This window comes from Muntiacus reevesi, chromosome 3 (genome assembly GCF_963930625.1).
Source record: "Muntiacus reevesi chromosome 3, mMunRee1.1, whole genome shotgun sequence".
In the NCBI taxonomy this organism is placed as follows: domain Eukaryota; kingdom Metazoa; phylum Chordata; class Mammalia; order Artiodactyla; family Cervidae; genus Muntiacus; species Muntiacus reevesi.
In genome coordinates, this window is record NC_089251.1 from 501,476 (window position 1) to 631,901 (window position 130,426).

The following is a 130,426-nucleotide window of genomic DNA, read 5'->3' on the forward strand; positions in this document are numbered from 1 at the left end:
TGAGGAGGTGAGAAGAGTTCGTGTCACCGCGGGCGGCCGCCTGTGTCCTTTAATAGGATCGAATGTGTTCGTGCCAGTTTGTGTGTGTGTGTGCGCGCACGCGCGTGCACGAGTCCTCACCCACAGTCAGTGATATTTCGGGGCCTGACTCTGCCGGCTGGAAAGCAAGGCCTGTGGCGAGGCCCTCAGCCGCGCCCCTGTGGGAGGCAGAAGGCTCAAAAATGGGGGCGAGGCCCCGGTCTCCTGGCCATGAGACTCGGGCTCCCTCCTAGAGAACTGAGAAGAATGGAGGGTGATAGTGACCGCCCCATGTCGAGCTGCATCTTCCAGGAGAGTCTGAGGGTCTGAACCCCAGCCAGCTGTGGGGAGGACACGCCAGAGGGGGTCGTGTCTGCAGCAGGTGGGAGGAAGGCTAGAGGTGAGGAGGCCTTGCTGATGCAGACACCCCGTGTGCACCGTTTCCACTCTTCTCCCCTCTCCTAGTGCACTCCCGGTGCCCAGCACCCCCTCCTTGACAAAACCTCCTTGTCCTTCCGGTCCTCAAGATCCCAATTCTTTGTCCTCGCCCCCTCAACCCCCACCGTGTGCGTCCTTCTCCCTAACGCAAAGGATGGCTGAAGCTCCGCCCACTACCAGTGACATCACCGTTTCCAGTAGCAACCGAGGATTCTGCAGACCCAACAGCAGAAGCCCCCAGTGGGGACAAAGCAGGGTGGTCCCCACACCTAAGCGATGTCCTAATCGGTGGAGAGGGGAGGGGCCAAGTCCCTCCCGACAGGATCCTGGCCCCGCCCCTGCCTCTCTCACCCCTATTCTGACCAGCCTGCCCCCAGTTCAACACAGACACTGCGGGAACCCTGGATGCAAGACAAGGGCTGCAGCGCCTGGCATGCTCTCTTTCTTGTCCCCTTCTCTCTCAACGCGAGGAAATCATTGCTTGGGGGCTAATGTGCCCGCCTGCAGCTGCACCCACACATCCCTCTGTTCTGGGGGTGAGGTCCACAGCCTGCCGTGTGGCCTTAGGAGGGCTTGGTGGGTGTGCTTAGGGGCCCAGAGCCAGTCCCATCTTCACAGGGTCTGTGACCTCTGGTGGTTCAGAGCTTGGAGTCTGCACAGGGGCATGGGGACAGGCAGCCAGCAATGCTGGCTCTGGTGTGGCCCCGACAGCTCCAGGTCAGTGCAGGGAGGAAGGAATTCAACAGGGGCCAAAGCCACCTAGGGGCCTGGCTCCTCCCACCCACCTCACTCCCCCACGAGGGGTTGCTGGAGAGAGTCCTGTGGGGCCTGGAAAGAGAATTTCTAAATATTCCCTGACCCAGGGCTGGGGTTCCACAGCTGGGAGCGTGAACATGGCCACGGCTGGAGCACGGACACCGTGGGTGCCGCCCACAGCACATCAGGGCTCTTTCTGCCCTTGAGGCCTGGTTACCGACCCAGCACCGCCTCCCCCAGGCCGTCGGCGTTCAAGCTTCTGCCCAGAGGCCCTCGCATGTTCCAGGTCAGGCTTTCCCATGCTGAGTCTCTCCTGGGCTCTGCACCCCCTTTCACCTCATGGGCTTCTTCCACACCCCCAGCAAGAGGGGAGCAGCTGCAGAAGGGCTTGACCCTGCTGCTTGCTGTGAAAGATCCTGCCGCGGGCTGAGGCTGCCTGAGCAGATGCCTGCCTGTGCCAAGATGCTTCAAAGCCTTATTAAGAACATTTGGATCACCATTAAGTCCTACTATATCCAAGCTTACCAGGAGATTTGGGTGGAAATGGGGTTAATGGGCTCCCTTGCGCTAGTGGTAAAGAATCAGCTTGCAATACAGGAGACACAGGAGACTGGGGTTCGATCCGTGGGTTGGGAAGATGCACTGGAGAAGGAAATGGCAGTCTGTTCTAGTATTCTTGCCTGGAAAATCCCAGGGACAGAGGAACCTGGTGGGCTACAGTCCACGGGGTCATGGAGAGTCGGACACGACTGAGTGACTAAGCAGCAGAGCAGCTTATAGAATCAGGAGCGCTGATGAAAGGAGTAAAGCCTGGGGCTTCCCTACTGGCCCGATGGCTAAGAGTCTGCCCTCCAACACAGGGGAAGGCTTGCTGCACACCCCACACTGCGGAGCAGAGCTCTGGAACCACAGCTAGACCAGCCGGAGGGAACCACACTCGGAGCCCGTGACAGCCTGAGCTCTGCAACAAGACAAGCCCCTGCACCGCGCTGCACGAAGGCCCAGCGCAGCCAAAGGAAAAAGAAGGAGGAGAAGAAAAACAAAGTAAAACTGAAGACTTGAAGGCTTCCAGGCCTGCGTCTGCTCCTGGTCTTCACTACCCAGCCTCACTTAAGTGGGACGTCGGTCTGGCTGGGTTGTGGGGACGTGGGACGTGGTGTTGACTGGCAGCACTGCTGCTGCCCTAGGGCGCGATTAAATGTGCCTGTGACTCACACAGACACACAGACACCGCCGGGGCTGGACCCCTGAGTTCGGTGCATCAGACTCCATGGCCAGGACGGAGGAATGCTGGGGTGCCGCCTCTGGCCCCCAGTGGGAGCGAGGTCCTGTCCATCCCCGGCGGAGCGGGGGAGCCTCCAGCCGCGCCGCCAGGCCCGGGGCTCAACCGGAGCCCAACCCGGTTCTCCACGTGGAGGGAACTGCTTCCCCTCCTACCTGAGCCAACCCAGGAGCTCTAGCAAGGGCTGTCAATCACACACACAGCCCCTCCTTGGCCTTGCCATTGGCTGAGAGGGAGTCACGTGAGTCAAGCTGCCGGCCCAGGGTTTTTCCCTAGGATTTTGACCAAATCAGACACCGGGGGTGAGAACCGATCTCTGAGTCACTTGCGGACTCTCTTCTGTCAGGAGGACGCTGAGCCTTTGCACAAGTGCTGTGTCCAGACTCCTGGCCTGAGGCCAGTCAAGGGCCCGCCTCCAGACCTGGACTGGGGACCTGGGGCTGGCCGTCTGCGGGCCTGGCCGCTGGGACTCTGCCCTCGATCTGGGGGAGCCCGCGGGCCCTCAGGCAGCCGTGGCTGCAGACGCCCCCGGTGCCGCCTCGCTTGCCCTCACGCTGATTTCCAATGCACATCATCTCCAGACGGTTCTACCGCCAGCTTCCCCCACAAGATCCTCCTGCCCCTGTCCTCACTGACTTTCCAAACCCTAACTTTCGGGGAAGCCCATCTTCCCAACAGGTTTCCCAGGTGGCACAGTGGTAAAGAATCTGCCTGCCAGTGCAGGAGACACAAGAGATGCGGGTTCGATCCCTGGGTCAGGAAGATCCCCTGGAGCAGGAAATGGCAACCCACTCCAGCATTCTTGCTTGAAAATTCCGCAGACAGAGGAGCCTGGTGGGCTACTGTCCATGGGATCGCAAAGAGTCAGACACGACTGAGCGACTGAGCACGCACTCATGCATCTTCTCAACATTACAACGTCCCCACAGGCCCTGCTGTAGGGGGACTTCCACATTTAATTAACCCACAGATGTCTGCTGGGCTCCCGTGGCGTGGCAGGCACTGCTCGAAATTACTGGAGTACAGCAGTGGGAAAGGGAGACTCCTGACTCAGCACATGGCAAGCAAATAAGGATCGCAAACCTTTTCCTGCAGCGTTGCATGCTCCGAGAAAAAGGAGAACAGGAGGGGAGGACAGAGCTTGCTAGGACGCTGCGGTGGTTCCCACACACCAGCAACGTCTTTGACACGCACCCCTTGAGAGGGCGCCCAGTCCCTCTCTCTGTATGTGGTCGGACTGGAGGACTTCTTCCGAGAGGGATGTGGCAGAAGGAACACGTGTGGCTCTCCACGGGAGGTCCGAGGAACAGCTGTGCTCGGGCGCCGTCCTTCCGGGGTCACCTGCTCTGAGGGAGGCCAGCGTGGACAGGTGCTCCTGCCAGCGGCCCCCTGCCAGTGGCCAGCACCAGCTCGCCAGCTGTGGGCATGAACCCCTTTGGGAACTCCAGGCGCCCTCTGGACCCATCTAGCCTTCGCGCGGGGCCAATGTCTTGACTGTCACCTCGTGAGGGACCTGGGGCCCGAGCCATTCTGCAGACTGCTCCAGAATCCCTGACGGTGGAAACTGCGAGAGATAATACATGCTTATTGTTGCTTTGATCAATGGATGGTTAAATAATCAATACAGGTTGCTTTTTTTCTGAATGAAATGAAAGAGCAAGCCATGCAAATACCTGAGGAAAGAGTGTCCCAGGGATGGGGATGCCAGAGTTTGGAGCAGGAGAGCGATGGGGGAGGCAGGAAGGAGGCCGTGGAGGTGGGGAGCGAGGTCCTGTGTCCGGCCCCGATGAGGGCCCGGCTTATTCTCTGTGAGATCAGAAGGATTAGAGCAGGAGAGGGACATGGTTCAGTTTACCTTTTAGAGAGGACCATCGGCTGCTATGTGGATAATGAAAGCGGAAGGGGGTGGCCACCCAGGAAGTCACTGGGATAATTCGTCTTCTGCTCAAGAGATACGGATGCAACAAGATGTGGGACGAGAAGGTGAGGAGCCAAGGATAACTCCGGAGTTTTTGTTCTGAGCAGCTGAGAGAATGGTGGTACTACCACGAAGAATGGACATATGCAGGTCTAGGAGGTGTTCTGAAGCAAGAATCAAGATTTTTCACTTTCTTATGAAGTTCGCACTTTATAAGCCACAAATCCTGCATGCTCTGATATGCTGTGTTTTTTGTTTTCATTAAGTTGCATAGTTTTCCTAATTTCTCCTGTGATTTCTGCTTTGATTTATGGGTTATTTAGAAATCTGTTGTTTAATTTTCAGATATTTGGAAATTCTCTGAATGTATTTCTGCTACTGATTTTTACTTTAATTTCAGAATGATCAGAGTATATATGTTGTATGATCTTAAATATATTAAGACTTATTTTATGGTTCATAAGATGTTTTTTTTTTTGGTGAATATTCTATGAACCTAGAGGAAATTGTGCATTTTGCTGTTGTTGGATGCAGTGTTTTAATAAATGCAAATGTTCCTCAGGGTGGTTTTATTGAGCATTTTCCTTAATGACTGATTATATTTAGCAAATTTTCCTGTGCTTATTGGCCTTTTGTATATTTTCTTTGGAGAAATGTTTTTTGAATATGTTGCCCATATTAACTGGGTTAATTTTCTTCTTCATATTGAGTTATAAGTGTCTTATATTCTAGATAAAGCTCTTTTATCAGATAAGTTTTTAAAATATTTTCTCCAAGTCTGTGACTTGTGTTTTCATTTTCTTAATGTTGTCTTTAACATGCAAGAGTTTTACATTTTGATGAAGTCCAGTTATCGAATTTTTTGGCAGTTGATTGTGCTCTGGTATATCTAAAATATCTTTGCCCAATCCAAAGCCACAATGATTTTATTTTATATTTTCATCCAAGAGTTATGTGGTTTGGGTTCTCACATTTAGGTCTATGATCCATTTTGAGTTCTTTTTTTTATATGGTATAAGGCCAGGTGTAAATTCATTCATTTTATGTAGGTATCTAATTGACACAGCACCATTTGTTGAAAAAAGCTATCCTTTAATCACTGAATTTTCTTATCTTTGTAGGACATCAATTGACCACGAACGTAAAGGTTTGTTTCTAAAATCTCAGTTCTGTTCTGTTGATCTACATGTCTTGTTATGCCAGGACCACACTGTCTTGATTATTGCAACTCTGCACTAGGTTTTGATATCAGCTAGTGTTAGTTCTCCAACTTCATTCTTTTTCAAGATTGTTTTGGCTAGTCTGGGTCCTTTGTAATTACAGATATAATTTAGGATCATCTTGTCAATTTCTGCTATGATTTGATAGTGATTGCAATACATTTATATATTAAGACAACTGCAGTCTTAAAAAATGGAGTCTTTTAATCCATTTATTAATATTTAGAACATCTTTATTTTCAGCAGTGTTTTGTAGATTTTAATGTACAAAAGCTTACAGTTATTTCATTAAATTTATCCCCAAGTTTTTTTCCTGCAATTTTGAATGAAATTTTCTTTATTTTTAGCCTGGTCATCAGTAATATGCGTGTAGAAATAAAACTGATTTTTCAGCATTGATCTTGTGTCTGTAAGCTTTCTGAACCTGTTTATTAGTGCTACTAGGTTTTTTTGGTTGTTCTTGACTCCTGAGCATTTTGTCTGTGTCTTAATAGACAGTTTCCTTTCTTCCTTCTCAGTCTGGAAGCTGTTTGTTTCTTTTCTTGGGAGAGTGAACTAGACAGAACCTCTGGTTCCAGACTAAAATGGTGAGAGCAGACATCTGTGCCTTACTGCTGATTTCAGAGGGAAAGTATTTGATTTTTCACTATCAAGTACAATAATAGCTATTGGGTTTTGCAGGCAATTGTAACAGGTTAGGAAATTCTCTTCTTTCCCTAATTTGTTGAGAGTATTTATTGTGAATATGTACTGGATTTTTCAAATGTTTATTTTCTGAATTTATTGAAATGATCATGTAGTGTTGGTGCTTTATTAGCATGGTGTATGACATCAATTTATTGATGTTAAACTAAGCTTACATTCCTGAAAAAAAAAAAGGTCAAAATACACAATGTTTTCTGCATATTGCTGAATTCTATTAGCTAACATTTTGTAGAGAATTTTTGCATTTATATTAATGGGAGATATTGGTCTGTAGTTTTCTAGTGATTCCTCTTTCCAGTTTTGGTATCAGGTTAATACTGGCCTCATAGAATGAGCTGGAAAGTGTTGACTCCTCTTCTGTTTCCTGGAAGAGTTTGTGAATATTGGTGTTAATTCTTCTTTTAGTGTTCGGTAGAATTCACCAGCAACATCACCTGGGCTTGGGCTTTCTTTCAGAGGGAGGTTAAATTACTAATCCAATTTTCTTATACATATATTCATATTTTCTATTTCTTCTTGCATCAGTTTTGGTCATTTGTATCTTTTTAGGAATTTTTCCATTTTATCCAAACCCCTGCACAGCGCTGTGTTTGAAGGGGCTGCTCCTCCCTCCCTGGCAGCTGAGCCTGCGGGTCAAAGCCCAGCCCCTCTTGCTGCCCTGCTGAGGCCCACAGCAGGTCTGGAGCTGGCTCTCCGGGAAGTCTGGCCCGCATACCTGGCAGAGCTCTTTTGAATTCCGTCCAAAGCCGCAGCCCCCGGAAAAGTGGGACCAATGCCGGCAGCCTCCTGTTGTTCCTTCACTAAGTCATGTCTGACTGTTTGCGACCCCATGGATTGCAGCATGCCAGGCTTCCCTGTCCATCGCTATCTCCCAGAGTTTGTTCAAGTTCACGTCCATTGAGTGGGTGATGCCATCCAACCATCTCATCCTGTCACCCCTTCTGCCCTCAGTCTTTCCCAGCATCAGGGCCTTTTCCAATGAGTCTTCTGTGCTGGTTGATAAATCTGGAGTTTAACCAGGAGAGGGCACCATCCCCTGCCCAGCCGGCCGATAGTTATTCAGTGGCTAAGCTAAGTCGCGTCTCTGAGACCCCATGGACTGCAGCATGCCAGGCTTCCCTGTAATCCACTGTCTCCCGGAGTTTGCTCAAGATCATGTTCATTGAGTTGGTGATGCCATCCAACCATCTCATCCTCTGCCCTCCTCTTCTTTTGCCTGATGCTAAAGCTGAAGCTCCAGTACTTTTACCTCCTGATGTGAAGAGCTGACTCATTGGAAAAGACTCTGATGCTTGAAAGGTTGAAGGCAAAAGGCTGCTGATAGCTTCTGACAACTCAGTGCTCACACTCCTTCCCCCCACGGCCCCCCAGGAAGGGGTGGGCACAGCCCCTCACTGCACACGCCCGGCCTGCTCAAGGCGGGGAGAAGCCGGCTGGCTGTGGTCTCGGGCCCTGCCTGCCTCCCGCCTGGAGAGCAGGGGGCACCTGCCCCCTCCTCCTGTGAAGAGCGTCCTAAGTGCGGCCGCAGCTCGGCCAGGCCCGCCCCGCCCCTCCCCGCTCCTCCAGCCCAGGTGCGGCCGTCTCCCCCAGGAAGGGTGCTGTCCCGGGAGCTTCAGTGGCAGCGACCCTTCCAGGGGCCTGGAGTGGACGGGTGGCTCGTCCACGCCTCCCACCCCGGGTGTGACGGCAGGGCCAGGGCCAGGCCCAGGGCCGGGAGGATGACTGCGCCTCCATCCATCCAGGCTCTGCCATCAGTCCTAACTTGTGCCTTACTTGCCTTCCCCCAGCTGCTCCCCAGGCGAGCAGAGGGCCTGGGGCAGAGGGTCCCCAAGGAGGAGGCTGAGGGTCCCCAAGGAGGAGGCTGAGGGTCCCGCCTGGCCCAGGGGCTCCTCACTGCCACGACGGGGCAACCTCTTTACCCTGAGTTTGTTGGGCAAACTATTAAAACAGCTTGCTTTCACAAAACCTTTTTATTTTCAAATAATTACACCTTCACGTGAGGTTTCGCTCAGCGCAGAGCGGTCCCAGGTACACCTCGCCGTCTCCTGCCATGTCTGTCCTGCTGCGATGTGCGAACGCCTTGACCAGGAGACCCTGGTCGTGCTGAGTCCTCTCTCCTGGCTGAGGCACCCTGTGGGCCACAGGGTCCCATGGCTACAAGCACCTCCGTCCTGCTCCCTTAGGAGCCACGTGCCCCCATCGTCTCTCACCCAGACAGCTGCTAATTGAAGCAACTGAGTTTTGAAAGATGGACAAGCTCAGTATTCCCAGAATGCCGGGCTTTCCAGTAAACACAAGGTGCTGTGATCCAGCCCGGCCTGGCGGGTGCGCTGTCTGACCAGCGAGTGTGGTGGGAGCCGCGCTGGGTGTCCCAGGTCTGCGTCCGTCCAGGGGCTGCAGCCTGCTGGCCCTGCGGAAACGAGAGCCCGCAGGCTGAGCCGAACCCAATCTGGGCCGCTCAGGAATCTCCCTGTGCTGCATCCAGCTCTTTCCGAGGGTTGCAGGGGAGCCGGGAAGATCTAGTGGCTCAGGCACCTTCAGGGCTGGTCCAGAAGCTGTCCCTTGAACCAGCTCTCTTGGGGGGGGGGGAGGGGGAACCATGACAAAACCCTCCTCCAGATGCCACTGTTTCCTTGGTAACTGGTTGTGCAGGGAGGAGTCCTGAGGGCATGGCTGGAACTACCAGCGGAGCTCTGTGTGGAAGACCTGCAGAGGCCCCCGAGATGACCCCTAGAGAGGAAGGGGAGGAGGGAGGGAGGTCTCTGGGCGAGGGGCAGACAGGCCTAGGTGCTGAGCAGTAGGGGCCTGTGCTGGGAGCCCTCCTGAGGCCCAGGAAGGTCACAGCTGGATGGCAGGAAGCGGTGGGCTCCCCCATGGGGGAAGTGGGCACTGGGACCCGGAAAGTCCTAGGGAGGGGCTGCAAAGAGCGCTGGGCAGGCCCCGATGGAGCGGTCCGGGGCTGGCCGGGCCCTCTTTGCCTGGTTTGCCGAGGGGAAAGAGCTGACAGCAAGGTGCAGCGCTCTCCGCCGCATCCTGAAGACTATGGAGTCTGTTGACCTCAAGAACAAGCACTCAGCTATTTTAGCAGCAAAAGTGGACTTTGGAACATCACAGGAACTGCAACTTGGGTCACGCAGGTTATAGCAAAAGCCACAGGTGAGTCCCACAAACAAAGGAGAGGAATGGTTACTTTACAGAGAAGTGAGGAAGCTGAGAGGTGGGTGTTTTTGGTTTTTTTAATGAAATCTTCCTGGGAAAGACTGTGCGTTCAGGGTGAGGATGGTTTCTCGCCGGCTGAGTTGCTGAGGTAGGTGACTTCCTCTAGAAGAAGCGATGCGCTTGTCCCGTGGGGGCCTGTGATGGATGGCTCTTTCCTGTTATGCTTCTTCCATCGTCCTTGGTAACTGGCTGTTGACCTGGAACAAGAAATCAGCCAGTTATATTACCAGCAACGTGGGTTTATTCTGGAACAGTTAAGAACCGGAATCCAAGACAAACAAACTAAGGCAACCTTCCAGCAAGTGCTGCCAACAAAAGAAACCCTTTCGTAGATGAGAAAGGGGCCGGTTCTAAACAAAGGGTCCGCTGGAGGAAGCCGGGAGCCGGAAGTGTGGCGGCTGCTTATTGCGGCACTGTCTCCCGTTGGCTGCATGGTTGCCGCGGGGGGAATCTCCCTCAGCCTGGGGCGCAGGTTAGCGCTTCCTGTGGGGTCTGCAAGGGAGGCTGCTTCGCAGAGCGAGCGAGCTCCCGCTCCTGGCCTCCTGACTGCACCTCCCTGAGGTTACCCTTGACTAATTTTCACTCACTGAGGGTTCCCTTTACTAATTTTAATAAGTCCAATGGACTTCGCTTGTGGCTCAGCTCGTGAAAAGAATCCGCCTGCAACGCGGGAGACCCGGATTCGACTCCCGGGTCGGGAAGACCCCCTGGAAAAGGGAACGCTACCGACGCCAGTATCCTGGCCTGGAGAGTCCCATGGACCATACCGACTCTGGGTCGCAGAGAGTCGGGCACGACGGAGCGACTTCCAGACGTGTAGGTCCAATGGCGTTCCTGGTGACGGCAGAAAATCTGCCTGCAATGCAGGAGACCCGGGTGGGATCCCTGAATCAGGAAGATCCCCTGGAGAAGGGCACAGAGCCCACTCCAGTATTCTTGCCTGCAAACTTCCAGGGACAGAGGAGCCCACAGCCTGGTGGGCTAGTCCTGGGGCCGCAGAGGTGGATACGACTAAGTGGCGGCGCGCGCGCGCTCGATGAAAACCCGAGGGCCCAGCTGTCCGACCCTGCAGGCCTCGGACCTCACTGAGCCCAGCCCCACCCCGAGGCTCCGGGAGACACCCGGTCAGTCCACCCGAGACTCGGGGCGCCCCGCGCACGTGCGGGGCGGGAGACCCCTGCACGCGGCGGAGCCGCCCGGGGGGCTCGGTCCCCACAGGCCTTCGCGGGGGAAGCCGGGCGGGGACCGGCTTGACCAGGGCCGGATCCTCGTCCGCGGGGCAGAGCCGCGTAACGGTCGGGCGGGCTTCTGCGCACGCGCCGTACCCGGCAGCCGACGCCGCCCGACGCCGCCCGACGCCGCCCGACGCCGCCCGACGCCGCCCGACCCCGAGGCGCCGGCGCCGTGTCGCCGGCTTGCACCCGCGGCCCGCACCGCCCGGGGGCGCCTTGGCGCTGAGCCCCGGCTGGAGACCGGACGGCGGCGGAGCCCGGGGGCCCTGCTGGCCGTGGCGGGTGAGCGTCCGCCGGCGCCGGGCTCAAGCCTGAGGGGCCGGGAGGGCGCGGAGCGCGGCGTGAGACAGCCTCCGCGGGCGGGACCGCTGCGACCCGGCCGCGAACACGGCCCCTGAAGCCGCGCCCGCACACGCCGGGCGCGGGGGTCGCGGTGGCCGGCGGGGGCCCAGTCAGAGGCTCGGCCCGCCCTCCGCGCGCAAGACCCTGCGGAGCCCGACCTGGGCGCCGACCCCCGGCGCGCGGCCCCGGCCCCTCCGGTCCCCGCGGGCCTGCGGCAGGGCCCGCTGTGTTGACCAGCGTCTCTGGAGGTCTCTGGCGCAACGGCCTTGGGTGGGGACCCCCAGGCGGTAGCAGCGGCGCGTCTGAGACCCCTTGCGCCTCTGTCTCTCGAAGGAGTCACCTGCCCTTGGGTCTTTAAGGTCACACAGAACTGACCTCTGGCGCTTCACCGACACTGCAGCACTGAGCGTGTGTGTGTGTTCTTAGGAAGGGTCCGCAGCGGGATTTCATTTCTCTGCTGAGATTGGTGGTTGGGTCAAGTGGCATTCTTTTCTGGCCCGACAGCGACTTGCTAACATGGGAGAGTCCGTCTGCTTTCTGTCTGTCCCTCCCTCCTCAAGCTGGCCTCTTGAGCTAAGACATTCAGAAACCCATTTCCTTTGGATAAACTTTGCCCCATCATCATTTAAAACTTTATAACATCTTCTTGCTCTGACTCAGGCGTATGTCCCAGAGGTGCTTTTCTTTTACTTCTGCCAGGAATCAGGAGGTTTTTGTCCAGCTACATCAGGAAGCCAAAGGAAACACACACACACACACAAAACTAATGTGACCTCCCTCACCTTAATTCTGTGACTTCTGACTTTCATGGCCTCATGAAAGAGAAAGAAAAACAAAACTCGTGTCTCACACCAGACAGACCTTGTGGTTTTTAAGTTCTTCATGTCACTGATCCAGAACTAAGTTGTGAACCTGGTCTCACTTCAATAAAATATGCCTGCTGTGGTCACTGTCGTCCTATTACACGGCCTGATGGGTCAGGAGTATCCAGGAGCCACTACCATAGTCCCTTTATCCTCTTTAGTTTGTTGTGGACCTGCCTTTCCTGAGGTGTTGTTTTTTTTTTGACTGAGTCAGTCAGCACCCAGGAGCTTAGTTCCCCAACCAGAGATCAAACTGGGCCCCACGCAGTGGAAGCTCGGAGTCCAAACCACTGGACTGCCAAGGATTGCCCAGTTGCGCCTTTAAAAAATTGTTTTTTGCAGGAGGCCTTTAACGCCAAGCAAGGAACTTGTACCTATGGAGAGGTGGGGGCCTGAGCCCAGCTAGTGGACTGCAGGGCCGAGGTAAGGTGGGAGGGGGCTACAGCCAGCACACCCAGCGGCCAGTCGTTCTCCAAGCCCATACCAGGGCCAGAAAAGTCTCCCCATGGGTTTCATTCTAAGTGGACCAGTGCAGGGTGTCGGCTGCAGTGCCCCTCCAGCCTGCGGCCCCCGCTTGAAGGAAACGTCCCCAGTTCAGAAGCAGCAGAGCCCCACGCTGGACCTCGGGAATTGCTCCTCGTCCTCCTGGAGTCTGACATGGAAGGAGAGATTGCTCGTTGTGCCCCTTTTAGTAAAATAGCCATTGTCTGTCCCTCAGAAATGGAAGCAGCTGTCGAGGTTACAGCGGACGGTGGTCCTCTTCCTGCTGGTGGTCCTGATGCTCTTCGGCATCTTGTCCTATGTCCACGTGGCCAATGAGTGGACAGGTACCAGCTGCGTGATCCTCAGGGGTCCTGAGGGCTGACTAAGGGGTGGCACAGCGATCTGGCAGCGGCGGGAGGTGTAGACTTCAACGCATTGGCAGGAAGCGACATAAGGAGAAGCCTAGAATGTTCCCAGTCCCCCGCTATAAGGTGGCTGTTAATCTGCGGTGTGTGACTGTTTCCCAGACTGCTGTGAGAAGCGGGGTGGCGTCCCAGCCGTCTCACACCGAGATCCAGGTCCGAGGGTACATGCGGAGTCTGCACGCACTGCGCTGCAGGCACTTCTGGGCGTGGACTGCAGCGCTGGGAAGCAAGCGCAGGTGCCGGGAGGCGGGGCAGCTCCCTCCTGGGTTCTGCTCGTTGCTTCTTGGAGGAGGAAAGCGGCAGAGCCCCCGCGGCTTGCTCCTGCGAATGGCCTGTGTGCCAGCGTGGGCCCTCCTTGAAGTGGAAAAAATAAAAGCCAAGTGTTTGGGTTGTGGGTGGGGATAAAGACAGGAGCTGCCAGGAGCTATGGGCAGGGTGTGCTTCCCTGTGACCACTCTGGAATTCCTTGACCTGCCCTTTTCGGAGGTCCCAGCCTGTCCCTTTCCAGGAGTGCTGGCTGTGTAGGTGCTGTTTCCAGCGCCCTTTGGCTCTCCTCTGGGCCTTGAGGCGTATTTGAGATAAAATAGACTCTCCTGTTTAGCTGTGGACAGCAGGTCGGCGGCAGCATGGCGGGTGAAACCAGCAAATCCTCCCGTCTTGCCAGCTCCTCGGAAAGCAGCTGAGAACCCAGAGACCGTGGCGGGACTGTCGCCTCAGGTACTTGGAGTTAACTCAACGTGGAGTCGTAACTGGGGTCCAGGCCAGAAGCGCTTCAGCACGGCGTGGGCTGTTTGAGAGGGACTGGGAAGAGTTCTGCTTCCTGCCCTGTGTCTGAGGTTTTAACCTGAACCTCCTTGCTCCGGGCTGGTGGGACGGAGGAGACGTGGGGAGGGGAGGAGGGCCATCCTGTCTTCCGTCCTCTGCCCGTGTGGCGCTCCGGGTCCTTGGCAGTTGAGACAGACCGAGCCCTTTCTCTGGGAGCTGCTGGCTAGGGGCAGTCAGGCGGGGGCTCCACTCTGGACCTGCCCAGATGGAGGTGCTGGGGCCTCAGCATCACAGTGGGGTCAGCAGGGAGGACTGGGAGTTGGCAGGTGCGTGCAGCCTGCCGTCCACAAAGGGTGGGGCAGGGGTGAGACCTCGTCCTGGGGGCCCGGAGCCGTCCAGGGTGGGAGGCATGGGTGGGGGAGCACGTGGAGCCTAGAGGGTGATGGGGTCAGCCAGAACCGGGGCAAGGCCCCTGCCCAAGGGAGCCGGCCTTTGAGAGCCCAGGATGCTCCATACGGGGACACACTCCCCCGGGCTGGGGTGTCCAAGTGGGCCCAGGCGCCCCCAGGGAGAGGCTCTGGGACTGATGCCGGCCTCACGCCCCACAGCGTGCCTGGGAGGGACGGGAGGCTGCTCTCACCCCGTCTCTCTGGAAGGCCTGTGTGTGAGAGAGCGGTTTCTCCCTTTAGAGCCAAGCGCGTTCCTTCTGTCACTTCTGTGGCTACTCTCTTGTGTATTGACTTCACGGTCCGTGACACAGAACGTGGCTGTCTCCCCACCAAGAGACAGGTTTCCACAGGTCAGCCTCCACGACCTGGACTCTGGTGTCCAGGAGGGGCCTGGAAATGAAGGCGTGAACATCCACGTCTCCTGTGGAGCGAGTCTCGGGGCCCCTGCGCATCCTGAGGCCACTGGCACCTCCTCTCTGGGTCCGATGCCGGCACTCGTCCCCGAGACCTGCTTCATCTGTGAAGCTGTGTTTCGGCCGCTCCTGCTCTTGTGACCCGGGGGCCCGGCTCGGTGGGGTTTGAGTCTTGGAAGGGGTGTATCTTCACGGATCCTCCTCCAAGGTGTCCGTGGGTGCTGCAGCCAGAGGCTTTTCCATTCACGAGTCTGTGTCCTTGTGAGCTGGAGGAGTTGCTGTCACAGCCCGTGTTGGGCGGCTGGAGCCAGGACGAGTGCGCCCTCCCACAGCGCTTTGTCACTGACCGGCCGCCTCTGCCGCAGCCTTCCGAGGCTGAGGTGGGAGTCCCGGGCGCAGGCCTGGGCAGTGTCCTCTTGTGGCTCCATCGACGGGGATGGGGTGGCTCAACCCTGCCCTGCTACCCTTAGGGTCTGACTCCCAGACACGCTCTGGCCAGGGGCTAACCGACCCTCCAGGGCTACACTCGCCCATTGGCAGAGCCTCCGTCAGGTAGTCAGAGCCAGGAGCTGCTGAGAAAGGGGCTCCTCCCGAAGCTGCGCATCGTAGGAGAAATGGAAATCATTTCCCCTAGGAAACTGCAGCTGCTCAGCCAGTCCACAGTGCTCCCTGTGTGGTTCCAGGTCTGACTGGGGAGGGGCAGCGTCCTAGAAGCGGGATGGAATCATCGCACAAGTGACCCTTGTCTCTGTCCAGAAGCCCCAAAGGCATTTCCGACGCGGACCCCCCAACCTGCAGATGAGAGCGCCCGATGGAGACGCCCAGGAGAGGAGGCAGGCCCAGGCCCAGCGGAGGGCAGAGGTGGTGGGAGAGGCTGGCTGGGGAGCAGAGGCGCAGAGAGACGGCCTCAGGTACTGGGAGCGTCAGAGATGGTCTGTTCGTAGGAAACCCAGAGGCGTCTTTTGGTGGTTTTCCCCTGGAAAACAGAACCAGCCTGACGCTAAGGGTAACTTTCCTTTGTTGCAGACTGTGCCCCTAGGCAGCAGGGTCAGCGCCTGCTCACTTGAGGATCCCCGTGTAGAGTGGGAGGGAGAGCAATCCGCCTCTGCTCTGAACTGATTCTCTTCCTCCAGCTGGAGGGGAGCAGGGACCAAGGCGGAGCAGGGCGCCAGACAGCCTCCCAAGAAGGCAAAGGTCCCCCGCTGGCCTTTTCAGCGTCAGGCCCTGACGACTCAGGCCAGTCAAGGTAAGGGCTGCCTGCGCTCTCCAGGCCTCAGCTGGCGTTTGTTCTGAGGGGTGCGGTGTTGGCCACGCTGGAGAGTTGGGCTGGCCGTGCAGCTCCCGTCGTCCCGGAGCACGGGCACCAGGGGTCCTGGGACTCAGGGACTCTTCAGAGCCTGGTGACGATGCCAGCCCCTCTGCGGCTGTCTCCCCGGGTCCAGTGCTGCAGCTGCGTGATTAACACGTGCAGGAGGCTGGTCTCTCCACCCGTGTCCCGGTGATGGAGGCCTGGATGGTGCTGTGCACGTCTATCCTTCGGGGATCCCCCCAGGCGAAGTAGCCCTGTGTGTACAAGTGGTTCCCTCACAGGCGGCGAGAACCATCTCGAATGTGTTCCGAGCCCCGGGAGGAGTCTGATCAGCCTTGGGGTGTCAGTTCCCTGTTTTCTCCACCTCGGAAGCACCCTCAGCTGATTGGGCAGAACACAGGCACCACCAGACGAGACCTTCTTGTCTGGGTCACCAGCGCCTGGCACGATTGATGTCCACAAACCAGACTGCACACCCAGGCTTACTGGTTCCTCTGCTTCTGCTCCTTCGCTGTTTCCTGGAGGGTGGTCCCTGCCAGGACTTGGTGGAGGCTGACGAGCCTGGGCCGGGTGCAGTTTCCGCATGGGCCTTCATTGCGGCCTAAGGTGCCCCCGCGGCAGCCTCACTCGCTGTGGGGCCACAGGGCAGCTCTGTCTGGGTGCCCATGCCCTGCGTTCCTCCTCCCAGCCTCCCAGAACGAGCGCCAGAAGGCCGTGGTGGATGCCTTCCTCCACGCATGGGCTGGATACCGCAAGTTTGCCTGGGGCCACGACGAGCTGAAGCCCCTGACCAGGTCCTTCAGCGAGTGGTTTGGCCTCGGCCTCACGCTGATCGACGCCCTGGACACCATGTGGATTCTGGGGCTAAAGAAAGGTACCTGCTCGTCCCTGCGGTGGGCTCAAGCTTGCCACGCGTGACCCTCGGGCCCGAGTGAGCCTGATCTGGGAGGAGACCACACGCCGCGTCCTGCTGGGCTGCGCTTCCCCCTGTCCTGGCTGCCAGCGTGGCTGTGCTGGCCGCGGGCAGTTCTCTGTCCTCACACGTCCGTGCGCCCTGCGCCTCCTGCAGAGCGCCGAGTGTGGCGGAGGGCGGAGTGCAGGGGGGTGTGCAGCCCGTGTTTCTGTTGCGGTCGGGGGGCCCTGTGGAGGGAGGTGGCACGTGCGCCGCCGCAGCGGCCGGCAGCGCCCTGAGTCTCCCTCTCAGTCCTTGTCGCTGCAGACAGGGTGAGACGGGCGACGTGCCCCAGATGTTTCTGAGCTGGCGCGCGCGGCCCCGTCCGTCCTCCACTCGCACTGCAGCCTCCACCACTCACTGTCTCGTGCCCCTCGGTCGTGTGGCTTTGACGCCGAGCGCTTGGCTCACGCTGCACGGCCTTCCCCACTGCCCGCTGGCCCCGTGTTCTCTGTGCGGTTGGAGGACTCCTGGGCGCCCCCTCTTCATGAGGAGGTGGTGCCAAAACCCTGCAGGGGATGTGCGTAGCCCCAGAGGGAGCGGTCAGGCAGATGCTGGACTGTTAACTTGTTCCTGTACCTCTGCTGTTCCCCGTGGTAGAATTTCAAGAAGCCAGGAAGTGGGTGTCCAGGAAGTTACGGTTTCGGAAAGATGTGGACGTCAACCTGTTTGAGAGCACAATCCGGATCCTGGGGGGGCTGCTGAGCGCATTCCACCTGTCTGGGGACGTCCTCTTCCTGACGAAGGCTGTGAGTGTCCCGGCCTCAGGGCTGCTCGTGTCCGGGGGGGCTGGGGTCTCAAGTGCTCAGCGCTCAGTGATTTTCTCGTGGGATTGGGCTGCGGCAGGCGTTTGTTTCCAGTTCTGCCTCCTCCCGCTCTTGAGTCTGCTTCCGAGCACATGGGTGGCTGAAGCAGCGTTGTACCAGCCTGCTGCCTGCCCGTGAGGTCATTCTGAACCGATTGAGTCCAGCTCGGGTTTTGTAGCTGGCAGGGTTAAGGTCAGGTGAAGCCAGCACACTTGGGTCTGTCCACTGAATTACATGATAGTGGGTGTTGGGTTTACTACCGCGTCATGGAGACAAGGCCTCTGAGCAGCAGGAATCGTTGACTGATCGCTGTATTGTGTATCAGGAGGATTTTGGAAATCGGTTAATGCCTGCCTTCCAAACACCCTCTAAGATTCCGTACTCCTTTGTAAACATCGGCACCGGAGTTGCCCACCCACCCCGATGGACCTCTGATAGCACGGTGGCTGAGGTGACGAGCATTCAGCTGGAGTTCCGAGAGCTCTCTCGTCTCACGGGGGATAAGAAATTTCAGGTATGGAGGGGCTCTGCTTCCGGCTGGTGCGGGTTTTCTGCGGGGCCATCTCTGGCTCATGGAGGCACGTGCAGGTCTGTGTGGTCATGGGTCCTGGTCCATGAGAGTCATGTCGGTTTTGGTTCTTGTCCCACGTTCTCCTGGAGAATCGCGTTTTCTGGTGATACCAGAGGTGCAGACGGGAGACGTCCTGACCGGAGGCCAAGTCCCCTGCCTGGCCCGCCCCCGTGCAGTCCCGTGTCCTCGGGGCCCCGACAGCTGACGGCTTGTCCTGCCGCGCTCGGCGTGGCCTGGAGTCCACTTGCCGTTGTCCAGGGCCCTCCTGCAGTGGCGAGGCCCGCCTGCTCTGTTGTGGCTGAGTGCCATGGGGTGTGTTGGAGCTCTGGGCTTTGTAGTCAGGTCAGTGTAGGTGACGTCGTGGTTGTCCCCTTTGTGGCATCCAGACTGGGCCCTGCACACAAGTGTCTTGGGTGGGCAGCTGGAGTGGTGTGCGGCGTGGCTCTTGGTATGTGGGGGGCGGGGCAGTGCGGACCCCCGAGTCTTCCTCCCAGGGAAAAAGTCCTAATTTGAAGACCCGGACCAGGAAAAGGCCTCAGGTGTGTCAGGGACTGCTGTGGTCACAGCAGTCTGCAAGGCCGTGAGCTTCTATTCACTACGGGCTTCCTTGGTGTCCAAATGCCTCCCTCAAGCATTCCGGGGACCCTGCCATCTGAGCCCAGAGAACAGACAGCACCCCAGTGGGTGGGACCCACACTGGTCCTATTGACCTTTATTGCCCACCCCGCTCTGCCTTGTAGAGCGGCTTGGCACAGCGAGAGGCTTCAGCTTATGTAGTTCCTGCTGCAATCACCACAGCCCTTCCGAGTTGAAACTGGAGAAACCGAGGCAGGAAGGGTGCTGGTTACTTGTGCAAGATCAGAGGTGGTGGGAGATGGGGGATTCAGACCCACTGCATCTACCCTTGAGTCTTTTCTCTTCTGTTTTTTATCCATATCAGTATTTAATATTAAATTGAATGTAAAGTGAATACCAAATCTGAAAGTCCTCTGTCATCGCAGCACAGAACATCGCACAATGACTACTCTCTGTGAATAGCCGCGTGGCGTCAGCGCCTTCAGACCATTGTGTAGCCATCATCACCGTCAGCTCCCCAAACTGACCCCTTGTCCTCAACTAGACAGTAACTCCCCACTCTCCCAGGTCCTGGACACTAGCATCTACTTTCTGTCTCCATGAAAAATACTTTCATTTTTTAAAATTCTGCATCTTTCTTTTCTTATTGTGGTAAGAAAGTCACATAACATAAAATCCGCCACCATAAAACCATCTTGAAGCATCCAGTTCGTAAGTGTTCAATCTGTTCACACTTGTGCAATGGATCCCCATAACTTTCTCATCTGGTGCGCAGAAGCTCTGCACGCGTTACATACTCACACGTGTCATTCAGTTTTCTGTTTCTGTGAAGTGTGCTGTGCAAGGTCTGTCATATAGGTAGGGTCATACAACATCTCTCCTCGTAAGAGTGGCTCGTTTCATGCATCGTAGTGTCCGCAGGGTTCATCCACAGAGGAACATCAGAATTTCCTTCCTTTTGAAGACCGAATAATATTCCATCATACGGAGGGACCACACTTTGCTTTTCCACTCATCCATCAGCAGACACTGGTTTGCTTCCACGCTGTGGTCGCAGTGAATGGCGCATTTCTGAACACGGCTGTAATACCAGCCTGTTAGATATAATCCCTGGAACTGAAATTATGAGGGCACGAGGCCACTCAGTGCTCAGTGTTTCTGAGAAAACGCCATGCCATTGACCCAAGAAGCTGTACCGTTCTGGATTTCCACCAGCAGCGCACAAGTGTTTCAATTTCTACACATCCTTGCAACACTTTTTTTCTGTTTTTTGTTTTCATAGTAGCCACTGAGGTGAGTGTGAGGTGATATCTGATTCTTGTGGTATCTATTTCCATTTCATTAATGATCAATGATGTTAAACATTTTTTAATATGCTTATTTGTGTGTCTCCTTTGGCAAAATGTCTATGAAAATCCTTGGCCCTCATGTGAATCAGGTTGCTGGGGTTTTTTGTTGTTGTGTTGTAGGAATTCTCTATACACTCTGGACAGTCATCCTGAGTCAGATATGTGGCACGCAAATATTTTTCTCTCATCTGTAGTTTGCGTGTTTCCCGTATATGGTGTCCTTAGATGGACAAGAGATTTTCATTTCCAAGGGGTCAATCTCTCTTCTGCCGCCTGTGAAGCAGGTCTTCTGTTCCAGTCCCTGGATGAAATGTCAGGTGCCGCCCGAGGTCCGGGAACCCTGCTAACAATGGGGGACACACATTGTTCACGTGAGGTCCCCGCACCTGAGGACAGTTCCGCCTGGAGTGAGCCAGTTGCTCATAAGGGTCACTTGCAAACACACGTATTGCCATGTCTTGGCGGTTGTGCGATCGCAGAGGCGTAAAGCAGCTCACTCCAGGGAAGTGTGTGCATTGATGGGCGTGTAACTGTTGGGTCCCGAGGACGGTGAGGAAACCTGCACGGAGCCTTGGGCAGACACACGTGCTGCCCCGGCTCAGTCGGAGACCAGGTGGGATGAGTCTTGAAAGGGAATAGATGTTTCCTGGTGGCTGAGGACTTTGGGGCAGTTATCATGAGCAGCAACCTTGGGCTGGGAAACAGATGTGCCTGCAGTCCGGCGGGAAGTGGGAGCACAGGGCAGTCTTCAAGAGGAGGTGCCAGGCCCACAGCTGTGGCCTCAGACACGGTCCCAGGTGGAGGCTGGGAAGCATCTCAAGGACAGGTTCAGTCCCGCGGTCGGGCATCCTGGCGCTGTGTCGGAGGACAGCCCCTCTGCCCAGCCCACCCGCTCACCGCCCCCACCGTCTGCCCCAGGAGGCTGCAGAGGAGGTGACGAAGCGCGTGCATGCCCTGCACGGGAAGCTGGATGGGCTGGTGCCCATGTTCATCAACACCAACAGCGGCAGCTTCACCCACCTGGGCATGTTCACCCTGGGCGCCAGGGCCGACAGCTACTACGAGTACCTGCTGAAGCAGTGGATCCAGGGCGGGAAGAAGGAGAGCCAGTGAGGCCTGCTTTTCTGCCTTCGGGGTGGCCCCCGGGGCTCGGGGTGGCGGGGCCCGGTGTGGGGAGGCTGTTTCTGTCCATCCAAGTGCAGAGCAAGGACCGGCCACGGGGCATGGCTCCTCCTCGCTGGGCAGCAGGGGTCTTCCTTGGGGTTGTGGCAGCTTGGTCATTGGCTCCAGTGGGAGGCAGCCGGGGCCATGAGGGTCTCCTCGTGCTCAGGGCTTGGACGCTGAACACGCAGACATTCCCAGGGAGCAGACTTGTCCAATTATAAAACAGAGATAACCCCCCGTGGGGTGCTGGGTCCGCTCAGCCTCAAGCCTGGGGGTGACGGTGGCCCAGGAAGTGTTACTGACAGGAGAGCCCGCAGCTGGCTCCGGGGGAATCAGGCTGGCAGAGGCTGGTCTCCAGTGGCCCCGTGGGGCTGGTTGGGAGGCACTGGCCTCACTGGAGTGGGGGCGGCCCAGAAGCCCATGAGGCTGACCCCCATGGGGCTGGCGGGGCCGGGCCTCGTAGATCCCAGAACGGGGACCGCAGCTTGGGGTGACGCCCTGTTTGTGGACCTGAGGGCTGTGCGCCCACCTGGCCAGAGCACGCAGGCCCTGCTGGTCTGCACAGGCTGCTGGAAGACTACCTGGAGGCCGTGGACGGGATCAGGAAGCACCTGCTCGCCAAGTCTGAGCCCAGGAAGCTGACCTTCGTGGGGGAGCTCAACCACGGCCGCTTCAGCGCCAAGATGGTGAGTGGGAGCGTATTGCCCCGATCCGGCCTCAAGGCAGCTTGGGGACCCAGCCTCTGTGCTTGATGTCTGATGGCTCTGAGAGTGGGGATGACCCGGGGAACCTCGTGATCCTGGCCGTGGAGTGTGAGCGGTCCCGGGTGAATGTGGGTGTCCCGTGACAGCAGCAGGAGGGGTTGAGGTCTGTGGGGTGCCAGGGCCCCCACCCCAGAGCCCCCACCTCCTCCAGGACCCCTGCCCTGCAGCGAGTCTCCACTTCCATGCTCTTGGGGAACCCCCACTCCCAGTTGCACCCCCTCCTGCAGCCAGGGCTCCATCGACCTTTGAGGTGGTCCTTCCAGAAGCTTCTCCCTGCCCGTGTGGGGCCCCAGGCGCTTGGCCTGCAGCTCCGTGCCCTGTGTGAGGCCCGACGGCGCTGGGCCCGCTGATGCGCTGACCCCGTGGTTTCAGGACCACCTGGTATGCTTCCTGCCGGGGACACTGGCTCTGGGTGCCCACCACGGCCTGCCTGCTGAGCACATGGAGCTGGCCCAGGCGCTCATGGACACCTGCTACCAGATGTACTGTCAGATGGAGACGGGGCTGAGCCCCGAGATCGCACACTTCAACCTGCACCACACGAAGGCTGTGAAGGACGTTCAGGTCAAGGTGAGCCGGGCTGGGCCACGGCTGGGCCCAGAGGGGCGTGCGGGGAGGCGCCGCCTGAGCCCACGTGCCTCCCCAGGCGGCCGACAGACACAACCTGCTGCGGCCCGAGACCGTGGAGAGCCTGTTCTACCTGTACCGCCTCACGGGCGACCGCAAGTACCAGGACTGGGGCTGGGAGATCCTGCATAGCTTCAACACCTACACGCGGGTGAGCCCCCGAGGGTCCCCGGGCCTCGTGTCCCTCCCAGGGCTGCGGGGAGGCCCTGCCCTGCCGTGAGGCCGGGGGGCGGGGCGTCCGTGTGTCCTGTCTGGGGACAGCTTTGTCGGCACACAGAACGTGTCGCTCCTGGGTCTTCTGTGCCCTTGGGCAGCGTGTTTCCACTCAGCGGGTGGGTGACCTCTGGCCGCTACGCCCCAGGCCGGGGGCCACAACGAGCTGCACCCCCTGCTATGCCCAGGGCCCGCTGCCCACCCTGGCAGGGCTGAGACTTGACCTCCGCCCTGTGGCCCCTGAGGTGGACTCTACACCCCTCGGGTGGCCTTGGGGCCTCTGTGAGGCCTGCACGGGTTTTGGAGGTGGCACTTGGCATCTGATCACTGAAGGGAACCGTGGCTGACCTCCAGGGTGGCCATTCCCCCCGTTGGCTTTGGTGTCCTCCCCGCCCCAGACCCTGCCCTGGGGGGCCGTGTGTTCTGGGGTGGGCGGGGAGGGGGCGGCGCCTCGGGCTGGCAGCCTCCAGAGGGCTGAGCCAGCGTTGTGATGCTGCGGCCTTGGCCCTCGAGCAGGTCCCCTCGGGCGGCTATTCTTCCATCAGCAACGTCCAGGACCCCCGCCACCCCCAGCCCAGGGATAAGATGGAGAGCTTCTTTCTGGGGGAGACGCTCAAATACCTGTATCTGCTCTTCTCCGACGACCCCGACCTGCTGAGCCTGGACACCTACGTGTTCAACACAGAGGCTCACCCCCTGCCCATCTGGGCCCCCTCCTAGGGCGGGACGGCTCTCGAGTAGGCGCTGCCCAGGAGGCTGACGTGTGCTGTCCGCGAGGATGCCCGTCGGCAAGACCCGGGCCCTGACCTTGGGGGTGTGGTGTCCCCCCAGCTGGCGGCACGTGCTCCGGGCCGGGCTGCTGACAGAGGCCGGCGGGCCACAGGGCCAGAATGTTTCGGGGCCTCGTAGCTGCTCGGGGTGGCCACTGGGCATCCGGTGCTCTGCCGCGGGTTCTGTGCTCCTCGCCTGGTTCCTGTTGGATCACCGTTTGGAACACGTAGGAATAAATGGGCGGTGTGATTCTGGGGATCCTGTCCACTCAGCGAGTTTCTTTCTTCCTCCTAGAAAATCAAATCATGACTACATTCCTGAAGCCTGAGCACTCTCCTGCTGCCCCGCAAGGGCTTCCTTGGGGTCCTGGGCGTCTGGTCACCCAGGCCACTTTGGCCCAGAGCCTGCGATGTGATCAGGGACAGGGGCTGAGGGTACGGCCCAGTGCAGCCCAGCTCGGGGTCACAGCCCGTGAACACGCCCGACCCAGGGGCTCGGGGCGTCCTGACCTCATGGGGATTCGGGCTCCTGGTGGGCTGTGGTGTTTACATGTTGGACTCAGGGATCCGCCTCTGCCTCTGCAGGGCTGGGCAGGGCTGGGCGGCATGTTCCCGACACCCAGCCCAGTAGATGGGCTCAGTTGGGATAGAAGCACATGTGCTCTGTGAGGATCTCCGTGTGGATGGACTGGTCTCTGAAACGCTAGGGGTAGATTGAGAGACTCCAGGCTTTTGGGTCCCAACTCCATTTTCTGCCCACTGAAAGTCATATTCCCCCCCTTTGGAAATCCTAATTCTGTTAGGTATCATGAAAAACGTCAGCAGAAAGCTCAGCAAAGCTTCAGAGAAGGGACGGTTGTCAGCCACAAGGCAGAGGAGGCAACTCCCAGCTCTTGTTCCCAACAGGAACACACACACACACAGAACCAATCACAGCCTGCTTTCAACGACAGCAGCAGCAAAACTGCAAGGAGAAATTTAAAAGCAGGAAAGTGGTCTACCCAAAGGAACAAAATTAGTTGATAGAAACCATCCCTGAAGAATTTCAGACATCAGAATTATTAGAAAGCAACTTTAAGAGAATTGTTTAAAAGTGCTAAAAGAGGACTTCTCTGGTGGTTCAGTAGTTGAGAGTCCACCTGCCAATGTGGGGACATGAGTTCGATTCCTGGTCTGGGGAGGTGCCACCTTCTGAGGGTCAGCTAAGCCCGTGTGCCACGACTGGTGAAGCCTGTGTGCCCTAGAGCCAGTGCTTTGCAACAAAGAAGCCCCACAATGAGAAGCCTGTGCACCGCGATGCAGAGCAGCCGCTGCTCCCCGCAACTCGAGAAAGCCCTCACACAGCAGCAGAGGCCTCGTGCAGTCCAAAATACATGATTTTTTTAAACGCTAAGAGAGCTCACGGAAAACATGCACATGGAAGTAAAGTAAATCCAAAAATAATAAGGAGAATGAGGATACGGAAAAATCATGAGAAGAAAGCAAAGTCTCAGACTGAAAAGCACAATAACTAAAAGATTCACTCGGGGGTTCCACAGCAGATTGAAGCCGGCAGGGGAAAGAAAGGGTTGGAGTTGGTGCCCGACGAGAGGCGCTCGTGTTAGGAGCACAGAAAGCAGCACAGACCAGTGAGCAGAGACCAGAGCGCTCTGGGGCCCCGTCCTGCTGGGTCCCACGCGTGCCTTACAGGAGCTTCAGTGGGAAGAGAACAGGGGAAAATGAGTAGTTGAAAAAATAGTTAAAATCTTACCAAATGTGATGAAAGATATGAACCTACAAATCCAAGAAGTTCAGTGAATTCTAAGAATCAAGTCAAAGAGACTCACACCTAGACACTTTGATAATCAAATTGTTGACAGAATCTTGAAGATAGCGCAAGAGAAATGACTTATATACAAGCCATCTTCATATTAACAGATAATTTCTCATCAGAAAACGACAGAGACGGACTTCCCTGGTGGCCCAGTGGTTGACTTCCAGTGCAGGGGACATGGATTTGTTCCCTGGTCCAGGAGCTGAGATTCCATAGCTGTAGGGGATGTGTGCACAATCAAACCTGCACACCACAACTAAGACCCGCCAGAACCAAAAGTAATTAATTTAAAATAGAAAACCATAGAAACCAAAAGGCAATGGCATATTTAAAGTGATGGGTCAATAAAGCTGTCAACCAGAATCCTATATCCAGCAAAATTGACCTTCAAAAGTGAAGAATTTAGGGCATCACTGATTCAATCGACATGAGTTTGAGCTTTGAGCAAGCTCTGGGAGATGATGAGGAACGGGGAAGCCTGGTGTACTTCAGTCTGTGAGGTCACAAAGAGTCGGACATGACTGAGCGACTGAACAACAAAGGCATTCCCAGATAAACAGGGAGTTTGTTGCCACCAGACCTGCCCTACAAGAACTACTCACGGTGTCCCTTCAGATTTAATTGAAAAGACATTAGACAGTACCTCCCAAGCCATAGGGAGAAGTAAAGATCTTTGATAAAGGCAAAACTATGGGCAAATATAAAAACCAGCATTATATTTTTGGTTATGACTCCACTTTGTATTTACTATAGGATTTGAAAGACAAATGCATGAACAGCAATTACAGATTTATGTTATTGTGCACAAATGTGTGAATATATAATTTGCTATGACAACATAAAGCAGAAAGGATGGAGTTGTTTTGAAGCATAGTGTATGTATGTGATTGAGTGTAGTTGTCTACTTAAGTATACTGTTATAAACTTAGGATGTTAAGTGTAATCTCCCTGGTAACCAAAGAAAATACCTGTGAGATAACATACACAAGAGTCTCTAAGAAAGCTACTAGAGGTAATAAGTTCAGGAAAGTTGCAGGGTATTAGATCAACAGACAAAAAAATCAGCTATGTTTCTATGCACCTGCAACGAACAATTCAAAAGGAAATTAAGGAAGCAATTTCACTTTAAATCGCCTCTAAAAGAATAAAATAACTAAAACTCAATTTAACCAAGGGGGTGATTTAACTGTACATTGTAAACCATAAAAATGGAAATTAAGACATAAATAGGTGGAAAGATATCCTTTGTTCATGGGTAGAAAGCTTTTTTCCTTTTGGCTGCAACACTCAGCTTACAGGATCTTAGTTCCCCAACCAGGGATCAAACCTGGCCCCAGCAGTGAAAGTGGAGAGTCCTGACCTCTGGACCACCAAGGATGTCCCAGGAAGACTTAATTTTAAGATGTCAGTACTACCCAAAGTGATCTGCACGTTCAATGCAATCCTTATCAAAATTCCAGCTTTTTTTTTTTTGCAGAAGTTGGAATATCAATACTCAAATTCATATGGGATTGCAAGGGGCCCTGAATAGCCAAAATAATCTTGAAAAAGAAAAAAGAAGACAAACATTTCCCAAGGTCAAGACTTCCTACAAAGGCACAGTATTCAAAACAGTGTGGTGTTTTCATAAGGCTAGGGTAGACACCTAGATCATGGAAAACAAGAGAGCTATGTTGTTGTTCTACTGGAAAAACCATAGCTTTGACTAGACCTTTGTTGGCAAAGCAATGTGTCTGCTTTTTAATACGTTGTCTAGGTTTGTCATAGCAGTGATGTTGGAGTCCAGGAAAAGAAAGTCTGTCCCTGTTTCCATTTCCCCCCATCTGTTTGCTTGGCTGTCATCAAAATAACCTCTGCACGCTGGAGGACGCTGTCAGGAGTTCACAGGCCCCACGGGACAGACGGGAGAAGACAGTTTCCAACAACGGTTTAATAACCAAAATATACTTTTTAAAACCTCTAAAACTCAAGAACAAAAACTCTTGAAACTCAACAACAAACGAAAATACTAAAAAAAAACCCAAATTAAACAACAAAAAAACCACAACAATGAATCAACGGTGGAAACACTTTTTATGCTAAAAGGGCACATTATATGTATAATGTAATACATGCACACACATGTCGACTTTGACACGACTGCGGGTGCCCCTTGGGTCGGAGCTGAGAGCACTGAGCCCTGCTTGGAGACGCCCCTTGCCCCTGCAGACGTTTCTCCAGGGGCTGACACATGCTCAGAAAGCGCATGGAGAGGTGCTGTCACGAGTCAGGAAATGCCAGGCGACATCACCGTGAGAGACCACTCCCACGGTGGCAGTGCCATCGCTAAACAAGTGTTGGAGAGGATGTGGAGAAATTGAAACTTCTCTGCACTGCTGGCTGGGATGTATAGCGATGCAAACGCCGTGGAAAGCAGAGTGGCACTTCCTCGGAAGCGAACAGAATCACCACATGGTCCTGCGCTGCCCCTTCCAGGCGTACCCGCCCCCAAACTGAAAGCAGGGTCTTGAAGAGATCATCGCACACCCAAATTGACAGCCGCGATTTAAACACAGGCGAGAGGTGGAAACAACCTGGTGTCCACTGATGGATCAATGGATATGCACAATGTGGTCTGTCCATAAACGGAATATAATTGACATTTATCTGGAAAAAAGGAAGGGAATCCTGACACAGGCTACAACATGGATGAGCGTTGAAGACGTGATGCTCAGTGAAACCAGAGACAGATAAATTGTGTGTGAGTCTACTTGTGTGAGGTCTCTAGAACAAGCAGACTCAGAGACAGGACAGCAGAGGCCATCCCTGGATTAGGGCGAGCGGGCTCAGTGGTAGAGAAGCCACCTCCAGTGCAGGAGACGCGGATTCGACCCTGGGTCACGAAGATCCCTGGAGAAGAGAATGGCAGCCCACGCCAGCGTTCTTGCCCGGGGACTCCCATGGAGGAGCAGAGGAGCCTGACAGGCTGCTGCCCATGGGGGTCTCAGAGTCAGACACGACTGATGACTGAACCATCAACAGCCTGGGGGAGGTGTTTAATGAGTGAGGAGCTTCTGTTTGGGAAGATGAAACAGTCTGAAAGTTAGTGATGGTCGTTGCACAGCAGTATGGCTGAACTTACAGCTGGTGTATTTAAATGTGGTTGAAAGCGTGTAACTTCACACACACAGATGAACATGGCCTCAACTGCAGGCGCTGCGTGGGTCAGAGCTGGGAGCCTGGGGCCTACTTTGGGAATCTCTGTGCATCCCAAGTGCCCGCCTCTGGTTCCTGGCAGCTCTGAGGTCTGAAAGGGGCAGGGTAGGCTCTGGTAAGGGGCCGGGCCTGGCTCCCAGATCCAGGGGCTGTGGAGGGGGAATCAGGCCCCAGCTTTGTCCCCAGACGTACCTGCGTGCTCAGGGCCACAAGTTGTGGCTGGAGTCTCAGAGGAATCAGATGCTCCTCTCTGGGACTTCCCGCTGCTGCCCAGGCATGGAGGAGCCGCCTGGAGCATCTGCAGGGGTTATGCGGTGGGCCTGCGGTGGGTCGGGGTCCAGCCTCTTAGCTGACAGAGGAGGGGCTGCCATCCACGGGAAGAGGCAGGCCTCTCAACACAGGACGGGCGCCCCTAGATGCAGGGCCGGGAGCACAGGAACAGGCCCACGGGCACGCGGGAGCAGGGCCACTTTGGCACGCAGAGATAGGAGGCGGGGGACACGGGCACGCAGGGGCGGGGGCACAGGGGCACGCAGGGGCGGGAGCAGAGGGGCGCGGGGACGCAGGGGTAGGAGCAGAGGGGGACGCAGGGCCGGGGGCAGAGGGGGACGCAGGGCCGGGGGCAGAGGGGCGTGGGGACGCAGGGGTAGGAGCAGAGGGGCGTGGGGACGCAGGGGCGGGAGCAGAGGGGCGTGGGGACGCAGGGGTAGGGGCACAGGGCCATGGGGACGGGGGTGGGGGCGCGGGGGCGCGAGGGACCCAAGGGTGTGTAGGGATGGGGACGCGGGAAGGGGACTGGGGTGATTGTGCTGTGGCCCTGGGTGACCTCAGGGCGGCCACACCCACAGGGCGGAGTCACCTGGGGGACAGTCATTGTCACCACACTGAGCCGCAGCCTGGGGCCTTGCGGGGCGGGGCCCAGGCCAGCTGATTTCCAGCGGGTCCAGCACCCAATGGGCGAGGCCTGGGCAGGCACCAGGGTCCCGTGGGCCGGGGACCGTCCTGGGAGTGGGGACGGGCGGCTCCCTCCCCTCTGCTGCCCGTGCGGGCCACCCCCCACCCACCCGCTCCGGCCCGGCTCACAGGCGCGTCCCCAGCAGGACTGTGGTCAACACAGCCCCGCCTGAGACCTAGCAGGCCACCTGCTCGGCCTGCCTGGCCCCTCCAGGCCCTGGACTGGCACCAGGGCAGTCGGGGCCCTTCTGTGCTTTGGGTACCGGGGCACCAGAGAGGGGCTGGCCTGAGGGGGCAGGAGAGGGTCCCAGGTTCCAGCTCGGCATCCGAGCAAGACGCCCAGCTCCTGCATGGGCTCTGAGGCCCGGCCCACCCTCCTCTGCCCGCCACGTGGCCCTCGAGGTCTCTCAGGTGCTGGGCTCCTTTCCCAGGGCCGCTGACCCCACCCCTCACCCTAGGGCTCGAGAGCTGTCCTCCCACCGGCCCCGTCTTCCGAAGTCTCTCTTCCTCCCCCTCAAGGGCAGGCCTTCCCCAGCCGGGCCGGGAGGGGGCCGGGCGGCAGGGAGGTCCCCTCCCAGCCACACGCGCATGGCATGGCGCCCGAGCTCGCAGCAGCCGCGGAGGACGGGAGGCGGGCATGCACACCCCCGCCCCAGCACGGACCCTGCAGCCCTCAGCCCACTCCCGTGCCCCCACGGTGACTGTCTCCACGGTGATGCAGACGGAAGGGCGAGTAGGGAAGCGTTGCTCACAGCCCCGCCCGAGCCGTCACGTGAGGGGTTCCCGCTGGTCATGTGACCCCAACCGCCTGACCCAAAGCTGCGGGGCGAGGCGGACATGAGCCCCCATCCCTGGCCGACCCTGCCCTGGGCCCTGGTCCTGCTGCTGGGACTGCAGCTGCGAGGCCTGGAGGCCAGGGGTGAGTGTGGCCCAAGGCCCCCACCCTGCCGGGCCCCCTCCCATCCCCCTCAACCCGCGCCAGGCACCCCCACACTCACCCCCAGGCTCCAACCCCCATCCCCCATGACCCCCACCGGACCCCCAATCCCCGCGCCCCCCACCCGGCTCCCTCCCATCCCCTGCGACCCCCACCGGACCCCCAATCCCAGCTCCCCCCACGCGGCTCCCTCCCATCCCCCCAAGACCCTGCCGGGCCCAATCCCCGCGTCCCCCACCCGGCTCCCTCCCATCCCCCGCGACCCCCACCGGACCCCCCAATCCCCGCGCCCCGCCCCCCCCCACCCCCGGCTCCCTCCCATCCACCTTGATCCCTCCCCGGGCCCCCCCACCCCGTCCCCTGCAGCCCGATGGCTGCCCCCGCCCCCGCTGAGCGTGGTGCCCTCCAGCCCACAGACTCGGGGACCCTGAGTTTCAGGAGGCCTACTTCGAGCAGCTTCTGGACCATTTCAACTTTGAGCGGTTTGGGAACAAGACCTTTCTCCAGCGGTTCCTGCTAACAGGTGAGCTGCCCTGGGGAAAGTGCCCTCTGCTGGTGAGGGGTGCGCCCCCCTCACCCGCCTCCACCCGGCAGAGAAGTTCTGGAAGAGGGGCGAGGGGCCCATATTCTTCTACACCGGCAACGAGGGGGACGTGTGGTCCTTCGCCAACAATTCGGGGTTCATCCTGGAGCTGGCAGCGCAGCAGGGGGCCCTGGTCGTCTTTGCCGAGCATGTGGGTACCGGCCGGGCCGGGGGCGTGGGGGGGTCGCCCTGGGGGCTCAGAGTGAGTCCGCCCACCCGCCACCTGCCTGCAGCGTTACTACGGAAAGTCGCTGCCTTTCGGCGAGCGGTCCACGAGGCGCGGGTACACGGAGCTGCTGACGGTGGAGCAGGCCCTGGCTGACTTCGCAAGGCTACTCCGGGCGCTGCGGCAGGAGCTCGAGGCCCCTGATGCCCCGGCCATCGCCTTTGGCGGCAGGTGTGTCCCTGTCTCCTCTCTCCCCCGGCAAGCGTGCCCGGCCCCGCCCAGAGCTTCTGTGGGTCTGGGACGCGGTGGGTCCTGGGAGGCACGGGGTGGGAGGCCCTGAGAGGGCAGAGGACGTGGGTGTCGGCGGCACAGCCTGCACGCTGAGGGGCCGCCGAGTCTCCCTTGCAGGCGGTGGGGCACTGGGGGTGCCCTGAGCTAACTCCGCAACCGCACCAGCTACGGGGGGATGCTCAGCGCCTACCTGAGGATCAAGTACCCGCACCTCGTGGCGGGGGCCCTGGCGGCCAGCGCCCCTGTGGTCTCGGCGGCAGGCCTCGGCGACCCCTACCAGTTCTTCCAGGACGTCTCCGCAGTAAGCCAAGGCCCCGGCCCCTCCCTACCCTGGGCAGCCCCGCTGGTGGGTGCAGCCACACCCTTCCTCCCTCCAGGACTTCCAAGGCCAGAGCCCTGAGTGTGCCCGGGCCGTGCAGGACGCGTTCCGGCAGATCAGAGACTTGTTCCAGCAGGGAGGTGAGGCGGCTTCCCCACCCTGCCACCATCCCACCTCCCTGCATGGGCCTGCAGCCCCCACAGGCCCGCGTCCCCCCTCCCCGCAGCCCCCACAGCCCCGCGTCCCCCCCCCGCAGCCCCCACAGCCCCCACAGCCCCACGCCCCCCCCCCCCGCAGCCCCCACAGGCCCGCGTCCCCCCCACCCCTGCAGCCCCCACAGGCCCCACAGGCCCGCGTCCCCCCCCCGCAGCCCCCACAGCCCCGCGTCCCCCCCCCGCAGCCCCCACAGCCCCGCGTCCCCCCCCCGCAGCCCCCACAGCCCCGCGCCCCCCCCCACAGCCCCCACAGCCCCGCGCCCCCCCCACAGCCCCCACAGCCCCGCGTCGCCCCCCCCCGCAGCCCCCACAGCCCCGCGCCCCCCCCGCAGCCCCCACAGGCCCGCGCCCCCCCCCCGCAGCCCCCACAGCCCCGCGTCCCCCCCCCGCAGCCCCCACAGCCCCCGCAGCCCCGCGCCCCCCCCCCGCAGCCCCCACAGCCCCGCGTCCCCCCCCCGCAGCCCCCACAGCCCCCACAGCCCCGCGTCCCCCCCCCGCAGCCCCCACAGCCCCCACAGGCCCGCGTCCCCCCCCGCAGCCCCCACAGGCCCGCGCCCCCCCCGCAGCCCCCACAGGCCCGCGTCCCCCCCCCGCAGCCCCCACAGCCCCGCGTCCCCCCCCCGCAGCCCCCACAGCCCCGCGCCCCCCCCACAGCCCCCACAGCCCCGCGCCCCCCCCACAGCCCCCACAGCCCCGCGTCGCCCCCCCCGCAGCCCCCACAGCCCCCACAGCCCCGCGTCGCCCCCCCCCGCAGCCCCCACAGCCCCGCGCCCCCCTCCGCAGCCCCCACAGCCCCGCGTCCCCCCCCGCAGCCCCCACAGCCCCGCGTCCCCCCCCGCAGCCCCCACAGGCCCGCGTCCCCCCCCCGCAGCCCCCACAGCCCCGCGCCCCCCCCACAGCCCCCACAGCCCCGCGTCGCCCCCCCCGCAGCCCCCACAGCCCCCACAGCCCCGCGTCGCCCCCCCCGCAGCCCCCACAGGCCCGCGTCCCCCCCCCGCAGCCCCCACAGCCCCGCGTCGCCCCCCCCGCAGCCCCCACAGCCCCCACAGCCCCGCGTCGCCCCCCCCCGCAGCCCCCACAGGCCCGCGTCCCCCCCCCGCAGCCCCCACAGCCCCGCGTCGCCCCCCCCGCAGCCCCCACAGCCCCCACAGCCCCGCGTCGCCCCCCCCCGCAGCCCCCACAGCCCCGCGTCGCCCCCCCCGCAGCCCCCACAGCCCCCACAGGCCCGCGTCCCCCCCCCGCAGCCCCCACAGCCCCGCGCCCCCCCCACAGCCCCCGCAGCCCCGCGTCCCCCCCCCGCAGCCCCCACAGGCCCGCGTCCCCCCCCGCAGCCCCCACAGCCCCGCGCCCCCCCCCCGCAGCCCCCACAGGCCCGCGTCCCCCCCCCGCAGCCCCCACAGGCCCGCGTCCCCCCCCCGCAGCCCCCACAGGCCCGCGTCCCCCCCCCGCAGCCCCCACAGCCCCACGCCCCCCCCACAGCCCCCGCAGCCCCGCGTCCCCCCCCCCGCAGCCCCCACAGGCCCGCGTCCCCCCCCCGCAGCCCCCACAGGCCCGCGTCCCCCCCCCGCAGCCCCCGCAGCCCCGCGGCCCCCCCCCGCAGCCCCCGCAACCCCGCGTCCCCCCCCCGCAGCCCCCGCAGCCCCGCGGCCCCCCCCCCCGCAGCCCCCGCAGCCCCGCGCCCCCCCCCCGCAGCCCCCGCAGCCCCGCGTCCCCCCCCCGCAGCCCCCGCAGCCCCGCGCCCCCCCCCCGCAGCCCCCACAGGCCCGCGTCCCCCCCCCGCAGCCCCCACAGGCCCGCGTCCCCCCCCCGCAGCCCCCACAGGCCCGCGTCCCCCCCCGCAGCCCCCACAGCCCCGCGCCCCCCCCCCGCAGCCCCCGCAGCCCCGCGCCCCCCCCCCGCAGCCCCCGCAGCCCCGCGCCCCCCCCCCGCAGCCCCCGCAGCCCCGCGCCCCCCCCCCGCAGCCCCCGCAGCCCCGCGCCCCCCCCCCGCAGCCCCCGCAGCCCCGCGCCCCCCCCCGCAGCCCCCGCAGCCCCGCGCCCCCCCCCCGCAGCCCCCGCAGCCCCGCGCCCCCCCCCGCAGCCCCCGCAGCCCCGCGTCCCCCCCCCGCAGCCCCCACAGCCCCGCGCCCCCCCCCCGCAGCCCCCGCAGCCCCGCGTCCCCCCCCCGCAGCCCCCGCAGCCCCGCGTCCCCCCCCGCAGCCCCCGCAGCCCCCGCAGCCCCCGCAGCCCCCACAGCCCCCACAGGCCCGCGTCCCCCCCCCGCAGCCCCCACAGGCCCGCGCCCCCCCCCCGCAGCCCCCACAGGCCCGCGTCCCCCCCCGCAGCCCCCACAGCCCCGCGCCCCCCTCCGCAGCCCCCACAGCCCCGCGTCCCCCCCCGCAGCCCCCACAGCCCCGCGTCCCCCCCCAACCCCCCTGCAGCCCCGCACATTGTCAGCCAGGAGTTCGGTACCTGCCAGCCCCTCTCTGGACCAAAGGACCTCACCCAGCTCTTTGGCTTTGCTCGGAACGCCTTCACCGTGCTGGCCATGATGGACTACCCTTACGCCACCGACTTCGTGGGCCACCTTCCTGCCCACCCCGTCCAGGCATGGCGCCCGCCCCTGCCGTCCGGAACCCGGGGCGGGGCCCGGCCACCCTGGGTGCTCAGAGCAGGCCGCCCCAGGGCCTTGTGCCCGCTCAGCCCTGGGACCAGGGCAGGGGAGGGGGGTGGGTAGGGGGCCCGGCCACCCTGGGTGCTCAGAGCGGCCCGCCCGGGGCCTTGCGCCCACTCAGCCCTGGGACGAGAAGGGGGCGGCGGGGGGCGCGGCTGCTGAGGCACCATGTTCCCCAGGTTGGCTGCAGCCGGCTGCTGGGAGAGAGCTCGAGGATCGCGGGGCTTCGCGCGCTGGCCGGTGCGTCTGCCGCCCTGCCCGGGCCACTGCTGAGCACAGGGGCCCCGCGTTGGTGGGGGGCAGCCAGGCCCAGGGAGGGCGGTGTGGGGCGGGGCGCACCGAGGCCGGCACTTGACCCCCATCCCCCGTGGCCATCCCCCCCCTCTGGAAGGCCCCCAGTGCAAAGGGCGGCACACCCCGCCCCAGACCCCCCTGCTGGGAGGGGCTCGTCAGGTGGGCTGTCCTGCAGCCCTGAGCAACCTAGACAGAGCGGACAGCACAGCCCGCCCCCGGGACCAACACCCCACTCCTCGCTGGGCCCACGGGGCCCCTGCAGAACCCCTCTAAGCGGACAGGGTGGGTGTCCAGGCACCTGGTCCCAGCAGCGCTCTCCCCCAGGGCTGGTGTACAACTCCTCTGGCACAGAGCCCTGCTATGAGATCTACCTGCAGTACCAGGCCTGTGCGGACCCCACAGGCTGCGGCTTGGGCAGTGACGCCAAGGCCTGGGACTACCAGGTTCGGGAGGACTGGGGGCCCGGGGCGGCCGGGTGCGGGGGGTGCTGGGGGCCCGGGGCGGCCGGGTACGGGAGGGCTGGGGGCCCGGGGCGGCCGGGTGCGGGGGGTGCTGGGGGCCCGGGGCGGCCGGGTGCGGGAGGGCTGGGGGCCCGGGGCGGCCGGGTGCGGGGGGTGCTGGGGGCCCGGGACGGCCGGGTGCGGGGGGTGCTGGGGGCCCGGGGCGGCCGGGTACGGGAGGGCTGGGGGCCCGGGGCGGCCGGGTGCGGGGGGTGCTGGGGGCCCGGGGCGGCCGGGTGCGGGAGGACTGGGGGCCCGGGGCGGCCGGGTACGGGGGGTGCTGGGGGCCCGGGACTGCCGGGTACGGGGTGCTGGGGGCCCGGGGCGGCCGGGTACGGGGGGGTGCTGGGGGCCCGGGGCGGCCGGGTACGGGGTGCTGGGGGCCCGGGGCTGCATGGGCCAGCCTGACCGTGGCGCGGCGTCCCGCAGGCCTGCACTGAGATCAGCCTGACGTTCTCCAGCACCAACGTGTCAGACCTCTTCCCGGAGCTGCCCTTCACTGAGGCCCAGCGCCAGCAGTACTGCCTGGACACGTGGGGCGTGTGGCCCCGGCAGGACTGGCTGCAGACTAGCTTTGGGGGGGCTGGTGAGGCCCACGGCGGGGGTGGGGGTGCGGTACCCCCCCTGCACTGAGCAGGCTGTTTCCCAGGCTCTAGGACCCGGCTCCTGGGTCAGGCTGAGGGGGCCCTCCAGTGCCCACCACGCTCCCTCCATCCCTTTCAGACCTCATAGCTGCCAGCAACATCATCTTCTCCAACGGAGACCTGGACCCCTGGGCGCGGGGCGGGGTGAGTCACACGGGGGCCGCGGGCGTGGCTCCTGGCCGCACTCCCCCCATCGCTGCTTCCTCTCCCTCCATTGGTTCCCCTTCTCCTTCGGTGGCCTGGCGTCTACTCGCTCACGGTCACCTTTCCTTTATAACGGAGCCACTTTCCTCAAGCCCCTGTGGGGGCCACATTCTACCTGCCAGGACGAGCAGCCGGGGGCGGGGGCTCAGCCCAGGGCACACGCCCCTGACACAGTCTCCTCCAACGACAGATCCAGAGCAACCTGAGCGCATCTGTGCTTGCCATCACCATCCGCGGGGGGGCGCACCACCTGGACCTCAGGTGCGGCCTGCCTGCGGAGGGGGCGGTGCCCGGTCTGGGCGGGCGAGGGTGGCAGGGCTCAGGGCCGGCCAGCCCAGCTGAGCGCCTCCCTGCCCGCCCCCAGAGCCTCCCACCCAGACGACCCTGCATCCGTGGTGGAGGCCCGCAGGCTGGAGGCCACTCTCATCGGCAAGTGGGTGGAGGCGGCGAGGGGCACGCGGCTCCGGGGATGAAGGCTGCCCGCCGCAGGGCCAGAGACCACCGGCTGGGGCCTGAGGCGAGGCAGGGGCAGGCGCCAGGCCCCAGCTCCTGCAGCCGGAGCCGTGCCAGGGTGGGCAGGGCCTTGCCCAAGGAGGCGCTGGACAAACACTGCTGGCCTGTCAGGCATGCCGGGTCCTACCCCTGTCCCTTCTGAGGCCCTGGACCCTGGCAGGCCTCACACCACCTCCTCAACTCGGCTGTTGAATAAAGCAGAGTCCTCAGCTCCACGTGCTGTCCTGCGTGTTGGGCGCGGGGCCTTTACTGCTGCAGGAAAACCCGAGACACAACCAACGGCCGCCCCAGCGAGCCTCCACCCTTCTCAGCCGTCCTCTTCCTCTAACTACTGCGGTGGCCCCGCAACCCCCAAATCCACCTGCTTGGGGCCAGGCCTGCACAGGGTGGAGGGCAATCTGCTTCCCTGGGCCGACTGTCCCCGCCGGGCCGCGGAGCGTCCAGGAGGAAGCCTGCAGTCCGGAGTTTGAACGAACCACTGCCTGAGCGGCTCCTGGGCTGCAGCGTGGGGATGGGCGCACCGTGGGCCCTCGGCTGGGTTTCTGCGCAGAGGCAGCCAGCAGCCACAGGAGGCAGGCCCTGCAGACCTGAGTAAAGCCCCGCTGGGCTGTGGGCGAGAGGGGGCGGTGGCCTCACAGGATGGACACGGGAGGGCCATCGGGACAAGTGCCCGCGGCGGGTGAACCAGGGCGGGCAGGCCCTGCAGCAGCAACATGCCTCCTCACACACCTGGGGAAAGGTCAGCCCGGCCCAAAGGGTGCTGGGCTGGGACTGGGCCCAGCCCAGGGATCTGGCTTCTTGCTGGAAACCCACACCCTAGTCACTTCACTTCAGTTGCTCAGTCGTGTCTCTCTGCATGCAACCCCATGGACTGCAGCACACCAGGCCTCCCTGTCCATCGCCAACTCCCGGAGTTTACATAAACTCACATCCATTGAGTTGGTGATGCCATCCAACCATCTCATTCTCTGTCGTCCACTTTTTCCACCTTCAATCTTTCCCAGCATCAGGGTCTTTTCAAATGAGTCAGCTCTTCGCATCAAGTGGCCAAAGCATTGGAGTTTCAGCCTCAGCATTAATCCTTCCAACGGGTGCTCAGGACTGATTTCCTTTAGGATGGACTGGTTGGATGTCCTTGCAGAACCAAGGGGCTCTCAAAAGAGTCCTCTCCAGCACCAGTCTGAAAGCATCAGTTCTTCGGTGTTTAGCCTTCTTTATGGTCCAACCCTCACATCCATACGTGACCACTGGAAAAGCCATAGCTCTGACTAGACAGATCTCTGTTGGCAAAGTAACGTCTCTGCTTTTTATTAAGCTGTCTAGGTTGGTCACGGCTTTTCTTCCAAGGAGCAGGCAACGTTTAATTTCACTTTCACACCCTGGGCAGCCCTAAGGAATCGGTGCTGCTGGCCACATAGGACCATGACAGGCACTCTGAGAGGAGCAGCAGGCGCTGACACCCCGCACCCAGGGCAGCGGGCAGAGCTAGGCCCACTGAGGCCCACAGCATTTCACAGCCTCATCCTGGGGCCGCCTCGCCCAGCGCCCGCGCTGTGGGAGGACGTTTCCAAACCCCCCGGGCAGAGCCAAAGCTGACGTATGGACACAGGGGAGACCGGACCCACCGCTGCCCCTTGCCCCGACCTCACACTTGAAATCAGAAAATAGACGAAGCAATGCCATTCAGAACAAGTGTACTTTTATCATGGATTAGAAGTCTGTTGGGCTGGGAGCCGGTGAACATGCCGCCCAGCCCTGCCCAGCCCTGCAGAGGCAGAGGCGGATCCCTGAGTCCAACGTGTAAACACCACAGCCCACCAGGAGCCCGAATCCCCATGAGGTCAGGACGCCCCGAGCCCCTGGGTCGGGCGTGTTCACAGGCTGTGACCCCGAGCTGGGCTGCACCGGGCCGTACCCTCAGCCCCTGTCCCTGATCACATCGCAGGCTCTGGGCCAAAGTGGCCTGGGTGACCAGACGCCCAGGACCCCGAGGAAGCCCTTGCGGGGCAGCAGGAGAGTGCTCAGGCTTCAGGAATGTAGTCATGATTTGATTTTCTAGGAGGAAGGAAGAAACTCGCTGAGTGGACAGGATCCCCAGAATCACACCGCCCATTTATTCCTACGTGTTCCAAACGGTGATCCAACAGGAACCAGGCGAGGAGCACAGAACCAGCGGCAGAGCACCGGATGCCCAGTGGCCACCCCGAGCAGCTACGAGGCCCCGAAACATCCTGGCCCTGTGGCCCGCCGGCCTCTGTCAGCAGCCCGGCCCGGAGCCCGTGCCGCCAGCTGGGGGGACACCACACCCCCAAGGTCAGGGCCCGGGTCTTGCCGACGGGCATCCTCGCGGACAGCACACGTCAGCCTCCTGGGCAGCGCCTACTCGAGAGCCGTCCCGCCCTAGGAGGGGGCCCAGATGGGCAGGGGGTGAGCCTCTGTGTTGAACACGTAGGTGTCCAGGCTCAGCAGGTCGGGGTCGTCGGAGAAGAGCAGATACAGGTATTTGAGCGTCTCCCCCAGAAAGAAGCTCTCCATCTTATCCCTGGGCTGGGGGTGGCGGGGGTCCTGGACGTTGCTGATGGAAGAATAGCCGCCCGAGGGGACCTGCTCGAGGGCCAAGGCCGCAGCATCACAACGCTGGCTCAGCCCTCTGGAGGCTGCCAGCCCGAGGCGCCGCCCCCTCCCCGCCCACCCCAGAACACACGGCCCCCCAGGGCAGGGTCTGGGGCGGGGAGGACACCAAAGCCAACGGGGGGAATGGCCACCCTGGAGGTCAGCCACGGTTCCCTTCAGTGATCAGATGCCAAGTGCCACCTCCAAAACCCGTGCAGGCCTCACAGAGGCCCCAAGGCCACCCGAGGGGTGTAGAGTCCCCCTCAGGGGCCACAGGGCGGAGGTCAAGTCTCAGCCCTGCCAGGGTGGGCAGCGGGCCCTGGGCATAGCAGGGGGTGCAGCTCGTTGTGGCCCCCGGCCTGGGGCGTAGCGGCCAGAGGTCACCCACCCGCTGAGTGGAAACACGCTGCCCAAGGGCACAGAAGACCCAGGAGCGACACGTTCTGTGTGCCGACAAAGCTGTCCCCAGACAGGACACACGGACGCCCCGCCCCCCGGCCTCACGGCAGGGCAGGGCCTCCCCGCAGCCCTGGGAGGGACACGAGGCCCGGGGACCCTCGGGGGCTCACCCGCGTGTAGGTGTTGAAGCTATGCAGGATCTCCCAGCCCCAGTCCTGGTACTTGCGGTCGCCCGTGAGGCGGTACAGGTAGAACAGGCTCTCCACGGTCTCGGGCCGCAGCAGGTTGTGTCTGTCGGCCGCCTGGGGAGGCACGTGGGCTCAGGCGGCGCCTCCCCGCACGCCCCTCTGGGCCCAGCCGTGGCCCAGCCCGGCTCACCTTGACCTGAACGTCCTTCACAGCCTTCGTGTGGTGCAGGTTGAAGTGTGCGATCTCGGGGCTCAGCCCCGTCTCCATCTGACGGTACATCTGGTAGCAGGTGTCCATGAGCGCCTGGGCCAGCTCCATGTGCTCAGCAGGCAGGCCGTGGTGGGCACCCAGAGCCAGTGTCCCCGGCAGGAAGCATACCAGGTGGTCCTGAAACCACGGGGCCAGCGCATCAGCGGGCCCAGCGCCGTCGGGCCTCACACAGGGCACGGAGCTGCAGGCCAAGCGCCTGGGGCCCCACACGGGCAGGGAGAAGCTTCTGGAAGGACCACCTCAAAGGTCGATGGAGCCCTGGCTGCAGGAGGGGGTGCAACTGGGAGTGGGGGTTCCCCAAGAGCATGGAAGTGGAGACTCGCTGCAGGGCAGGGGTCCTGGAGGAGGTGGGGGCTCTGGGGTGGGGGCCCTGGCACCCCACAGACCTCAGCCCCTCCTGCTGCTGTCACGGGACACCCACATTCACCCGGGACCGCTCACACTCCACGGCCAGGATCACGAGGTTCCCCGGGTCATCCCCACTCTCAGAGCCATCAGACATCAAGCACAGAGGCTGGGTCCCCAAGCTGCCTTGAGGCCGGATCGGGGCAATACGCTCCCACTCACCATCTTGGCGCTGAAGCGGCCGTGGTTGAGCTCCCCCACGAAGGTCAGCTTCCTGGGCTCAGACTTGGCGAGCAGGTGCTTCCTGATCCCGTCCACGGCCTCCAGGTAGTCTTCCAGCAGCCTGTGCAGACCAGCAGGGCCTGCGTGCTCTGGCCAGGTGGGCGCACAGCCCTCAGGTCCACAAACAGGGCGTCACCCCAAGCTGCGGTCCCCGTTCTGGGATCTACGAGGCCCGGCCCCGCCAGCCCCATGGGGGTCAGCCTCATGGGCTTCTGGGCCGCCCCCACTCCAGTGAGGCCAGTGCCTCCCAACCAGCCCCACGGGGCCACTGGAGACCAGCCTCTGCCAGCCTGATTCCCCCGGAGCCAGCTGCGGGCTCTCCTGTCAGTAACACTTCCTGGGCCACCGTCACCCCCAGGCTTGAGGCTGAGCGGACCCAGCACCCCACGGGGGGTTATCTCTGTTTTATAATTGGACAAGGAGCGACCACGCAGCTCTCTGGGAAAGGGTGCGCTTTCCATGTCAAAGCGCTGAGTTCAAGGATACCACATGCCCCAGCTAGAGACACCCTTCCCCGAGCCCCGGGGGCCACCCCGAAGGCAGAAAAGCAGGCCTCACTGGCTCTCCTTCTTCCCGCCCTGGATCCACTGCTTCAGCAGGTACTCGTAGTAGCTGTCGGCCCTGGCGCCCAGGGTGAACACGCCCAGGTGGGTGAAGCTGCCGCTGTTGGTGTTGATGAACATGGGCACGAGCCCATCCAGCTTCCCACGCAGGGCATGCACGCGCCTCGTCACCTCCTCTGCGGCCTCCTGGGGCAGATGGTGGGGGCGGTGAGCGGGTGGGCTGGGCAGAGGGGCTGTCCTCTGACACAGCGCCAGGATGCCCGACCGCGGGACTGAACCCGTCCTCAAGACACTTCCCAGCCCCAAACTGGGGGGACAGGTTCGGAGCAAGCGGCCTGCATGGTGTGAGCGTGTCCCAACGACAGGACAGCACAGGACCCCCAAGTCAGTGCCTGGCAGCCAGGGACCTGTTGGTGCCCTCCTACACAAAAGAGAGACGGCACACGGACTCACCACACGGAAGACACACGGCACTCGGACTCATAACACGGAAGACACAAGGCACACAGACTCAACGCAGAAGACACGTGGCACACAGACTCACAACACGTAAGACACAGGGCACTCGGACTGACAATACGGAAGACACGGCACACGGACTCACAACGCGGAAGACACACGGCACACAGACTCAACACGGAAGATACGTGGCACATGGACTCACAACACGGAACACACGGCACTTGGACTCACAACACAGAACACACGGCACTCGGACTCACAACACGGAAGACAAACGGCACACGGACACAGAACACAGGAAACACACGGCACTTGGACTCACGACGCAGAAGACATGGCACACACACACACAACGCAAAGACACTCGGCACACGGACACACACACACACACACACAGCAACATACCACTGATTAAAAAATCAAATCCAACTGGAGACACCGTCACACACCCACATGGACAGACAACTGAGAGCTGGATGGTGGCCCAAGGCACGTTTGGACAGGTGCGTCCAGCCTGGAGCCCTCCTGCCAACGTCCCCAGCAGCACACCGGCTGCTGCTTGGCAGTGACCAGCCCAGAATGAGTCCACCACGTCAGGGGTTCTCTAAGCTGAGAAAGGATGGACCCTGACCGGTCCCGCCCCCTTGAGACAGCAGGCTCACGGAGCACCCAGACTGCAGCCAGGGCATGAGAGGGCGGAGCCTGCGAAGCGCCAGGAAGCTCCGGACAGCCTGTCCACTGCCCAGGGCGGTGGGGTAACGAACGGGGTGTCGGTGAACAGTGCTGGGGTTGCTCAGGTGGAGGGAACAGTTCTAGAGGGTGACGACGGCCAGACACGTGAGCACAGACAGCCACAGTCACAGCAGAGGGCGGGACCTCTCAACACAAACATCTCAACAAAAAAGATGGGGATGAGCGGAGAGAACAGGGAAACCTGAATGGATGCCGACACGCAGACAGACCCGCCACAGGAGGGGCCCCGGGGAGGAAGGTGCAGACGCTGCTGGAGACACGGAGACAGCCAGACAGACACACAGGCCCGAACGGCGCCACATGCACGGGCAGCACCGCGGGACAGGGGCCGTGTTTGAACGGCACTCCACTGTCCCCAGGAAAGCATGCGGGGCCCAGTCAGGACGCCACGATGGGACAACCACGTCACCTACACTGACCTGACTACAAAGCCCAGAGCTCCAACACACCCCGTGGCACTCAGCCACAACAGAGCAGGCAGGCCTCGCCACTGCAGGAGGGCCCTGGACAACGGCAAGTGGACTCCAGGCCACGCCGAGCGCGGCAGGACAAGCCGTCAGCTGTCGGGGCCCCGAGGACACGGGACTGCACGGGGGCGGGCCAGGCAGGGGACTCAGCCTCCAGTCAGGACGTCTCCCGTCTGCACCTCTGGTATCACCAGAAAACGCGATTCTCCAGGAGAACGTGGGACAAGAACCAAAACCGACATGACTCTCATGGACCAGGACCCATGACCACACAGACCTGCACATGCCTCCATGAGCCAGAGATGGCCCCGCAGAAAACCCGCACCAGCCAGAAGCAGAGCCCCTCCATACCTGAAATTTCTTATCCCCCGTGAGACGAGAGAGCTCTCGGAACTCCAGCTGAATGCTCGTCACCTCAGCCACCGTGCTATCAGAGGTCCATCGGGGTGGGTGGGCAACTCCGGTGCCGATGTTTACATCGGAGTACGGAATCTTAGAGGGTGTTCGGAAGGCAGGCATTAACCGATTTCCAAAATCCTCCTGATACACAACACAGCGATCAGTCAACGATTCCTGCTGCTCAGAGGCCTTGTCTCCATGACACGGTAGTAAACCCAACACCCACTATCATGTAATTCAGTGGACAGACCCAAGTGTGCTGGCTTCACCTGACCTTAACCCTGCCAGCTACAAAACCCGAGCTGGACTCAGTCAGTTCAGAATGACCTCACGGGCAGGCAGCAGGCTGGTACAACGCTGCTTCAGCCACCCACGTGCTCAGAAGCAGACTCAAGAGCGGGAGGAGGCAGAACTGGAAACAAACACCTGCCGCAGCCCAATCCCACGAGAAAATCACTGAGCGCTGAGCACTTGAGACCCCAGCCCCCCCCGGGACACGAGCAGCCCTGAGGCCGGACACTCACAGCCTTCGTCAGGAAGAGGACGTCCCCAGACAGGTGGAATGCGCTCAGCAGCCCCCCCAGGATCCGGATTGTGCTCTCAAACAGGTTGACGTCCACATCTTTCTGAAACAATAACCTCTTGGACACCCAATTCCTGGCTTCTTGAAATTCTACCACGGGGAACAGCAGAGGTACAGGAACAAATTAACAGTCCAGCATCTGCCTGACCGCTCCCTCTGGGGCTCTGCACATCCCCTGCAGGGTGTCGGCACCACCTCCTCATGAAGAGGGGGCGCCCAGGAGTCCTCCAACCGCACAGAGAACACGGGGCCAGCGGGCAGTGGGGAAGGCCGTGCAGCGTGAGCCAAGCGCTCGGCGTCAAAGCCACACGACCGAGGGGCACGAGACAGTGAGTGGTGGAGGCTGCAGTGCGAGTGGAGGACGGACGGGGCCGCGCGCGCCAGCTCAGAAACATCTGGGGCACGTCGCCCGTCTCACCCTGTCTGCAGCGACAAGGACTGAGAGGGAGACTCAGGGCGCTGCCGGCCGCTGCGGCGGCGCACGTGCCACCTCCCTCCACAGGGCCCCCCGACCGCAACAGAAACACGGGCTGCACACCCCCCTGCACTCCGCCCTCCGCCACACTCGGCGCTCTGCAGGAGGCACAGGGCGCACGGACGTGTGAGGACAGAGAACTGCCCGCGGCCAGCACAGCCACGCTGGCAGCCAGGACAGGGGGAAGCGCAGCCCAGCAGGACGCGGCGTGTGGTCTCCTCCCAGATCAGGCTCACTCGGGCCCGAGGGTCACGCGTGGCAAGCTTGAGCCCACCGCAGGGACGAGCAGGTACCTTTCTTTAGCCCCAGAATCCACATGGTGTCCAGGGCGTCGATCAGCGTGAGGCCGAGGCCAAACCACTCGCTGAAGGACCTGGTCAGGGGCTTCAGCTCGTCGTGGCCCCAGGCAAACTTGCGGTATCCAGCCCATGCGTGGAGGAAGGCATCCACCACGGCCTTCTGGCGCTCGTTCTGGGAGGCTGGGAGGAGGAACGCAGGGCATGGGCACCCAGACAGAGCTGCCCTGTGGCCCCACAGCGAGTGAGGCTGCCGCGGGGGCACCTTAGGCCGCAATGAAGGCCCATGCGGAAACTGCACCCGGCCCAGGCTCGTCAGCCTCCACCAAGTCCCGGCAGGGACCACCCTCCAGGAAACAGCGAAGGAGCAGAAGCAGAGGAACCAGTAAGCCTGGGTGTGCAGTCTGGTTTGTGGACATCAATCGTGCCAGGCGCTGGTGACCCAGACAAGAAAACCTTGTCTGAACAATGCAGAAGTTCCTTAAAACACTAGTAATAGAGCTACCATATGACCCAGTACCTACTCCTGGCTATACATCCGGAGAAAAACATGACTGAAAGGATACAATCACCCCAATGTTTACTGCAACACTGTTTACAGTAGCCAAAACATGGAAGCAACCTAAATGTCCGTCAACAGAGAAATAAAGAAAATGTGTTGCATGCATACAACAGAATAATACTCAGCCACTCAAAAGAATGAAGTAATGGCATTTGCAGCAATGTGGATGGACTTAAAAATTATCATAGTGAATGAAGTAACTGAGACAAAGAAGTATCCTATGACATCCCTTATATATAGAAGCTAAGAAAAGCGATACAAATAAACTTACTTGCAAAACAGAAAGGGACCCACAGGCTGAGAATGAACCTTCCTTCTGGAGAAGGAAAACGGGGAGGAGACAGGAGTTTGGGACAGACGCCTGTCACGCTCTACTCTAAATGGGTCAACAAGGGTCTGCGTCACAGCACACGGAGCCCTGCTCAGCGCTACACGGCCGTCTACATGGGAGAAGAGTTTGCCGGAGAGCGGATACACGTGTATGTACGGCTGAGTCCTTTCCCTGTTCATCTGAGACTCTGACAACACTTAATCATCTACGCTGCTGCTAAGTTGCTTCAGTCGTGTCCAACTCTGTGCGAACCCATAGATGGCAGCCCAACAGGCGCCCCCATCCCTGAGATTCTCCAGGCAAGAACACTGGAGTGGGTTGCCACTGCCGCAACCCATTAATCATCTATACTAGAATACAAAATAAAAGCAAAAATAGCTGCAGCAATGGACCCTGAAAGACGCCAGGAGCCAGAAGCCGTCACCAAAGCTAAAGAGACGCCTGACCCACAGGAGCCAGGTCCACCTGGCTGTCTGAGGCTGAGCAGACTTTAGACAGACGGCAGGAGCTGCAGCGCCACCCCCACTCTCGAGTGTGTCCTTCACCGGGACCCTCGGAACCAACGCCAGCTGAGGCCCGGAGGGGGCAGGCAGAGCCTACCTGGGTTGGCCTGAATCCTCACTGCCTTCGGGGAAGGCCTGGGGGGAAGCTCCACCCTCTTGCCAGGAGGTTCCGTGCCCTGCGGTGGCTTGGTCCCTGCGCCCCTCCAGCTGCAGGGAGAGAAACGAGAATGCTCAGAGCAGGGACAGAGGTGTGGATGCCCCAGGCTGCACCGAGCTCAGGCTCAGACGCGAACGCCTCCCGGGGGCCGAGAGTGGACGAGCCAGCAGACGCCCTGCTCCACGAGGGTGCGAGAGTGAAACAAGGAGAACACTTGCTAGCACTTTCTCTTGTAAAAAAAACACCAGGAAACACTGGTTCCCACATTCAGACCATCTCTAAACTCCCGGTACCTGAGGCCGTCTCTCTGCGCCTCTGCTCCCCAGCCAGCCTCTCCCACCACCTCTGCCCTCCGCTGGGCCTGGGCCTGCCTCCTCTCCTGGGCGTCTCCATCGGGCGCTCTCATCTGCAGGTTGGGGGGTCCGCGTCGGAAATGCCTTTGGGGCTTCTGGACAGAGACAAGGGTCACTTGTGCGATGATTCCATCCCGCTTCTAGGACGCTGCCCCTCCCCAGTCAGACCTGGAACCACACAGGGAGCGCTGTGGACTGGCTGAGCAGCTGCAGTTTCCTAGGTGAAATGATTTCCATTTCTCCTACGATGCGCAGCTTCGGGAGGAGCCCCTTTCTCAGCAGCTCCTGGCTCTGACTACCTGACGGAGGCTCTGCCAGTAGGCGAGTGTAGCCCTGGAGGGTCGGTTAGCTCCTGGCCAGAGCGTGTCTGGGAGTCAGACCCTAAGGGTGGCAGGGCAGGGTTGAGCCACCCCATCCCCGTCGATGGAGCCACAGAGGACACTGCCCAGGCCTGCGCCCGGGACTCCCACCTCAGCCTCGGAAGGCTGCGGCAGAGGCGGCCGGTCAGTGACAAAGCGCTGTGGGAGGGCGCACTCGTCCTGGCTCCAGTCGCCCAACACGGGCTGTGACAGCAACTCCTCCAGCTCACAAGGACACAGACTCGTGAATGGAAAAGCCTCTGGCTGCAGCACCCACGGACACCTTGGAGGAGGATCCGTGAAGATACCCCCCTTCCAAGACTCAAACCCCACCGAGCCGGGCCCCCGGGTCACAAGAGCAGGAGCGGCCAAAACACAACTTCACAGATGAAGCAGGTCTCGGGGACGAGTGCCGGCATCGGACCCAGAGAGGAGGTGCCAGTGGCCTCAGGATGCGCAGGGGCCCCGAGACTCGCTCCACAGGAGACGTGGATGTTCACGCCTTCATTTCCAGGCCCCTCCTGGACACCAGAGTCCAGGTCGTGGAGGCTGACCTGTGGAAACCTGTCTCTTGGTGGGAAGACAGCCACGTTCTGTGTCACGGACCGTGAAGTCAATACACAAGAGAGTGGCCACAGAAGTGACCGAAGGAACGCGCTTGGCTCTAAAGGGAGAAACCGCTCTCTCACACACAGGCCTTCCAGAGAGACGGGGTGAGAGCAGCCTCCTGTCCCTCCCAGGCACGCTGTGGGGCGTGAGGCCGGCATCAGTCCCAGAGCCTCTCCCTGGGGGCGCCTGGGCCCACTTGGACACCCCAGCCCGGGGGAGTGTGTCCCCGTATGGAGCATCCTAGGCTCTCAAAGGCCGGCTCCCTTGGGCGGGGGCCTTGGCCCGGCTCTGGCTGACCCCATCACCCTCTAGGTTCCACGTGCTCCCCCACCCATGCCTCCCACCCTGGACGGCTCCGGGCCCCCAGGACGAGGCCTCACCCCTGCCCCACCCTTTGTGGACGGCAGGCAACATGCACTTGCCAACTCCCAGTCCTCCCTGCTGACCCCACTGTGATGCTGAGGCACCAGCACCTCCATCTGGGCAGGTCCAGAGTGGAGCCCCCGCCTGACTGCCCCCAGCCAGCAGCTCCCAGAGAAAAGGCTCGGTCTGTCTCACCTGCTAAGGACCCGGAGCGCCACACGGGCAGAGGACGGAAGACAGGATGGCCCTCCTCCTCTCCCCACGTCTCCTCCGTCCCACCAGCCCAGAGCAAGTAGGTTCAGGTTAAAACCTCAGACACAGGGCAGGAAGCAGAACTCTTCCCAGTCCCTCTCAAACAGCCCACGCCGTGCTGAAGCGCTTCTGGCCTGGACCCCAGTTACGACTCCACGTTGAGTTAACTCCAAGTACCTGAGGCGACAGCCCCGCCACGGTCTCTGGGTTCTCAGCTGCTTTCCGAGGAGCTGGCAAGACGGGAGGATTTGCTGGTTTCACCTGCCATGCTGCCGCCGACCTGCTGTCCACAGCTAAACAGGAGAGTCTATTTTATCTCAAATACGCCTCAAGGCCCAGAGGAGAGCCAAAGGGCGCTGGAAACCGCACCTACACAGCCAGCACTCCTGGAAAGGGACAGGCTGGGACCTCCGAAAAGGGCAGGTCAAGGAATTCCAGAGTGGTCACAGGGAAGCACACCCTGCCCATAGCTCCTGGCAGCTCCTGTCTTTATCCCCACCCACAACCCAAACACTTGACTTTTATTTTTTCCACTTCAAGGAGGGCCCACGCTGGCACACAGGCCATTCGCAGGAGCAAGCCGCGGGGGCTCTGCCGCTTTCCTCCTCCAAGAAGCAACGAGCAGAACCCAGGAGGGAGCTGCCCCGCCTCCCGGCACCTGCGCTTGCTTCCCAGCGCTGCAGTCCACGCCCGGAAGTGCCTGCAGCGCAGTGCGTGCAGACTCCGCATGTACCCTCGGACCTGGATCTCGGTGTGAGACGGCTGGGACGCCACCCCGCTTCTCACAGCAGTCTGGGAAACAGTCACACACCGCAGATTAACAGCCACCTTATAGCGGGGGACTGGGAACATTCTAGGCTTCTCCTTATCTCGCTTCCTGCCAATGCATTGAAGTCTACACCTCCCGCCGCTGCCAGATCGCTGTGCCACCCCTTAGTCAGCCCTCAGGACCCCCGAGGATCACGCAGCTGGTACCTGTCCACTCATCGGCCACGTGGACATAGGACAAGAACCCGAAGAGCATCAGGACCACCAGCAGGAAGAGGACCACCGTCCGCTGTAACCTCGACAGCTGCTTCCATTTCTGAGGGACAGACAATGACTTTTTTACTGAAAGGGGCACAAGGAGCAATTCTCTCCCGCCGTTTCAGACTCCGGGAGGACGAGGAGCAATTCCCGAGGTCCAGCGTGGGGCTCTGCTGCTTCCAAACTGGGGATGTTTCCTCCAAGCGGGGGCCGCAGGCTGGAGCGGTACTGCAGCCGACACCCCGCACCGGCTTCGTGGGTGCTCTTGGCTAGTAGCGTCCCACTCCATTGGAACCCCATGGACTGTAGCCCGCCAGGCGCCTGCGTCCATGGGATTTCCCGGCGAGCACCCTGGAGTGGGGAGCCACCTCCTCCTCCAGGGGGTCTCCCCGACCCAGGGATCGAACCCGCGTCTCCTCTCGACAGGCTGGTTCTTTACCGCCGAGCCACCTGTGAAGCCCCATTGGTCAGAGCTGGAGAAAGGAACCCCCCGCAGAGACCGTCTGTGCCCACAGTGGACGGCGGAGAGGGACCCGCAGCCCTCCTCGCCTGGGCCCCACGAAGCCGGCCGCGCTCGCGCCCGGACCCCAGACCCCGGGCCGGGGAAGCGCCGACCCGGCCGCCCGGCCCGCCCCTCACCCGCCAGCACGAGCGACGCCTCAGGCCCTGGCCGCCGTCGTAGCTCCGGCCGGGGCTCAGCGTCACCGAGATGAAGTCCCGACGCGCCGGCGCCGGCGGCGGGTACATGACGGCCGCGGGGGCCTGAAAGGCCTCGCCCTCCGGCGGCGTCAGGAAGCCCAGCTTCGAGCCGGGCTGAAAGACCAGTCGCTCTGAGTCCGCTGTCCGGCCATAGCGGCGCCGTCAACTCCCCGCCTATCGCGCCGCGCCGCCAATGCGCCGCTGCCGCGCCTCCGGAGCCCCACTGCGCCTGCGTCCGTCGCCGCGGCTCCGCTGAAGGCAAGCTCGGGTCCTACGCCGCTTGCGTCGGCCCGTGCGCGGTGACGTCACGCCCACACGGCCGCGCCTGCGCGCAGCTCACTGCCATGGCTTCCCGGCGCTGCGACAGGCTTCCTGAGGGGTTCAGCACCGCTGAGCCGCCCTGTGCCCTCGCGCGGTCCCCCGGGGCCTGTGGGCATCGAGGATCAGCCAGGGCTTCTCACGGCAGTGCTGACCGCGGGCAGGTGTCCCCCTGCTCCACGGCGTCAGCCGGGAGCCCCTGAGCTGCGGACCCCAGGGCTGGACGGACCCTGCCCAACCCCGCCGGGTGGATGTGACCCAGCTGATGCCTGGGTGGGCAGGAAGACGCGGGGCCCGCTGCGGAGTTAGAGGCCCGGGGATCTTCATCCATCGGACCTGTCAGCCGTAAAAGTAGCCAGCTGCTTGATCAGCAAAATGAGTTTGTTCGGGCATGGCGAAGAGTTTGCAGTTAAGAACGTGCAACTGTAGCAAATAATCGCTATGTCGAGACCAGGAGAGGAATATTACTTTTGTTGGTGTTTTCCAAGATCTGGCGGCCTAAGTATCGATGCTGAGTTTGATCAAATGCAGCTTTTCATGGAGACTTTACCCTGTAAAACCGAAGTGTTTTAACAAATTGGTGATGGCTTCCTGTGAAGAGGTTTGAGAAGGGCAGAGTAGTAAGTCGTCCCAGTGCTGTCATAGCATGGAGCCTGTAGGAAAGCTTTTATCGTCCAAATCAGCCTTTAAGGCTTGTGAAAGGAAGGAATTTCAGTGAAACCTCGGGGCATTCGTGTCCAGATGCGTTGTTGTCCTTCCCAAGTGGAATCTAAGCGGTCTTGGCTAGCCTTATCAGCTGGCATGCAGGCGCACCTCGTCTTATCACACTTTGCTTTATTGCACTTTCTGCATACTGTCTTTCAAATTGAAGGTTTGTGGCAACCCTGCATTGAGCAAGTTTATGGGCACCATTTCTCCAACAGCATTTGCTCACTTCCGGTCTCTGTGTCACATTTGGTAATTCTTGCAACTTTTCAGACACTTTTGTCACTATTACAGGTTATGGTGATCTGTGGTCATTGATTTTTCATGTTACTCTCAAAATGTTATAACTTGTTAATGGTGAGCAGTTTTTTGCAATAAAGTATTTTTTAATGAAGCACATACATTGGTTTTTTAGACACAATGCCTTTGCATGTTTAATAAACTACAGAAGAGTATAAACAACTTTTATATGCGCTGGTACCAAAAGGTTCATTTGACTTGCTTTGTTGTGAGTCCTTGTTTTCAATGGTCCTGAATGAGACCCACAGTGTTCCTGTGCTAAAGAACGCACAACATAACTACAGTGAAAATTGCTTTCAGCAGGAGTGAGTGCTTGCAGAGGGTGGGGGTTAAAAACAGGCTGTTGAGGGGCAGCAGCGTTGATTATGGCCTGCAGGTCCTGGACAGACCTCCACCCTCAGCCCCTGGGCTTCCTCACGAATTCCGCTTAGCAGTGTTACAGGCACTATGCCCTGAGCCCTGGAACCTTGTCACGGGCTTCAAACCTGGAGGGGCTTCTCTACTTAGGGTGTTGGTTCGTTCTGGGGAGAGGATTTGAGGGACTTAAATTTGAGTCTTGACGGGAAGAGCACTTTGGCTTTTGTCAATATCAGGTGGAGATGTTGCCCATAAGGAGGGTGGTAGCTGATTCAATAGGAACAAATGGTCAATGTCTCCAGAAACAGCTCTAGGACTGAGAAAAAGCAAAGCAAAGGCAGTGAACAGTCGGTTTACGTTGTTGGCTATTTTGATTGTTACTGTGAATTCCTAGAATTACTTCCCCTTTTGGAAGAAAGAAATATTTCCTAGGATGTCTTGGCCTAATGAATGGAGGTGGAAGAATTGAGGAGAGGGAGTGGTGGGTATCTTGGGGAGCCTAAGCAAAAAGAAACAGGTTCAGAGACAGGTTGAGGTTCATCAGGGACCACCACCATTTGGACCACTTTAGTTTTCCAAGACAGGGGCTACTTTACCACAGTTGAGCTGAGTGTGGTAAGAGATTCATTCCCAAACTGGAAACTTGTTTCTCTGAGCTGATGATGAGCAAGGTTTGGAAAGAGCCTCATCTTTAGGGGCTAGGAGGGCGCTGGAAAGGCTGGCTGGAACCTGAAGGCACTTGAAGTACTTAAGCTTGTCACAGTCTCTTTCCAGTGTCCTGGCTTTTTGCAACACTAGCAGAAACTAAAAGGGTTTTGTTTAGGGACCATTATTCACTGGAGTTGAAGGTTAAGGATTTGAGAGGTCTCGCTTGGTTGAATAATGTAGGCTAAATTAGCTAAATCTGGAGTAGACATGGTTTCCTGTTTGATCCCAGTCCTTTGAACTAAAAGGGAAGGATCTCCTTTCAGCCAGTTAATGAACACAGAGCTAAAGGCTGCCTCAGTGAATCTGTTTTGAAACCAAACTCAGGTCCACTTGCCCACACGCTATAGTCAGTCTCCTGATACCAAGATCAGCCTGCGGGCTCTCGTTTCCGCAGGGCCAGCAGGCTGCAGCCCCTGGACAGACGCAGACCTGGGACACCCAGCGCGGCTCCCACCACACTCGCTGGTCAGACAGCGCACCCGCCAGGCCGGGCTGGATCACAGCACCTTGTGTTTACTGGAAAGCCCGGCATTCTGGGAATACTGAGCTTGTCCATCTTTCAAAACTCAGTTGCTTCAATTAGCAGCTGTCTGGGTGAGAGACGATGGGGGCACGTGGCTCCTAAGGGAGCAGGACGGAGGTGCTTGTAGCCATGGGACCCTGTGGCCCACAGGGTGCCTCAGCCAGGAGAGAGGACTCAGCACGACCAGGGTCTCCTGGTCAAGGCGTTCGCACATCGCAGCAGGACAGACATGGCAGGAGACGGCGAGGTGTACCTGGGACCGCTCTGCGCTGAGCGAAACCTCACGTGAAGGTGTAATTATTTGAAAATAAAAAGGTTTTGTGAAAGCAAGCTGTTTTAATAGTTTACCCAACAAACTCAGGGTAAAGAGGTTGCCCCGTCGTGGCAGTGAGGAGCCCCTGGGCCAGGCGGGACCCTCAGCCTCCTCCTTGGGGACCCTCAGCCTCCTCCTTGGGGACCCTCTGCCCCAGGCCCTCTGCTCGCCTGGGGAGCAGCTGGGGGAAGGCAAGTAAGGCACAAGTTAGGACTGATGGCAGAGCCTGGATGGATGGAGGCGCAGTCATCCTCCCGGCCCTGGGCCTGGCCCTGGCCCTGCCGTCACACCCGGGGTGGGAGGCGTGGACGAGCCACCCGTCCACTCCAGGCCCCTGGAAGGGTCGCTGCCACTGAAGCTCTGGGGACAGCACCCTTCCTGGGGGAGATGGCCGCACCTGGGCTGGAGGAGCGGGGAGGGGCGGGGCGGGCCGGGCCTGGCCGAGCTGCGGCCGCACTTAGGACGCTCTTCACAGGAGGAGGGGGCAGGTGCCCCCTGCTCTCCAGGCGGGAAGCAGGCAGGGCCCGAGACCACAGCCAGCCGGCTTCTCCCTGCCTTGAGCAGGTCGGGGGTGTGCAGTGAGGGGCTGTGCCCACCCCTTCCTGGGGGGCCGTGGGGGGAAGGAGTGTGAGCACTGAGTTGTCAGAAGCTCCCTACAGGTATGGGGCGACAGCGAGGTGGGGCACCCTCCATGGGTCCCACTGTTTTATGGGTGCTGAGGCCTTGGACGGAACTTGAGAGAACCCTGCCAGGCATGCAGGCCAAGCTTTCCAGAGAGCCAGCTCCGGACCAGCTGTGGGCCTCAGCCGGGCAGGGAAGGCGGGCCAGGTTGTGACCCACAGGCTCAGCTGTCCCTCCCAACATGGAGCCCTGCAGGCGCTGCCATCCCCCCATCTCTGCAGAAAAGCGCAGCATGGCTGCTGCTGCTCCCGCCAGGCGGGTGTGCAGGGGCCCAGGAGCCCCCTCAGCTGACAGGCCCGTGCGCCTCTCAGCACCTTCTGCACCCGCCTTGGCCCCACCCCAGTCCCCTCAGTCCCTCTGCCTCCAGCCTGGACGCCACAGCAGGAGTGAAGCCAGAGCGCCCAAGGGGCCCCGCAGGCCTGGGGTCACCTGGCTCCCGGGGACAGGGTGGCGGGAGGCCTCCCACCCCGGTGGAGGAGGCCCGCTCCCTTCTGGGCTCTCCAGTCTGTAGCCAGAATCACAAAGCAGCTCTCCTGCCCAGAGCCCAGGCGGGGCTGCGTCCTGAGCCTTGGGCCCCGGGGTTGGCAGGGGTCAGGGCTGCAGCTCCCTGGCCGTAGCCTCATCCAGGATGAGCGGGGGCCGGAACTCACGACCTCGCAGGTACTCCTCCAGCCCCTGGAGACAAGCAGGTTGTGATGACCGAATCCCACGTCCTGGTCCACCAGGCGAGGCCCCAGGTCGGCCCGGAGCCAGCGGGAGGCAGGGCCAGAGGGGCTTCTGGGAGCAAGGGCTGGATGCCACCTGGGTCCCCGGGCCCACGCGGCCCTCCCACAGGGCCGGCCAGAACTGCCCACAGGAGGCAGGGCGGCTGTCCTCCCACTGAACGGCTCCCACTGGCTCAAACCCCAAGCCCAGATGGACCTGTTCTGCCTTCCCAACCCTTCCAGGCTTGACAGCCCGCTGCACCCCAGGTCTCGGACAGTCCTCTGCCACTGAGGGACCGCTGACCCTGCCAGTCGACCGTGGCAGAGCTGTGACTTCCCAGCCAAGCGCCCAGCTCACCCTGCCCCGTCCGACCCCGCTGACCCAACCCCAGGGGAGCCCCTGCTGGCTGGCCGGCTGTTACCTCTCCAGCGTATGACACCAAGGGTGAGATCTCACAGATGGCCGGAGGCTCTGCGCTGCCAGGCAGGCTGGGGGGTACACGTGTCAGCATCAGCTCAGGGTCCGGTCCCAGCCCCCTCCCTGGCCCCACCCACCAGGGAGCTGGCCAGTCCCTGCCCACCCGCAACCCTCCTCCAGGCAACCTCCTCTTCCTCTAAACACTCGGCCCCAGGCACCGCCCCAGAGCAACAGGCCCTGACTTGGTCTGGAAAACCCTCCTTGCCCCCTGCAGGCATCTCACAGCCTGAATAGCCAGACTCAGCAGATGGCTGTGGGCATTAGGGTGGAATCTAAGTTCCTGTTCTTTCCCCACCCTGGAAAGTGGCCTGCCTGCTGCTTTCTGGGTGCCCCGCCTGGGAAGGTGCAGCCCTCACGTCCCCGGGGCCCTGAGCAGACCTTGAGGGCCGGGCACACAGCCACCTGCTTTCAGCGTGGTGCCAGGGCAGCAGCTCCCACCCCAGCTCAGCAGCCATGCCAGCAGGGCCCTGGGGTGAGGCTTGGGCTGTGACACCCTGACACCACTGTCCGGGCCACAGTCCTCAGCCCACACTCACCTGGGCTGCTCAGGGAGCCGGGCCCCATGCACGTCCAGGAAGCGGGCGCCCGCCTGCAGGGCCCACCGGCAGTGCTGGGCGAGTAGGGCCCGCCGGGACGTGGAGGGGCTGTCCCTGTCGGCCGAGTCGGCGTTCTTGAGGGGGGAGAACTCCTCCTCCCGCAGCACTTGGAAGGCCACGAAGTTCCTGGGGGGCGGAGGAGACAGCTGCAGACCGGACGTGCTGGCCCAGATGGCCTGGGCCCTAGCAGCTGAAAGCCAGGCCGGAGTGACACAGACTACGTGGGGTCTGTTCTCTGGGCCCCCGGGCACGCATGAGTCTTTATTCCAAGACCCTGGAGCTATCTTTGGTCCTATCTTCCCTTCCCTTCCCACCAGCCTGACCCCCAGAACCTGGGACCCCAGTTGGGGGCCACCTACCCTGGGAGCTCCAGCTATTTCCCCTGGAAACAACTTCAGGGCCCCAGGCCAGGGCAGAGGAGGGCTCATGAGGAAGCACAGGTGTCCCCCCAAGTCCACAACCCCGAGGGTCCGACTGCCCTAGATGTGCCCTCTGCTCCCGCCCCAGGGACTGCTTCCTCTGGGCTTCTTACACCAAAACCCGCCTGCAGCCCCCCAGCCCCCCTGTGAGGGGCATCTCCATCTCCCTGTCTGTTGGGCCTCAGAACCACAAGTCGGGCGCAGGGGGCTGGAACAAACACAGCCTCCGCACTGACTTGGCAAACGGGAGCACGTCAAACACGAACTTCTCCATCTTGATCCCGTTCGGCTGGAGCGGTTTTACCGGGTTCCCGTGTTCGTCCACGTAGGGCACCTTCTTCACAGCCACGTGTGGCTGCAGCAGGTGCTCGAGTTCCCTGGGGACGTGAGGCCCACAGGGGGTAAGGCGCGGTTCAGACAGGACGCCCCGGGGCCCCAGCCTGCCTCCCGCGTGCCTGGCCAGGCGGGGCACCTGGACAGACAGACACAGTGGACACAGGGTGCTGAGGGCCCAGCTGAGCCCTGTCTCTGCAGAGCCAGAGAGTCGGCCACCACCAGCCTCACCCCTACCCAGGCACAGAGGCAGCGGCGAGCCCCGGGGTGGGGGTGGGCGGCACCCGCCGGCACAGCCTCTCTGCAGGAGGGCCAGGCCCACGCGGCTGCACTGGCTGCCGAGCTCTCTGCCTCCAGCTTGTTTAAACTCAAGAGCCCTCTGCACTGCCACCCACAGCAGCTCAGGTCTGCCCCCAGGCCCTGCAGCCAGGCTGGCCGGGAAGCCAGCTGCCACGCACACCTGGTGACCATCCGCAGGAAGTCTCGGGTGAAGAAGTGGTTGCAGATGTTGCCCGCGTTGTACAGAAGACCCCCACCTGGCGCGCGCAGCTGCGCCACCTCGGGGCTGATCTCGCTGTACTCCACCACCTGGGGGACGCCGTCCACCTGGCACACCACGCCCACCGGCTCCTCAGGGTACGCCTTCTCCACCACCTGCAGCCGCGACAGGATGGACAGATGCCTGGCTGGGCCGCTAAACTGACTGACCGGGGCGGGACCGGGCAGGGAGGGCGGGGCCGGAGGAGGCGGGGCCGGGCGGAGGGCGGGGCCGGGCGGAGGGCGGGGCCGGGCGGAGGGCGGGGCCGGAGGAGGCAGGGCAGGGCGGGGCGCGCGCCGGCTCACCTTGGCTCCACAGTCGGCGCCCCGCAGCACGCAGAAGCCTATGAAGACCGGGTCGGCCAGCCGCACCAGGATGTTGTCCACACAGTACACGTGCACGAACTCCACTCCGCGCCGCTCCATGTCCTCTAGGATCTGGTGGTCCTCCAGCGCGCTGTACAGGCCCCCGTTGCCATCTGCCAACGGAGAAGAAAGGGCCTTGCAAGGGCTCCGGCCGGGCCCCAGCTGACGGTGTGCTAGAGACAGCGGAGGCCCCTCGGGGCTAGACCTTGCGCCTAAGGACGCGCTCTATCGCTACCCAAGCAGCCCTGTGACTGTTCTACGTGACAGATGGGAATCAAGGCCCAGAGAAGGGAAGCCACTTGCTCAGGACTACACAGCCTCTGGGAAGCATATTCTGGCCTCTGTCCCAGGCCTCTTGACCCCGAGCTAGCTCCCCATTCTCGGCCAGGCAGACCCTTCCTGCCTCAGAGACGGGGGCGTACCTGGCGCCATGGCGACCTTGTCTTTCCTCTCCAGGATGGCCCTGCCATCGAAGGTCACAGCAGGCAGCATGCGCTGTTCAAACATGATCACGTTGTTGGGATCCAAGTGGAAAAAGTCATGCTCCTTGAAGAATTTGGCCGTGGGCCCCAGCGTGAACTCACTGGTCATGATGTACCTGCAAGGGAGGTGAGGCTGAGCCAGCCTTGCGGAGGGCCTGGTCCCCCTGGCAGATGGGGCTGGCAGGCCTCCCTCTGGGTGGGGGCTGGGCTCCGTCTGGGGCTATGCTGGGGTTCAAGTCCCGGTGTGGAGCAGGACTGGGGCTACACAAGGTGGGGGACGGGGAATCACTCTGGGGCCCTGGGAGTGCAGGCGGGCGCACACCAGGGCACGGTGCAGCGGGTCCCGTGGCGCTCGCTGGCCAGCTGCTCCACCCGCCGGATCCGTTCCGCCTGCAGCTGGTACAGGGTCTTCTGGCTGGGCAGCCCCACCTGATACATGCCCTTGGGGTAGGTCACCCCCAGGCGGGTGCCCTGCCCACCGGCCAGCAGCAGCACGGCCACCTTGTTCAGGGCGATCTGATGGAGACCTGGAGGCAGGGGGCACCATGAGGGGTTCCCGAAACCCAGCACGCAACCACCGCTTCATTTTAGCGCAAACCAAACCAGCCTGGGACTGCGAGCCACAGCGCACAACTTTCCAGATGACACTCTGACCTGGGCCGGGGCCGCACCCGCCCCTAACCCTACCCCCGCCCTGCCGAGGTTCTGGCCACGCCCTCCTGAGTCCTTCAGGGGAAGCACCCCGCGGGCCTGTTCGGGACCCGGGGCCGACTCCCCTCCAAGCGCAACAGCCTCAGCTACCAGCCCAGAGGCAAGGAGCACAGCTCGCCAACGCCGCTGTGAAAAGGAGCCTGTGCAAGCGTCCAGGGGTCCCCTGCTGTTAGTTAGCGGCAGCTGGCCATCCAGGGGCGCCCAGCACGAAGCACAGCCCCCGGGAATTCGGACTGGGGGCGGCGGCCCCAGAACCAGCTCGAGCCGGTACGCGCGCGAGGGCAGGCGCTATCACTAAGAAGGCAAACTGAGCTCCAATCTCCGCTTCCCCGCTCGGCCCGCTCCGTGGGCGTGGCCCCTTCCGGCCGCCCGCGGCACCCGCCGCCCGGACCCCCACCGCCTACCTTCCTCCTCCCAGAGCCGTCGGGTCTGCGGGTCACCCTCGCTCGCGCTGCCCACGCGCTCAGGAGGCAGGGGCTGCAGCCGCGCAGCCAGGTCGGGCGGCGGGCCCGGGGGGCGCGCGCAGGCGGCAGCCGCGCGCTGGCAGTGCTGGCGCAGCGCCTCGGGCTCCAGGGCCTCGAGTTGGGCCAGCAGCGCGGCGCGGGGCTCCGGCGCCAGCTCGGCGCAGAAGCGCAGGAGGTGCTGCTGGCCGGCGCGCTGCAACCGGGCGCGCAGGTCCGCCTCCGAGGCCATGTTGCCGCCACCGCCCCCGCCGGCCGCGCTGGCGCTTGTGACCCGCGCTCTCCGGCCGGTGTCACGGGACCCGGCGGGCGGCCCCGACTTCAGCCGGGCGGGCCCGGGGCGCCCCGCCTTGACCCCGCCCCGGCCCGGTCCGGTCGGGTCGCAGACCCCGGCCCACGCCGCCTCTCTTCCGCCCCCGCCCCGCCCCTCCCGGCCACTATTCAGCCCAGGAGGCCGCCCCGAGCCCCGCCCCGCCCGTGCTGGCGCTGGAGGGCGGGCTTCACTTTTAGTTCACCTCCTAGCCCACAGCCCCCAGGGGAGGCTAGGGTCCGTCCCTGCCAGTGGCCGTGTTTGCGTCTACCAGGACATCTGGCGCCAGGGACCACAGCTCGGGGGCTCAGGGCCGGCAGACTGAGGGCTGGGCGGGGGCGGACGGAGCCAGATCACCAGCAGGGCCCCCAGAAGGCCAACCTTCCCGCCAGCGGGCCCCCTCCTTCTCATTCCTCCATTGCCGTGTGACCGGAAGCACGCAGGGGCTGCCCCTCGCACTGCCTTTTCACTTTAACCACCAGGTTTTAAACCTCTTGCTGTTTACAGCCTCCTTGGTGAAAAATATGAAAGAGTAGCTTCAGGCACTAGAGGACAAAATTTTCTTTTAGAAACTAGTTTCGTTAAGTGTAAAAGTCATAGGTACCTATGGTTAAAAGAAGTTAAAATGGTGCTTTAGGACCTGAAATGAAAAGATCTCTGGGACTTCCCTGGTGGTCCAGAGGCTAAGACTCTGATCTCCTGATGCAGGGAAGCTGAGTTCAATCCCTGGGCAGGGAACTAAGATCCCACACGCTCCAACTAAAGATCCCAGATTGCTGTTCAATCATCAGTCGTGTCTGTCAGTGACCCCACGGACTGCAGCACACCAGCCTCCTCTCCTCCACTGTCTCCTGGAGTTTGCTCAAATTCATGTCCACTGAGTCCATGATACTATCTAACCATCTCATCCTCTGACACCATATTCTCCTCCTGCCCGCCATCTTTCCCAGCATCAGGGTCTTTTCCAATGAACTGGCCAAAGTATTGGAGATTCAGCTTCAGCGTCAGTCCTTCCAATGAACATCCAGGGTTGATTTCCTTTAGGATGGACTGTTTTGATCCCCTTGCAGTCAAAGGGACTCTCAACAGTCTTCTCCAACACCACAGTTCAAAAGCATTATTTTTTTCTGCTCTCAGCCTTCTTTATGGTTCAATTCTCACATCCATTCATGACCATTACAGCTTTGACTGTATGAACCTTTGTCAGCAAAGTGATGTCTCTGCTTTTTAATACACTGTCTAGGTTTGTCATAGCTTTCCTCCCAAGGAGCAAGCATCTTTTAATTTCATGACTGCAGTCACCATCCCCAATGCTTTTGGAGCCCAAGAAAAGAAAATATGTCACTGCTTCCACTTTTCCCCTTCTATCTGCCACGAAGTGATGGGACTAGATGCCATAATCTTAGCTGTTGTTTCTGTTGTTTTTTAATGTTGAGTTTCATGCCGGCTTTTTCACTCTTTCACCTTCATCAAGAGACTAGTTTCTCTTCACTTTCCGCCATTAGCATGGTATCATCCGCATATCTGAGGTTGCTGATTTCTCCTGGCAACCTTGATTCCAGCTTGTGATTCATCCAGTCCAGCACTTCCCATGATGTACTCTGCTGCTGGGGTCCAGCCTCGGCAGGATCCAGGGGGTACCCTCAGGATGAACGGCGTCGGCGAGGGAGAGAAGACACGTGAGACCAGCCTTGATAGGGCCAAGTCTGCGAGGGAGAGAGAGAGAGAAAGAGAGAGAGAGAGAAATGACCAGACGGGGGTGCAGAGAGTCTGAAAGAGTCTGGCAATGCTTTATTTTTTACCATAGCTTTTATACCCTAAGTTAGTACATTTCTAAGGGGAAGATAGTTTAACATTACGTCAGCTTGTCCTTCACGAAACCAGGGTGTTTTCTGCATACTTCTTTGTTTATGAGGGTCTTGTACATTATCTTCTGGGCTTGGGGCCTATTAACATTTTTGCAGGTCAGGTGAATGTAAACCTATTTTCTGTTTCTATGGTGACCTTAACTGAAAGGTAACAGTGTCATAGGGAAATAGTACAGAGTAGAATTATATTCTTGTTAATACAAAAATTAATCTTTCTGCAAAGGTTGTCAGTTGCATTTCTCTAAGAAGTTTACCCCATACTGACTCTGCGACTTTGGTGAGGCAGCCTCTGCCTAGCACTCCTGGCTGACAATTAACAACCATCTCATTGTTACCACACTAGGGCTAAGTCCTTATTTCTCTAGATCTTAAACTATATTAACAATGGTTTTTATAACAAAACCTTAGCACATTAAAGGCAAAAATACAGCAAGCAAAACACAGCAAGCAAATCACAACCCAATAACCACCTATAGAATAATTTTCTTATGTTTTCTAATAGGACTCCTTTACCCCTTAAAAAGGCTCTATATCTATTAGTGCTTTTGTATAATCAGGTTCTTTATGCTATTTTATGATTAGGATATTATAAGCAATCATGCATATTAGTACCAAACGCGTAAATGTATTTGGCTAACAAACTACCAGCAAAGGAGTTTAAATTAAAGCACTCCTTTCACCCTGAATAATCTCATAAAATACCACCACCTGGGAAACTTATTGATTAAAGTTCTAAATTGATTCTTATTTGGGAAGAGATCGGGGAAGGCCTTCCTGCCTGTGTCAGAGAAATTAGGGAGTAGTCCATTGAGGCAGGCATCAGAAAGACAGATGTCATCTTTAAGGTGAGAGCCGAGGGCAGCTTTTCGAAATCCCTGAAAACCTGATCTGCCTTGCCTGCCAGGCTTTCTCCTTATGACCTTGTCATGGGTGGGATCTCGTGAGCTGGCCTTTTCGAAAACCCCTGAAAACCTGATTCGCCTTGCCCGTCAGGTTTTCTCCCCTATGGCCTTTTTAGGGGTAGGTCTCGTGTGTTGGCTCCCGGCACTCTGCATTTAAGTTAAATAAGCAGGGTGACGATATATAGCCTTGCTGTACTCCTTTCCCAATTTTGAACCAGTAAGTTGTTCTATGTCTGGTTCTAACTGTTGCTTCTTCTTCCTTTTCTTTTATTTAAATAATTTTACTCATTTGCTTTTGGGTATGCTGGGTCTTTATTGCTGCATGGGCTTTTCTCTAGTTTCAGAGAGCGGGGTCCACTTTCCAGTTGCGGTGCATGAGTTTCTCACTGTGGCGGCTTTTCTTGCGGGCACAGGCTTTAGGGTGCTCGGGCTTCAGTAGCTGCAGCTTCCAGGCTCTAGAGCACAGGCTCAGTAGTTGTGGTGCACAAACTGAGTAGTTCTGCAGCATGTGGGATCTTCACAGAGCAGGGATGGAACTGGAGTCTCCTGTATCGGCAGCCTGATTCTTTACCACTGAGCCATCAAGGAAGCCCTAACTGTTGCTTCTTGACCTGCATACAGGTTTCTGAGGATACAAGTAAGGTGTTCTGGTATGCCCATCTCTTTAAGAATGGTCCACAATTTGTTGTGATCCACACAAAGGCTTTAGCATAGTCAATAAAACACAAGTAGATTTTTTTCTGGAATTCACTTGCTTTCTCCATGATTAAATGAATGCTGGTAATTTGATTTCTGGTTCCTCTGCCTCTTGGAAATCCAGCTTGTACATCTGGAAATTCTCCATTCACATACTGCTGAAATCTAGTTTGAAGGATTTTACCTTGCTGGCATGTGAGATGAGTGCAATTGTGTGGTAGTTTGAGCATTCTTTGGCATTGCCCTTCTTTGAGACTGGAATAAACACTTAACCTTTTCCAGTCCTGGGGCCACTGCTGAGTTTTCCAAATTTGCTGACGTATTGAGTGCAGCACTCTAACAACATCATCTTTTAGGACTTGAAATAGTTCAACTGGAATTCCATCGCCTCCACTAGCTTTATTCATGGTAATGCTTCTGAAGGCTCATCTGACTTCACACTGCAGGGTGTCTGGCTCTAGGGAAGTGCCCACGCCATCGTGGTTTGCCAACTTACAGTTCTTCAGTAAATTCTTGCCACTTCTTAATCTTTCCTCCTGCTCTTAGGTACTTACTATTTTTGTCCTTTACTGTGCCCATCCTTGCATGAAATGTTTTCCTGCTATCTCCAGTTTTATTGAAGAGATCTTTAGTCTTTCCCATTTTGTTGTTTTCCTCTATTTCTTTGCATTGTTCATTTAAGAAGGCTTCCTTGTCTCTCCTTGCTATTCTCTGGAACTCTGCATTCAGTTGGGCATATTTTTCCCTTTCTCCCTTGCCTTTCACTTCTCGTCTTTCCTCAACTGTTTGTAAAGCCTCCTCAGACAACCACTTTGCCTTCTTGCATTTCTTTTTCTTTGGGGATGATTTTGGTCACTGCCTCCTGTACCATCCCACATGTCACAACGAAAGATCCTGCATGCCGCAACTAAGACCCAGTGCAGCAGGAAGGAGACAGACACAGAAAGAAAGAAAAGAAAAGAAAAGAAAAACCTCCTCCAGCCTGTCCAGTGAGCGCCTGTTAAGGTACGAGCCCCATCCCTTCCAAGTACCCCTCCTGGGTTAGGAAGCAGAGCTTAACAGCCTCTTGAGGGCCCCCTGCACTTGCTCGGGACCTGAAAGAGGTGGGCCTGCCTCAGGGCCTTTGCACCTGAACGGCTTGTTTTCAGAAAGTCAGAGGACTTCCTGCTCCACTTTGCTGGATCTCTGCTCACAAGTCACACTTGGAGAGACCCTTCTACCTTTTTCTGTTCCTCCTTGCCTTTCTGCACCCTCCCCTGCCTGGCCTTCCCTTGGGAATTGAACCCCCGAGAGCTGGCTGTTGTCTGTTTCACTGCTGTGCACCATCACGTGACCCATGACCAGCACACAGTGGACACTCAGCCAACGCGTGTCACTGGAATGATCGTGCTGGGCCCCAGGCCTAGCACCGTGACTGGGCCGGACGGCTGTGTGGGTGCACGCGCTGCGTGAGGGGCTGGTCCACTCCGTCAGTCTGTGGCCCTGGAGGGAGGTCTGAGGCAGGTACTCCAAGTGGACAGTGTGTGTGGGAGGTTGGGACTCAGCTGAGGTCAGAAGGATCTGGACAGTTGAGGCCACGTAGCCGGAGGCACCTGCACAGCCAAGAGTAGCAGAGCCAGCCCACCTGGGCAGAGGGCGCAGTGACAAACGGGGGTACCTAGGAGGCGCAGGTGGGTGTCAGCTTCTTGGGCCACCTGCCAAGGGCGGCAGAGGACGGCGTGGTCAGTGCCCCTGCCCGCTCCAAAGAGCTCCTGGCTGCCACAGAGAAAATTACAACGAGGGTGGGTACCTCACAAGTTTAAAGGCCGCAGAGGACCTGCCTGGCCTGGGCCTCTGGGAAGCCTCCCCCATCCCCCACCAGGGTGACAGCAAACCTGAAAGCTACAGATGGGAAGGTGCTGGGCAGGTTGGAAAGCAACACGGAAGGAGGAAGCGATCAGAGTTCAGGATGAGAAAGACACGGGGACCGCGCCTTAGTCCCACGTCCAGAGCTGGCACTGACTCCAGCTTCTCCATGCCTTTCTCCAGTGCCTAGTGAGGGGCCATCGGAACACCCATGGACCAGGATTGGGCAGGGCTCACCTTTTCCATGGTTCTAGCAGCCCTGTGGGGCTTTTGCTTCCTTGGCACAGCGGGCTCAGGCTCACAAGGGCCGTGGCCTAGCCTGGGTCCCGCTGGGCATGCCGTCTGAGAGGAGCCGCCGGCCTCCACACCCACGCTAACCCCACGGAGCTGTCCCCAGGCCGCCCCCTCCCACAGGCCTCGCCCTGGTTCAGCGTCCCACCCAAAGATGCTCTTTCTGCTGCGACCTCCAGGCAGGTTTCCACTGAGCACCACTGTGGACCAAAGAGCAAGGGCTCAGCCTGGAGCGCAGGAGGGCGTTCCTGGCGGGAGAGCCCCCAGTGCAGAGACTCGGAGCTGGAGGAACGCCAGGACCCTGGGCACAGGGGGCTGGGGTGGGGTGGGGGGTGGTTGCTGGAAGCAGAGAAGGAAGGGGAGACGAACGGCAGGACAAAAGACCTGAATGCCTCTGGGGACTTTGGCTGGTCCTCCCACTAAAGGGGAAGGCAGGGACAGACCAGTCTCCATGGGGTGACTCTAGGCTCACAGCTTTCTAGGTAGCCCCCAAATTTCTCACCATAAGAGTCCTCACTCTGAGGGGTAACCCCAGGGGAGAAGTGGACCCAGGACACTCCCTGGCCAGGGCAGCTGCCCTTACGACAGCTTGAGACTCAGACCAGTGCCTGGGGCCCAAGGACAGAGGCACAGTGTGGAGCCCATCCCTGCACCAGGAGCCTGTCTGGAGGAGGTGGCCGTCAACTGTTTGTTCTTTTACCTGCCAAGGTAAACAGTCTTTTTCTAAAGCGGCAGATAACTCATGTACTCTGTTCAGTGGCAAAGTGGGGTATCAGTTACATGGAGAAGATGGAGAAGACCATCATGGAGAAGATGGAGAAGACCATCAGTGGAGGAAAGGGAGCAGGGCAGGCCAAGGGGAGGGCAGGGTCCCAAGCAGGCAGCATCTTGGGTCCTTCCCTGATTTGGGGAAGGTCCCATCAGTGGGCCCTGAGATGAGCCCCTCCCAGAGTGACCAGGGAATAAAGCAGGGGCAGTGGGCCGGGTGCGAGGGGGGTGCACAGGCCTGCCTAGCTGGCTTCAGGGGGCCGTGAATGCCGTGGTTGCAGCCAGAGGAGGTGTCCAGCCAGAGGAAGGGGCCAGAGCAGAGGACCTTGTGAGCACACGGCAATCTGGGGACACAGGAGAAGTGCCTTTGTCCTGCGGCCTGCAGGAAAGGCCAGGCTGTCCCAAGGGGCCCGGCGGAGGAGCGAGCAGTGGCGGGGACAGAGAGGCTTCTGTGAGCGGAAGCGCCCAGCTGGCTGGAGCCCACAATCCCCTCGGGGCCCGCCTGGCGCAAGAGAAAGGAGCCCCAGGGCTGCGCCGAGGCAGCTGCGAAGAGCGCGCGGGGCAGCTCGAGGCGGAAGGGGCGTCCCTGGCGGGCTGCTCTCCCCCTTACCCGGGGAGGCCACCTGGGGACAGGTTACCGCCGGCCCCGGGCCCCGCCCTCCGGAAGGTGGGCTGGGCGGCCAAAGTCAGCGAGGTCGGGACCGCGGAGGGAGCGGTCGGCGCGGTGGGGACCGGGGAGTCTACGGGGGTGCTCGGGGGTCCCGCCCCCACCCGCAAGCTCGGGAGGGAGGCGGACTTGGGGGACCCCGCCCCCTGCCGCCGGGCGCCTCCGCGCGCCCCCGGCCCCTCTGGGCACGGCGGGAGCGCGCGAGCCACCGGCCCCTCCACCCGAAAATCAAACCGGGGCTGCCGGCCTCTCAGCCAATCAGAGGGGAGACGAGCTAGCCTCGGCCAATGGCCGCAGAGAATGCTAATAAACGCTGACGCCACGGGGAGGCCCATTCAAAAAGCCGCCGCTATTGTCGCGGCGGGTCGCGCGCCGCCGGGCCCGCCGTCGGGCCGCGCGGAGGCCGAGCCGGGGCGGCCCGAGGCCAGAGCGCTGCGGGCGGGCGCCCATGGCCGGAGCCGCCATGGCCGAGCCGGGCGGCGGGCCGCCTCCGGCGCCCGGCACCGAGGGGCTGCCGCGCGCCTTCCTGCAGAGCCTGCGCACGCTCTTCGACATCCTGGACGACCGGAGGCGCGGTCTCGTGCACCTGCGGGAGATCGAGTCCCGCTGGCGGGGCGCCGACGCGCGCGAGCTGCCTCGCGGCGTGCTCGAGGGCCTGCGCCAGGTGGCCCCAGCCAGCGGCTACTTAACCTTCGAGCGCTTCGTGGCCGGCCTGCGCACCGCGCTGCCCAGCGCCGACGGCGGCACGCGGGCCCCTGCACGCGCCCCGGCCCGGGGAGGCTGCTCGGCGCCGCCCGGGGGCCAACCGCCGCCCCAACGCCTGGTCTTCGCGCCGGCCGACGAGCCGCGGACGGTCCTGGAGAGGAAGCCCCTGCTCCTGGGCGCGCGCCTCCCGCCGGCTGGCCCAGGCGTCGCGAATCGGAACCTGGAGAAGCCGTGCGGCCCGGCGGAGGCGGCGCCCGGTCCGGCGGAGCCCGAGCGGCCCCAGGGCGCGGCGCTGGAACGGAGCCCGAGCAAGGATTCTGGTGAGTGCGGGGCGGCCCCCGGGGCCGCCCCGTAGCTCCCCGCGGTCTTGTGAACCTGGGTCACCCCGGCTTCCTGGAGGGAAAGAAGTTCCTCCGCACCTCGGGTGCTCGGGGACACGGCCAAGGAGCTGGTGGGAGCCCCCGCAGACCCCAGCAGGAGCCCACTTCGAGCTAAACCCGAGCGGGAGCCGTTTCGGTCTGAGGGCTCTCCACCTCAGTACTTGCCCACACCCGGGCCCTTGGGCTCATCTGGTGAGCAGGCATAGGCAGTTCTCACTGGTGTCGAGGGAGGGTCCCTAGACTGCCAAGCGCCTTTGCTGCCTCCTTGGGTCCTTCTCGGTCTAGCAGCTCAGCCGTGAGGCCAGGGCCGGCTGGAGTTGCCAGGCGTGGTGCAGGAGGACCTGGCCCCAGAAAGGGCAGAGAGTGGAGGGTCTCCAGCCGGGTCTTCCAGGCCTGGAATCTTGGCGCCTCTGGCACCTGGGAGGGATCAACCACAGCCCCTGGGGTTGGCCCAGCTTCCGGTCCAGTTGGCAGGGACAGGGCATGACTGAATGGTCCCCTGTTTATCCCCCAGAGAGCCTGCCCTAGGAACAAGACTGGCATTATGGGGGAGGGGGGCGGGGCTCCTCTGCCCATTCAGCCTGGGCAGGTGCAAGCCTTCTGCTGGGCAGCTGCGCCCATTTCCCTACTGCCCACCTCTCTGACAGCCTTGCTGGACCCCCTGCCCAGGCTCAGACATACTCCCCAACCCCATGACTGCCAGCTGGAGCTGCAGTGGCCCCCGCCTCCCTGTCGAGCCCATCAGATCCTCGGCTGGGGGCTCCCGAATCCAGGCTCCTCGCTGCCCAGCCTCCGCATCCCCCCGGGTGTGAAGGGGAAGCGGGCTTCTGGGCGTGCGACCCTGAGTGCGGCCCGTGCCGTCCGCATGCGGTTGGGAATCCGCCATGGGACTGGGGTTTGCAGCCCTCAGGCCTGTCGTCACACCAGGTCCATCACTGCAGTCCTCTAAGGTCCAGCTCCGGCGTCCACTGTCACCTTTCACTGGCCGAGGCCCCGATGGGGCTCATGACATACTGTTCGGGTTCAAAACCTGGAGGTCCAAGAACCCTTAGCACCGCAGGAAGAGAAAGCTGCCCCACGTTCACAGCCCCCCAAGCCCTCCCCGCCGTCCAGGCCCTCCTTCCTGTTCCCTGTTGGGGTTCAGTATGCACCCCAGACTGGCCTTGAGCCCCATAGGTACAGGCTGCTAGATCCCGCTCGTACGGGGTGGGGTGGGGCGGGGTCAGGGATGCCTCTACCTGCTGGGCCCCCAGCCTGCTGTCATCTGGGGGCCCTGGGCTGCAGACCTGATGGTGCAGACCAGCCCAGGTGTTCTGGGGTGCCCCCAGCACCCCTCTGCTGTGCCTTCTCTGCCTGTAGCGCAGGTCGGCAGGTTGGAACGTGAACTCAGCCTGCCTGGAGCCGGTCTGCCAGGGCTGGCTGGTGGCCCACGTGACCACCTGGTGCCAGCCCTCCGGATGTGTCCCTGTCAGACATACCTGTGCCTGCTTCTTGCGTCACCTGCACCCCACTCCCCCCTCACGGGCAGCCCTGCTCACCCTCCCTGTCCTCCAGGGAAGCTGGTGGCCCTCCAGGAGGTCTGCCCAGGGAAGCCCCTGGCTTTCTGGCCGCACACCAACTCTGTGAGTGGCCACGTGTGCGTAGGAGCTACTGCTGGCCCGCTGGTGCAGGTGTGCAGGGACCATGCTGTAGTCTCCTTCCTGGGAGAACGCTGGGCTCTGCCCCCTATATCTTACATTCCTCCTGCTTCAACGCCGTGTGCGCTAAGTCGCTTCAGGCATGTCTGACTCTTTGCAACCCCATGAACTGTAGCCCGCCGGGCTCTTCTGTCCCTGAATTTCTCCAGGCAAGAATACTGGAGTGGGTTGCCATCCCCTCCTCCAGGGGATCTTCCCGACCCAGGGATTGAACCCAATCTTTTTGTGTCTCCTGCATTGGCTGGCGGGTTCTTTACCACCAGCACCACCTGGGAAGCCCCAGTCACCCTTAAAGGGCCCGGGTGGACAAGGAGAGAGGACTGGAGGCCAGAGGTCACCTCGCTGGCTCCGAGTCCAGCAGCCTTTGAACCTTGAGGTATGGGCCCTGGGTGTGCAGAGACGAATGAGATGGAGCCCCTGCCCCCGGGAGCTCGCACAGCGGGTGCGAGTGCAGACCTGCACCTCAGTGGCCGCACGGCTGTCTGCAAGGCAGGTGTGAGGGCTGAGAGAGGGCCAGACTCCACCAGGCCCCGGCAGAGGCTCTGGATCGCTGAGGATCCCAGAGGCACGCAGGCCTGGGCACCTGGCTTTGTGCAGCCAGGGTTGGTTGGGGCGTGGCTCCTGGATGGATTTTTGGGGGCTTGGGGGAGTCAAGCTTGCCCCACAGGCCTGGAAGTGAGCCAGGCTCTCACTTCTCTGCTGTAGGAGCAGTGACCTGCAGGGCCCGGGAACTTGGCATGGGGGATGCCCCCTGGGGGCCCCGAGCCCGAGGGGAACGGCGGAGACACACCATCACCAATGGTGTGGACTGCGACCTGGTGAGTAGGGGCCCGGGGAGGCTCTACCATCTCTCCTGGGTTTGGACTTGGCCCCCACACGCGTGGTTTCCTAGACCATTCCTCTGCCTGGGAGGGGACAGCTGGGCTTGGGTTCCAGGGGACCCTGTGGCAGGAATGTCGGCGGTTCTAAACCTCAGTTCCCGTCCTGGGTTTGAACCCACTTGGGAGCTGGCCCACGGTCAGGTCAAGAAGTCCTTTGGTCAGCCCCTCCCCGGCACTGCACTGGCCCCCACCTGCTTCCCTGGCACGTCAGGCCAGCCCACTCATTGAGAGTGACCATGTGCCATAAAGAGGGGGGAAGGTTCCCTTGGGGACGCTGTGTGGAGGGACTGAGGAAGGCCAAGACTGCCCCCAGCCCCGGGAGGAGAAGCAGGGCTGTGTTCCCAGTGCCGATGCTCACAAGGACTCCTGTTGGTACCGGGGTGTGTGAGTGCAGGTGTGCAAGGAGGTGTGTGTAAGCGGGGGTGTGCGCGCAGGCCGGGAGTGAGTTCCAGGCACGGGCCAGTGCAGGCCATCCTGTCCTGCTGCGTGCCGCGTGGTCCCCGTGGGTGATGTGTGTGCCTGTGCGTGACGTGTGTGCCCGTGGGTGACGTGGTCCCCGTGCGTGACGTGTGTGCCCGTGGGTGACGTGGTCCCCATGCGTGACATGTGTGCCCGTGGGTGACGTGTGTGCCCGTGGGTGACGTCTGTGCCCGTGCGTGACGTCTGTGCCCGTGTGCGGCAGCTGAAGCAGATGAGGGAGCTGCAGCAGGAGCAGGAAGTGCTGCTGCAGGGCCTGGAGATGATGGCGCGGGGTCGGGAATGGTACCAGCAGCAGCTGCAGCGCCTGCAGGAGCGCCAGCGCCACCTGGGCCAGAGCAGGGCCACCTCGGTGAGTGACGCTGCTCCCCGGGCCCGTCGCCACCCCACCCCCGGGCACAGCGACCCTCCCCCACAGTGCCCCCTGCCCAGGTGGCGCAGCGATAGGCAGAGGACAGTGGGTGTCTCTCTACCCAGAGTGCTGGGCCGCCCCTCCCTGCCGCGATACTCCCCACCTGTGACACCCCTGGGGCCCCCCTGCTCCCTGACCGCCCCTCCGTGCTCTCCTCCAGGACCTCGGGGCTGAGGGCAGCCCCCGCCTGTTGGGGCAGCTGCTGCCCAAGGTGCAGGAGGTGGCCCGGTGCCTGGGGGAGCTGCTGGCTGCGGCCTGTGCTGCCAGGGTGAGTGTCTCCCAGACCAGCTCCTGCCACCCTCACCCTTGTCCTGGAGGCTGTGCCAGGCCCGCCTGACCGTGCCCTCCTGCAGGCTCTGCCCTCGTCCTCCTCGGAGCCCCAGGGCCCTGAGTTGCTCTCGGCCCCCGACTGGCAGCAGCAGACCATCCTCATGCTGAAGGAGCAGAACCGGCTCCTGACCCAGGTGAGCGCAGGCGGGCGCGGGGCTGGGGGCGGGGTGCCGGCGGGGGCTGGGGGCGGGGCTGGGGCGGGGGCGGGGCAGAGTGTGGGCGGGGCTGGAGGCGGGGCGGGGCGGGCTGGGTGTGGGCGGGGCCGGGGGCCGGGTGCGGGCAGCAGCCCTGACTGCCCTCCCACCTGCCCAGGAGGTGACCGACAAGAGCGAGCGGATCACACAGCTGGAGCAGGAGAAGTCCGCCCTCATCAAGCAGCTGTTTGAGGCCCGTGCCCTCAGCCAGCAGGACGCGGGGCCCCTGGACTCCACCTTCATGTAGCCGGCCCCGGGCACGGACATGGGCCCTTGCTACCTGGCCGGCCTCTCAGCTCCGGGCAGGGGGGCATTTCCTTGGCCCCCGCTCTGAGGCAGAGGTGCCTGGATATCGCCTCTCTCCTCCCTTCCCACCTGGGCTTCGGGGCTGGCGGGGCGGGAGACTCCATCTTGCTGGCACACAGCTTGGAGCTGCCGCTGGTGTCAGTGGGGAGTGGGGACCCCGGCCTCAGCAGCTCTGGGCAGGCCTGTTCCTGTGTTCCGCTGGCCTGTGTCCCCTCTGCCTGGGGTCTCCAGTTCATGGCCCTGCTCACTGCGCTGCTAACTGGCCTTGGAGCCCGCATTTGGGTGTCTCGGATGGGGCCTGGGGTAGGTGACCTGGGGTGGGACACCTCAGACCCAGTGGTGATTGGCCCCGCGGGTCCACCGGCACGTTTCCTCCCTCAGGATGAGGGGTCCCACCTCAGCCAGGAGTCCAGGGGCTTCTGCTGGTGTCCAGCTCCAGGGGAGCCCCGGGGCGTGGTGTTCAGGTTCACCGCATTCCTGCCTGAGCCAGAGCTGGCCTGCTTTCCCTTCCTCGCAGACCTTAGATGCTAGACGAACGAGCTGGTGGTCATCCCTGCTGGCCCAGACTCCACTGGGCAAACAGTGACCCAGGCCCAGAGCCTTCCTTGGGCTTGCCAGGTAATCAGGCCAGGACCGTGGCCACCAGGGCGGCTTAGGGTGCCCCTCCATGGGGAGGGCCCTGTCCTCAGGGCGGGTGGTAGCCCCCTGGCATGCCCCAGGAAGTCCTGTAGACCCAGCAGCCTTAGCAGCACCCCCACCAGATGCGCGCTTCCCAGGGGATGAAGACCAGCTGCCCCACCCCAACCCCCAGCTTGGGCCTGGGTCTGGGTCCGAGGAAGGGGGACCTGAAGGACACTGGAAGAGCCCGGCAGCGGGTCCCGCCAGGGGTCGTTTGTTGCTTGTGCCCCCACGCCTGGCTTGCTCTCAGGGAGACCACCTGCTCAGCTGGCCTGTCGCCATCCCGGGACCCCGGGAGGGGCTCCGAGCGCCCCCAGGGCCCTCCCCTGGAGCTGAGGGTGCCCAGGCTTTGCAGGCAGGCCGTGTGGTCAGGGGCCTGGACACGCGTGGGCGCTTACAGAACTGGGATCTGAGGGCTGACTGCACAACCTCAAGTGCCTGGGAGTGGCAGCCTGCCCAGAGAGGAGGGGTCCAGGGTGCTGCCCCCATGGGGCCCAGCTCTGCTTGTGCCAGCTGGAGCCCTCCCCAACACCGCAGCCAGTGGAGGAAGGTGGTTGTCTCAGGTCCACATGCAGGCTGCTTGACCTTGACCTGGGCAGGTTCCCTGGGATGTGAGGCAGAACGGGAGCTGGACCCAAAGGGCGGCACTGGGTCTCCAGCATCCAGGCCAGCTTGCCACATGGTGACTGGGCCAGGCCCCACCAGGACCGCCCGGAGGCTGCCCCCTTCCTGGTTCCCCTGGTCGTCCCCCTCTGCCAGCCCTTGACCAGCCCCCACACCAGCTCAGGCCCTGAGCCCCTCACTAGGAGTCCGCTTAATTCCAGAACTGAAAACAGCCCTCCCCAGCTCCAAATCCTTCTCCACCCACGAATGACTCAGGCCATCCTGGCTCTGGGCTCTGCAGGTGCTGCTCCGGCCCCGGGAGCTCCCTCCCCCGCTTCACCTGGCCAGCTCCTGTCCAGCCCTGCCCGAGCCTGCGGGGGCCGGAACAGCAGAGGTGGCAGCCTTTGCCTTGAGGGGCTCTGCATCCCTGCTGAGAGCTCGGTGTTCACCCCAGGGGTACCACCCACTGCAGGCGGGCCCTTCGGTTGCAGGGTGAGTGGGAAAAACCCGTGACTCGCAGAGTGGCCTTTAGTGATGATGCTGGCCTTCCACGCAGGATGGAAGATGCACCCTCCTTATTTGCAGCCTGCAATGAGGCTGCCTATGCCGCCCTGGAGACCCCAAGGGGAGAACTGTGAGTGCCTGCAGGCTGGTGAGCCCAGGTGGCTGGCAGAAGCAAAACAGCCTTTCCAGAGCCCCAAGTGTTAGCGACATGGGCAGCGTCTGGGGCCGGGGAGTCCTGGGGGCTGCCCGAGCCCTGGAGAATGTTTAGCAGCATCTGTCCGCTAGATGCCAGCGCGGGGGTGGGGGGCAGGGGCGAAGTCGCCCTTAGCTGAGCATCCCTGCCAGAGCAGCTACACTAGGCCTCGGGGATTCCCTGTGGACTGAGGCCCAAGGAAAAGGAGCATCTCCAGATTAAAACCTTACGAGGGAAGGGGGCACCGTGAGAGCCAGGAGAAAACAGGCTGTGACCATTTCAGATACTGGGATGATCAGAGAAGACACCGATGTTTCATATAGCTGGAGAAATAAAAGAGATGCTTGAAAACACGAACACGGAATAGCCTGTAGTTTCTTACTCCAGTGAAAGTGTCAACCTTGACTCTATAAAGGTGGCCAATAAAATGAAAAGAATCTAATAGAACAAGAAATTTGAAAATAAAATTTAAAACTTGACTGGGCTTGACATGGAAATTTTCAGCACAGTTGAAAGGAGACAATGAAACAACTTAGGGAATGATTTGAGGACCATTCAGTTAGAGAGTCAGGAACTATGAAAGACAGGAGGGTCTTGAGAAGGGGAGGGCTGTTTGATTAAATTTCCTGAAAGAGGATGGGGAGGAGGAACAATATATGAAGTTAAAACGGCTTAAATTTTTCCAGAATCATCTTAAAAAACCCATTCTTAGGTCCAGAAATCCCAGTGGGTCGCAGGCAAAGATGAATTTAAAAAAAGGACATTTTCTCTTACAAGAGCATTAGAATCCAGAGACAAAGCCAGTTACCTTCCAGAGGAGATGCCACAGTGACATCAAAGTCCAGAGACTGGAAAGCCATCAGAGGCTGATGTTACTAACCCAGAAGCCTACACCCACAGACGCTGCCTTTAAAGAGTGAGGGCGGGGGCTCCCCTGGTGATCCAGTGGCTAAGACTCCACGCTCCCAGCGCAGGGGGCCAGGGCTGATCCCTGGTTGGGGAACTAGATCTCGTAGCCACAGCTGAAAGATCCCATGTGCAGCAAAGTCGCTATTTTTTAAAACCCAAAACTTAGTGGCTTATGTACACACACTGGTGTCCGACTCTTTACGACCCCGTGGACTGTATGTAATAGCCTGCTGGGCTCCTCTGTCCATGGGATTCTCCAGGCAAGGGTACTGGAGTGGGTTGCCATTTCCACTCCAAGGGAACTTCCCGACCCAGGGATTGAACCCACATTTCCTGCATTAGCAGGCGGGTTCTTTACCACAGAGCAAGCAACACATTTTCTTGCTGTTTCTGTGGGTTAGGAACTGCTGGCGTTGGCCTGGAATTGCATGAGGCTGCGGCAGAGGCAGTCCTCGGGACTGCAGTCTTCCCGGACGCTGAGTGACCAGGCAGGACTCACACGCATCCACACGCATCAGGGGGCCTGCTCCCTTTCTCGTCTGCTGTGACAGTCATTCTAATGAGGACGAGGGTGCTGACCTCAGGGAGTCGAGTAGAACCCAAATGTGGGGGGAGCCGAGGCATTCTCAAGTATAATTGTTTACAAGGCGGGAAAAGACACCAACTGTATTTATTTTACTAAGTCTGTAAGTTACAATAACTGGGAGAACCAGGTAAGATAATAGCTAATAGTATACCTTTCAAAAAAAAAGAGAGGGGCAGGGAAATGGAGGAGAAAAGGGAAAAGAAATTCAAATCTAGAAGAAAAAAAATGTAAAAATCAGAAAACACATAAGATTGAAGAAATATATTACTGTTCACAATATATGTGAATAGATTAACTGGTGAGTTATCAGATTGTGTTTCTAGAAATTCAGATATAAGCTATTTTAAGAGATACACCTGAAATATAATGATATCGAAACAACAACAAAAAAGAAAAACTCAAGCAGTTGTATTAATCTAAAACAAAATAGATTTTAAGGCAAGAGATGTTAATAACATTGAAGAGAGTAACAATCTCAAAAAGTTTAATTTACCAGGAAGATACAGCAACCCTAAAGTTGTACTCCCCCGACAGTAAAATATAACTCACAAAGGCATGCAGACATTTCACCGAGCAGGACATAGCATGTAAGCATGTGAAAAAATGTTCAACATTATTAGCCATTAGAAAAATGCAAATTAAAACTACAGTGAGGATGGGTACACCCCAATCAGAGTGGCTAATGCGAAAATCTGGTAGCACGACACGCCGGCGAAAATGTGGAGAGACTGGACCACTCACACGTTACTGGTAGGCATGTCCAATGACACAACCACCCTGGAAAATAATTTGGTCATTCCTTTCAAAGCTGAAATCACCACATGTGATGGCTAATTTCACGTGTCAGCTTGACTTGGGTATGATCCCCAGTCCTTTGGTTACAACACAGAGGTTGCTGTGAAGGTGTGTTTTAGACGTGACTGACTTTTACATCAGTGACCTCTGAGTTAACCAGTCCGTCCTCCGTAATGTGGGTGGGCTTCGTCCAATCAGTCGAAGACCTTAAGAGAAAAGACTGCGATCCCCCAAAAGGAAGGAGGTCTGCTTGCAGGCTGCCTCTGCACTTAAGGCTGCTACATCACGTCTTCCTGGGTTCCAGCCTGCTGACGAGCTTTGCGGACTTCAGACTTGCGGGCTCCCACAACTGCGTGAGCTAGTTCTTTAAAATAAAAATCAGCTTCTGCCCCTCTCCCTCCCCAAATATATATTCCTATTGGCTCCCCTTCCTTTCTCGGGGGCACCCTGACTAATACATCATATGCACAGCGATGGCATTCCTGAGCGTTTTTCCCAGAGGAACAAGACTTGTTTTCACGCAGGAACATGTACGAGATGATTCACAGCAGCTTCACTGGTCGTCACTCCCAGCTAGACACAGCTCGGATGTCCTTCCTTCTCCGGATGCCTGTTCGGACACTGGTCCATCCACACCGCAGGATGCGAGTCAGCAAGAAGAAGGAAGGGGCTGCCGGTAACGCAGCAACGTGGGTGAGCCTCGGGGAAGCGATGCCGGGCAGACACGCGACGCATGACCCATCCCTATGCCAACCGGGACGCACACGGACGGAGCGGGGCGGCGCGGGGCGGCTGGGGCTGGTGCAGGGCCCTCTCGGGAACAGTTCGGTCGGGTTTCCCAGTTGTCACGGTGGTTACACAGGGCTCCACACGGAGTAAAACTGCAGAGAGCTACACACACGCACACGCGTGCAGGTAAAAACGGTGAGATAAAGTGAGCGCCTCGGATTGCGCCACCGTCAGTTTCCTGCTTTTGCTGTTGTCCAGTTGCTAAGTCGTGTCTGACTCTTTGCGACCCCTTGGACGGTAGCATGCCAGGCCTCCCTGTCCCTCACTGTCTCCTAGAGTTTGCCCAAGCTCATGTCGAGTCTGTGATGCCATCCAACCATCTCGTCCTCCGCTGCCCTCGTCTCTCTCCTTTTGCTATTGTACCGTGTGTTTATATGTGTGTACATACATGTATATGACACATAATTATTATACATATATGCACAGCAAGACTTGTCAGAACTGTAAGAAAAATTAGCAAACTCATCACCACAGTGAGAAGTTTTAACATATCTCTTCATAATTGATAGGATATAGTAGATTTGGACGTTATTGGTAACGGTGATGTAGTGTACAAATCCAGACCAATGCACTTACTAATTGGAAAACACACATTCTTCTCCAGCACACGAGGAACATTTATATCTCTTTATGACACACACTGGGCCCAAAACCCAATCCAACAGATACCAGAAGACTGCTCGCAAGCAGACTACATGATGTAACCACGATGCAGGTACCTTAGAAAAAAGTCCAGGGACTTCCCAATTTAGGGAAGACTCCATGCTCCCAATTCAGGAGGCCCAGGTTCAATCCCTGGTCAGGGAACTAGGTCCCGCGTGCTGCAACGTAGACCCAGTGCAGCCAAATAAATAATTTTTTTTAAACGCCCAGACTTCTGGGTTTTGAGACACACACATGGCTTCAGAAAAACAAATCCAAAACAAAGCAAAAGCAGAAAGAAACAATCAAAAAAGGAAAAAAGAAAAAACATGAAAAAAGAAATTTAAAAAACACACCCATATCTAAGCAATTCATGTGTCAAATAAGAAATCACAATGAAACTGGAAAAGAAAATGTAAATGAAGACAAAAAGTGCATCAAAAGCAGAGACCAGAGGGAAATGTACAGAGACATTTAGGCATTTACACTAGGAAAGAAGAAGCCTTGCAAAGCATGAATTAAGCACTGAACTTCAGATTCTGGAAGAAGAAGGAGCCAATGCACAGAATATAGAAGAAATTGTAACACGTCAGTTTAAAACGTTTTTGTTGAGTGTACATATGTGCCTGACACGGCTTCCCAGGCGGCGCTCGTGGTGAAGAACCCACCGGCCAACGCAGAAGGCGTAACACACATGGGTTCGATCCCTGGGAGGGGAAGATGCCCTGGAGGCGGGCATGGCAACCCACCACAGTATTCTTGCTGGAGAATCCCATGGACAGAGCAGCCTGGCGGGCTGATGGGGTCGCAAAGAGTCGGACACGACTGAAGTGACTTAGCACGCACGTACATGGACCTGACATTTCTCTTGATGCTGGGTAACAGCTGAAAGAGATGCGAAAACTCCTGCTCACGTAAAGTCATATCTGAGTATAAATAATAAAGATTAAGGCAGGAAATAGTGAAATAGAAAACAAGCATCCAAGGACCTCCCTGGCAGTCTCGGGGTTAAGACCTGGTGCTTCCAGTGCGGGCAGTGCGGGTTTGATCCCTGGTTGGGGACCCAGGCTCTCAGGTGTGTGATATAAAACATCCACAAAGGGGCAAAAACTGGACTGAGAAAACTCGCAGAAACATCTGCCTGGATTAGTGAAGAATAAAAGACATAAATTTAAAAAATGGTGTTTGTTAGGAATTAAAAAAAAAACCCAGAAATAACAACAAATGCCTCAGAAATAAAGCAGACAATAACAGGAAATTTTAAACAAGATCACGCCAATCCACTAGCAGTGGATAAACACCTCATGGCAGATGACACATACAAGACCCAGAAGGGGCAGAGGACAGAACAGAAAACGGATACGTCAGACTAGTCAAGAGCCTCCATGATTTCACCGCAAAGGACTCACGGCCAGAGTGTACATAAAAGCCCTGCAAGTCAGCAAGGAAAAGATAACCATCCCCGGAAAATGAACTAAAGATTCAAACGGATGCTTCACGAACACAGGAAACACTCGAGTTCTCTAGTAACTGATGAAACAGCATGAAAAGTTCAAAGAGATTTCTTTGAGACCAGCGTCTCAAAAATCCAAGAGTTGCAGGGGACTTCCCTGGAGAGACCAGGTGGCTGAATGCTTAAGAATCTACCCTGCAATGCTGGGGACGCCGGTGTGATCCCTGGTCTGGGAACGAAGACTCCTCACGCCTCGGGCAACTAAGCCCGCGGACTGCAGCTCCTGAAGCCCGCTCGCCTCAATCAGAGTCCATGAGCCACAACGGAAAACCTCTCATGACAGTGACGGTCCCACATGCTGCAACTGAGACCTGACGCAGCCAAATAAATACACAAGTGTTTTTTAAAAAAAACCAAGAGTTGCAGAATACCAACCAAAACAGTGGCGTGCGCCCTTGAGGCCACCAGGTGGCGCTGCCATGCTGTAAACGGCGGTACCGGCGGGCGATCCCGAACGCACGCGTGCTCTGGTCCCCAGCTCCCAAGCTCTTCCCCAGGGAAAGGCTCGTGTGCAAGTGTGTGTAGCAGCAATCTTAGTGAAAACAGCCTGACGCCAGGACCCCGAACACACTCACTATGAAACGTGAGGTTTGAGACCCTCGTACCAGAAGAGAGTGTTTTGCTTGTCAGCGTTACAAATCTCAAAAATCCAAAGACAGAGGAAGAAGCAAACTCAAGAAGAGCATTTCAATACATTTAAAAAAAAAAAAAAAACAGGCAAAACAGCATAACAGATTGTTTAGAGATGCATCGAGGGGTGGAAAGCTACAAACAAAAGCAAGGAAGTCAGCAGTACAAAGCTCGGGCCAGGTCGGGCGGTCCGGGCTCTGTGATACGCCAGCCCCCGAACAGGACTCCGCCACCGCCCGGGGCTGCACCTGCGTGTGTCTGGGCGCCTCCCGAGGCACCCCTCCCCGACAGGCGGCGGGCCCTCCCGCACAGCCTGCGGGGCCTGGTCCTCAGAAGGTCCCGCCGACGTCTGCTGAGTGACTTCTCCAGCACAGTGAGTGGCGACAAGCTTCAGCCACAGGAGGTGGTGACTCCCCACGAGGGGGCGGAGGCAGGGGCAGTGGCGGCCTTGACCGCCGGGACCCCCTCCCTGGGAGGTCTGGGTCCTGCGAGGGCGGCGGGTTGCGGACCCTCCCCCAGGCCCTCTCCTGGCACCTCTCTGCAGCCACATTCCTCTGCCTGGAGCCAGGGCCAAGCATGTGCGGAACATCTGGAGCCCCACCTCTGCCGAGGTTCCCGGAGGAGGAGGTTCCCTGCCAGGGCCTCCCTGTCGCCTGCCCCCAGCCCGCCTTCCAGAGTCCAGTGGTCGTGGTCGAAGGGAGTCTCTAGGCCAAAAGGCGGTCCTGCCCCGGCCCCTGTGGGGAGAACTCGTTCCCGTCTCGCCATGGCTGTTCCATGCCCCCACTTCCTCCCATCGGCTCTCCCCAGGCTGGTCTGGGCCCTTCTCCCCGCGGCCCCCTCCCCTCGGGCCTCGAGGGCTGGACGCAGTCAGGGCTGGCCGGCCGGCACACCAGCGTCTGCCAGGCTCCCTCTGGGCTGCCTTTGTCTCCTCCTTCTCAGCCTAAACGGCCGGCCTCTCCCTCCTCTGAACCTTCCGGGGTGGAAGAAAGGGCCTGGGGCGGGAGGGTTGGTGGGGGAGCTGGCGGGAAACCAGGGCCTGGAGCCCTGAGTCGGCCGCACCCAGTGACTCTCTGCTGGGCCCCAGCCAGGAAGGTTTGGGGAGGCCAAGCGAGGTCCCGGGGCTCCCACCCTTCCCGCCGGGTCCTGAGCTGGGAACAAGGCTCCTTTGCTGGGCCCGAGACACCAGACCCTCAGCCTGGGCAGCCGGCCCGGCAATCCCGATTGTCCCCTCCGGCTCCAGCCGGCCGCACCACTGCCCAGACCCTGCGCCCATCAAAGGCTGTCCTTCTGGGCCCCTCCCCCCTCCACTGTTGCTGGCACTCTTGGGTGGCCTTGCCACATAGCTCCCTGCCGTGGGAATTCCCGTTTTGCACAAAGTGGGGGTGGCCCTTGGCCCGGGTAAGGGGTGACGCTTGGTCGGGGTGGCATAGGGATTCAGAGCAGAGCAACCAGACATGTGGCGGGGCGCAGGGGCAGAGCTGGGGCTTCGGCCAGTCAAGCGCTTGTCCACCCCAGTGTGCCCACCGGCCAGCCTGCGGCCTGTCTCCCCCCCGCCCCACGGCCGACGGGGTGAGGCCTCCTGTGCAGAGGCCCCTCCTCCCCGGTCCAGGCTTCTGGGCCCCTGGGCGAGGGCCCTGCGCTGGGCGGGAGTGGTGGCGGGGCCCCGGGCCCCTGAACAGGGCTCCCTGTCTCCAGGCTCTGTGGGACTGTGGGCTCCCCGCTCTGCTCTCTGCCTGCACCCTCACCCGTCTCCTTGGAACCGTGTGAAGTATGTCTGGCTTCCCCCTGCTTGGCCCTCAAGTCTCAGCTCTCAGCATCTCCAGGGCAGGCGGGCCCAGCCTGGGTCAGCACAGCGTCCTGGGGCTTGACTGGCACGGGGCCCTGCCCTGAGCCCAGGACGGGGTGGGAACCGCAGGCAGGTCGGCCCTCCCCTGCAGGGACCCAGCCAGGAGCCCACCCGGTCCCTGTAGCTGGGGTAGTGCCTCCTCCCTTCAGGGTCAGGCCGGGGGAGGGCCGGCTCTCCAAACAAGCGCGCCAGGAGGCTCCCAGGCCAAGGCCTCAGGGGGCAGGGTGTTCTCTGGGTCCTGCGGGAGTGCCCAGTGGCCCAGCGCGGCCGGCAGGCTCTTAGAGGTTGGGGTGGGGGTCCGGTCAGGAGGGGTGACTCTGGGGCAGAGCAGACAGGAAGGGGAAAGGGGGCAGCGAGCCGGGTGCCTCCGCTGCGCGGGTGACTCAACGACCCAGACTCTCACCTGCGCTCGGGGCAGGCTGGAAGTGGGCGGCCCGTCCCGCCGTGGGCGTGGCCTCCGCGGACCGGTCCCCGCCCCGGGTGCCAACCCCGCGGTCCCCCGACCTCGCTCGGCCTCCCGGCTGCCAGCCGCCGCGCCGTGCACGCCCGGCCCGCCCGCGCACCCATGGCCGGGAAGGCGCTGTCGCTGCTGCCGCCGCTGCTGCTAGCTGCCGCCGGCCTCGCCGGCCTCCTGCTGCTGTGCGTCCCCACCCGCGATATCCGGGAGCCGCCCGCCCTCAAGGTGCACGCTCGAGCTCCCGGGCAGCCCGGCGCAGTCCGCGGGGACTTGGACCGAGCTGGGCCGGGCTGCGCCCGCGTGGCAGCCGGGACCCCGCGCGCTCCGCAGCCGGCCCGGCGGGGTGGGGTCCGGGCCCCTCAGCCGCGCTCCGGCCCCGGCCCAGCGCGCTGCAGCGGCGCTTCCGGGAGACGCGGTGCGGGAGGCCGAAGTGCTGGGATCTCTGCTCGCTGCGCCCGCCGCGGAGCCGTCTCGGAGCGGCAGACGGGGAGTCTCCCCGCACCCCCGGGGCGCCCAGGCCGTGGCCGGGCCCTCGCCCCCAGCACACTCGGCCTCCCTCGGGGTTTGGCCTAGATGGGGTGCGACAGGCGCTGGGCTCAGGGACCCCTCCCCAACCTCGCCGCTGGCTCTCACGGTGCGGGGGCAGCCCTGGCCGGTCCTAAAAAAAAAAAAGTTGGAGCGGACTGGGCTTGATTCCCCCACCCGCCCCGCCAGACTCGACCTCCGGAAGCCTGGGCTCCCTTAACCCTCTACTGCACTGAGGGCCAGTCTGGAGCCTGGGTGGAGGCGGGTACCCAGAGCCCCAGGCGCTGGGGATGCAGATGCGGGGTGAATGCTCTGTTGCCAGGGGAGACCCCCGGCTGGGGTGGGGCGGGGCGAGGCCGGATGCTTGGCTGGCTCTGCTCCTGGAGTCCCAGGCTCCCCAGCAGGCTCCTCTTGCTGGAATGCAGGCCCCTGGGGCAGGTGCAGGAAAGCGGCTCTGGCAAGCTGGGTGCTGTCATCTTCCGACCCTCAGGAAAGACCCCTGCGCTCCCCTGACCCTGCCCTTGAGGCCCAGGGATGGGGCCTCTGCTCATTGGCCAGTGATCAGCCTCGGTCCTGGCTTCCCTGGGGCCTCCATTTCACATCCTCAGATGCGGCAGAAATCAGAGAGGCGGGACGGAGGGCGGGAAGGAAGGAAGGGCCGGTCTGAGGGGCTCTTGCTGGAGCCTGAGGACCTCAGGCCCCCGGCCAGGGCTCCCAGGGTGGCCCCCGAGCCCTGACTCTGACTGCGCCTCCTGCAGTCAGCGGGGGCACGGCCGGTGGCCCTCCACCCCCATCTCTGCCCACCGAGCCGTGTCCCGGGAGTCGTCCCGGCCTTCTCGGAGCCTCAGAACTCCATTCTGAAGCTTCCAGTCTGGACACAGGGTCGGGCAGGGTGGGCCAGACAGCTGAGAGAGCCACAGGGCACGGCTTCACGCCCTGCCCCACTCCTGAGGCTGACCCCCACCCCACCCGCAGTATGGCATCGTCCTGGACGCGGGCTCTTCCCACACGTCCATGTTCATCTATAAGTGGCCGGCGGACAAAGAGAACGACACAGGGATCGTGGGCCAGCACAGCTCGTGCGACGTGCCAGGTAGGAGTCCCCTGAGCGCTGGACGCCCACCGTGGGGCCTCGGGAGCCCTCCCTGGTCTCAGCTTCTGCAGACTCGAGCCATCAGAGCCCTCTGCTTGGTGCCAGGGGGCCACTCCAGGCAGGAGCTGCAGGAGCCCCCCAGGGAGGCTGCGTCCCTGGGTCTCGGAATGGCTGTGGACAGTTCCCAGAAAAGAAGCCCCAGGGAACATCTGGAAGGTTTGGGCCTTGCCTGGCCCGAGGGTGGCTCCACACCCCAGGTAGAGCGGGAGCGGTCCCGAGGAGCTGGTGGGCACACCCAGGCTTTGTCCGAGCACCTGTGTGCGCCCACTGGTGTGGGTGTGGCAGCTCAGAGACCGTGGGTGGCCCACAGGCAGCCCTTTGATTTCTGAGCCGGGTGTCTCTGAGAACTGAAGTTGGGAAATTTGGTCTAAGCTGCCCCCTGGCTTGGGAGCACAAGCCCCCCCAGTCCTGCTGGCCTGCGGACCACCTAGAGGCTGCCCACCAGGCCCATGCTGCTGCCTCCCTCCAGGTGGGGGCATCTCTAGCTATGCCGACAACCCTTCTGGGGCCGGGCAGAGCCTTGTGGAATGCCTGAACCAGGCGCTTCGGGACGTGCCCAAGGAGAGACACGCGGGCACGCCGCTCTACCTGGGAGCCACGGCGGGCATGCGCCTGCTCAAGTGAGTGTCCTCCCCTGGCTGCTGACCTCCTGGCCCTGGGGACCATGGCAGCCTGAGCCCAGGGTGGGCCCTGCACACCCCCAGCAGCAGCCCTGGGCTGGGGCCCCTCAGCTGGCTGGGCAGACACTGAGCACCCCAGCAGTAGGATCACGGCCACCTGGGGAGGACTCTGAAGTCCTCCCTGTGTCACAGCCTGACCAGTCCAGAGGCTTCAGCCAACGTGCTCGCTGCCGTGACGCAGACGCTGACCCAGTACCCCTTTGACTTCCGCGGTGCCCGCATCCTCTCAGGCCAGGATGAGGGCGTGTTTGGCTGGGTGACCGCCAACTACCTGCTGGAAAACTTCATCAAGGTGGGCCCGGCGGCCAGCCCCATGAGCCGGGGGTGTGGGCACCGCCCGCTGGCCGACCCCAACCTCCACTTCCCACAGTGGTCAGCCCGATGAGCCAGGGGTGTGTGCACCACCCGCTGGCTGACCCCAACCTCCACTCCCCACAGTACGGCTGGGTGGGCCGGTGGTTCCGGCCAAGGAAGGGGACGCTGGGGGCCATGGACCTGGGGGGCGCCTCCACACAGATCACCTTCGAGACGGCCAGCCCCGCGGAGGATCCGGCCAACGAGGTCCAGCTCCGGCTCTACGGCCAGCGCTACCGAGTGTACACGCACAGCTTCCTCTGCTACGGCCGTGACCAGGTCCTGCGGAGGCTGCTGGCCAGTGCAGTCCAGGTACCCTGTACTGAGTCCTCCTGGAAGTAGGGCTCGGGGAAAGTGGGGGCCAAGGGCCCAGAGCAGAGCCTGAAGCGTGGCCAGGGCGGGTCTTCTCCAGGAACCCAAGTCATGCTTGGGTCAGCTGGAAGGACGGGTGGGTGAGAATACGTCATGAGCAAAGACCCAGAGGCTGGGGGTGGGCCTGGTGAGTGAGGAGGGCTGGGGCCAGCTCTCAGAGGACCTGCACTGCCTGGCCAAGCGCTCTGGGTTTTGTCCAGCAAGCGAGGGGGAGCTATGGATAACTCATGTGTTGAGAAGAAATGCTGTCCTCTGGGGTGGCCCTCCAAGGGTGCTAGGGCAGGCGTGGTTGGTAACGCTGGGAGCGGAACTGATGCACACCCTCGTCGTTCCCCAGACCCGTGGGCCCCACCCCTGCTGGCCGCAGGGCTATTCCACCCACGTGATGCTCCGGGATGTCTATGAGTCGCCCTGCACTGCCGCCCAGCGGCCCCAGGCCTTCAACAGGAGCGCCAGGGTCAGCCTGGCAGGCAGCAGTGACCCTGCCCTGTGCCGCGGCCTCGTCTCCCAGCTCTTTAACTCCTCCTCCTGCCGCTTCTCCAGATGCTCCTTCAACGGCGTCTTCCAGCCCCCTGTGGCTGGGAAGTTTATCGTGAGTCCAGAGGACAGGAAGCGTGGGGGGGGGTGCGTGCCCTGAGGTGCCTGGGGGTCTGGTCACAGTGTGACTGTCCCCGCGTTTCAGGCCTTCTCTGCTTTCTTCTACACGGTGGACTTCCTGAGAACGGTGATGGGGCTGCCCGTAGCAACTCTGCAGCAACTAGAGGCGGCTGTGGTCACCGTCTGTAGCCAGACATGGAGTGAGGTGAGGCCTGCTCCCCCACTCCACCAGGGCTGTGCAGGGTGGCGCTGGGGTTTCTGCCAGCCGGCGTCAGGCCTCCCAATCTTTCTTTTGCCCTGTGAGTAGAAGGGTGTGGGGACACAGTGCCAATCAGACTTGAAAAGTGGCCAGGCTACAGCCGGGAACCCAGCAGTCAGACGAGATGGGATTGCAGAAGCCTCTCTGAGGCCTGACTCCAGATCCAGCATCTGGAGGGTGGAGGGGACAGCCAGTGCAAAGGCCCTGGGGCAGCAGGGAGTGTGGCGTGGACAGGGCAGGGAAGAGTGTGGCTGGGAGAGCGTGGGGGAGAACAGACAACCTGGGGAGAAGTAGAAGGACCCCGGGAGACTCACAGGTAGAACAGGCACGGCTTGGGGGGGTCAGGAGTGGAAAACAGCTGTGCCGGCCCCAGGTGAAGTAAGACGGAGGGGTTTGGGCCCGCGGGGGAAGAGGTGATTCGGGAGAAACACGCGCGTGTCTGTGGGGCTCGTCCTGTCCTCTCTGTGTCTAGTCCCAGGCAGACTCGGGCAGGTGGGGCAGTGGGCCCAGAAGGCAAGCCCAGTGCCCGGGGCCAAGCCGGGAGCTTCTGCTCCCCTGACCCCTCCAAGCCCGCTGCAGCCCCTGCTCCCGGGGGCCACGCCGCTGTCCCCTGGCCTCAACCTCACAGGCACGGCGCCGCTGCCATCCAGAGGTCAGGCTGCCCCTCCCCAGGGGAGAGCCCGCCTGCTTCTTTCGGGACCTGCAGCACCGGCTGCAGCCCCGCACTGCCCTTCTGTGTCTGGCGGGGCAGAGACCTCCGGGGGGGGGGGGTCGCTGGCCCTAGGGTCTCCCACTTGCGTCCCAGCTGCAGGCTCGGGCGCCAGACGACCAGGCCCGCCTGCCCGACTACTGTGCCGGGGCCATGTTCGTGCAGCAGCTGCTGAGCCGCGGATACAGCTTCGACGAGCGCTCCTTCGGAGATGTGACCTTCCAGAAAAAGGTGGGAACCCGGGAGCGGAGGGGCGGGGCCGCCCGGGCTGCGCAGAAGCTCAGGCCGGACCTGTGACCCGCAGGCCGGGGACACGGCAGTCGGCTGGGCACTTGGCTACATGCTGAACCTGACCAACCTGATCCCCGCTGACCCGCCTGGGCTGCGCAAAGGCACAGACTTCAGCTCCTGGGTCGTCCTCCTCCTGCTCTTCGCCGCCATGCTCCTGGCCGCGTTTGCCCTCCTGCTGCATCAGGCGCGCACCACCAAGTCGGCGAGCACCATCTAGGGGCCCCCAGCGCCAAGCCCCCCATCTCTATATCCCCTCATCCCTCACCCCACCCTGCCACCAACATCTCTGTCCCTAATGCAGCCCAGAATCAAGACAGTGCCGCCACCGACATCTGATCAGGATGGGCACAGGGAATGGAGCCCACCCCCCCCCCCAACTCCAGCCTGGGCTCACCTCGCGGCCCCCTGCTCCCCCTCTTACTGAGGCTGGGGGTCCTCAGGCTGTGAGAGCAGAGTCTGGTCCCCGGGACTGGAGTTCTGAGGACCCCTCCCACCCCAGGATTGGGTATTAGGGGGAGGGTCAGGGTCACAGCCCAGGGCCTACTTGTACACATTTTTTAATATTGAATAAAAGGATTTTCGTACAGCAGTGAAGACAATGTCCAAGGGGCGGAGCCTCTCTGCTGCTCCCTCCCTCCGCTGCCCCAGCTGCGTTGGCCGCACAGGCGCCCCCCACCCCCCCACTCTGGTCCCGGGGGAGGACCCTGGATCTTCCTACTTTCTTCCTCTCTGGGCTCAGGCTGGGGGAGTGCTGACTCTGGTCCCTTGCTGCACCACCGTGGCCTAGAGTAGCTGTCAGACGGCTGCTCTAAAACAGAGTCCCTGAGACTCCTGCCAGCCTGGAGTCTGGTCCCTGGTCTCAGGTTGGCTGGGGTGGGGGTGGGGATGGTAGGCGAGGGAGTGATGGGGCCAAGCGATTGCCTAAGTTGCAGGCAGTGCTCAAGGAGGCTTCCTGAGCGGCTCAGCGGTAAAGAATTTGCCTGCAGTGCAGGAGATGCAGGAGACTTGGGTTCAATCCCTTGGCTGGGAGGATCCTCTGGAGGAGGTAATGGCAACCCACTCCAGTAATCGTGCCCGGGGAAAATCCCATGAACACGACTGAACATGCAGATCTCGCAGGTGGTGCTCAAGACACTGAGGGAGGTGGGGGGAAGGAGGGGGCAAACCCTCCACAGGAGGTGGGTCGTGTGGGGGGAGCCAGGGCCAGGAGGGACGCAGGGCCCCATTGCTCAGGAGGATGAGCCTTGCAGAGAGCCTGGCTCTGGTCAAGCCGCACAATCGCACAGACTTCGCTCCACCTGCCGCCCGGGCAGCCTCTCCCCAGGCCCTGTCTCCCGCGAGTGGCAGGCAGGCGTGGTCTTGCCTGCATCTCTCCGCCCCCCTCCCCCCCACTTTCTGGGAAGTGAGCTCTGACACTATTTCTGTCTGATCAGTGCCTCGTAGGGGACGGGGGTGGTCCTTGTTCTGCTCACACACACACACACACCTCCCCGCACACCCTACATACACGTCTGCCAGATCCTGAGCATTTCACAAACCTGAGGGCCGCCAACCCCATCTTTGGAGTTCTGAGACTCAAAGAGCCGAGAGGAGCGCCCCGCCCTGATCTCTCAGGGACGGCAGCCTGGGAGGCTTCCAGGTGGGACGCGGAGGCTGCGCTCCCAGGAGGCAGTAGGTGGGGTTAGGGGGTGCACCCCAGGGCTTGCCGTCGTGGGGCACCCCGGAGCTAACAGGCAGTCACCTGGGCACCGTGGACAGCTCCCAGCGGGCTCTCAGCCGCCGTTCCAGGTCACTCTTGCCCCCTGGTGGCCTCACCGGGAGCGGCCGTCCCACTCCAGTCATAGTGGCCACCGGCACCGGGCTAGCCCTGTGTGCGCGCCTTTGCCGGGCGTCTGAATGCCCGGTCGGCCTCCGGGTACACCTGCGCGTCCCCCTGCGCCTGCCCAGCTGTGTGCGCCTGGTGTCCCTCCAGACCCAGGCGGATCCTCCGCCCCAGGAGGGTGGGGGGCGGTGGGTGGGAGTTGTCAGCCCGAGAGGGACCGGCTGGGGAAGCGCATCCCGGGGGACCCAGCCCCAGCCAGTGCGCCGCCTGGAAAAGGTCCGGTTTGCAGAGGCCGCAGAGGCGGAGGCGCCCGGAGGGCTGGCCGGGGGCCGAGGAGGGGCTCGGAATCGGAGGGGGGCGCAGCCTGACGGCGGTCCCGCCTCCGCAGGTGGGGCGCGCAGGCGCACTCCGACTCGGCGCCCTCGCCGCCCCCGCCCGGATCCTCTGCCGCAGCGTCAGCGCCGCCGCCGCCGCCGCCTGTTTTCCTCGGCGTCCGCCTCCGGCCTCCGCCCCCTCCTCGCCGCCGCCTACCCCGGCGCCCCGACCCCGCGCCCGGCCCTGGGACGCGCGGTGCCATGCTGCCCCGGCCGCGGCGCTGAAGGATGGCGACGCCTGTGCCCCCGCCCTCCCCGCGGCACCTGCGGCTGCTGCGGCTGCTGCTGTCCGGCCTCGTCCTCGGCGCGGCCTTGCGCGGTGCGGCCGCCGGCCGCTCCGGTGAGCGACGCGCCGGGCAGCCGGCTGCGGGGCGCCCCGGGGTCGGGGGTCGCCGGGTGGGGCTTCGGCCGCGCGGCGCCACGCTCACCCTCCCCGCCGCCGCCGCCGCCCTGGTCTGGGCCCGCAGGCCTCGCAGGCCCCGCCGGCCCAGCCCGCGAGCCGCCGCGCCGGCCTCGCCTGGCCCTGCTCGGGTAAACAGTCCCCGGCGGGAAGGGCGCGGCGCCGGACCGCCGAGGGACTCCTCTGGACGGGGATTCTCCGGGCTCCTTGGCGGCGAACCTGAAGTCCATCCGCTTCTTGTCTTTGTCTGGGTTCGTGAGCCGGTGGGTCGGTGTCGCAGGCGGGCTGTCTCGGAGCGGGCCGCGGCCTGGAGCCGGTCCCACGGGCGTTTCTCTGTGCGCGCGTCTCCGGTGCCTGCTGGCCTTGCTGCCCGTGGCCGTCCTGGAGCAGGAGCCGCAGCGCTGGTCTGTCCCTGCCGCTCGGGTGGTGGACACGCACCTCGCTTTGCTGCTGTGGCCGCGTCTGAAGTTTCGCGGGCATCTGACAGCTCGTCCCAGGCCTCGGTGCTTGTTCTGGCCTCGCTGGGGGCGGGAGGAACTCACAGCCTCTGCTTCCTCACTCACCCTTTGCCCTGCAGGGCCCCTGCATTCCGTCTTCTGTGCCTGGCAGTGGGGGCACCCCCCAGGGCAGATTCAAACAGAGAGGGATGAGCCCAGGGTCCTGGGAGACCCTGCCAGCTTCCCAGATGGCACTGAGGCTCCAGAGTTCTGCAGGAACTCAGAATCCTGATCGCACCCTCCCAGGAGGCAGGACTGGGGGGCTCTGTACCCAGGCCCCATTTCTCCCAGCAGCTCCATAGGAGAGGTGCTGCCTTTAGCTCATATCACAGATGAGAAAACTGACGCACAGAGAGGTGAAGTGACCAATATGTGATGCAGCTGGGATGCTAACCTGGGCGGTGTGGTCTGCATGTATGGCATCAAGAGGCCAGAGCAGGGCAGGCTTCTTCCTGGGCACAGCACCCCTGGACAGGGACCGGGCATGACCAGAGGAGCCCCCACGGAGGCCTGAGGGCCAGGGCATGGCTGGCCAGGAGTGGTGGAGGCCGCCTGCTGACAGCCTGGCTCCAGGCTGTGCAGCATGGGGCCCCCGAGGAGACGGGGAGGCCGGGTGCTGCCCCAGCGGCTCATCAGCTGTGTGCTCGCCCAGATGCAGGGCAGCGTGCCAGCTGCTCTCCCGGTGCCATTGTTCCTGGGGCCTCGTCCCACACTCTAAGAGCGGGGACCTTCCCAGGATCAACAGCCAGCACCGGTGGCTTCCTGGGGCGGGGGGCGGGGAGTGAAGGGAGACCCCTGGAGCCCAGAACTGAGAGCCAGCTCTGGACCGCAGGCCCCTCACCCGGGTCAGTTTACCCCGGGTTCTCAGCACCAGGGGCTGGGACTGCCTGGCTCCCTGGAGACCCAGTTGGTGGGTGGGGTCTAGACAGACCTGCTGGCACAGGCTTAATGTTTAACCAGCCCCAGCCCTGGGTCCAGCGCACTGATACTGGCGCCTGCTGACCCAGGTTGTGCAGGAGGTGGGATCCCTGGGAGGGGAACCCCAGCCCACTTGCCCACCTGCTGTAGAAGCTGCTGGAACTTCCTCCAAGGGATACCTATGGCCAAGGGGCTGTGAGTATCAGATTACCGAGGAAACCAAGTCAGGCTAGCTGAAGTCTGGAGGACAGGCTGGCATGTCACCCTCCTGCAGGGGGGGCTGGGCAGAGGGAACCAGTCCTGGTCCTCCAAGATACCCCCACCTCCCCAGGCATGATTGACAGTCCTGTTGGGTCTCCCCGTGGCTCCCCAGGCTCTGCTGTCTAGTGACTGGGGCCAGTGTCCAGGCCTTGAGACTTTCCCCGGTGTGGAGGTGCCTCACCTTCTGCATCCAGAGAGGAGACTGAGGCTGAGAGGGTCACTGCCCTCCACTCCCCAGCATCAGGCTGGGAGCCACGGCTGTGTGTACAGGGCACACGTTTGGGCCCCGAATTAGAAGCGGCCTCCCTGCCGTGGTTCAGGCTCCCCAGCCCCTGGCAGCGCTGGCTGCAGGCCTGCCCCTGCCTGGTCTCTGTTTTTGGAGCCAGTGAGGCCGGCAGGCTCCGCCCCAGGCTTCCCCCTGCCCAGCAACCCCTCTCTGTGCTGGGACGAGCCAGAAGGTAGATGTGGCAGGAGCGACTGGATCTGGGCTGTTTCCCAGCTGGGCTTTCTAGGGCTGTAGGATGTCGTGATGGGGTTTGAGTGGCAGCCCTGAGGGGATGAGAGAGACACCAGGGCCCCAGTGTCTGGGGCTCCCTGGCTGGGTGAGAGGCTTGCTCTGGGTCATCTTGAGGCCAGAAGCAGGGCTTGGAGGGCTGCACGGCCCAGGAGAGCTCTGTGCTCTCAGGAGGGCAAGGGACATTTCCGTGCGGAAAGCTGGCCTGAGCCTGGGCAGTGGCCTCTGGGGAGTGGGTGGGGCGAGGGAGTTCCGATAAGTGTCAGGACTGTTTGTCTTCCTGGTTCTGGTCCCTGAGGCGGGGGAGGCAGGGCCTGCTCCGAACAATGGCCAGAGCCCTGCCTGGCCAGCTCTGGAGTGGGGGTGGGGCGGCCAAGACGGCACCACTTCTGGGCAGGGGCTGAGTCAAGCCCGCCAAGACCCTTTTCTTCCTCTGCTTCTTTCCAGATGCAGCTGCCTGTCCTGGGAGCCTGGACTGTGCCCTGAAGAGGCGGGCACGGTGCCCCCCGGGTGCACATGTCTGTGGGCCCTGCCTCCAGCCCTTCCAGGAGGATCGGCAGGGGCTCTGTGTGCCCAGGATGCGCCAGCCTCTGGGTACGGGCTCCTCCCCCCCACCCGGTACATTTGCCCCCTTCCTCAGCGCTCGAGTGTCCTGCTCCTTATGGGATGCCAGGACTTGCCAATCTCCCTCCAAGTGGCCTGGTGACCCTTTCCGGATGGCACCAGTGCAGAGTTGGGCAGTGGGCTGGGGCCTGGGGCAATCACCCTTCCCAGGGCCAAGGTACCCAGCAGGAAGTGCCAGGGTGATCCTGGGAGAGACAGGGTCAGCGTTCCCCAGGCCTGAGTCTCCGCAGAGTCAGGCACCCAGCTCTCCACCCCGCTGAGCTGCCTCTGCTCTTTGCCCAGCATCCCTTCTCTCTCTCCATCACTCCTGTCTGCTTGAATGCCCTGGTGCTGCCCTGACCCAGCGTCTGTTGGGATGGTGCCAGCCAGAGTGACTTCAGGTGTGATGGGGCATTACAGAGGGTATTGTGGGGGCTGAAGAGTTGGTATTGTGGGAGGGGCTTTCCCGGAGGAAGCACGTTCCTGGCCACAGGTATGTGGTTTCTGAAGGCACATGATCTGCTCTGCGGATGCTGAGCGCCAGTGTCTCCTGGGAGCCTCTGTCTGGGATGGGGAGGCCCGTCCACAGTCCCGCCCCGGCAGCTGCCCTCCCTTCCTCCTGGCGACCAGGCAGAGGTGGGCGTTAGGACGGGGCTTCTCCGCATCCCTTGGGAAGTCCTGCCCCCCTTGGCCGAGGAGGCCCACGTGGCCCGGTGATGCACTGTCCCTGCTTTGTGGGTAGTGGGTGGCGAGAGGGCCGGCACCCCTGCCTGTCCTCCTGGCCTCGGCGTGTTCCCCTGGCACCTGCCCCCTGCCTACTTTCCTGAGAACTGCAGCGCACACGGTTCCTACAGTGGTCACCATGGCAACTAGGAAGGCCAGGGCCTAGGAGGAGCCTGTGGGGAGGAGACCCAGGCCTGGGGACTGGCTAGCGGATGGGCCTTCCCCGCTCTCTCTGGGAAGGCCACCTGTAGCTGGTGTTGCCAGGAAGGGCTCAGGGCCTCTCCAGCTGATGGCCCCTAACCCTCGCCAGGGGAGGGCTTGCCGCGGCCCAGACTGGAAGAGGAGATCGACTTCCTGGCCCAGGAGCTAGCCCGGCAGGAGGCGGGGCGCCCCGGGCTCAAGGCCCCACCCCAGCTTGAGGGACAACAGCGGCCCCCGCAGGCGGGTGAGACCCTGACCCGCGCCCCTGTCCGACTCCCCACACCCTTGGCCCCAGCCCGTCTTGCTGTGCTGACTTGCCGTCTCTCTGCAGATGCCACCCTGGGGCTCTCCGAGCGAGGCCGGGGCCTCGACCTGGGCCTCCCCTCCACGCAGGGAGCCCCGGCGCCCACACCCCGCCCCTCCCTGGGCCCCGCTGTGTCCTCCGGGCCTGTGCACGTGTCCCGCCTGGAGCCGCGGGGCGGGCGCGGTGACGGCCTCACACTTGGTAGGTCCGGCCGGGCGGGGAGGCGGGGTCCTGCCCCGAAGGCTGCCCTCACCGCGCCCCCTCCCTGCAGTGCTGATCCTGGCCTGCTCCGTGGCCGGCGCAGCCGCGCTGGCGGTGGCGGCTCTCTTCTGGTGGCGGTGAGCGCGGGGCGGGGATCATCTAAAGGGGAGGGGCGGGGCTAAAGGGGTGGGTTGCGTGACGGGCGGGGCTTGTATAAGGGGCGGGGCTTGCATAGGGGGCGGGGCTTGTATAAGGGGTGGGGCTGGGAGGGGGGTGACGCCGAGGGTCTCTTTGCTCCCCGCAGGCTGCAGCGAGACATCCGCCTGACCCAGAAGGCCGACTACGCGGCCCCACAGGCGCCCAGCTCCCCAGCTGCGCCGGGGATCTCGGTGCGTGGCCCCGCCCCGCCCCGCCCCGCCCCGCCCCTTCCCTCTGGTCCTGGGCCTGACCCTCCCGCCTCCCCCCTCCCGCAGCCCGGGGATCAGCGCCTGGCACACAGTGCTGAGATGTACCACTACCAACACCAGAGGCAGCAGATGCGATGCCTGGAGCGGTAAGAAACCCCGCCCAGCGCGGCCCACCCACCCACTCGGGGCCTGCTGCCTCCTCCTCAGCCCTGTCCACCTCCACCCCGGCCTGCCGCCGCCCCTGCCCTCTGCCCTGGGCCACTGGCACCTGCAGGGTGAGGGGGCACCCAGCGATCCTGCCCCCCACCCAGGCATAAAGAGCCACCCAAGGAGTTGGACTCCGTCTCCTCCGACGAGGAGAACGAAGACGGCGACTTCACAGTGTACGAGTGCCCGGGCCTGGCCCCGGTGAGTGCGGGGCTGGGGGGTGGGGGGAACGGGCCGGGGGAGGGGTGCAGGGGGAGGCGGAGGGGCGTCCCTCCCTGCTCTGGGCACACCTAACGCCAGCGTTCGCAGACGGGAGAGATGGAGGTTCGGAACCCATTGTTCGACCATGCCTCGCTGTCCGCGCCCCCGCTGCAGTGACCCGAAGGCTGACGCCCACCCTCTCGCTCACCCTCTCGAGGACGTGATGCCCACTGGTGGGGAGGAGCAGGGCGCCCGGCCTTTCCCAATAAAGAGAGGGCGTCCTGACGCACGCCTGCTTGTGGCTAGGGCCCCAGCGGCTAGGAACTCCTCGCGGGGCAGACTCCTGCCTGCCTGTCCTGTGTCCCCTTGCGCCTGTCCCCTCAAGTGTGGAACCCCGCAGTCGAGGGGAGGAGGAGAACCCGAGGCCAGGCATGGGTGGGTAACACCGGAGACAAGCCAATTAAAGTACCTTTCAAACCTTTGCCTGAGTGTGCTAGAGACCGACCTCGCCCTCGACGGGGCCACGGTGGATGGACCCTGGAGTGGGCCCTCGGGCCTTCTGCTGCACCGCCAGCCTGGGAAGACCCTGTCCCTGCCCGCTGGGGAAGAGGGCTGGGGAGGGGAGAGTGTGGGTGCATGGCCAGGCCGGTCTGGAGTTGGCGCTCTTCCCTCAAACACCCCATCCTGTGTGTGATGAGAAGGGCTGGGAGTGGGCACTGGGGCCTCCGTTCCCGCGCTGCGTCCACCTGGGCCGGGAGGCTGGGCTGCACAGCCTGTCTGTGGGCTTACCGCAGGACCACAGGGGCTATGTCAGGCAGAGGAACCCGGGCGACACAGGCGGGTAGACCAGGGTGGGTAGCGGAGGCGACAGAGGTGGTGGGGTCCCCGAATGTCAGGAGGCACCTCTCAGCTGACCCCAATCCCCTGCCAAGGAGCAGGAAAGCCAGTGGAGGGGGAGGTGACCTTCAGCTGAAGCCCCAGAGTGGGCTCCAGGTTTTGTGCTCAGAAGTGATGAGGAGACTGGGCTGGGAGGAGGGGCTTCTGGGGCCCAGGGCACAGTGGGGGCCTGGTGCAGACAGGGTGGGGGTCAGGCCTGTCTGCCCCACCAAGCCTGGGGAGGAAGGGTGGGTGGGGTTCAGAAGCCCCTCAGGGCGGGGTCCCGAGGTTGCTGGACCTCTGGCTCCTGGTGGGGCAGCCCTGCAGGGGGTGGACACGGCCTGCTTGGGGCAGCCTGGTCCCTCTGGTGGGGCTGGGCAGAGGCAGCCGGGTTGGCCCTCCTTAGAGCTAGGGGCTCTGCTAAAGCAGTGTGTCTCTGGGGCTATGGCCTCGGGCGGGCCCCAGCGGGAAGCCACAGTGTCCCTCTGGTGCGCTGATGTGGGAGATGGCGGGGGTGGGGACAGGGAGCTGGGAACGAGCGCAGGGTGGCATGTGGGCAACGCGTCAAGGACCCCGGTCCCCTGTTACTTAGTCTATGTCATGAGGGGGAACGGCCACAAAGAAAACTGGGGGACAGAGAGGTCAAGGCCTCCCTTAAGGGTAAGGCCAGTCGCCGGCTGAACCCCGCAGACCCAGGACTGAAGGTTGCCCTGGAGCCCTGGGCTCCGTCCCTGCAGGCCTGGCACTTGCCGCTGCAGCCTCGTGCTGCCCTGACCTGGGCAGAGGACGGCCACCCACGTGCCCTGGTGGACCACCGACTCCTTCCAGACAGCAGCGCCTGGGCGGGGCGGAGGGAACACCCAGCCGCAGCCCGAGGGGTGCCTCAGGGCCAGAGGGCCAGAGCGCACCTGTCTGCCCCCGGGGCTGGCCCAGCCCAGCCAAGTGGGGCCACGGGCCCGGAGCGCCCCCTGGTGGCGGAGCCCGGCCGCGGGTTCCTGCAGGAGGGGGCGAGGGCAGCAGGGGGCGCTTTTCTCCAGGGAGAGCGCGAGGCCTGGGCTTTCGGGAGCCCCTTGGGGAAGAGGGGTGCACAGAGGCTGGCAGTTGGCCAAGGGGGCCCCAGGTCGGGTGCAGCTGTGGGGGCGGCAGTCACAGCAGGCGGCTGCCTTCAGCCTCACCTCGGACCACCCGAGGCTGCCAGCCCCTCTAGCCCTCCTGCCCTTCACACCTGGCCAGGGGTCCTGGCCGCACCCCATTAACGGGGAGCTCCAGGGCCTGCCGGGCCCCCTGCAGGGCCCTGCGCCCCACAGCGCGCCCCGGCTCAGCCCCGGGTGCCGCTCAGGCGGCAGAAGTGTGTCTGCGGCACGGGGGCTCCAGACCCGCTCACCCCCCAGGCTGGCGGGGGGCTGGCGGGGGGCTTGGTTCCAGCAGCGGTTGCAGGAGGTGGGCTGCTCTGCTTGAGCTCACCGGGGCCAGTGGCGGGAGCGGGCACTGGGCTCCGTGGGGCCGAGAGCCCGGTGGGTGGACTAGGGGCCCGGTCCCAGCCCCTGGTCCCGCATCCCTGACCAGCGGCCAGCCCTGGTTTCACTGCAGAGGGCTCTGGAAGGGGGTGCGGGGGTGACCGCGTGTTCCGGGTCCCAGGTGCTCATGGGCTGCTGAGCCGGAGGTGAGTGCCCGTCTGCACCCCGTCGACTCTGGGGCCTGGCACTGAGCTGGCAAGAGGCCCCACTTTCCCTTTGACTCAGGCTTGCCCGTCTTTCTTTTTTCCGCTGAGAATCTCTCATTCTGACCCATTTCTGGGCCAAACCCTGAACCCCATTTCCCAGCAAGCATGTTCTCATGAATGGGGCCCTGGCTGCTCCCTGAGCGGGTAGGTGTGCAAGGGGCCCCGGGGGGGCACCCCAGGCGAGGGTGGGGGCAGCTCCTGCGAGCCCACCCAGGAAGGGAGCGGGCTGCGGGTGTGGCTGCGGCGCTGGCAGAGCCCCCACCACCTGGCAGAGCAAACAGGAAGGGCAGAGGCCCTGGCACCGGGAGCCAGGTCGCCAGCGGTCTGTGGGGGGCGGCTCCTTCCTGCCCTCCCCCGCTGCCCTTGGGGTGCCTGCCACAGGCAGAGGGGTGGGGTCCTCGGGGGCGCCTCTGACAGGGAAGAGACACCGGGTGGGACCCAGGTCCAGGGCCACCGTGGTCATCTCCCTGAGCGCTGGGTGCTGGAAGGGCAGGGGTGCCAGCCGCCCTCCACTCCGGCCGGGGCCAGATGCTGCATCCACCCCACCGGCCACCAGATGGTTGCCGACAGTTCCCATGGCCCTCCTCCCGCATCCCCCGCCCCCCCAACGTTGCACAAGAGCCTCACCACTACCGCTCAGAGCCTCTGCTGGGGGTGAGGAGCCTCAGAGGGGCCAGAGTGCCCCCCTTCTCCCGGACCGGCCTCTGTCTCCCCCACGAGTGTGCTGACGGCCCCTCAGTTCCCGTCCTGGACACAGTCTGGTTCTCACTAGGAGACGGGAGCTGGCACAGGCCGGTAGTCCCAGGAGCCCGAGAGGACAGGGTGAAGGGCAGCCCCCAGGACAGCACAGGTGGCAGGCCTGGTGACGGTTCCAGGCCGGCGTTCCTTTCATGACACCCAACCTGCAGCCTCCAAGAACTGGACCGGCCTGAGGCCCTCAGGACGCTAGCACCAGGGCTGGGCCTTGCCGGCCACATCCGGCTGGGGTGAAGGAAGCTGGTGACCGAGAGCTGAGTGGGCCGGAGCCAGGGCAAAAGGGGAAGGAACTGGACCTCCATGCCTGGGCCCCAGGGTCGGCGGACGGCGGGGCGGGGAGAGGGCCTCGGGACAGCAGCCTTCCTTTTCCTGGAGCAGGTGCCCACGTCAGGGACACAGCGACTCCTTCCCTTTCCAGCCTGGAAAGCCCCCTCCGCACTCCTCCGCTCGGGGCTGTGGAGCCGGGAGGAAGAGACCCGGGGCCCCCAAGGGCAGCATCCCAGGTCAGGTTCCCGCGTCTCTTCCGGGCCTGGCCAGACCCAAGGCCACCCAGGCCGGGGCTCCTGCAGACCGCGCCCTTGGTGGGGAAGGAAGGCGTGGCAGCCCCACAGCCCACCAGGAGCCAGGCCCAGCCTGGAGCTGTCCATCGAGGGTGTGCGCTGGGGCCCTCTGTGGGTCCTGCGACGGAGCCCCACCTGGGGAATCCGGGTTCTGGGACAAAGGTGTCCTCGAGGCAGCAGGGGTGGGCGGCGTGGAAAGGCCTGGCTAGAAGCAACGCGTGGGAGAAACCTCATCCTCCCGGGTGGAGCTGAGGGCAGCGCCTCTGCAGCCAGAGGGTCTGGGGGCCCACCGCGGAGCCGAGAGGGGGGAGCGGGGGAAGCGGGTGATGACATGGCGCCTGAGGCGGCAGCGGCCCCAGGGAAGCACGCCTGCTGTCTGCGGCACCCCTGGCAGGGCAGCAGGTGGCCACTGGGTCCTCGATGTCAGGGTCGCCCTTTCCGGGTGGGGGCCACCTCCACTCGCGAAGGCCTCCCCCTCCCTGAGGCCTGGTGGGCCCTCTCCTTCCCCTGGGCCTGCCGGCAGGTCATCTCCAGGCCTTCCCAGAGGTCAGCAGGGGTGGGGGACACGGCCCTGAACCCTGGCTGGATGCCCTTCCGGGAGCCGCCGCCCCCCACCAGCCAGGGGGGGCCTCGCGGGGGAGGCGGGGTTAGGATGCTGGTGGTGTCAAAGGTCACCGGGGGCGGGGGCAGGGGCGGGACGGGAGTGGGAAGATACTCTGGTGGCCTTCCTCCCGAGCAGATGAAAGGAGAGCATTTCCAGGCGGTACCCAGTGCAGGGGAGCAGCTGTGGTTTCAGGGCGTTCCCGCGGAGTGGCTGCCGTGATTTGAGGAGCCGTGAATGCAGAATGCTGGTGAGTCTCTGGCCTTGGGGAGGCCTGGGCTGGGAGCCCGGGGCTCGTGGTGAGCTGAAGGACACGGCCTCTCTTCCCGTGTCCCCTGCAGGGTTCAGCCCCGCTCCGAGCCTCCGGGCTCTGGGGGGCCTGGCCGTGGCGGCCCTTCTCTCGGCTGTTTGGCTCTGGTGGAGGCTCGGGGCGGCCCCCGGGGGAGCCCCGGCCCCGCAGCCCACGATCACCATCCTCGTCTGGCACTGGCCGTTTGCCAGCCAGCCCCCAGAGCTGCCCAGGGACACCTGCGCCAGGTACGGGGTGGCCCGCTGCCACCTGACCGCCAACCGCAGCCTGCTGGCCGGCGCCGACGCCGTGGTCTTCCACCACCGAGAGCTGCAGACCCAGCGGGCCCGCCTGCCTCTGGCTGAGCGGCCGCGGGGCCAGCCCTGGGTGTGGGCCTCCATGGAGTCGCCCAGCCACACCCGCGGCCTCGGCCGCCTCCGGGGGGTCTTCAACTGGGTGCTGAGCTACCGGCGCGACTCGGACATCTTTGTGCCCTACGGCCGCCTGGAGCCCCGAGAGGGGCCCCCGCCTCCGCTGCCGGCCAAGCGTGGGGTGGCCGCCTGGGTGATCAGCAACTTCCAGAAGCGGCAGCGGCGCGTGCAGCTGTACCGGCAGCTGGCACCCCACCTGCGGGTGGACGTGTTCGGCCGGGCGGTCGGGCAGCCCCTGTGCGCCGACTGCCTCCTGCGCGCCGTGGCCCGCTACCGCTTCTACCTGTCCTTCGAGAACTCCGAGCACCGGGACTACATCACCGAGAAGTTCTGGCGCAACGCGCTGTCGGCCGGCGCGGTGCCCGTGGTGCTGGGCCCCCCGAGGGCCGCCTACGAGGCCGTCGCCCCGCCCGACGCCTTCGTGCACGTGGACGACTTCGGCTCGGCCCGTGAGCTGGCCGCCTTCCTCGCCGGCATGAACGAGAGCTGCTATCGGCGCTACTTCGCGTGGCGAGACCGGTTCCGCGTGCGGCTGTTCAGCGACTGGCGAGAACGCTTCTGTGCCATCTGCGCCCGCTTCCCCCAGCTGCCCCGTGGCCAGGTCTACCAGGACCTCGAGGGCTGGTTCCAGGCCTGAGCTCTGCCCGCGGAGGGGGGCAGGGAAGGGTGGCTGGGGAGCTGGACACATGGGCAGAGGGCTGGGTGTTGAAATCAAACCAGCGGCAGCCGACCCGACCCCCGCAGGCAACCGCCTGCTGGACGTGGAGGCTGGGGTGGGGGCCAGGAAGCAGGGCTCGGCCGGGCAGCCTGCCTGGAGGAGGAGGCTGCTGGGCATCAGAGCCACTCTTAAGGCAGAGGCGAGAGCAGGGAGGGAGCAATGGGGTGCGGGGTGCTGAGGTCCATCAGGTGGACGGCCACACAGGCCCTCCGTCCCCACCTCGATCATGTCTCGGGCAGGTCAGGGCTGCCCTCAGATGGGCAGGGGCTGAGAGAGGCTGGAGGCAGGGCCCTCGGCCACCGGCATGCCCCCCGAGACCTGTGGGGGCAAAAACCGGGCCCTCGGCCCGTAGCTGGGGTCCCTTTGTCCCGGATGAGCAGTCTGGAGCCTGGCATGCAGACCCTGTGGCCTGGACCCCAGACAGCCAAGCAGCCTGCCGTCCCCTGGGGAGGGAACACCAACCAATAAAGACAGAAGCAGAGCACGCGTGGAATCTGCCTTCCTTGCACCCCGGCCAGATCCTGCCCCCTGCCCCCAGGCTCGTCCTGAAAGGCTCTGCAGCAGAGAGCCCGCCCTGATGCCCCCCACCCCGAAAGGCCCGGGGTGGGGAGCAGAGGCCCAGCTCAGAAACGCGGGCACCCTGGGACTTCATTCTCAGGCTGCGCGCATCCAGGCTGTGACGAGGCCCGGTCAGATGTGGGCTCCCTCTCACTGGGGGCAGCGTGGGCACGGGGAAGCACCAGGATCCTGCTGCACCTGGGGTCCTGGTGTGCAGGCGAGGGGGGTGGGGGCTGGCGCTGAGCCTCTGGGTGGCGCTGCCAGGGCCCCAGGTGGGGTGGGCAGCAGGTGGAAGCAGGAAGCTGCTGCCCTCGCCCTTGGCAGTGGCTTCCTGTCCTGACCTAGCCCCACGTCCTGACAGAGGAGAAGGAAGTGTCCTCAGGCTGCGGGTGGAGGGGGGGAGGACGGGGATGGAGCCCCACCCCTCCCACTGCAGGGAAGGCGCTGGCGGGGGTGGGGAGCGGTGGGCTCCCCAGGCCTATCGCTCCGTTTACAGCCCTCCCTCTGCAGCGCAGACTCGACACCCCTCGGTTTGCCCCGCCCCTTCACAAACTGGGAAACTGAGGTTGGGAGGAGCCCACAGAAGCGCAAGGCAGGACGCTTCTTGCAGCAGCGGCGGGCCTGCCCTCTGCTGGCCTCCCTGGGAATGGGCCTCCCCACCCGGCTCAGGCCAGGCGCCGAACCAAGCCTGCGGGTGCACCGGCCGCGGGCGCCCCGTGCAGAGGCCACACTCAGCCGCACCCACAGGGAGAGAAAGCGGCCCCTCACAGAGGGCTCAGCCTCAGCCCCCCTGAACACCGGCCCGCCTCGCCTGCCCAGGGCGGTTCTCTGGGTCCCTTCTCCCGCTGGCTGAGCCCAGCCAGGGCCGCCCTGCCGGTCGGTCACCAAGTGGCTCATTCACAAGGAGGACAGGAAAGTCTCACAGGGAAAGGACAGTCCACCTGCCGCCCTTCTCGCCAGCACGCCCCCGCCAAGGTGCAGGCGGGGTTGCCCCCAGTCTGGCAGGAATGCCAGCTCTGAGCCTTTAGAGAGGTGCCCGCCCCGCACAGGTCGGACCCGAATCCCAGGCTGCGCGCCCCCTCCCAAGTGTGGGTGGCTGTCCCCCTCCAGCCCCCAAGTGCCCCGGGCGCTGGGATCTGGCTCTCAGGTTGAGATGAAATTCCTGCCGCCGTCAGCTCTTCTGCGCGGAGGGCAGGCAGAGGTGGGGACCTGGTAGGGGGCGAGCAGCCCCCAGCATCCCCCCAGGGTCCACGGGCCGGGGCCAGGGTCGACCTCGGAGCGCCTCTAAGGGAGGACTATTTCAGGGGGCTGCGGTGCTGCGCCTCGGCTCAGCGTCCCCGGAAAAAGAGCGCCCTGGGACTGAGTCGGGGGTCACGGTTTACGTGTGGGCTCTTGGGCGCATCACCTCAATGCCTAGCGGGAGGCGGGCAACCAGAAAGCCTCTCGTGGCGGGTCAGAGCTCCGAAAACCGCCCAAACGCTGGTGGGCAGGCGACCCGGGAGGGGCGGCGGGCGGAGGGCACCCGGCGGCCCCTTTAAGCGGGGGCGGCGCGGGCAGGGCGCGGGCAGGGCGCGGGCGGGGGGCGGCGCGAGCCGCGGCCGCCGGGGCGGAGCCAGCGCCGAACCGGTCCCGGAGGCTCGAGACCCCGCCCCGCGCGGGCGATGCCGAGCGGCGCGGCGGGCGGCGGGCGGCGGGGCGCGCAGAGGAGCGGGCCGCGGCGCGGAGGCGGCCGGAGCGCGGCCCCGCCATGGGCTTCCTGCACCAGCTGCAGCTGCTGCTCTGGAAGAACGTGACGCTGAAGCGCCGGAGCCCGGTGAGCGACCCCCCGCGCCGCGGGCCTGCGGGAGCCGGAGTCTGCGCGCACCGGGGCCGGCGGCGCGCTCCCCGCGCGCACGTGCGGTGGCCCGGCCGGGCGCGCGCGGACCCCAGGCGGGCGGGGCGGCGGGTGGTCGCCCCTTCCACGCCTGCCCCTGCCGCTGCCCGCGCTCTGGCCTCCGGAGAGGGGGCTCGGCTGTACCCGGCCCGCCGCCCGCGTCCGCTGACATTCGTGGAGCTCGGCTGAGTCACGGGGCGGGCGCCCTCCGCAACGCGCTCTCCCGGGCCAGCCTCAGGGCTGGAAGGTGGCCCCGGGCCCCTGGGGGCGCGGGAGACCCTGCTTCCCTGGGCAGAGGACCGGTTGGGAGTCTGGATCTGGCTCAGAGGCGCTGCAGTCTCTGGGCCCAGCCCTGGCGCCCCTGCAGGGACCCTGTCCCTCCTCCGGGCGCAGCCCTCTGTCCTTGGACAGGCGCCTCTCCTCGCGCACATGCACCGGCCCTTGCTCACCGGCTGGCACCGCGTCCTTGCTGTGCCTGCCTCGGCCAGCCTGGGCCCTGCTGCACGCTTTTGTCCTTTGGGGCCGTCCTCCCTGAAGCGGTCCACTCTCCACTCCCCCCACTGGCCTCCCCCCAGGACTGGGTCCTGTGACCACCACGCTCCCCGGCTCTCTGCCCTGTGCTCAGGGGCTGAAGCTCTGGTGAGGAGCGGGGCTGGGGCGGTATGGGTGTCATCACGCTGACCGCCACTGCTCTGGCCTTGGGAAGGGCAGGGGCATCTGCTGGCCTGCTTAGCTGGCACCAGCCACATCACAGCAAGTCAGCAAGCCATGGGCAGCGTGGGTTCCTGACAGGACACCGGGGATTTTCCAGGATGGGGCTCAGGGCGGGTTGGGGTCTGGAGACGGAACCTGAGGTGGCGGCATCTTCCTGCTTCTCTGGGGTTTGGGGGCTCCTGTCCCACCTGGCCCCGGGGCCCCTTGAGCTGACCAGCTCCTGCCTGGGCCCCTCCCCGAGAGGGGTTTCAAAGTGCACAGCGGGAAACCCAGACCTGCAGATGGGCAGGGTAGCCGTCATCACCCTGGCCTGGCAGGATTCCCCTGGGCACCTGGCCCTGGCAGGGAGCCAGGCTTGTGTTCGCTCCCTGCCCACGGCGCCCCAGGCTGACTGGTGCTGGGCTCGTGGATCAGACCTGCAGCCTCTGGCGCTGCCTCCTCCGCCGCAGGTTTTGGGTCACCGGGGCCAGCAGGGCGGGGCCCTGGGGAGGGATTGAGACTGGACGTGGGCATGCGTCAGTGTCACCCCCGAATTCCTGGCAGGGAGGATGGGAGCTGGGAGCAGAGGCTCCATTGAGGGCCCCAGCATCTCCTGGGCACCCCAGGGCTCAGGGACGTGGGCACCTGGCAAGCAGGGGGAGGTGCCCGCTGACCTTCACCCAGGAGTAGCCCCCGCATGTCAGGCTGGGCCTCCCCAGAGCCTTCCTTGCCCCGCCCCATGGCGCCCCCAGGGATGGCTGGGCTTGTGGAGATCCTTGGCCTGTGGCCACAGCACAGCAGGAATTCTTCCTCCAGGGTGGCTGAGGCCTCTCTGCGCTCATGCCGGGGGCTGGGGCAGGCCAGGTGGCGGGCGCACTCCTCCACTTTTCCGGGAGGGTCTTGGGCGTCACGGTTGGATCCCTGTACTTGGCTGGCAGAGGGTCTGGCCTGTGTGCTGCGTGCCTCGCTGAGGGTGCGTATGTACTCTGGGGGAAGCCTGGGCTGGGGGGTAAGAACCAAGGATCTCTGTGCCCAGCTTGCTCCGTCCTCCCAAGCTCTGTGCCTCAGTTTCTCCATCTGTCGGTGTGGACCTAGGTCTGGATAGCGGTCTGTCCTGGGGCTTCTGGCTGCTCCTGGTGGAGGGACCAGGTCCCTGGAGTCAGGGACAGCGCCTCAGGCCTCACCTGTTCTCTTCTGGACGCAGCGGGAGGGGCCCGGTGGGGACACACGGGGCACTGGCCCATCTCCAGCGACAGGGGTCTGACCACCTTGCAGGCCGCTGGGTGGGGCGCCCAGGTGGGGCTGAACCTGCACTGCCTGTCGTAACCAGATGCCCCTCTGGCCACCCGCCCGCCAGGCAGGCCTCCCTCCTCCCAGCAGCTCGTGTGCGGCCGTTGCTATAGCAATGAGGAGGCAGCAGGCCTGCTGCTGCAGTTACTGGCGGAGGTGCCCGGTGGCAGGGCGGGGGTGGGTGGGGCCGGTTCAGCAGCCGTGACCCCAGCCGCGCTGGGTGTGCACGCAGCAGGCGCCTCTCCTGGTCCACGATGCCTCCTGGGCTGGCCCTGGGCTGGCTGCTGGCTCAGGGCGGGGGTGGAGGCTGGCACGGGCTGGGGCGGGCATGGGGTGCAGACACACAGCAGGGTGTTCCACACCACAGAGCCCTATTGTCAACCCAGTAAACACAGCAGCATCTGGCCCCGCCTGGGGGGACCAGGGCTTGGGCCCTGGGCCAGAGAGAGCGCCGCTGGGTCAGCGCTCTGAAGAGTGTTTGGGGTGAGGGGTGAGGCTGAAGGAGCCTTGGTGTCTCTGCAGAAGCTCAGTAGGGGTAGGGGTCAGCACGTGCCCTCAGGTGGGCCAGGGCCCCCCAAAGAGCAGCCAGCCCAAGGTCCTCCTCCTCCTTCCACCGCGCCCTCCCTGAGCCAGGAGGGGTGCAGGTGGGAATAGAGGGAAGTCTGGACCCCGGGCACTTCTTTCCTGCTCCAGGCGGGTCCCAGCAGGGCTCACCTCGGTGCTCAACCTGCAGCCGAGTCGCCCTGGGAACCCTGATCAGAGGCCCCAGGCAGGCAGGGCTGCACCCACCTAAACCACCTACGGGAGGGGGGGGCGCCAGGGCAGAAGGCACGTGCGTCTCAGGGTCAGGGGGCTGTCAGACCCCTAACCAGGTCTTCCCAGAGGCTCAGGGCCCAGGGCTACAGCCAGGCCCTCCCCTGCTAGGCCTCACCTTCCTAGGCCTTTTCCAGGCGGGGAGATTGATGGCGCTACAGCTGCAGGGAAGAGGGCTGGCCCCGGGGGAGGGTAGGAGCCGCAGGCCACTCCAGACTCTGAGATCTTGCCCAGGTGGCCCTGCAGGCGGGCGAGGAGGTGGGCGACGGACGTGTGGGTCCACGTGGGCCACAGGCCGCTTGATTTGTCCCTGCCGGCCTTCAGTGACCCCATCTGGACTGGGTGTGGAGACCCAGTTCTCGCTTGAGCCAGAGAACACTGATCCTCTCGCTCCTCAAAGAGGTTCTGGAAGGAAGGAGCTGTGATCTTTGTGGCCTTGGGGGGCCTGGGTGGACCTGTGGCCCCTGGGGGGGGCACGCAGGGTCCAGTGGGGCTGGGCTGGCCCTGGTCTGTGAGGGCCAGGGGAGTTTGGGTGTGTCCTGTCCAGCCCTGGGCAGGTGGCCTCACTCCGCCCACCCTTTCCAGTGGGTCTTGGCCTTCGAGATCTTCATCCCGCTCGTCCTGTTTTTCATCCTGCTGGGGCTTCGGCAGAAGAAGCCCACCATCTCTGTGAAGGAAGGTGAGGGGCTTCTGGGGGCCCGGCCGGGAGGGGCGGGCAGGCGGCCCTCACGGCGCCTCGCACACCCTTGCGTGTGCACACGGCTCCTCCCAGCGCAGGGGTGCCCGCGCCTGGCCGGGCTGGGGAGACCGCGGCGCTGGGCCTCACTGTCTCCTCTGTTCTGTTCTGCCCCCCCCTGCCCCGCATGGTGTCTGCCCTCCTCCCGGGCCTGCATGCAGTCTGTAAGTGTTCGGTCGCCTCCCTGCTGGCCCGGGCACCCTCGGGAGCCCTGCGGGGCCTCCTGGTGAAGCTTGCGCCCTCCCCTACCCCTCGCTTGCGCTAACAGCGTCTCCTGGACAGCTGGGTCCTGCAGGGCCCCTGCCTGCTGTCAGGAGCAGCTGGCTCGGTGGGGTGGGGGTGGGGTGGGGGGAGGTCAAGGCTGGAGCCCCCTAGAACTCAGTGGCTCCCCGGTCAGGCTCCCTGGTGTCAGCCAGGGTGGGGGTGCCTGGCCCTGCGTGCAGGGCTGCAGCAGCTGGCCGCTGTCCACTCAGACCTAGGGGGCTTCTGCATTCACTCTACTAACCAGCGGCCAGAGAGGTCAGAGGTCACTGCCCAGGAGGGGGCCCCTCTGCTCCTGAGCCCTGGGGGCAGTGCTGCCGCCTGTTCTTGGGGAAGCTCAGCGCTGACCTAGGCGGCGGAGGGAAGAGGGACACTCTGGCAGTTGTGGGGAAGGGATGGTGAGATGCCCTTTGACCTCTGACCTGCCGGGGTCGTCTGCAATAGAACACTTCAGCCGTCTGTTTCCTGTCTGCTGCCTGCAGCTGCTTTTCTTTCTGAGTTTCTCTAAATCTCTCTTCTCGGCCTCTGTCTCTTTCCCCCCCGCCCCGACCCCGCCCCTCGCCGGCCCTGGGCCCTCTCGCCTGCCCCCCAGCCTTCTACACGGCGGCGCCCCTCACCTCCGCCGGCATCCTGCCAGTCATGCAGTCGCTGTGCCCCGACGGCCAGCGGGACGAGTTCGGCTTCCTTCAGTACGCCAACTCCACGTGAGTGCCCCGCCCCCGGCTGCCCCACCCCGGGCCTGGGCCCCGCCCCCGGCTGCCCCACCCCGGGCCTGGGCCCCGCCCCCAGATTCCCCGCCCCGGGCCCCGCCCCCGGCTGCCCCGCTCCGGGCCTGGGCCCCGCCCCCGGCTGCCCCACCCCGGGCCTGGGCCCCGCCCCCAGATTCCCCGCCCCGGGCCCCGCCCCCGGCTGCCCCGCTCCGGGCCTGGGCCCCGCCCCCCGGCTGCCCCACCCCGGGCCTGGGCCCCGCCCCCAGATTCCCAGTCCCGGGCCCCGCCCCCCGGCTGCCCCGCTCCGGGCCTGGCGGCCTGCGGGTGACGGCCGGCGTTGCTGCAGGGTCACACAGCTGCTGGAGCGCCTCAACCGCGTGGTGGAGGAGGGCAACCTGTTTGACCCGGCGAGGCCCAGCCTGGGCTCGGAGCTGGAGGTGCTGCGCCAGCACCTGGAGGCCCTCAGCGCCGGCCCGGACCCCTGGGACGGCCCCGCGGCCCGACCTGCAGGTGCGCCCCGGGGCGGGCCGGAGGTCAGCAGGGTTTGAAGCTGGGCTCAGGCGCTTCCTGCCGCAGGCCCCACGCCCACACCCCTGCCCGGCGCTCACCAGGCGCCCGCTGCCCGTCACTGTGGTCCAGCCACAGTGGGAGCTGCTGGGAGCTCAGCTCGGAGGCCCTCGGGGGCACGCTGGCCCCGGGTGGGGCCGGCCTTCAGCCCTGTCCGTCTGTCTGTCCAGTGTCCTCCTTCTCTCTGGACTCGGTGGCCAGGGACAGGCGGGAGCTGCGGCGCTTCCTGACGCAGAACCTGTCGCTGCCTGACAGTGCTGCCCGGGCCCTGCTGGCCGCCCAGGTCGACCTGCCCGAGGTGAGGGCTGGGAGCCTCAGTGGGACGCCTGTGTCTTCTCCTGGAAGCCCCCCGCCCTGGCCCTCCCCTGGCTCCTGTGGGGGTGCAGGGCTCCTGTGTCTGCTCCTGGGGGAGCCCCCAACCTGGCCCCCTGCCCTGGCGCTCTGCTGACTTCCCTGGGGGTGCAGGACTGGAGCCCCAGCTGAGCCACGACCCCCTTGCGCTCAGGTCTACCGCCTGCTTTTCGGCCCTTCGCCTGGCCTGGACGGAGCGTCAGGGCCCCCCAGGAATCAGCAGCCCCTGTTCCGGATGGAGGTGAGGGGCACCCGCTGCCTGCTTCTGGGTGAAGAGATGGCTCTCCTGGAGGGTGAGGGCTCCCCAGGAGGGTGAGGGGTTCCCTGGAGGGTGAGGGGTCCCCAGGATGGTGAGGGGTCCCCAGGAGGGTGAGGGGTACCCTGGAGGGTGAGGGCTCCCCAGGAGAGTGAGGGCTCCCCAGGAGGGTGAGGGGTCCCCAGGATGGTGAGGGGCCCCCTGGAGGGTGAGGGGTCCCCAGGAGGGTGAGGGCTCCCCAGGAGGGTGAGGGGTCCCCAGGATGGTGAGGGGTACCCTGGAGGGTAAGGAATCCCCAGGAGGGTGAGGGCTCCCCAGGATGGTGAGGGGTCCCCAGGAGGGTGAGGGCTCCCCAGGATGGTGAGGGGTCCCCAGGATGGTGAGGGCTCCCCAGGAGGGTGAGGGGTACCCTGGAGGGTGAGGGTTCCCCAGGAGGGTGAGGGGTATCCTGGAGTAGGTGCCTGTCACGGGGAGGCAGGGTGGGAATGCGTTCTTTATCCCTCCCCCTGCCCCCACTTGCTGTTGCAGGACCTGGGTGGTCTCGAACCCGGCCTGCTGGGTGGGGCAGGGTGAGGCCCTGGGCCGTCTGGGTCAGGCCTTTGGTGTTCTCTTGGCTGGGGCGCCTTTTCAGCCGTTCCCCTGCACCCTGCCCCTAGGAGCTGCTGCTGGCTCCTGCCCTCCTGGAGCAGCTCACGTGCATGCCAGGCTCCAGGGAGCTGGGCCGGGTCCTCACTGTGCCCCGGGGTCAGCAGACAGCGCTGCAGGGTTACCGGGACGCGGTCTGCAGAGGGCAGGCTGTGGCGCGTGCCCACCGCTTCTCGGAGCTGGCTGCTGAGCTCCGGAGCCAACTGGATGCGGCCAAGATCGCCCAGCAGGTGAGGCCTGCCTGCCAGCCAGCCTGCAGATCTGGCACCTGGGCTGTGCTTAGGTCCCCTGCCCCGGGCCTTCGGCCCAGCCTATCTCCCCGTCCCTGGTCGGTGCTCCCTGACCCCCAGGCTGCTCCCCTGCTCGCCTCCTGTGTCTCCTGCGGGTGTCCTCCCTGTTCCATGCTGACCTCAGCCACCCCTGCAGAGCAGCTCCCAGACCCTGCGCCCTCCCCTGGGCCTGCGTCTGCCCACTCACCCTGTTTCCCCTCAGCTGGGCCTGAACGGCCCCAATGGCTCTGCCGCCCCACAGCAGCCACCACCCCCACCGCGGCTGCAGGCGCTCCTGGAGGACCTGCTAGACGCACAGAAGGTCCTGCAGGATGTGGACGTCCTCTCGGCCCTGGCCCTGCTGCTGCCTCAGGGCGCCTGCGCAGGCCGGGCTTCTGGGCCCGCAGCCAGCGGCCCTGGTGGGGCGGCCAACAGCACTGGGGCTGGGGCGGGCCCCAGCTCCAACAGCACGGCCGAGGAGGGGGCCCCGTCCGCTGCAGCCCCTGCCCCCTCGGACGCGCTGCAGGGCCAGTGCTCCGCCTTCGTGCAGCTCTGGGCCGGCCTGCAGCCCATCCTGTGTGGCAACAATCGGTAGGTGGGTGGCAGGGGGCGGGGGTGAGGAAGGCGGGGGGCGCTGGGCCTGCCCCCAGGCCTGGCTCTGACGCCCCCTCCCGTCAGAGCCGTGGTCCCGGCCCGCGGTCCCCCACTCCCTGCCGGTGCCCCGTCCCACGAGTCTCGCCCGCTTGCCCCAGCACCATCGAGCCCGAGGCGCTGCGAAGGGGCAACATGAGCTCCCTGGGCTTCACGAGCAAGGAGCAGCGGAACCTGGGCCTCCTCGTGCACCTCATGACCAGCAACCCCAAGATCTTGTACGCGCCCGCGGGCTCCGAGGCAGACCGTGTCATTCTCAAGGTTTGCGCCTCGGGCTGCCCGTGTCCTCTGGGGCAGGAACTGAGGGAGCTGGGCAGAGGGCCCTGCAGGCTGGGGACGTCGGTGGCGGGGCGGCAGGTGGTAGAATTGGCATGAGAGGGGTGCAGCCCTGGCTCTTGAGAACTCCGGGGCTTGGCTCTCTGGGTAAGGGGACCTGTGAGCAAGTTCTAGGTGCAGGGGCACTTTGAAGGATGGCCGAGCATGGCCAGGGCTGGGCAGCACTGGTGAGGACAGAGGCGGGCCACAGGCAGAAACCGTCCAGAGCCTTGTCCAGGGCAGGGCAGCTGCGTAGTTTGGGACCAGCTGAGGGCACAGTGTCTGTGGCCCTCCCAGGTTGCAGTCTGGAAGAAGTAGAAACCAGGGCTGGAGATGGCCCAGGAAGGGGAGGGGCTGTGGAGGGCGTCTCTAGGATGAGCATGGGGGAAGATAAGAGCTAAGTGTCAGGGCCACTCAGGAGATACGTGGAGAGGTCCCACAAAGGGGCGCAGAAGACACCACTGGTGGCGGGGGTGCGGAGGCTGTGCTTTCCTGGGAGCCGGGCAGAGGGGGTTTCAGGGGAGGCGCTGAGCAGAGGCCTGGGAGGGGAGGGCTTGGAGCTTCTAGGGGCCATCTGGCCAGACCTAGATTGGTGGTTGATGGGGACTGGCCAGTGGGTGGCCTCCAGCCATGGAGGGAGGTAAGGAGTGAGAACCCCCCTTGCTGGCTGGGGTCCTTCCGTGAGCCCCATGCTCTGCCCTCACCCTCTGCAGGCCAATGAGACCTTCGCCCTTGTAGGCAACGTGACTCACTATGCCCAGGTGTGGCTCAACATCTCGGCAGAGATCCGCAGCTACCTGGAGCAGGGAAGGCTGCAGCAACACCTGCGCTGGCTGCAGCAGGTGCTGGGGGGCTGGGCTGGCGTGGGTGTGGCTGGGGCCCACCTGGGCCAGCCCAGGCCACCCGCTGAACCGATCTCCCCCTCCCCCAGTATGTGGCCGAGCTGCGGCTGCACCCAGAGGCACTGAGGCTGTCACCCGAGGAGCTGCCGCCTGCCCTGCGCCAGGACAACTTCTCACTGCCCAACGGCTCAGTCCTCCTGCAGCAGCTGGACACCATCGACAACGCCGCCTGCGGCTGGATTCAGTTCATGTCCAAGGTGGGTGGGTGGGCCCCGCGGGGCCCTGCGGCTGCCCGGGTCGCCTCTCACGACGCCCCTCTTCTAGGTCAGTGTGGACATCTTCAAGGGTTTTCCAGATGAGGAGACCATTGTCAACTACACCCTCAACCAGGCCTACCAGGATAATGTCACCGTGTTCGCTAGTGAGCCAGCCCCTGGGCAGGTCCCGAGCCCGGGTCCCCCGCCTCTCCCCTGCCCAAGACCTTGCCGTCCAGCACCGGCCCCACCGCACCCCCGCCCCGCCCCGCCCCGCCCCCGCCCGGCCCCGCCCTCCCCCTGCCCCCACCCGGCCCCGCCCTCCCTCTGCCTGCCCCGGCCCCGCCCTCCCTCTCCCTTCCTCGGCCCCGCCCTCCCTCTGCCTGCCCCGGCCCCGCCCTCCCTCTCCCTTCCTCGGCCCCGCCCTCCCTCTGCCTGCCCCGGCCCCGCCCTCCCTCTGCCTTCCCCGGCCCCGCCCTCCCTCTCCCTTCCTCGGCCCCGCCCCCGCCCGGCCCCGCCCTCCCTCTGCCTTCCTCGGCCCCGCCCCCGCCCCGCCCCCGCCCGCCCTCCCTTCCTCGGCCCCGCCCTCCCTCTGCCTTCCCCGGCCCCGCCCTCCCTCTCCCTTCCTCGGCCCCGCCCCCGCCCGGCCCCGCCCTCCCTCTGCCTTCCTCGGCCCCGCCCCCGCCCCGCCCCCGCCCGCCCTCTCCCTTCCTCGGCCCCGCCCTCCCTCTGCCTGCCCCGGCCCCGCCCCTCATCCCCCCTCTCCGCCCCACCCTTCCTCCGGTCCCAGGTGTGATCTTCCAGACCCGCAAGGACGGCTCCTTGCCGCCCCACGTGCACTATAAGATCCGCCAGAATTCGAGCTTCACGGAGAAAACCAACGAGATCCGCCGGGCCTACTGGCGGCCGGGGCCCAACACCGGCGGCCGCTTCTACTTTCTATATGGCTTCGTCTGGATCCAGGGTGAGGGCCGACCCTGGGGCCGCGGGGGGCCGCGGGGGCCGGGGCGCAGCCTTTGCTGACCGCCGTCCTCTTGCTCCTCCCACCCGCAGACATGATGGAGCGCGCCATCATCGACACCTTCGTGGGCCACGACGTGGTGGAGCCGGGCAACTACGTGCAGATGTTCCCTTACCCCTGCTACACGCGGGACGAGTGAGTGCAGAGGAGCGCTGGGCGAGCGCTGGGCGCCGCGTCCACCGGCCTCCGCCTCACGCGCCTCCCTCCCCCCAGCTTCCTGTTTGTCATCGAGCACATGATGCCGCTCTGCATGGTGATTTCCTGGGTCTACTCTGTGGCCATGACCATCCAGCACATCGTGGCCGAGAAGGAGCACCGGCTGAAGGAGGTGGGGGGAAGAGGGGAGGGCTGGAGGTGGGGGGATGGAGGCAGGTGAGAGGGCAGAGGACGGGTGGGGGGCAGCTGCGGGCAGCCCTCCCTCCCCTGGCCGAGTGCCCTGCCGCCCTCGCGCAGGTGATGAAGACCATGGGCCTGAACAATGCAGTGCACTGGGTGGCCTGGTTCATCACGGGCTTCGTGCAGCTCTCCATCTCGGTGACAGCGCTAACCGCCATCCTCAAGTACGGCCAGGTCCTGGCGCACAGCCACGTGCTCATCATCTGGCTCTTCCTGGCTGTCTACGCCGTGGCCACCATCATGTTCTGGTGAGCGCTGTGTGGCCGCAGCGGGCGGGGGGGGGGGGGGGGCTTGCTTCCAGTGAGGATCCAGGACTCGGGTGTGGTTGACGGCCCACGGCCCCGCCTGCCCCCAGCTTCCTGGTGTCCGTGCTGTACTCCAAGGCCAAGCTGGCCTCAGCCTGCGGTGGCATCATCTACTTCCTGAGCTACGTGCCCTACATGTACGTGGCTATCCGTGAGGAGGTGGCCCACGACAAGATCACTGCCTTCGAGAAGTGCATCGCGGTGAGGGTCATGGGGGTGGCCCGGGCGTGGGGGTGTCCGGCCTCCTTTCCCGCGCTGACGCTGCTGTCTCCTCAGTCCCTGATGTCCACGACGGCCTTTGGCCTGGGCTCCAAGTACTTTGCTCTGTACGAGGTGGCGGGCGTGGGCATTCAGTGGCACACGTTCAGCCAGTCTCCTGTGGAAGGGGATGACTTCAACCTGCTCCTGGCTGTCACCATGCTGATGGTGGACGCGGTCGTCTACGGGGTGCTCACGTGGTACATAGAGGCTGTACACCCAGGTACCAAGCCCTCTGGAGGGGAGGGGCACAGGAGAAGGGTGCTGTCTCCAGGGGGACACATGGCCTGGGGGACAGTGACCCCAGGCCCTGGTTCAGCCTCCCCTCTCCCCACAGGCATGTACGGGCTGCCCCGGCCCTGGTACTTCCCGCTGCAGAAGTCCTACTGGCTGGGGAGCGGGCGGACGGAGGCATGGGAGTGGAACTGGCCGTGGGCTCGTGCCCCCCGCCTCAGTGTCATGGAGGAGGATCAAGCCTGTGCCATGGAGAGCCGGCGCTTGGGTGAGTGGGCACCAGGGTGGGCACTGGGGCAGTTGCTGACTTTGGCGGGGTTGGGGACAGCCCTGGTGCTGACTCTCAGCCCCGGTGCAGAAGAGACACGGGGCATGGAAGAGGAACCCACCCACCTGCCGCTGGTGGTCTGCGTGGACAAGCTCACTAAAGTCTATAAGAATGACAAGAAGCTGGCTTTGAACAAGCTGAGCCTCAACCTCTATGAGAATCAGGTCGTGTCCTTCCTGGGCCACAACGGGGCTGGCAAGACCACCACCATGTGCGTGTTGGCGGGTGGGTGGCAGGGAGGGCTCCCTGCAGGAGGTGGGGCCGTGACCTCACCTGTCTGCCCAGGTCTATCCTCACTGGCCTATTTCCACCAACGTCGGGCTCGGCCACCATCTACGGGCACGACATCCGCACCGAGATGGACGAGATCCGCAAGAACCTGGGCATGTGTCCCCAGCACAACGTGCTCTTCGACCGGCTCACGGTGGAGGAGCATCTCTGGTTCTACTCCAGGCTCAAGAGCATGGCCCAGGACGAGATCCGCAAGGAGATGGACAAGTGGGTGGGGCTTGGGCGGGTCGCGAGGCTGCAGGCAGCAGCACCCGCTGCTCCCACGTCTCACGTCCCATCCGCCCTCAGGATGATCGAGGACCTGGAGCTCTCCAACAAACGGCACTCGCTGGTGCAGACGCTCTCCGGCGGCATGAAGCGCAAGCTCTCGGTGGCCATCGCCTTCGTGGGTGGCTCCCGGGCCATCATCCTGGATGAGCCCACGGCCGGTGTGGACCCATATGCGCGACGTGCTATCTGGGACCTGATCCTGAAGTACAAGCCGGGTGAGCGGGCACTGAGGGTGGGGAGAGCGGGCCCCTGCCTGGCCCCACCTGGCTGCCCCTCTGATCCCCGTCTCCCCCAGGCCGCACCATCCTCCTGTCCACCCACCACATGGACGAGGCTGACTTGCTTGGGGACCGCATTGCCATCATCTCCCACGGGAAGCTCAAGTGCTGCGGCTCGCCACTCTTCCTCAAGGGCACCTACGGGGACGGCTATCGCCTCACGCTGGTCAAGCGGCCTGCCGAGCCCGGGGGCCCCCAAGGTCTGTGCGGAAGCCACCTGCCCCAGACCCCTCCTCAAGACCAGAGAGGTTGAGGGGCTGGGCTCTCACTATTGCCCAGTGGGCCCAGGGTGCTGGTTGGGCCTGGCCCACCCTCTCCCCCAGCCCCTGAGTGAAGCCCTCCCTACCTTCTTAGAGCCGGGGCTGACAGCCAGCCCCCCAGGTCCGGCCCAGCTGAGTAGCTGCTCCGAGTCCCAGGTTTCCCAGTTCATTCGCAAACACGTGGCCTCCTGCTTGCTGGTCTCAGACACCAGCACCGAGCTCTCCTACATCCTGCCCAGCGAGGCCGCCAAGAAGGGAGCCTTTGAGCGCCTCTTTCAGGTGCGTGAGTCCGGGCTGGGCTGATGGAGGAGGTGGGACTTGGGGCAGAGGTCTGTAGGAAGTGGGGGTGACCGAGGAGGTGTGTTCAGCAGAAGAGGTTGTTCTGGGCTCAGGGGCGGGGCCAGCAGAGGGGCGTGGTGGGGCGGGGCCAGCGGAGGGGTGGGACTGGTGGAGGAGGTCGGACTGGGCTTGGGGGCGGGGCCAGAAGAGTGGGCGGGGCTGTAGCAGGGCTGGGGCGCGGGCAGCAGAGGGGGCGTGGCAGGGGCGGGGCCAGCGGAGGGGTGAGACTGGTGGAGGCGGCAGGACTGGACTCGGGGGCGGGGTCAGCGAAGGGGGCGTGTCTGGGGCGGGGCCGGTAGAGGAGGCGGGGCTGCCCAAGAGGTGGGCCTCACGCAGCTCTTTCACAGCACCTGGAGCACAGTCTGGACGCACTGCACCTGAGCAGCTTTGGGCTGATGGACACGACACTGGAGGAAGTGTTCCTTAAGGTGTCGGAGGAGGACCAGTCGCTGGAGAACAGTGAGGCCGGTGAGACTCCAGAGCTGCTGATAAGCTCTGCCCCATCCCCTGGCTCCGTCAGCTCTGAGCACGAGCCTGGGGTTGTCACTCTTTCCCTGTCTCTGGGGGCCAAGGGTTTTAGGTGTGAACAGGGAGCAGGACGCCCCAGGGTCAGGCTGGGGCTGGAGCCTGGGGTGGGTGGGTGAGTGTGGAGGCTGGGGTTCCCAACAGGCCTGCAGGTGAGCCGCCCTGAGTCCCCGTACGTCTCCCCTGGCCCCTCTGCAGATGTGAAAGAGTCCAGGAAAGATGTGTTGCCGGGGGCTGCAGACCCGGTGTCGGGGGAGGGTCCCGCCGGCAACCTGGCACGGTGCGCGGAGCTGGCCCAGTCACAGGCGTCGCTGCAGTCCGCGTCCTCGGTGGGCTCTGCCCGTGGTGACGAGGGGGCCGGCTACACCGATGTCTACGGCGACTACCGCCCTCTCTGCGACAACTTGCAGGACCCTGACAATGCCAGCTTGCAAGGTGGGGGCTGTTGGGTACAGCTGGGAGGGTCCCTGGAGGGTGGAGCGGGCCCGTGCTCAGCTCCTGCCTCCCATGCAGAGGCGGAGGCGGAGATCCTCGCGCGGGTTGGCCAGGGCAGCCGCAAGCTGGAGGGCTGGTGGCTGAAGGTGCGCCAGTTCCACGGGCTCCTGGTGAAGCGCTTCCACTGTGCCCGGCGCAACTCCAAGGCACTGTCCTCTCAGATCCTGCTCCCCGCCTTCTTCGTCTGCGTGGCTATGACTGTGGCACTCTCCGTCCCAGAGATCGGTACAGGCCAGCTGCCTGGCCAGGCACCTGGACATCCGCCTGCTCGGGAGCCACGTGGGGAGGCCCTGGGCGTGGCAGCTGAGGCTGTTGGGCACACTTTGGGGTTTCATTGGGGTGCAGACCCCAAGCTTGGGTCCCCTGTGGGTACTAGGAAGAGGGGACCCAGGCCTGCGGGGTGCTGGCAGGCTGTAGGAACTTGCTGAGGCTTCCCCGTGTATCCCACCAGGCGACCTGCCCCCGCTGGTCCTGTCCCCCTCCCAGTACCACAACTACACGCAGCCTCGTGGCAATTTCATCCCCTACGCCAACGAGGAGCGCCGGGAATACCGGTGAGCCACCAGCGGGGCTGCCGTGGAGGGCAGGGGCTAGTGCGGGGGCTGGGGGCTGGCCCGACCCCCACCTGGACTCACTCTCTGCTTTCCCAGCTTGCGACTGTCCCCCGATGCCGGCCCCCAGCAGCTGGTGGGCACCTTCCGGCTGCCGTCGGGGGTGGGCGCCACCTGTGTGCTCAAGTCTCCGGCCAACGGCTCGCTGGGGCCCACGCTGAACCTGAGCAGCGGTGAGTCGCGCCTGCTGGCCGCGCGGTTCTTCGACAGCATGTGCCTGGAGTCCTTCACACAGGGGCTGCCGCTGTCCAACTTCGTGCCGCCCCCACCCTCACCTGCTCCATCCGACTCCCCCGTGACCCTGGACGAGGACCTGCTGCCCACCTCAGGGCCAGGTACTGGCTAGTGGGGCCGCCTGGGGCTCAGGAAAGCAGGGGCCGGGCTGACTGTGCGCTCTGTCTGCAGACAACTGGACGTCGGCGCCCTCCCTCCCACACCTGGTGCGGGAGCCCGTCCGCTGTACCTGCTCTGGGCAAGGCACTGGCTTCTCCTGCCCCGGCGGTGTGGGCGGGCACCCGCCCCAGATGCGGGTGGTCACGGGCGACATCCTGACCGACATCACCGGCCACAATGTCTCCGAGTACCTGCTCTTCACCTCTGACCGCTTCCGGCTGCACCGGTGAGCAGAGGGCAGGGGCGTGCCGGCCATGGGTGGGCGCGGACCCCATTGCCCGCCTGGCCTCACGGGTGGCCGGCTTGCCACCCAGGTACGGGGCCATCACCTTTGGCAACGTGCAGAAGTCCATCCCAGCCTCGTTTGGGACCCGGGCCCCAGCTATGGTGCGGAGAATGGCCGTGCGCCGGGCTGCCCAGGTGAGCCCGCTTGGCCCCGGCCCTGCCGCGCCCCAGCCTCTCCCCAGGTCTGCGGGGCCGACCGGCTCGGGGTCTCTGTGCCCCCGCAGGCTTTCTACAACAACAAGGGCTACCACAGCATGCCCACCTACCTCAACAGCCTCAACAACGCCATCTTGCGTGCCAACCTGCCCAAGAGCAAGGGCAACCCTGCGGCCTACGGTGGGTGAGCGGGATGGGGTGGCTGGTGCGGGGCGGGCGGGCAGGCAGAGCAGGTCCTGAGGCTGCCCCTTGCTGCAGGCATCACCGTCACCAACCACCCGATGAACAAGACGAGCGCCAGCCTCTCTCTGGATTACCTGTAGGTGCGGGCGGGGGTGGGGGCGGGGCGCCCCGCGGGGCCGTGTGCCGGGCAGGGCTGAGGGCCTCCTCACCCGCAGGCTGCAGGGCACCGATGTGGTCATCGCCATCTTCATCATCGTGGCCATGTCCTTCGTGCCGGCCAGCTTCGTGGTCTTTCTGGTGGCCGAGAAGTCCACCAAGGCCAAGCATCTGCAGTTTGTCAGCGGCTGCAACCCCGTCATCTACTGGCTGGCCAACTACGTCTGGGACATGGTGTGCCCCCAGACCCCCGGCCGTCCCCCACGCCCCTGCCCCTCGCTGGGCCCCCCGTCCTGCCCTGGGGCCCCTCACCCCTGCCCCAGGCCCCTCACCTGCCACCCCTGCTCTGCTAGCTGAACTACCTGGTTCCGGCCACCTGCTGTGTCCTCATCCTGTTCGTGTTTGACCTGCCGGCCTACACGTCCCCCACCAACTTCCCGGCCGTGCTCTCCCTGTTCCTGCTCTACGGGTAAGGGGGCGATGGCGGGGGCCGTGGGGGGGGCGATGGCGGAGGGGACAGCGCAGGGGGGCGGATGGCCCAGTGACGCCGCCTGGCTGCCGCCCACAGGTGGTCCATCACCCCCATCATGTACCCGGCCTCCTTCTGGTTCGAGGTCCCCAGCTCAGCCTACGTGTTTCTCATCGTCATCAACCTCTTCATCGGCATCACCGCCACCGTGGCCACCTTCCTGCTGCAGCTCTTTGAGCATGACAAGGTGGCCCGGGGTGGCGGGGTGGGGGGCGGCAGGGCTGAGGCTGTGCCCTGACACCCCCCCTGTGACCCTCCAGGACCTGAAGCTTGTCAACAGTTACCTGAAGAGCTGCTTCCTCATCTTCCCCAACTACAACCTGGGCCACGGGCTCATGGAGATGGCGTACAACGAGTACATCAATGAGTACTACGCCAAGATCGGTGAGGCTGCGGGGCTGACGGCACGGCCCTGGGGAGGCGGGGCGAGCGGGCGCTCCCGAGGCCCCGGCCCTGAGCCAGCTGCCCCGCAGGCCAGGTTGACAAGATGAAGTCTCCCTTCGAGTGGGACATCGTAACCAGGGGCCTGGTGGCCATGACCGTCGAGGGCTTTGTGGGCTTCCTCCTGACCATCATGTGTCAGTACAACTTCCTGCGGCAGCCGCAGTGAGTGCCGTGGGCCCTGCGGGCGGGGGCGGGGCTGGGCGCTGCCCTCCGGCGTGGCCATGGCGCGTGGGCACTGGGCGCGTCAGCCACGTGCTGCCCCTCCTGCCCCCCAGGCGCATGCCCGTGTCCACAAAGCCCGTGGAGGATGACGTGGACGTGGCCAGCGAGCGGCAGCGAGTGCTCAGGGGAGACGCCGACAACGACATGGTCAAAATCGAGAACCTGACCAAGGTGGGCCCTGGGCGGCTGGGGGCGGAGCCCGGGGTAGGCCGGGGCCCGGGCCGGAGCTCGGGGGGCCTGCTGAGCGGCCACCCCCTCACCGCCACCAGGTGTACAAGTCGCGGAAGATCGGCCGCATCCTGGCCGTGGACCGCCTGTGCCTGGGCGTGCGTCCTGGTGAGTGCTTCGGCCTCCTGGGTGTCAACGGCGCGGGCAAGACTAGCACCTTCAAGATGCTGACGGGCGACGAGAGCACGACGGGGGGCGAGGCCTTCGTCAACGGGCACAGGTGCGGGCGGGCAGGCGGGCGCGCGGGCGGGCGGGTGGGCCGGCAGCGGCCCCGGTGCTGACGGCGCTGTGTCCCCAGCGTGCTCAAGGACCTGCTCCAGGTGCAGCAGAGCCTGGGCTACTGCCCGCAGTTCGACGCCCTGTTCGACGAGCTCACAGCCCGAGAGCACCTGCAGCTGTACACGAGGCTCCGGGGCATCCCCTGGAAGGACGAGGCGCGGGTGAGGGTCACCCGGCGGGGGAGGCGGCTGGCACGGGAGTTGGGGGGGCCCCTGACGTCCCCATCACTCCCAGGTGGTGAAGTGGGCCCTGGAGAAACTGGAGCTGACCAAATATGCTGACAAGCCCGCCGGCACCTACAGCGGAGGGAACAAGCGGAAGCTGTCAACAGCCATCGCCCTCATTGGGTACCCAGCCTTCATCTTCCTGGTGAGCCCAGGGGTGGCACTGGGGGGAGGATTGGGGATGGGGAGGATGGGTGAGGATGGGGGATGGGGAGAATGAGGGCTGGGGTGGGATGGGGAGGATGGGGATGGGATGGGATGGGGAAGATGGGGGATGGAGCGGGTTGGGGGTCAGGTACCCCAACCTTCATCTTCCTGGTGAGCCCAGGGGTGGCACTGGGGGGAGGATTGGGGATGGGGGGAATGAGGGCTGGGGTGGGATGGGGAGGATGGGGGATGGAGTGGGTTGGGGGTCAGGTACCCCAACCTTCATCTTCCTGGTGACCCCAGGGGTGGGATGAGGGACAGTACCCCATCTTTGTGTTTTTGGTGAGCTGGGTGGGAAGCAGCTGGTGGGGCCAGATGGGGAGGATGGGGTACAGTGGCTGAGCCTGGCACCACCCCCAGGACGAGCCTACCACAGGCATGGACCCCAAGGCCCGGCGCTTCCTCTGGAACCTCATCTTGGACCTCATCAAGACGGGGCGCTCAGTGGTGCTGACTTCACACAGGTCTGTCCCTGCCCCCGCCCCGCCCCCCCCACAGGCCCCCGCACTCCGTGCCAGCCTTGGGTCTCGCCCACAGCATGGAGGAGTGTGAGGCGCTATGCACACGGCTGGCCATCATGGTGAACGGGCGCCTGCGCTGTCTGGGCAGCATCCAGCATCTGAAGAACCGGTGAGCCCCGGGGGCGAGGGCCTGGAGGGGAGGGGCACGGGGAGGGGGGGCGGAGCGGGGGCCTGGGGGCGGGGGGGGGGGGGGGGGGTCCGCCCATGCGGACAGGGCCCCACCAGGGAGCCGCAGGCTGTTGACGAGCCAGGCCAAGACTGGGCCCCTCTGCTGGCTGGGGTGTGGCCACGAGCCTGTCCCGCAGGTTCGGGGACGGCTACATGATCACGGTGAGGACCAAGAGCAGTCAGAACGTGAAGGACGTGGTGCGGTTCTTCAACAGGAACTTCCCGGAGGCCATCCTCAAGGTGGGCAAGGCCTGGGGGGTGGGAGGGGGCACCGCCCGAGCGGCCTCTGACCTCTGTGCCCCCCAGGAGAGGCACCACACGAAGGTACAGTACCAGCTCAAGTCCGAGCACATCTCGCTGGCGCAAGTGTTCAGCAAAATGGAGCAGGTGGTGGGCGTGCTGGGCGTCGAGGACTACTCGGTCAGCCAGACCACCCTGGACAACGTGAGTGCCCCGGGCCGGGGCCGCCCCCCCCCTGGGCCGGCCCCCCGCCCACCCCCCTGCCCCCACCCACCAGGTGTTCGTGAACTTCGCCAAGAAACAGAGCGACAATCTGGAGCAGCAGGAGACGGAGCCGCCCTCGGGCCTGCAGTCGCCGCTGGGCCGCCTGCTCAGCCTGTTCCGGCCGCGGCCTCCCCCTACTGAGCTGCGGGCGCTGGTGGCCGACGAACCCGAGGACCTGGACACGGAGGACGAGGGCCTCATCAGCTTCGAGGAGGAGAGGGTGAGCCAGGGGCTGGGGTCAGGGCCGCGGACTGGCCAGGGGGCCGGGCTCGGGTTGGGAGGCGGGGCCGGGCTCGGGAGAGGGCGGGGCCGGGCTCGGGAGGGGCGTGGCCGAGCGCGGGAGAGGGCGGGGCCGGGCTCGGGAGGGGCGTGGCCGAGCGCGGGAGAGGGCGGGGCCGGGCTCGGGAGGGGCGTGGCCGAGCTGGGGCCTCGGATTCCTGCTGGTCTGAGCCTGTGGGGCAGAGGGACCCACCTGATACTCGGGAGTAGAGTGGACCTGGGAGGCCCGGGTGCAGTCAGGGGAGACAGACCACGCCGACCTCCTAGCGCCTTGGAAACGGAGGGCATTTTGGAGCCAGGCAGAGCTGAGGTGGGCGGAGCAGAGCCTGGAAACAGCAGCCACCTGCCTGGCAGGGGCAGACCACGGGGTTGGGGGCGGGGGCGGGAGCCCCGAGAGGCAGCTCGGGGCGGGCAGAGGCGGGAGAGCCGGCGAGAGGGCCGGCCTGGGGCGGGCAGAGGCGGGAGAGCCGGCGAGAGGGCCGGCCTGGGGCGGGCGCGGGCTCACACACCCCAGCCAGCCTGTCGCTGTCCACCAGGCCCAGCTCTCCTTCAACACGGACACGCTCTGCTGACCGCCGGAGATGGGTCGAGGTTAGCGGTGGGAGCAGAAGTCAGGCGGTGGCCGAGGTCCCACGTGTGCCCCCCCACCCCGCGCCCACCTGCCAGGCCCTGGAGCGGGCGGTCCAGGACCAAGGGCTTCAGCCCCCTCCAGCCCCCCTCAGCCGTCGCACCGCCCTCCCCTCGTTGTGCCAAAGGCCGGCCCCGCCCCGGACTGCGCACACCCTCAGCCTGCTCTGCCTTAAAGCCTTGGGGTCTGGCCGGCCCCTGGCCTCTGCCCATGCCCAGCTCTGCCCACCACTCCCAGGGCCGCGGGGTGCCCCGGGCTGCCAGGACCGCCCGACCTCTCCTGGCGGGACCTGGCGTCCCCACGGGCTGAACTCTTAGACCCAGTTTGGATGGTGGCTGCTGCCGGCCTTGGGCTGAGGGGAGGGGTTGGTTCGGCCCCACCCAAGGCACCTATTTATTTTGCTTTAGGATAAGGCTTCCTCACCCTGGCTTCCTGCAGGGAGGCCGTTGTCGTGGACCGGGCAGTGGGCTGCCGGGGGCAGCGGGCTGGGTAGGTAGCAGGAATGGAGAAGCTGGCCCCAGCGGCCAGGCGAGGGGCCTGACCCCCTCCCCACCCGTCCTGCTGCCATTGCCCTCCCCCCAGCTTGGCCCCCTGCCCTCCCACCTGGGAGCCAGACCTGTACATAGCGCACAGATGTTTGTTTTAAATAAATAAAAAAAGTCCACGCAAGCCTGTGTGTGTGGGGTGGGGTGTGGGGTGACGGGGGCCCACTGGATGCCGGGACACAGCACCTGCCCGCAGGCACCGGGCTCAGGCTGGGGGAGGAAGACGGGGTCAGCCTGGAGGAGGGGCTGGGCTCCTCTGCCCTCACCGTCCCTTCTAACCAGAGCTGTCAGCGCTACTGGAAAGGGCCCGCAGGCAGGGGCTCAAGGGAGACGAGTTCCCCCAGACGTGAGGCCCCGCTGGGGCCCTGAAGGGGGAGGTGGGCAGCTGCACGGCCCCTCCGGCGTCTACTCTGCGGATGCGGCAGGGGTGGAGGGGAGGGTTAGAGGATCCAAGCGCCCCGGGGAGGTTGTGGTCCTATTAAGGTTGGTAAACGGGTTTGTCCTCACTTTTTTAAAAACATGGTAGGCGTTTCAGACAGCACAAGCGGATAGAAAGCACAGATGGCCTGCCTGTGTTTCTAGTGTCAGAGGTCATTCTGCGGGATACACGCGTAGGCTCAGAGTCACAGGTATGAACGCGTGGTATGTTCAGTTTGCTGGGCTTCTCTCTCCCTCTTGGCCTGGTTTGCTAGGGCCACCGTAACAGAGTACCACGCAGGCAGCTTAAACACCAGACACCTACTCTCTCACCCTCTGGGGCCAGAAATTCAAGATCGAGGTGCTGGCAGGTTGGATCCTCCTGAGGTCATGGGTGGCGAAAGCTCCCTGCTCTCCCAGCCGCCGGGGGTCTTGTGGCCGTCTCTGGTGTCCTGTAGGAGCATCGCCTGGTTCTCTGCCTCCAGCTCCACGCAGCGTTCTCCATCTGCGTGTGTGAAGGTGTCCATATCTGCCCTTTTTATGGGGACGCGGTCATACAGGGCTAACGCCCATTGCCATGACCTCATCTTGATCACCCTCATCTCCAAATACAGTCACATTCTGAGGGTGGGGGCTGGGGGGAGGACCCGAACATGTGAATTCAGAGGGGGCAGCCGTAACACCAGGAAACCTCAGGCTAGTGGGACCAGCCCTCTGTCCTCGTTGGTGGATGCACCAGGTTCCCAGTCCCGGGGGACCGCAGACCATTGATTCATCCTTCGTGTACTCACGGGGCCGTCCCAGAGGCACTGCTGTTTACCAGGGGCAGCCCCAGGAGTGCGTTTCCCCACATCCTTGCCAAGAATATGGTTGCCACATTTCTGTCCGTTGAACCACAAACCATTATCTATCTTGTTCTGATTTGTTCTTGAAATAAGTGTGCAATGAAACCCTCATGTGTTCTGTTGGGTGTTTTATTTCCTTTATTCTGAGCCACCTGTTCATTGCACCATTTTCCTAACGGACGTGTGAGGGTGTTTTTACACACAGGCCATCTGGTGAGCAGGTCCAGGTGTGGAGGGCCCAGGCCTCCTCCAGGATGGGTTGTGTGACAAAGCAGGAAGCCAGCTGGTGACCCTCTACCAGCGGTTGCGGAGCTGCCCATGGTGGCGGCATATGGGTCCGAGGCCCAGGCCCCGAGGCCACAGTACGTCCAGGTCAGCCCGGCTCGTGGCGGGGCCCGTGCCCGGGGCCCCGACCAGTTCTGGGTCCGGAGAGGGGCTGTCAGGCTGGGTCCGGGCGGGGTGGGGCGGGGCCCTGGGCCTGGAGGAAGGCGCGTGCAGACTCCACGGTGGCCACCAGGCGGCGCGGCGCCTCCACAGCCCTCCCCGAGGCCCCGCCCCCAGGCCCTCCCCGAGGCTCCGCCCCCAGGTCCGGCCCGGGCGGGGGGCGCTGCGAGCGGCCTCTACCGGGCAGGTGCGCGCGCACCTGGGGGCGGCCAACCCCCAGCCTCTTCTGGCCCTTCCTTCCAGTCCGGGGGGAGGGCCGTTCCCAAGGGTCAGAAACTTGCGGCTTCTAACACCAAGAGCTCTTCCTTGCAAAGGTTAAGGACCGGGAGAAACACACCCCGACCGCACAGGGCGGGGCAGGGGCGCCCGGGGACAGCTCACAGGTGGGAGGGGGCGTCCCTTCCAAGTGGCTTCCCACTCCTGCGGCGCCCTGCTCGGCAGCTGGGGAGACGGAGGCTGCGGCCAGGCTCTTCCCAACTCCCCCGCTCCCTGGCCTTCGGGGCGTCCACTGGACGGAGGGCGGCGGGGTTCCCGGCGGGGCGGACCCTGACCCGGAGCTGCCCCCGCCCAGTCCACTGCCTCCGCCTCCATCACTCTGCCCCCTTCCCTCCCCCGGGACCCCTGGGGGCTGCGGTCCGGTCTGAGCAGCCTCGTGCCCGCCCCGCAGGAGCCTGGCAGCCTGTCCCGGCTGAGGTGACTCCACTGGGCGGGCCGGGGCTGCGGAGGGCGGGGCGCTCGGAGAACGTTAAAGAGGGCTCCCGGCCCGCCCAGGCCCTGCTGCCGCCGCCCCCACCATGGCTGAGACCGGCAAGCTCCAGCTGTTCGTCAAGGTACCAAGCTGCCCGGGCTGGGGGCGGCCCCGGGGAGGAGTGCTCTGTGGGGCTCCACTTTCTGGGGCAGGCTGAGGCGGGGGTCTGCAGCAGCGACCTCTGAGGCGGTGGGCTCAGGCTCTCTTGGAGGCTGTGTAACTGGCTGGGGGGGCACGGGCGGTTCATTAGAAGGGAGAGAGCGCCGTCCCCAAAAGGGCTGCGGTGGCCCCATTCTCCTGGGAAAAAAAGCCCCTTAGGGGCTGTGCCAGACCTGTGATCCCTGCGAAGGGACTTCCAGGTCCTGGCCTCCTCCCACCCTTGGAGCCCAGGGCAGCAAGGTGCCCAACGGGATGAATCACTCAGAAAAGAGCTCCATCGGCCGGACCCACCCTTGTGACCAGCCTGCAAGGCCTGGCGCCCAGGGGCCTGGCCGCTGCCCAAGCTCTGAAGGGTCAAGGGGCCAGGCCCCAGAGCCAGGGTCTCACCCCCACACCCCTCATCCTGGCGCCCTGCCCAGCCTCCAGGCTCTTGGCAGCTCCGCAGACCCCTCCTCCCAGGGACCAAGTCAAGGGCTCTCACCAGCCACTTGTCGAGGCTGTGCCTGAGAGAGCTGGAGCCCTGGGCTTGCTCTGGCCTCTGGGCAGCGGGAGCCCGCAGGACTCCTGGGTGTGCCGCCTGCCCTGGCAGCCCCGTGTCCCCCACCCCAGGCCAGCGAGGACGGCGAGAGCGTGGGCCACTGCCCCTCTTGTCAGCGGCTCTTCATGATCCTGCTTCTCAAGGGCGTGCCCTTCACACTCACCACCGTGGACACCCGCAGGTGAGCCCTGCCCCAAGTCCCTGGCCTCGCACTCCTCTGCCAGCCTCCTCCCGCCCTGCCTCGTGCCCACAGGTCCCCAGAGGTGCTGAAGGACTTCGCTCCGGGCTCCCAGCTGCCCGTCCTGCTGTGCGACGGCGACGCCAAAACCGACACGCTGCAGATCGAGGAGTTTCTGGAGGAGACGCTGGGCCCCCCAGAGTGAGGGCCGGGTGCAGAGGGGCCCGCAGACAGGCCACCCCCGGGGCAGAGCCCAGGAAGGGCAGAGCAGGCCGGGAAGGTACAGCGCGCTCTGACCCGAGCCCCCTCCCGCTCCAGATTCCCCAGCTTGGCGCCCAGATACAGGGAGTCTGCCGCGGCGGGCAACGACGTCTTTCACAAGTTCTCCGCCTTCATCAAGAATCCGGTGCCCGCGCAGGACGACGGTGAGGATCTGGAGGCGCGGCGAGGGTGGCGGGAGAGGCGCCCTGGCCGGTCCTCACCAGGCCCCTCGCCCTCAGCCCTGTACCAGCAGCTGCTGCGCACCCTCACCAAGTTGGACAGCTACCTGCGCACGCCCCTGGAGCACGAGCTGGGGCAAGAGCCGCAGCTGCGCGAGTCCCGCCGCCGCTTTCTGGACGGCGATCAGCTCACGCTGGCCGACTGCGGCCTGCTGCCCAAGCTGCACGTCGTGAACGTGAGCACCGGGCGGGGCGGGGCGGGGCCGGGCGGGCAGACTCCAGGAGACCCTGACGGCGCCCCTCGCCCGCAGACGGTGTGCGCGCACTTCCGCCAAGCTCCCATCCCCGCTGAGCTGCGCGGCGTCCACCGCTACCTGGACTGCGCCCTGCAGGAGAAGGAGTTCAAGTACACGTGTCCGCACAGCGCTGAGATCCTGGCGGCGTACCGGCCCGTCGTGCGCCCCCGCTAGCGCCCCCGCCACCTGCCCACTCATCCACAGCCCCATAAAAGCACCTCTGCCCCAGTGAGCGCGAAGGGGCACCGGAGGGATCAGAGGCCCCTCAGTTTCTGCCACTCCCAAACGCCCACCGTGGGACGCTCAGCTCCAGACAACAGCCCACAAGGATCAGCAGAGAAGCCAGTGGGCGGGGTGCGGTCCATCGCCCTGCTCCTCGGGGATGGCGGGACTGGATTGGGCTCCCAAACCAGTCAGGCCAGGGTGGGGCCGCAGGATGGCTAAGGAGGGTGTGGAGCCAAGCCTCATCTGGGCAACTCCGGGCCAGAGGGTGGGCCCCACATTCCTCAGCTCTGCCCAGGTGCAGGCAGGCCACCCCCCACTCCCTGGCCATCGTGTGGGGTCTGCATCACTGAGGCATGTGCCCGCTGGGGCGGGAACAAGATTTCTAGCCTCTCAGAGCCCCTCCCCACCTTGCACAGCCAGCTGGGCTCCTGGGTGTGCCAGGTAGGGGCAGGTGGGCAGGGCGAGAGAGCCGGGCAGTCTCACCAGGAACCACAGAGCCTGACACGGCCCCATGCCTGGCCCGCGGGCCTGGGAGCCAGCGCCTGGCCATGACCTGGTGCCTTTCGCCAGATGAACATGTTTATTTGACGGGGGAGGGGCTGGAGGGGTGGTCTTGTTCTGCCTGGCAGCAGGCTGGGCCGGTGCCGGTGGGAGGTCCTGGGGGCCGCCTCTGCCCTCCCCTCGGAGGCACAGTCCTGACGTCACACTTTCCGCGGTGCCTTCAGGGGTCATCAAAGTCTACACCACCTGCCGGCTTCTTACTGGGAGAGAAGAGGGGATGACGCTGCGGGGTGTGGAGGGGCGGGCGGGGTCCACGCTGGACCCTGGGAGGGACGGGGGGCGGGGGCCGGGGGCGGGGGAGCACCTCTTGAAGCCTGGGTTGATGAGGGACTCCCCTGGACACCGCCTCTTGACCCCAGGTCCAGGGCCACCTCTCTGAGGATCTGGGTCTGGGGAAACAGCATGACGGCGGGGGGCTGAGTCCAGCAAGGTCCCAGGCCCACGAGCCCCTCTGCACAAGGACAGATCCTCTCTCTGAAGCGTGAGGCTTGTTCTGGGGGAACCGAGTCCCAGCAGAGTCAGCGCGGCCCCAACCCAAGTCACAAGTGCCTCACCTGGTAAGAAGAGGTGAGGCCCGGCCTGCCAGGCGCTCTTTCTGGGGCTGGTGTCCATCTCCTCTGCTGCAGCAGCTGGGGGGTGGAAAGCAGGAATGCAGGCCTGGCCGGGGGACCCTAGTGAGCCCAGGCAGGGGTGCCCACCCCCTCCTACCTGCCAGCCGCTGCTCCAAGCTGCACACACGCTCCGCCAGGTCCAGCGTCAGTGCCTGCAACCTGGAGGCTGCCTCTGGGCCCGGCACCTTGGACAGGTCAAGTTCCAGCGCCGAGGGTCCCCCTGAAAGGGTCAGGGACGCTCTGTCCTCCTGCAGGGTGAGAGTCACAGCTTGCCGCTCGCAGGCTGCCCTGGGGAAGGAGAGGGGCTGAGTACCGTGGCCACGTCCACTGCTCCCCACCCACCCTGCCTCTCTGCTCAGAGGCTCACCTGAATCGGAGAGCGATGTCTTCAGGCGCACTGAGGCCAAAACGGGCTTTCTACAGGGCAAAAGGGCTGGTCATCAGGGGCCTGAGATCCTACAGCCTCTGGGCACACCCCCAGTCTGCCCGACCAGAGCCTCCCGGGACAGCTGCAGGGCCGTAGGAAGGGTGCCCAGGTGCTTCCGGGGAATCCCAGGCCGCCCCCCGCGAGCCCACAGGCGGTCCGCGCTGCAGGTGTGTGGTGCGGGGGGCTCCCAGCCGCCCAGGAGCCCCGTTACCCACCAGGGCAGCCAGGCGGTCCGGCGTGAGGCAGGTGCTCCAGAGTTCCGCGGCGTCCGTCACACTGCGGGGCAGAGGCAGTCAGACCGGGCCGCCCGCCTCGCCGCCCGCGCGCCTCGCCGCCCCGCGGGACCCGCCACTCACCAGAGGTTGACGCCGCCGCGCTCCCCGGGCCCGCCGCGCTCCCCCTCGCAGTAGCAGACGAAGCGCGGGGGTCCGGGGCCCGGCGGCAGCGTGCAGAGCGGCGGCCACCGCGGCGGCGGCACCATGGCGCCTAGGCGGGCGGAGGGACCCGGCGGGCGGGGGCCGGCCCCGCGGCGCCCGTCGACCCCGGGCGCCTGCCGATCTGGGGCGCCTCGGTACCCGGGGCGCCTGCGCGGGCAGAAGGCTTCCGGAGCGGGGCGGGCTGGGGCCGGGCTTAGCCCGGGGCGGAGCCTGCAACGTGGGGCGGCTGCGTGCCCGGCTCCGGCTCCGGCTTCGGGCTGAGCCCGCCGAGCCCGGTCACCGTCCGGGGCTAGGCCCCCCGCGCACACTCGGGGGCCTCTCTGGACCTCCCCTCTGTGCGCCCCCTGTCCCCGCTGAGTCCGGAGTCCCCCCTTGGCGCAAGCCCTGAGCGGGCGCAGGCTTGGCCGCCCACCCCTGAGGCCGCAGATAGCTTTGTCCCCGCTCGATGGTCCCTGCGGCCTCCCCCTGGCCTCCGCACCCCGCTTCCTGTGTCAACTGGAACAAGTCAAAATACGAAAGAGAATAAAGTATGGTAACCCGCGCCTGCCTCCCGCCCCTCGTCCATTCGCTCCGCCTTGTTTAGCCAGCGCCCCTTCCTTGGTGTTGCCCCGGCCCGGAGCTCACCTGGACCGGTAGGCAGGTCTCTCCTGGAGCTGGGGAGCGCCCACGGGAGGGACAATGAAGCATGAAGTCCTCAGGTCGTGCCCAGTGTCCTCTGAGCCGCGACCCGGAAGGAGAGAGGGATGGAGCACGCCAGGAAAGGGGGCGCCAGGCAGAGGGGGCGGCCTCTGCAGACGCCCTGCTGTGGACACAGATCTGCTCTGCCCAGGGCTTTGCGAGGC

General features: G+C 63.3%; 11 protein-coding genes and 1 long non-coding RNA gene across 19 annotated transcripts; 8 read left to right on the forward strand and 4 right to left on the reverse strand.

Moving 5' to 3' along the window:
* Nucleotides 1-12,498: 12,498 nt before the first annotated feature.
* Nucleotides 12,499-24,368, forward strand: LOC136163021 (endoplasmic reticulum mannosyl-oligosaccharide 1,2-alpha-mannosidase-like). The gene is made up of 14 exons (XM_065927433.1): nt 12,499-12,585; nt 12,694-12,820; nt 13,503-13,618; nt 15,285-15,460; nt 15,662-15,774; nt 15,867-16,026; nt 16,305-16,711; nt 17,390-17,538; nt 17,921-18,109; nt 21,010-21,200; nt 21,821-21,941; nt 22,392-22,589; nt 22,666-22,797; nt 23,376-24,368. The coding sequence occupies exons 1-14, from the start codon at nt 12,499-12,501 to the stop codon at nt 23,577-23,579; spliced, it is 2,370 nt and encodes a 789-aa protein (XP_065783505.1). The 3' UTR covers nt 23,580-24,368.
* Nucleotides 24,369-27,496: 3,128 nt separating this feature from the next.
* Nucleotides 27,497-29,107, reverse strand: LOC136162618 (uncharacterized). The gene is made up of 2 exons (XR_010662156.1): nt 28,830-29,107; nt 27,497-28,728 (listed from the first exon to the last, which is right to left on the reverse strand). It is a non-coding gene; the product is annotated as an uncharacterized lncRNA (long non-coding RNA).
* A 1,246-nt stretch (nt 29,108-30,353) lies between these two features.
* On the forward strand, nt 30,354-37,124 carry DPP7 (dipeptidyl peptidase 7). The gene is made up of 13 exons (XM_065927080.1): nt 30,354-30,510; nt 30,938-31,051; nt 31,123-31,262; nt 31,345-31,508; nt 31,734-31,869; nt 31,946-32,027; nt 34,522-34,688; nt 34,934-34,994; nt 35,373-35,491; nt 35,978-36,134; nt 36,272-36,336; nt 36,587-36,657; nt 36,761-37,124. Exons 1-13 carry the CDS (start codon nt 30,429-30,431, stop codon nt 36,867-36,869), a joined length of 1,467 nt encoding a protein of 488 aa, XP_065783152.1. The 5' UTR covers nt 30,354-30,428; the 3' UTR covers nt 36,870-37,124.
* A 1,467-nt stretch (nt 37,125-38,591) lies between these two features.
* On the reverse strand, nt 38,592-50,425 carry LOC136163597 (endoplasmic reticulum mannosyl-oligosaccharide 1,2-alpha-mannosidase-like). Of its 2 annotated transcripts, none has more exons than XM_065928018.1 (13): nt 50,160-50,425; nt 49,470-49,578; nt 48,672-48,787; nt 46,852-47,006; nt 46,499-46,608; nt 45,003-45,188; nt 44,176-44,273; nt 43,604-43,792; nt 41,566-41,756; nt 40,948-41,068; nt 40,300-40,497; nt 40,092-40,223; nt 38,592-39,513 (listed from the first exon to the last, which is right to left on the reverse strand). In XM_065928018.1, the coding sequence occupies exons 1-13, from the start codon at nt 50,265-50,267 to the stop codon at nt 39,310-39,312; spliced, it is 1,917 nt and encodes a 638-aa protein (XP_065784090.1). In that variant the 5' UTR covers nt 50,268-50,425; the 3' UTR covers nt 38,592-39,309. The 2 variants fall into 2 exon arrangements, with proteins under 2 accessions (XP_065784090.1, XP_065784089.1); XM_065928017.1 differs by having other exon boundaries at nt 44,176-44,324.
* A 3,021-nt stretch (nt 50,426-53,446) lies between these two features.
* On the reverse strand, nt 53,447-59,894 carry UAP1L1 (UDP-N-acetylglucosamine pyrophosphorylase 1 like 1). 2 transcript variants are annotated; one of them, XM_065928020.1, is made up of 9 exons: nt 59,155-59,894; nt 58,362-58,566; nt 57,980-58,155; nt 57,498-57,670; nt 57,115-57,308; nt 56,588-56,698; nt 55,843-56,028; nt 55,251-55,317; nt 53,447-54,799 (listed from the first exon to the last, which is right to left on the reverse strand). In XM_065928020.1, exons 1-9 carry the CDS (start codon nt 59,441-59,443, stop codon nt 54,716-54,718), a joined length of 1,485 nt encoding a protein of 494 aa, XP_065784092.1. In that variant the 5' UTR covers nt 59,444-59,894; the 3' UTR covers nt 53,447-54,715. The 2 variants fall into 2 exon arrangements, with proteins under 2 accessions (XP_065784092.1, XP_065784091.1); XM_065928019.1 differs by having other exon boundaries at nt 56,558-56,698; nt 59,155-59,891.
* A 7,046-nt stretch (nt 59,895-66,940) lies between these two features.
* On the forward strand, nt 66,941-74,268 carry SAPCD2 (suppressor APC domain containing 2). The gene is made up of 6 exons (XM_065927082.1): nt 66,941-67,583; nt 70,046-70,158; nt 70,904-71,050; nt 71,271-71,378; nt 71,464-71,574; nt 71,753-74,268. The coding sequence occupies exons 1-6, from the start codon at nt 67,007-67,009 to the stop codon at nt 71,879-71,881; spliced, it is 1,185 nt and encodes a 394-aa protein (XP_065783154.1). The 5' UTR covers nt 66,941-67,006; the 3' UTR covers nt 71,882-74,268.
* A 7,823-nt stretch (nt 74,269-82,091) lies between these two features.
* On the forward strand, nt 82,092-87,602 carry ENTPD2 (ectonucleoside triphosphate diphosphohydrolase 2). The gene is made up of 9 exons (XM_065927083.1): nt 82,092-82,310; nt 83,586-83,703; nt 84,233-84,383; nt 84,576-84,735; nt 84,882-85,109; nt 85,507-85,761; nt 85,852-85,971; nt 86,831-86,965; nt 87,039-87,602. Exons 1-9 carry the CDS (start codon nt 82,194-82,196, stop codon nt 87,240-87,242), a joined length of 1,488 nt encoding a protein of 495 aa, XP_065783155.1. The 5' UTR covers nt 82,092-82,193; the 3' UTR covers nt 87,243-87,602.
* Nucleotides 87,603-89,420: 1,818 nt separating this feature from the next.
* Nucleotides 89,421-95,139, forward strand: NPDC1 (neural proliferation, differentiation and control 1). Of its 2 annotated transcripts, none has more exons than XM_065928021.1 (9): nt 89,421-89,561; nt 92,259-92,429; nt 93,448-93,582; nt 93,670-93,843; nt 93,914-93,980; nt 94,148-94,232; nt 94,317-94,396; nt 94,562-94,658; nt 94,767-95,139. In XM_065928021.1, the coding sequence occupies exons 1-9, from the start codon at nt 89,450-89,452 to the stop codon at nt 94,833-94,835; spliced, it is 990 nt and encodes a 329-aa protein (XP_065784093.1). In that variant the 5' UTR covers nt 89,421-89,449; the 3' UTR covers nt 94,836-95,139. The 2 variants fall into 2 exon arrangements, with proteins under 2 accessions (XP_065784093.1, XP_065784094.1); XM_065928022.1 differs by having other exon boundaries at nt 92,259-92,405.
* Nucleotides 95,140-98,347: 3,208 nt separating this feature from the next.
* On the forward strand, nt 98,348-100,667 carry FUT7 (fucosyltransferase 7). Its single transcript, XM_065927084.1, has 3 exons — nt 98,348-98,516; nt 99,313-99,424; nt 99,516-100,667. Exons 2-3 carry the CDS (start codon nt 99,412-99,414, stop codon nt 100,529-100,531), a joined length of 1,029 nt encoding a protein of 342 aa, XP_065783156.1. The 5' UTR covers nt 98,348-98,516; nt 99,313-99,411; the 3' UTR covers nt 100,532-100,667.
* Nucleotides 100,668-102,842: 2,175 nt separating this feature from the next.
* Nucleotides 102,843-123,367, forward strand: ABCA2 (ATP binding cassette subfamily A member 2). 2 transcript variants are annotated; one of them, XM_065928024.1, is made up of 49 exons: nt 102,843-102,983; nt 106,425-106,518; nt 107,429-107,540; nt 107,893-108,056; nt 108,284-108,411; nt 108,619-108,705; nt 109,377-109,595; nt 109,858-110,225; nt 110,387-110,546; nt 111,314-111,442; nt 111,532-111,699; nt 111,767-111,863; nt 112,487-112,660; nt 112,750-112,852; nt 112,931-113,045; nt 113,171-113,361; nt 113,469-113,619; nt 113,695-113,899; nt 114,014-114,178; nt 114,269-114,449; nt 114,524-114,736; nt 114,818-115,014; nt 115,095-115,277; nt 115,432-115,616; nt 116,024-116,144; nt 116,400-116,636; nt 116,715-116,921; nt 117,148-117,250; nt 117,347-117,642; nt 117,713-117,926; nt 118,015-118,120; nt 118,210-118,321; nt 118,400-118,460; nt 118,540-118,714; nt 118,834-118,949; nt 119,049-119,196; nt 119,270-119,393; nt 119,483-119,615; nt 119,729-119,846; nt 119,945-120,123; nt 120,202-120,343; nt 120,417-120,551; nt 120,974-121,077; nt 121,151-121,243; nt 121,440-121,542; nt 121,609-121,746; nt 121,820-122,026; nt 122,622-122,676; nt 123,121-123,367. In XM_065928024.1, exons 1-48 carry the CDS (start codon nt 102,918-102,920, stop codon nt 122,655-122,657), a joined length of 7,263 nt encoding a protein of 2,420 aa, XP_065784096.1. In that variant the 5' UTR covers nt 102,843-102,917; the 3' UTR covers nt 122,658-122,676; nt 123,121-123,367. The 2 variants fall into 2 exon arrangements, with proteins under 2 accessions (XP_065784096.1, XP_065784095.1); XM_065928023.1 differs by having other exon boundaries at nt 122,622-123,367.
* Nucleotides 123,368-125,630: 2,263 nt separating this feature from the next.
* CLIC3 (chloride intracellular channel 3) lies at nt 125,631-127,993 on the forward strand. 2 transcript variants are annotated; one of them, XM_065928026.1, is made up of 6 exons: nt 125,631-125,794; nt 126,481-126,590; nt 126,663-126,788; nt 126,906-127,012; nt 127,088-127,263; nt 127,339-127,993. In XM_065928026.1, the coding sequence occupies exons 1-6, from the start codon at nt 125,759-125,761 to the stop codon at nt 127,495-127,497; spliced, it is 714 nt and encodes a 237-aa protein (XP_065784098.1). In that variant the 5' UTR covers nt 125,631-125,758; the 3' UTR covers nt 127,498-127,993. The 2 variants fall into 2 exon arrangements, with proteins under 2 accessions (XP_065784098.1, XP_065784097.1); XM_065928025.1 differs by having other exon boundaries at nt 126,906-127,263.
* Nucleotides 127,994-128,109: 116 nt separating this feature from the next.
* On the reverse strand, nt 128,110-130,046 carry PAXX (PAXX non-homologous end joining factor). 3 transcript variants are annotated; one of them, XM_065928028.1, is made up of 7 exons: nt 129,504-130,038; nt 129,363-129,423; nt 129,088-129,137; nt 128,818-129,008; nt 128,664-128,738; nt 128,414-128,498; nt 128,110-128,305 (listed from the first exon to the last, which is right to left on the reverse strand). In XM_065928028.1, the coding sequence occupies exons 1-7, from the start codon at nt 129,626-129,628 to the stop codon at nt 128,287-128,289; spliced, it is 606 nt and encodes a 201-aa protein (XP_065784100.1). In that variant the 5' UTR covers nt 129,629-130,038; the 3' UTR covers nt 128,110-128,286. The 3 variants fall into 3 exon arrangements, with proteins under 3 accessions (XP_065784100.1, XP_065784099.1, XP_065784101.1); XM_065928027.1 differs by having other exon boundaries at nt 128,110-128,309; nt 129,504-130,029; XM_065928029.1 differs by lacking the exon at nt 128,664-128,738 and having other exon boundaries at nt 128,110-128,309; nt 129,504-130,046.
* Nucleotides 130,047-130,426: the final 380 nt, after the last annotated feature.

Bases quoted from the DNA above. Each gene is read 5' to 3' on its own strand.
- ENTPD2 (XM_065927083.1), top strand. From the start codon at position 82,194: ATGGCCGGGAAGGCGCTGTCGCTGCTGCCGCCGCTGCTGCTAGCTGCC. The intron at 84,736-84,881 runs GTGGGCCCGGCG...CACTCCCCACAG, and splicing joins TGCTGGAAAACTTCATCAAG to TACGGCTGGGTGGGCCGGTG. The intron at 86,966-87,038 runs GTGGGAACCCGG...TGTGACCCGCAG, and splicing joins ATGTGACCTTCCAGAAAAAG to GCCGGGGACACGGCAGTCGG.
- NPDC1 (XM_065928021.1), top strand. From the start codon at position 89,450: ATGGCGACGCCTGTGCCCCCGCCCTCCCCGCGGCACCTGCGGCTGCTG. The intron at 92,430-93,447 runs GTACATTTGCCC...AACCCTCGCCAG, and splicing joins GGGCTCCTCCCCCCCACCCG to GGGAGGGCTTGCCGCGGCCC. The intron at 93,981-94,147 runs GTGAGCGCGGGG...TGCTCCCCGCAG, and splicing joins GCGGCTCTCTTCTGGTGGCG to GCTGCAGCGAGACATCCGCC.
- SAPCD2 (XM_065927082.1), top strand. From the start codon at position 67,007: ATGGCCGGAGCCGCCATGGCCGAGCCGGGCGGCGGGCCGCCTCCGGCG. The intron at 70,159-70,903 runs GTGAGTAGGGGC...CGTGTGCGGCAG, and splicing joins ATGGTGTGGACTGCGACCTG to CTGAAGCAGATGAGGGAGCT. The intron at 71,379-71,463 runs GTGAGTGTCTCC...GCCCTCCTGCAG, and splicing joins CTGCGGCCTGTGCTGCCAGG to GCTCTGCCCTCGTCCTCCTC.
- DPP7 (XM_065927080.1), top strand. From the start codon at position 30,429: ATGAGCCCCCATCCCTGGCCGACCCTGCCCTGGGCCCTGGTCCTGCTG. The intron at 31,263-31,344 runs GTGGGTACCGGC...ACCTGCCTGCAG, and splicing joins TGGTCGTCTTTGCCGAGCAT to CGTTACTACGGAAAGTCGCT. The intron at 34,689-34,933 runs GCATGGCGCCCG...CATGTTCCCCAG, and splicing joins TTCCTGCCCACCCCGTCCAG to GTTGGCTGCAGCCGGCTGCT.
- CLIC3 (XM_065928025.1), top strand. From the start codon at position 125,759: ATGGCTGAGACCGGCAAGCTCCAGCTGTTCGTCAAG. The intron at 126,591-126,662 runs GTGAGCCCTGCC...TCGTGCCCACAG, and splicing joins ACCACCGTGGACACCCGCAG to GTCCCCAGAGGTGCTGAAGG. The intron at 126,789-126,905 runs GTGAGGGCCGGG...CTCCCGCTCCAG, and splicing joins GAGACGCTGGGCCCCCCAGA to ATTCCCCAGCTTGGCGCCCA.
- LOC136163021 (XM_065927433.1), top strand. From the start codon at position 12,499: ATGGGTTTCATTCTAAGTGGACCAGTGCAGGGTGTCGGCTGCAGTGCC. The intron at 17,539-17,920 runs GTGAGTGTCCCG...ATTGTGTATCAG, and splicing joins TCCTCTTCCTGACGAAGGCT to GAGGATTTTGGAAATCGGTT. The intron at 18,110-21,009 runs GTATGGAGGGGC...CGTCTGCCCCAG, and splicing joins CGGGGGATAAGAAATTTCAG to GAGGCTGCAGAGGAGGTGAC.
- PAXX (XM_065928027.1), bottom strand. From the start codon at position 129,628: ATGGTGCCGCCGCCGCGGTGGCCGCCGCTCTGCACGCTGCCGCCGGGC. The intron at 129,009-129,087 runs GTGAGCCTCTGA...CTCCTTCCCCAG, and splicing joins GACATCGCTCTCCGATTCAG to GGCAGCCTGCGAGCGGCAAG. The intron at 128,499-128,663 runs GTGAGGCACTTG...CTGTTTCCCCAG, and splicing joins GCCTCACCTCTTCTTACCAG to ACCCAGATCCTCAGAGAGGT.
- ABCA2 (XM_065928023.1), top strand. From the start codon at position 102,918: ATGGGCTTCCTGCACCAGCTGCAGCTGCTGCTCTGGAAGAACGTGACG. The intron at 112,853-112,930 runs GTGAGTGCAGAG...CCCTCCCCCCAG, and splicing joins CCCTGCTACACGCGGGACGA to CTTCCTGTTTGTCATCGAGC. The intron at 117,251-117,346 runs GTGAGCCACCAG...CTGCTTTCCCAG, and splicing joins GAGGAGCGCCGGGAATACCG to CTTGCGACTGTCCCCCGATG.
- UAP1L1 (XM_065928019.1), bottom strand. From the start codon at position 59,443: ATGGCCTCGGAGGCGGACCTGCGCGCCCGGTTGCAGCGCGCCGGCCAG. The intron at 58,567-59,154 runs GTAGGCGGTGGG...CCCTGCCTCCAG, and splicing joins ACGGCTCTGGGAGGAGGAAG to GTCTCCATCAGATCGCCCTG. The intron at 55,318-55,842 runs GTGAGTGTGGGC...TGTACCCCCCAG, and splicing joins CGGCTCCCTGAGCAGCCCAG to CCTGCCTGGCAGCGCAGAGC.
- LOC136163597 (XM_065928017.1), bottom strand. From the start codon at position 50,267: ATGTACCCGCCGCCGGCGCCGGCGCGTCGGGACTTCATCTCGGTGACG. The intron at 41,757-43,603 runs GTATGGAGGGGC...CATCTGCCCCAG, and splicing joins CGGGGGATAAGAAATTTCAG to GAGGCCGCAGAGGAGGTGAC. The intron at 40,498-40,947 runs GTGAGTGGGAGC...CCGTGGTTTCAG, and splicing joins GCCGCTTCAGCGCCAAGATG to GACCACCTGGTATGCTTCCT.